This window comes from Falco punctatus (genome assembly GCF_963210335.1).
Source record: "Falco punctatus genome assembly, chromosome: 1".
In the NCBI taxonomy this organism is placed as follows: domain Eukaryota; kingdom Metazoa; phylum Chordata; class Aves; order Falconiformes; family Falconidae; genus Falco; species Falco punctatus.
The window spans coordinates 100,525,706-100,647,601 of NC_137580.1; the positions used below are offsets into that span (position 1 = coordinate 100,525,706).

The following is a 121,896-nucleotide window of genomic DNA, read 5'->3' on the forward strand; positions in this document are numbered from 1 at the left end:
GCTGCAAGAAGGTTTTGGTCTTAGAGCCTCCCATGGGAGCTATGCCATAAGAGGTGACTTTGGAGGATGCCTCCGAGGCAAAAACCAGTATGCAGATGTCAACCTTAAGCCAGCAATGTGACATGGCTGTGTCAAGAGGTTCAAAGGGTCACAAGGATCCTGGGACCACCAAGGCTGGATTCTGGGATCAGGAAGATGAGATCCTGGGAGATGGGAACTGCCACCTCTGTGCTGCTGCTTTTCCACTATGTGCCCTTGTCCTCCCCCTCCCTGGGAAGCACAGACCCACGGTGGAGCTGTGCACAGGTCTCCAATGCAGTTCCCTGAGGTCCTGACAGCTGCCTATTGTCTCATGGGTATCTCCTGTCCAGCCACGTGCTGGACTGTTTGCTGATGCTCACGGGGGGTCTGGCCCACTCAGAGGAGAGGACAGAAGTACTGCATGGCCTCAGCACACTGGAGGGACATGACAGCTGGGGTTTCATCATGGCTTCCAAGGAAACAACACCTCAGCCACTACCAAGGGATGTCTCAGATGGGGAGTAAGCACCTTCAAGTGTCCATGTGGGACTGGAGGTGTCTCTGGCCCATGGGGTGGGCTCCTGGAAGATTCACACTGGGCATCCCAAGCACATGGTGGGGCTGAGACAGGCTAAACTGCTCCATGAGGAGCTACAGGGCTACAAGCTAAAGGGCATTATCAGCTGCAGGATGTCCTGGCTGGCAGGTATCTGTGCCATGCCTGGGGCAGCCTCCCAGCCAGGGAACAGGGCCAGCAGAAGCACAGGGGTGGGGACAGGGATGGGATGACGGCAGTTCTGGGCCACACATCTGCCAGGGCAAAGCTTGGTCAAGGGGTCGGTTTGCTCTGGGAGGCGAGCTTGTGGTGGAGATCGTGGTGCTGGCTGTGCGCACACCCCTTGCCCACAGAAGCAAGCAGGGATGCACAGGCAGAGCAGCCATCCCTGCCGGGGCAGCCCACATGGGGCAAGAGCTGGCACAAGGCAACTTCTTTCAGGAAGGCTCGCCCGCACAGCTCTCCAGGACTCGCTCTCTGGCATCAGGAGCCAACTTCCAGGAACTCCTGGCTGCCTGGGAAAGCCTCGGCTGCCTGCATGTCTCCAGCCTTTTAAGGAGCTTATCCTCCACAGCTGAACTCCCCCTGCCTTCTCTGAGCATCCTGGACAGCGCGGCACAGGCACAGGCACAGGCTGCGCTCCAGCATGCCGTGTGCTGCCAAGCAGGCAGCCCCTGCCACGGGGACTGCTTGCCTGCACTTCCAGATGCAGGCAAGATGAGCCAGGGACCCTGCTGCACCTGGGCTTCAGAGGCAGCAGAGGGGACTGCTGGGTGGGAAAGAGCCTGAGCAGGGATTAGAGGGCTCTCCAGACCTAAGCACATGCAGAAGGTATTGAGGTGCATCACTGTGACACCTCCTCTGAGCACTGTAGTGTGTGTAAGTAAAGCATACAGCCGCTGGGCTGGGGCTGTGTGTCTGCACAGGGGCAAGTGCCCTGAATGGTCTAGCAGGAGGGCATCCATGGCTGTGTGTAAGCACACGTGCACACGTGCACTCACTGCTGCGCCTCCTTCACAACATATGTGCATCTCTGTGGACGTAGTTCCATTGATGCATGTTTGGGTGTTCCTGTGCATAGCCTCAGTTTGTGCCTGTGTCCTGAAACATGTGCATGACTCATATCGGTGGTAATAAGCATGGCCCCTGTCTTCTTGTGTCTGTGTTCACCTGTGTGTGCAGCATTACTGTGGCCAGGTGTGTGCATGCAAATGTGCACGTCTGGCTGTGCCATCACCGCATGAAGCCAGTGCACACAAGTTTGTTGGAGCGCCATAAACTGTGGCTGCATGGATGTGCGCCCTGCAGTGTGCACACCCAGCTGCTCACCATGGCCAAACCCTCCGGAATCAGGGGCTGCACATGGGGCAGGGGAGGGCACAGCTCCTGCTGTATTGTTTGGGACTGTGCTGGTCCCCACGTGCGGCAGCATCCCCTGCCAGCTCTCCCAGCAGTTGCCACTTCCAGAAAAAAATCTCAGACTTTGCTGAGGGACACGACTTCCTCCAATTGTCCCCTGAGCAGCTCTGCTGGGCTTGGCATGGGGCTGTGATTAGCCCATGGCCTTGGCACTGCGGATACCAGGGGCACAGTGCTAGGTGGTGTGGCAAGATAAGGGGCCCAGACACAAATAACAGCACAGCCAAGGCTGCCAAGGCACTGGGACGGGAGATTTCAAGACATGCACCTTCCAGAGGTACACCTTGTCCTTGGCAGGGAGGTCATGGCCAGGGAAGATCATCCCCATGCCCTGGTGCTGTTGGAGACACAAGGACACCTTGCTGCAGTGTCACCTGTTTCCTTCTGGTGCTGTGGGCTGCAAAGCAGGGTTAGAGGGTGGCAGAGGATGGTGGAGCTGCTGATGGAGCTCTGAGCTTGTGGCAAAGATGTAGACTCCAGGGCCTGGCCACCTCTCCCAGCTCATCACACCAAGTGACCTGGAGTAATAGGATATTTGAGCAAGAGCTTTGCAGCTGGATGGGAGCATCCCACGCCAAGGCAGCTGCCTGGGGCTTGCCCCATGCACAGTGCTTGGGTGAGAAGCTCAGCCCCTGGCGGGAGCATGGGACCCCTCTGAGCCCAGCATGGGCTGTGTGGCTCAGTGCCATCCCAGGGGGAGCAAGGATGCTGCATGCAAGGAGGTAGGGTGGTCCCCAGCACCAAGGGGGTTTGGAGTAAGGAGAAAGCACTGAGTGGGCTGAGTCCTTTCCAGCCATGCGACAACTGGAGCCACAAAGAAAAACTGGGATAGAACCAGGTGCAGGGAACCCAGCCAGCACAGAAAACATCTTCCCCAGGGCTGTACTTGTTCAGAGGCACATCTCATGGGAAGAGTGACCTGTGGGGCTCCAGGTTTAGTTTCTCACTACATGGCTTGTGCATTTTTTGAGGCTACTTTGGGTTTTGATCAGCAGTTGGGAAAAAAAGTTACTGAAAACCATTTTATTGAAAAGTTTGTTGCATGACTCGTTATAACTGAGCATCTAAGTCCTCAGACTGACTCATGACTCTCACCATCTGACAACATTTTGGTTGAAGTGGCTGCAAGGTGTCCCTCTGGTTTTCCTGCTGGGATTTTCCATGACTATGAGCAAAAGCCCAAGGGCAGCAGCAGCTCTCCAGGTACTGCCTTGCAGCACTAATCTGGCAGTGGCCAGTGATCCAGACTCTGTGCTGCCCCATCCCCAGGCAGCTGGGTCCAGACACATCCCACAGTGCCTTGACACCGTATTTTCCCCACATCCCTCTTTAGCATTAGGAACATGTCCTTTAGCACCAGCTCTTGTCTCGGCCCAACCTCTGCTTGCTGTAAGGAGCATCTTAGGGGGCTGAAGGTGGCCCAGCAGTGCTTGGTCCTTCGGGCACACTTTGGGCATCCCATCACATCACATCACATCCCACCCTCCCTCTGCTTCCTCTGAACACCGCCCATCCCATCCTGCCTGGCAGCCACTGCTAGACAATTTCTGTTGCAGAAACAGCTCCTGATAGTCGGGGTGACTCCAGGGCAGGGAGAGCTTCCTGCACAGCCCTCAATAGGCTCTTTAGCCAGCCAAGGAGCCGTGGGAAGGCAGAAAGCCTTGAAAGACCTGTCCTCTTCCCGGCAGTTGTCTCTCCAAGGCTGCTGTTTCCCAAGGTGCCCCCATGCAGGTAACAGCCTCCTCACCCTGTTGCCCAACCTGCTGCCCCAAACCCACCAAAAGCTTGTTGAGAGAGTCAAGGTCATGGTTCTGCCTGTCACACATCTGCAGAGTGGATGAACAGCAAAGGAAAGGGTTGGAGCAGGGCAGGGAGGCTTTGGACACAGGCTGCAGTGCTACCTGGGGAAAGAGAAGAGCTTCAGGAAACAAGAGGAAAGGCCAAGGGATCCCCACTGTGGGCACAGGACTGCTTGGCCTGCTTGTTCAGGGCTCAGAGTGTCCAAGCACATTGATGGGGTTTGGGGGTGCCCATGGAGCACAAACCAGGAGGAAGAGAGAGTGGGCTCATGCAAGATGCCCCCTGCCCCCAAGGAAAGTGCATGCCAGGCTGGCTTTGCCCCCACCCAGACAAAGGGGAACAGGCACAGGCAGTGCCCAAGAGTGCTGGCCGGACCCCTGTGCTGAAAGCAACCCCCCCAGCAGCACAGCCACAGCCTTGCAGCAACCACAGAGATTGCTCTGCCACATTATCACACCTCTGGAAGACACTGTTTGGAGACATTCTGCATGTTGCCTAAGCATGGCCATGCATTGCACTGATGCCTGGACACCCTTGTGCCCAGAGCATCCATCCCCTGGGGGCTTGCATTGCTGCTGAAGAAGTTGGGGTGGACAAGTTGCTTGCTGAAATGCGAAGCAGCCAGGAGCCATGCCCAGGCAGAGGGGGAAGGTGGGCTGCAAGCAGCCTGCCACATTCTCCATCCCAGTCCAACCTGGCAGAGGGCCCAGGCAGGCAAGGGGGGGAAGGCTGCAGGAACTTGATAAACGGTGTGGAGGGTGGGGACGTGGGGCTGATTCCAGGCTGCCCAAGTTGAGCCATGGTCGCAGCCGGGATCCCAGGGTTGGTGGCAGCTGAAGGATGCTGAGGGGCACGAGGACGCTGGCTGTGTGTGTGTGTGTGTGTGTGTGTGTGTCTGTGTGCTGCCAAACACCACAGAGTGAAGGATGGGAATAAGCACAAGCCTGCCTGGCTCTGGCAGGGAGGGACCATGGTGTCCTCACCAAGCAAGGATGGGATCCCTGCCACCTGGGCTGGCTTAGATGTACCTGCACCAGTGCTCAGGTCCCCCAAGCAGCCAGTCTTTGAGAGACATGACAATGCAGAGGAGTCATGCTCTGCCTAGGCACCACCTGCACATTTGCTCTGTCCTCCCTCCCTGCTCATAGGATCCCATGTTTCAGAACTGCAGGGGGCTTTGACTGGAATCTAGTGGTCCCTGGACTGTCTAGGACACCAGAGTCCAGGGCTTCCTCCTAAGCCCCTCTGAACATGCTCCCAAGATCATCCCCACTCTGGTGCCATGCTGCCCATGAGCAACAGTTGGCCAACTAGTCCACCACCATCACTGTGGCATTGTGTGCCTCAGTTTCCCCCACCATCCCAGCCATGGGCAGATAGGACACCAGAGCTTGAACATGACATGTGACAAGCCAAGCAGAGCAGGGCTGGTAGGGGATGCAGTCTGAGACCCACAGGGCATCGCAGTGAGACAGAAGCAAGGGTGGGAACCTGTTGGTATTAACCACAGGGGTTTCCTGTCAGGATGATGCCAGCTTGTGCTGAAACCATGGGTCAGGGAGCTGGGGGGCGGTGCAGGGGGCAGCCCCATGCTGCTGCCATGCCCTGCCTTACTCTGGCTACTGGGCTTCTGTCCCTCTGCTGTCCATGCTCCCATCCACTGGTTAGACCATAAGCTAGTATGCTCCTCCTGCCATGTCCCAGCACTTTGCATTTCCCTATAGAATGTCCTGGAGGGATGCCCTCCCAATGGCACCCTGGGGGTCCAGCTCACTGCTGCCAGACAGGGGCTGCTTGGGACCACCACTGCCTGACAGGACATGCCTGTATCGCCTCTCATCTCCACGCCAACAACAAAAACAGACAGTGCTTTCGGAGCTTGCCCAGGCCCTTGTGTGACCAGACAGGCCCTGCTGCAAGGGAACAGGGGGTCAAGGGCCACACAAACATCTGGAGGGAGGTGCAGCCTGTCCCACACCCGCACAGAGGAGCTCCCCTTGGACAGGCAGCACTTGGGGGTCAGGGGTTCCCCAGGGGCTGTGCCCCCAGCCTCCTTCTGTGTTGGGGGTGGGGGTGCTGGCAGCATCCCTCAGATACAGCTGGTCTGAGGACTCCCAGCAGCAGCACACAGCTGGCTCACCAGCCACCGGCACATCTGGAGTCACTCAGGCAGGTCCAGGCAGTGCACAGCAGCAAGGGCAGGGATGCACGCTGCAACTCTGCCAGAAGGCAGGCCATGCTTGAGGCAGCTGGGTTGCCACTGCACCCCACTAGAGCCACACCAAGGCATGCTGCTGTTCCCACTTGCTTCCTTGCTCCAGTTCTGGAGCATCTAATCCCTTGTCCCTAGCACTGGGATGGCATGTGAGGGCTGTGCTGCAGGGATCAGCTGAGCAGCAAAGCCAGGACAGGGTGCCATAGAGATGCTCTGCCAGCCACCTCATCCAGGGGAAACAGGCTGCCAGCACCCCATCGCTGCCCACAGGTGTCTTCTGGAGGGAAAGATGGGATGGATGGACAGGAACAAGGGACATGAGCAGATGGCATAGGGAGGCAGCAAGGCATGGGCACAGCTGGTTGAGGAGGGTCAGCCAAAGCAGCCCACCTGCCCCTTGTCCCGTTGGACCTGGGTGTTAGTATCAGCCATCCCAATGGATGTTGGGGTCTTCTCCCATGCAGCGTGTGCCTTTCACCTGGGATTCCTGTTTGCTTCCGAAGCAAGGAGCCAGGAAGAACTCAGGCAGGCTTTGGAGCATCTCTTGGAGGTCACCATCCCATGATGAGGGAGCCTGGGGGTAAGTGGAGCCACCAGCACAAGGAAAACATGTCCCAGTCCCACTCCTGCCCAACAACTCCACCAGCAGCCCAGGGGAGAGCCCCAGTGCAAACCTCCTACTCCATCATCCCTCTTTAGGCAACCTGCCTCTCCCCCTGGCCAAGACTCCTATACCAGCTTCCACCAAGGGATGATGCAGCCCTCCCCCAGAGAAGATGCTACCTGGGTGCCCTCCTGGAGGCTGGAGATTGGATATACCAGCTCTTGTTGTCAGTGCCACAAGCACCAATTCTGCGTAAAACAGGCAAAAGCACCAGTTACGCTGAAATGGGGCACAGATCTGGAGGTCAGACCCATCCCCTCTCCTGGCCTTGCTGCTGAGCAAGCCCACATCATCCTGTTCTGCCTCTTGAGCATATGAGCCAAGCACCCGTGGTGCTTGCACACATTTCCCTACCAGGCACCAAGTGCTGGCCTGGAGGACAGTTCAGTACAGCCAGTTCACCAGCATTCAGCTCCCCACCACCGGTGCTCAGCTCTGGTGAGCATATCAGAGCAGAGCACAGCCACCTGAAGAAGACATTCCCCCTACCCTCTCCAAGGTATGGCTGTCTGCTTTAGAGCAAAAGGTCTAGATCCACGTGGTTTCCCCATGCCAGTTTGGACAATTTCTACCAACATACCAGCCCAGAGAGGCTCGTGCCTATGCACATGGTGGAATCTGTGCTGCCTGCTGTGGCAGATGGACCACCTCCAGAACATCTGCTCTGCACCAGCCCTTCTTGAGCCAGGGAGAACCCACCAAAAAGCTGGCAAGGAAAGGGAAGAGAAGGAGTGGTGTACCAGTGCTGAAGCAGAAAACATTGTTAATGGAGCATCAGTAGCTCATCAGGGGAAAGCAAGGCTGTTCTCAGATAGTTCAGATCTAGATTAGGCAAGAGACAGTGAGTAACAGCGTGGGTTGGACCCATGTAAAGTTATTGGCTCAAATAGACTAAAAAGTAAACAAAACAAAACAAAAAAAAAAGGAAAAAGAAGAAATACCATATTCAGGTCTGGTTTGTTTATTCAGAAAGAGAGAAAATTAAAACATAAGTACTAGGACAAAATATGCCAGTTCTAAATTCTGCCTTAGATGATGATTTTATTAGCAAAGAATCTGGATCTCAAGTTATGTCTCAAAACAACAGAAAACCAGATGCAGAGGTCAGTACTTTCATGCCTAATAACAATGCTATCAGTGACATCCTTAAGGAAGAGCTGGACTCATCAGTACTGCAAGAGTCATTTCAAACAAATGTGGATGGCAAGATTTCACTGTTAGAATCTACAATTTGAGTTGAGACAAAGCATAATGAAAGTGCTGTTCCAAATGCAATCCCATGACATCACTAAGACTCAACAATTAACATCAGCTGCTTCCCAAGTAGTTGGAGAAATGGAGATAAAGTCATAACCCATCAGCTAAAATCATCCCATAAGAAAAATCAGTGGTATCCTGAAAAAAAAGGAGGCTTAAAGTCTCAACCTAAAGCCATTTCCAAAGAGAATAACAGCAAAACTAGTAGGAAATAAAAAGTATGTGAAAGTCATACAACTTGAAATATTCACGATAGAACTCAGACAAATGTAAAAAAAAATAACTCTTGCAGCAGAACCAAGTCACGTGGACAAAGCTCTCTCCCCTACCAACCAAATAAAAAATATTTTGAAGGTCAGCAGGAGAAGGGCCTAACTTTCCAGGTTTGGAAGAAACTACCCAGTTCCAGAGAATAATGTGGGCATGACATAATGTATTGTCCACATTCAAAGAAGATATTCAAAAACCAAAACCTAAAGATTGTCACAGAAATGGTTAAGAGATCCTGCAACAAAAACAAGTACCTGGGGCACTGGGACCAGATGGCATCTGTTATTTGTCTTAAAATCTTTTCTTCATTGCACTCGTTTGTGTGTAAAACTTCAATGTTTCGCACTTCATTGCAAACCTTTCCAAGCAGTCTTACGGGAGGGGGCAGGATTGCAAAGTGACATGGGGGAGGTGAGAGCTAAGGATGAAGAATGAAGGTTTGTTTGGACAGCGCTGTGTCTGACTAAGTAGATGTCTCCCAACTATTTGATGGGAGCTACAATCACTTTGGCAGACACAGGTACCTCACATGGGAACAAAAACGGAGACAGATGAACAAGACTCTCCGCAGATTGACTTCTGGCTGCCTGGCAAGTGCAATGGCTCTGCATGGATGTGACTCCTATGGATGTGAGAGGCCTTGAAAGTGCTGTCAGGGGTATCACAGCCTGCTTTTAGCAAGCCAGATCTCTAATCCAAAGCTGCAATCTGGACATGGCTCATGTGTGGCAGAGAGTCTCCCAAGAGGACTTCTTGCTTGCTGCTCTTTGTCCTGGAGGAAAAGTTGATGAGGCTCCACCACAAAAAATGCCAATGTCAGTCCTGGCTCATTACTGGCACCTAAGATCTCATAGCAACATGCCAGAAATGGAGAAGATATTAAGACCTTTTGCAGTTTGGAATAGACAAATATGGTACTACAGCCATTATAAAGGTGCCCAGTGAGGGTGCAAACGGAGTCTCCAATATCATGGGAAACGTTCTCTTAACTTTAAAGAAAGCTACAAACATGTTTGTACATACAAAATGGCATTTAGCATTTTAGATAATTTTTATCAGCAATGCTAATGATAAAAAGAAGCTCCTTTAACTCTGGAAAGCTAAAAGTGAAAAAAAACCTGGTTTTGGACACTTTGTACTTACAGTCATGGCTTATGGTCTCAGTGTGGGAAGATGAATGACTGAGATGGTCGGATGGGATGATCAAGAAATAAGCCATTACAACCCGAGGACAGGTGCTTGTGGGACATTTGCACCTAAGTAGCAAGTAAAGCACAGAAAAGCAATGAAGGTTTCATGTTTAGGAAATCCCGGAGAAGGCTGGTCTCAGGGCAGTGGATAGCATGAAGGACATGGTGGTGAAGGCTGCCTGTCTGCACTTGTTCAGTTCCTAGGAGCAGACAGCCACTCTCAGCCTGCATGGTCCCCTCCACGGGTTGCTGTGGATGCTGCTTGAGCCCCCTGGTCCCCCAAAAGCTGCTGCTCCAACAGCTTGTGCTCTCCTGGCTCCTGCTCACCATTGTTTCATCTGTCCAGAGGAAAGCACATGTGGTGCAACCACAGGGCAGGCTCCTTTCCCTGCTGAGTCATGCTCCTAATTGTGGTTTTCATCTGTGGTTTTGGTTTCCTCTATCATCCTGGGCCCTTGTGTCTGCAGACAAGGAGATTCCAGCAGCTCTGTGTACTGAGGAGGGTCCAGCCTCCATGAGACCCTGACCCAGCTCTTGCTTCCCATGGATCCCCAGCAGAGTGACCTCAGGTTTCTAGAGAAAACCAAATAACCGTTGAGGTTTGGTCCCTGTCCGGTGGCCTGCCCTGAATGACTCAAACACACAGGTGAAGACTGCAGTTAGCAAATATTGTGGCTTCTCCTGTGGTGCCTGCAGCTTGGCAATAGGGAAAGAGCTCATCCAGCTGGGGACACAGTCTCTCAGCACTAGGTCCAGGTCTACGGACTTACTGCTCTCCCACCTCCAGCCCAGGTCCTAGGGGCCTGGCTCTGACCGTGCCTTCTCTAACAGGAATAAAAAGCCCATAGGAACATTTTTTCACCTTAAAAATAACCACATTGTGCCTGGAGAGGGGAAGAGAGCACAGAAGATGTAAGATGACCACTAATCTGGTTGCTTGACTGTCTGGAGGCAACTAGGCGGCTGAAGGGATTGAGCAAGAGCCAGCAGCAGGTCACTGTTACTGTATGTGCGGTCTTTCAGAAGCACCGAATTTGTGGCCATGAGGCCATAAATATGACTTAAACATCAGAGGCCTGACAATGTTGCCCTGTGACCATCAAGACCAGGAACTACCTTTTGGCTTAAGATCCTCTGCCGGACAGGCAGCCGGTCTGCACATGACCATACAGAGGCAAATTCAGCCTCTGCCCTCTGCAATTAGATCCAGCCATGGTCGGTGTTGAAATGTGTGCTAGTCCACATTTCAACAGGTCTAGCTTTAACTCCCAGCCATGGGTCTCATTATATTAATTTCTCTAGTAAATGAAAGAGCTCCCAAATACTTAGTTCATGTTTTGATTTCGCAAGGAAGCAGGCCTTACGCAATTATGTCTGTTCCTCATACCTTCCTAATGTGTGAAGCAAATTCAGGCAAATTTGACAGACAGTTAGTGACCTTAGGAGGTAGCTTTTAAGATTTTTTAAAACCAGGCAAACATGGGAGGAGAGAAACTCTGCTGGTTTCTCTTCCTCCCCATAAAATTCCTCCAGGGAAGAATGCGAGAAAAGCTTTCGCTGGAGTCCACATCTTTATACAGTAGATGATCTGGGAGGACATCTGTTGCTCAGATCTCCATTATCTCAGTTAAAATATCTCTGACTCACCCAGACACATACGGCTGGACACCTTGTGCATGGAACAGGACATACACCCCACGAGTTCCTTATCACCAGTAATGAACCATCCTGCTTCTCCCACCCAGCCCAGCAGCCCAAACTCTGGCTGCTGGCTCCTGCTCCTCCATGCATGGTCCCGTGAGCCTCGGTGTCATAGGAGGCACTAGCACCTCGGGGATGAGTGGAGACCTGGGAGACAGGCTTTCTGCCTGCACAGCACTCAGATGCTCCCCCCTCCTTCCAGATCTGTGCACGCATCACCACATCACCGCATCACCGGTTTTCAAAGGGGATTTTCCAGGATAAACAGTTGAGATGAACTCATGGAAATCTGTGGCTTGTTAACCCTCGTTAGCAACCACTGGCAGGAGCCCAGTGGTTCAGAGACCCCATGAGGGGCAGCCACTGTCAGGTTTTCAGGGAGACCTGCTGGGCATGAGGGGCTGCGCAGGTGACTGAGGTGGTAAGGCTGGCAGGGCTGGACCTCCAGTTCTCCAGTCTCTCAGCCCAATTAACATCACCTCAGAGAATGAGGTCATCCTAGCGGCCAGACAGTCTGGGAAAACACTTTCACAGCTCCAGGAGGATTTCCTTTTTCCTCTTTTCAATTGTTCCTCTGTGCTGCCTCCCTCCACTCCCCCCTCCCCATCCATGTCCTCAGGGCTCCTTTGCACTTGGGCAGAGGCAGGCTCCTGGCTGCGCTCACATTGTTCCTTCAGGGAGGCAGGAGAGGCAGCCACAGCCTGCAGAAGGGCCACATGGGTGCTGGGGGAGACCCCGGCTGCTGCAGCAGATTCCGCTCTGCCTGTGCTGTCACATGGCTGTGAGAAGGAGGTGGCTGCAGAGCTGCTCCTGGCTGCCTGTGGTCAGCCCCAACAAACACATCCCATCCCTGGGAGTGATGGGGAGTGACAGGGTTGGTACCTCTGTCCTAATCCTCATCTTGGTCACCTATTCAGGATGGTAATACCTGCTCAGCATGGCAGGCAGGAGGACCTCTATATTTTGCCACCAAGAATATGAAAGTCCTTGAAGATGGAAGTCTTCAGAGTGAATATTTATCTAAAAACATGTCTTGTGCCAGCATTTGCCAGGATTGCAACGAAGCTCCCTTTGCTTCCTCACTGCAGTTCTCAGATCTAGAGATGCAAAAGTCTGGATATGTCCCCCAAGGTCCACCTATGGGTCCCTCTGAAGTCATTCCTGCAGGGCCCTTCCAGAAATCCTGTGACTGCAGCTGCCGCTGCCCTGCAGGACCATGCTCAGCCACCTGGCTCTCTGCACTTGGTGATGCTCCCCCTGGCTGACATCCCTCCCAGCTCCAGCACACAGCTACACAGTCTCAAGTCCTCCCTGGTTCACCGGAGACTCCTTGGCAGAACCAAAGTAACCAAGAGTTACTCTGACATTTAACAGTGACCACCACATCCTCCATACACAGAGTGCTAGGTGTGCATGTGCAGGATGGGTCCCTGCCCTGTGCGAGGTGATGGGCAGTGCAGGACCAACCTGGAAAGAAAGAACCTTGTGGGCTGGGAGCTGAACTGGGGTGTGGGAAGGAGGGAGGAAGGGACAGACTGGGTTGCACTGTGATCTTGTGCAATACATTAAGGCTGCCCTGGGGGTCCCAAAGAAGACTCCCTCTTCCCCTGTAGGCCAGGATGGGCACTTGAAAAGAGTCTGACTGACCCCTGCCCACCTGTAATGCCATTGCCACAAAGGATCAGGGATCTGCTTTGCCTGTCCAGATGTCAGGTCCTGCCTGTGAAGCCATCAGGGCTGCTCCAAGGAAAGTAACACCAATTGTGGAGGATCCTGCTAGGGCTGGCAGCACCTGCACAGGGGTCCCTGCCTGTGCTGAGACGGACATCGCTCCCCTCCCCAGACCCCACTGGTGAGCTCAGCCACTGCCCACAGGAGCACCCACAGCTGACCTCAGCAGTTCAAACCCACCCGTGCCTGGGGGTGCCGGGCTCAGGGACCACACTGGATGCTGGGTTTGGCTATGTCACCCTCGGTCCTCCCAGAACACTTGTGTACATCACCATCTTGCCCCTTTTAACACAAACAACAGAACCCAAGGATTTAACAGCTGTCTCCACACCAGTTTTCTCCTGACTTCCTTGCCTCCAAATTCATCCAAACAGTATAGCCATAAACTTTCTTGGGAAGCCGACAGCATTTTGGGGACACCAACAGCAGTTTGGCAAGGGACTGGCTCAGGTACAGCAAGGTTTAACTGGGCCAGAGTAGGGATCACTGGTTCCCCATCCACAGAAATATCCTCCAAGTGCTCCCTGGTATTCCTGTCACCCCACCAGCTGACCAGCCCATCGCACTGCCGACCTACTTCAACTCCACTGCTCATGGACATACTGAGGCTTCACAGCAAAGGTCAGTAGGAGCATGAGGACAGCAGCCATCACTGAATCACATGGCATTCATTCATCACTGGTCTCCCAGATGCTAATGGTTTGTCTGGTGCATCCTGTTCTGAAATCCTCAGCTTTGCATCCCCAAGACCCTGGTCTCTGAGCTGCTCAGGTGCTGCATGGGCACCATGGTACCTGAGGATCCAAGCAAATGAAGAGGTGGACATGACACAGGGATCACACTGCATGGAGTAGCTGGTTTGGGGCACAGGAAGAACAGTGTTTGGAGAGCTCGTGGGCTGGTGGCCTTCCAAGGGATCAGACTCACTTTGGGGCACCTCTCCACTCAAACATTGGAGGGGAACATCCAGTGTGGCCAAGGCACCAAGTAAGTGGGACCCTCATGACTCAGTGTCCTGACATTCACTCGTGAGCAGAGAAGTTTCTGACGCTTCTGGGCCAGGCTGGCCTAGGAGGTGAGATGTGCCTGAAGAAAAGACCACATCCCACAGCCACCATCTAATGCTCCACAAAGCATCCAGGGAAAGGAGATCTGCAAATCTGCTTCTCCAAAGGAGCTGCTAGACTTGACCATGGCTCCATCTGGGCTTTTGCACTCACAAGCCACTGCTGCCATATCCTTCCTGGACCGCAATGTTCATTACCATCAGGGCCAACTACCTCTTCTCGGAAAGTGCTCCCATATGCAGCATCACTCTGCCCTGAAGCTCGCCACGTGCCCTCTGTTCAGAGCAAGCATTCCAGCAAGAGTCTGCCAGGCTGCCATTAGACATGACCTCAGGCCAGTGTGCAACGTGCTCCAGAGGTGCCTGTTTTCCTTTTGGGGGAATCCACAGAACAGCTCATATACAGGGATACACAAACCCGTCTGATATGTTCAAAGAATTACTGAGCATCTGCAAGGAGAGGGAAAGAAAAACAAACACGTGGATGAAAGGATTCCTGGAACATGACAAAGAGGAAAGAAAAGGAGACAGGGATGAATAAGGCCACCCAGACAGGTCCCAGGCCTTTCTGGGAGCCCACCATCCTCTTGAGGTACCTCAGCACCTGCTCTATGGCCAGACTGTCAATGCCTGCCTGTCCCCTTTGTTCCTCCTCTCTGAAACGTGCAGTCAGACAAGCCATTTGGTCACATCATCAGTGAAGAGCTGCTTTCTGCAAAGCAGGGACATTGTTCCTTAACTCCTTGACTTCTGCCCTGACTACTTGGAGCAGCTAATGGTTCTGCAGCTATTAAATGTGCCTCCTGTCCCTTTTGCATCCTTCCTAAGGAACTCTACTTTCTTCGCATGAAATGTGCAGTCCAGGACAGACTTTTCTTACTGTCCTTGGCATCAGTCACATCAGACACATATATCCATCTTCCAGTCTTCCAGGGCTCTTTCCATTGACCTTCAGAAGTCTCCCAGATATTGTTCCATAGTTCTTTGCCCTGCCCCCATATCAAGCACACGGTTTCATCCATTGAAAAAAAAAATAATAAAAAAAATGAGGACAACCTATAGTCTTCCAGAATAACCAGGGGAGCCTCAGCTCTAGCTGTACCCAAGGAGTCCATTGGAGGAGGATGCTAAGAGCAGTTCACATCCCTCAGGAGATGTTCAGAACTGGTCTACAAATTCCATGCTGCAATGCTGAGTTCCCAGGCAGGGCTAACACTCCAGTTCCTGTGCTGTGGAAACACTCACAGTCCTCAGCAAGAAGCAGGGATGGGGCTGCAGATCTCTAAGAAAGCCATCTTTGGCAAGCTGAAGTCCTGCTTGCCCTGATGGACCTCCCATCTGCAGCTCTGCCTTTTCCCAGAGCCCAAACACTGCTGAGGCAGGAATGGGTCTACCTGGTGTCACCCACTTTCAGGTGTCCTTAGCCCTGGGATCTGAAGTCACTGCACTGCTTTGAAGTTCAGAGCCCCTGTTCACTGCGTGAGGATCAAACCCACAGTGAGAGATGCCTGGCTTACAAAAGAGGGGTGAGGGAGGATTAGCCCCTTGGTCCCCATGTGCAGGCAGCAGTGGACCACGGGACAGAAACAGGTCTGCACTGCCCACAGCCAATGCTGCTCTCACGAAGAGAGGCAGCGCACAGGCACAGCTCACTACATTGCAAGGCACAGGGCTCTGACGCATTACAGACAGTATTTAAAAGTGCTGTCAATGTCTTAAAGACACCAAAAATGGGAGCTGAAAGTGGGACATGAACCAGTAGGAAGCTGTTTGCTGTCAGGATTGGTGTTCACCCTGCACTGCCTCAGTGTGTGATCGGACAAGTAGGTGCAGGTGGGATGGATGGGAAACATCAGGGAAACATAGCTCACCAGGCAAGGGAGGGAGACAAACCCTTTTAGTGGCTTTAGCCTTTGGACAGACTTTGCTGGCTCATAAAACAAGTAAGAATGGGCTTAAGAGAGCTGTCAGTCTGGGACCAGTGCTATCTGAGAGATCCCATGGGAGCCTGGGTCTCAGGACCAGCATAATAATGGAAAAGTAATAGGAGGGGACCAGCACCAGTGGGACATTGCCTGGTCCCAAGGAGCTGGAGACTCTGGGGAACATGGAGAACTCAAAGACACATGGGCATCTCTCCACTGCCCTGTGTGCAACCCCAGGGCTAACACCATGTCCAAATCCAGGTCCAAGCCCAGGTCCAGGCCCAGGTCCAGGTCCAGGCCCAGGTCCAGGTCCAGGTCCAGGTCCAGGTCCAGCTACTGTTCAGTGCATGTCTGGATAGCAGGTGCCACTCAACAGGGAGCACAGGGTAGAGTGTGCCCTCAGGGGCTGGCTAACATGGGGAAGGAGGAGGATACTGGCAAGGAACCTGTCTCCACCACTTCTTGCCCACATGTCCTCTCTACAGGGATGTCTCAGGCACTCCTGTCCTTACCTGCTTACTCCCCACAGGACCCACCCCTTGTCTTTCTCCCACCTTGACCATCTCCCCTGATGCTGGACAGATGGGTCCAGCAGTGGGCTGGTCTCCAGGGGATGCTGTGTGGCTGCAAAGCCTTTTTGCAGCTATTTCATTGGGTCTCGTGAAGGTGAGAACTCCTGGGGTCCTTCCCTGGGAGGGACAAGATGGGCAGGAAATATGCCTTGATGTGGTGTGCAATGGCAATCTTAACCAGTGCCAGCACAAGGCACCCTGCACACTGGCTTGTGGGGACAGCACTGGGAGAAAGCAGGGCACAGCCAGCACAAGACACAGACTGAAGCTCAGTGGCTTTTTCTGGGCTGCACAAACATTATTGCTCCTAGGTCCCAGGCTGAGCTCTCGAGTCAGCAAGCGCCAGGACCATTAATAGTGCAGTGACAGTGCTTAAACTGGAGCTGCCACCACTGCAGACACAATAATTCCTTGTGCCTGAGGAAGTGATTAGCAAAGGCCCTGTGCTGCATTTTTCATCACCCTCTGCGGAGCGTGATGGAACTACATCTGAGGGATGTAGCTGGAGGGGAAAGGGTGCAAAGTGGGCCTCTGGGGCTATGGGCCACATGCCACCACCAAGTCCTTCCCTGTAGCTGTGTCCATACCTTTCCCCTCGTGTCCAGCCGCTGGAGCCCCTTCTGCAGTTTCAGGGCTGCTCTGCGACTTATTGTCGAGTGTTTACTGTCATTGCCGGGGAGACATTAGTTCAGATTATGTCAAAACAAAGTTATTCCAAGCTCTATCCTAGAGAAAAATATTATTGTAAGCACTGATTGGCGAGAGGCGGTGTGTCCACCGCCAGCAATTCCAAAGCCCAGGGGGTGGGGGGAGATAGGATCTTTGTTTTCCAGCCAGGCTCCCAGCCAAGAGCAGCCAAAGTTGAGGTAGAAGGAAGATTTTGTGAGGCAGCCAGCAATTCAGGTCAAAGCTTCAGTTTCTCCAGAAAAAAATAATAAAATCCTTTAAACTGTAAAGAAAAAGTCCTGTTCCAGCCCCAGCCTTGGCCAGAGAGTGTATGTGCCATATTGTCCAGGAATTGAATGTAAGGAATCCAGATATGCCATGTTATCCAAGAATCACATGTAGGAAATCCAGGAGTGACTTGTTATCTAGGAATCACATGCTGAGAAGCCAGACACAGCCTGTTATACAGCGATTGAATGCAAGGAATCCAGATGTGGCACATTAGATGGGGGCTGGATGCAAGGAATCCAGATGTGCTGCATTACCCCAGAGCTGCAGAGAGGGATGAGAAACAGGCAAACATGTGCAGGCTGCAGCTAGCCTGAAAGTGCAGGTACCCAGCTGGCTCCAGCCTTAGCTCAGAAACATGAAAAGCAAAAAGCAGCTTCAAAACCAGGGGCTGTGAGCAGGGCTAGGCCAGGCAGGTAGGGTGAGGGAGCCTGTGGCCAGCCTGCAGCAGGGCAGAGAGGCACTGGCTGGGGTGGAGGCAGCTCTCTGGACTGAGACCAGCCCTGGAGATGAGGGTCAGTGGGGAGAGGTGATGGTCCTTCTCACCTGTGCTGGACAATGTCCCCAGGGCCACCAAAAGAGGTCCAGGAGCAAAAGGGGCCTCGAGGGCAGCTGGCAGAGGAAGGGAGATGGACCAAGGAGGAGAGGAGACAATGCAAGGGTATAAATGAGTCTAAAGAGGTACAAATGAGGACAGCAAAATGCAGGCAAAGTCTCAGGAGAAATTCCCAGACAGTGAGATAGAGTGGGCAGTGGACACTTCTCCCCAGGGGCTGGAAGGGGATGGATGGGAGCTGTGGAGCTGGCTCCCCGGGGAGGTCAAGGGGATGGAGCTGAGGGCAGCCCGGCTAGGCAGGGTGCCTGGTGGTGGGAGCCACACGGCCCAAGCCCTGGGGACCTGTGTGGGGTCATCTCAGCAGGGTGGTCACCAAGACCACCCCGGGTACCAGCCCCAGCTGAGCAGCAGGTCAGGGGTAGCACAGCCAACTCAGCCAAGGAGATGGGCACTGGGGGAGGCTGCATCCGCACAGCTGAGCCAGCACAGATGCTACCGCCACCCCAGCACCCTGGGAGCCCTTTCACAACCCTGGGTAGTGGTGGGGGAAAGAAAACCTACACCAACATGTGTCCCCTGGGACCACTACCCAGTTCAGCTGGAGGGAGACATCTCTGCAGAGTCACATTCCCACTCCCAGCCCTTCCCACACTGCCAGGACATCTTTGCAGGAGCTGGGTAGAGCTTCAAAGCAGCCAGTGCCATCCTCTGGCAGTCGAGGCTCATGTGGTCCCATCCCCGAGGGAGACCAGGAATGGGTCACACCATCCCACTGCTGGGGCCAGACAGCAATCCAGTGCTGTGAGCTTCCCATAACAGTGCCCTTCAGGGCTCAGGTGTGCTCCTCTGACCACATCCCCTCCCCTTCAGGATGTGGTTTCTCATCTGCTTCTTCTCTCAGCATCTATTTTCATCGCTCCCTCCCGCCCGTTGAACAAGTGCCACAGAAATAAAGTACTGGGCTGCTCTGGGGACTGGCCAAAGCACAAGCTGTGCAAATGGCACCAGGCAAAACACACAGTATTGTTCTGGCAGTGAAACAGGCTCTTTAGAGACTGGCTAGAGCCCTCCTCTTCCCCAGAGCTCCCGGAGGAAGGGGCACCCGCAAGGTGGAGGTAAATTGTGCCCCAGCCCTGACAACATACAGAATCAGCAAATTCTCCCTCATTTTTTCAGGCCAGGCTGTAGGAAGGAGCAGAGGAGGGGGGAGCCGGCAGGGGTGGGACAGCAAGAATGCCCCCAGGTAGGCGGGCAAAACAGCAGTAAGCATCTGAGCATATTGTTGGATGTTCTGGGAAAAGAGCTGCACCCAGTGCCTGATCCTGCCCGTGCCATCATCCAGGCACCTCTGCTGAGTGATGACAGCTAGCTGGGAGACTGTTCCTTAGACTAAGCAAGGTCCTTTCGCAGACACACTGGTGGGTGTCAGCACCACCAGCTGTACCCTTGTCCCCAGCATTTTCTGCTGCTTGTCTGTATTTCATTTGGTGGCTTATATCTCTATCCCATTAACATCCTCTGTTCCTCTGTGATGTCTTGTTCATCTCCTATATAATTTCCAATGTCTGCCACCATCCTAGTTTCATGGTCCTCTGTGGGTGGTCTGTGGCCTGAGCAGTTCTTTGCTGCTGCACCTGGACCTCTGCAAGCACTCTGACCCTCCACTTAGCTGGATAACCCCTATCAAAGAGTAAAGCTCTTTCGCCTCCATTAAAACTGCTCTGACCCCTCTCAGCAGCCTGTCCTCACCAGGGAGGAAGGGGATGCAAACGAGCACTTGCTTCTGCTCTGGTAATCTCCTCCATGCATGGTCATGCTGGGCCTGTTGGACAGCCTGGTATGGCTCTCAGCAACATGACAGTGTTGTGGCTTGTAGGCAGACACCATGTGTCCCTCTTCTCTGCAGCATGTGGCCATGCACTACCCGGCAGAGGCAGTCCCATCCTCTTCCAGTTCCCAGCTCAGGTACCATTGCTGGCACACTTCAGTTCATGTACCTGCACTGCCTTGCACGTGAACTTGACAGCAGAGAGGTGACAACCTGTGTCCCATCCTCTCATGCAGCTGGGTCACAGTTGGTGTCCTCCTAGTTGCAATGTGGTCCCAGATCCTCCAGTTCAACCACAATGCTGTCTCCATGTCTTCCACCCTGATGCTGCCTGGAGGCCTGAGCCTAATCAGAAACCTTCCTCCAACAAGAAGCTGTGCACAGTGATGAGCACGTCAAGCAGTTCCCCACAAGAGCCATGAAGGAACGGGATGAACACCATGATTTGATCCTTGTCAGCAAAGGTTACCTGGAGAATTTCTCCTACAAGCTGGCCCAAAGCCTTGCTTGCAGGAAGACATTGTGGTGCAGCGGCAAAGCTCCAGGCAATGGTGAATCCTCCCAGCATCCAAAAATCTCCTCCAGTGCCTGGAGACCCTTGAGGAGAGGGAAACTGCAGCTTGTTTCAAGGCTGAATTTGACTAAACGAGGTTTCCAGCCAGTGGACTGTAGCATTCATTTGTCTACACTCCCAAAAGCCCCCTCCACCAGGAAACATCTTTATGTGCAAGTACCTATAAAAATGATCACGTCACCTCCCAGGCTTCTCTGAGTGAGCGGGATAAGCCAAGCCTCGCATCCTGCAGTTCATTTCCCAGCCCATGGGACCAGGGTCCATGATGAGTGGACACCACGTCTGGTTGCACGTCCCCCTCCTGGGCCATCAAACCTTGGCTCCTGGCAAGTCTCCAAGCCCTCAGTATCATCCAGTCTTTCCAAGACTTGTTCAATGTCAGCGTCAGCATTTCAGGGACTCTTCCAGCAGTTCATTCCTGGCTTGAGGGTGTAAGTTAACCAGATCTGTTGGTCTGCAATCCCACAGCCTCCTCTGTTACAGATGTTAATTTCTTAACACACACACACACACACAACCAGGACTGATCACATATCTGTGCTTTGACCCAAGCAGACTGCAGTCATCTATTGAACACTTATGTGTTTGCTTGTTACAATTAGACTCCATTTGGTTTGTGCGCAGCTGGAATTGGGGGCTGGCTTGATTTGGTCATCCTAAATGTATATTTTCAAAGGCTTCTCACTGCCATTAGCCAGCGACAGCTCACTGATTTCTTTGGCTTCCTCTTCTACCACAGACAGTTCTTTACATCGCTGCAGCCCTCCCTTTTCCCCATCCTCCCTGGGATGCTCCACCTTCTCCAGCCCATGGGTTGGACCTTGGTGTTTGACACATCTGAGGTTCTCAGCAGGAAGCCTACTCTGTGTAGGAGATGTCTCCTGCCTGCTCTGCACAAGAGATGGCAGGACAGATGGGAACATGCCATGGACTAGATGGACTCTGCTTGAAATGCTAACCCTGGGTATTTCATCACCACACCTACCACCTTACCCTGGGTCTGTGTGCAGCCAACCTGCCAGAGCTGTTCCCAAGGTGGACAGAGCAGCCCAGCCAGGAGGCCGGGTGCTCTGCTGGGTCTAAGGGCAGACCCTTTCCGAGGTCTTCACCAGCTGCCATCGTCCCACAGTCCCAGGAGACCACTAAGGTCTCTCTTCTCATCTGATGGCCACTCTGCTCCACACCACAGCCTTCCCATCATCTGACTCTGCCTGCTCAGCATGAGTCACCCCTCCAAAATGCATGGTTGAAGCTGAAGAAGGAGGATGAGGAAGAGAAAAAGGCAGATCACTCTCTTCAAGGCAGCAAAACAGAGTGAACACTTCAGCCTTTGTTCAGCTTCCTTTCCTCTACCTCTACCTCTGATGCCAGCCAGGGTCCCTCCTGGTTCCCACCTGCTGCATCACTCAGGGCAGAGTGGTCCTCCCCCTCCAGCTGCAGGCCACCACGCTTACATGTCCAAACCGCCTCTGACAGCTTCTTCCCTGGGAGAATTATTTTGGTCTATGAAATCATCGCTTTTGGGGCGCTGCTGGGATGTCCTTGAATGAGTCCCAGTTTTTGCTAACACCTCCCACTCTAAATTTACAGTCTCAGCCAGTCATGCCAGCAATTGTTTCACATTTTAGCAAATGACCTTTCAGATGTTCAAATAAACACTCTTTTCATTGATCTCCAAGGCAAGCGCAGCCACACCGCTCTCCGGTGCCTACAGATCCCCCATGCCTGAGCCCAGCAATTAGCCTGTAGAGCGGAGCCCACTTGCTCATTACCCTGACAGTGTCCAGACCTTTTTGTAATGACTGACTCTTATCTGTGATTTTTAGAAACTTTCAAGAAGTTATGCTGCTGGCTGTACAAGACATCCGTTAAGCCTCTACCAGGCATCTCCAGGGAAAGAGCTCTTTCCCTCTGGAAGCTTTTCCTGTAAGCTGCAATCACATTTCCCCTAAAGGACCCTGTCTCTAATTAAGGAAGCTCGGCTGTCTGCGGGGCTTGATGCGGGTGCCAGAGCTATCAGCAACAGTGTCTGCTCCCCTCCTGCCCTTGGGCTGAGCCAGTGCATCTCCCCACAGCCGCTGCGTGCCCTGGGTCACGGTGCTTGATGAAGCTGTTCCAGTGCTTGAATAACCACTCCTGGCAACAGCACTTCATTCATTCCTCATCCCATTTTTACCTCTCTGTGAGGCAGTAAAACCCTTTACCTTTGGAGGTTTGGGGTTTTATTTTCATTATTCGCCACGGACAGCTCTGCAAACACCCTGCATTCAGACCAGTCCTTTGCCACGTTTCTGGCAGCCCGGGGGATCAAGTCCCTCCCAGCTGCCTTTGTTCCTGAGCGCCGGGTTTTTTGGCGTAACTCGCACTATTTCTGGCAATAATTTCTCTGGACTGACTGCTGCCACTACATTTGTATGGGGTGTTGGGCACATAGCATGAGGAGAATTCATGTTTCTAAAACCAGCTCTGTTGAGGACATGTGTAGCAATGCTGCAGCTGGGGTCAGCCACCCAGCCACAGGCACACGTCAGCCTCCTGGAGACTCCTCTACCTGGCCCACCTCAAGCTGTCACCCAGGTGCCCCAAACCTCTGTCAAGGGGCTCAGCTCACCAGCACAGGTGACTAACAGTGGCGAGCATCCAGCAGCAGCCCTCTCAGGGTCCTGTGCCCACCAGGCTCCCCTCATTCACACATATGGTCCACACCACGCTCTCCAGGACCTCCTTGATCTCCCAGGTTGTGGGACCATTTGCAGGAGGAAAGTTGGCAAGGTTTGGGTACCAAATTTATGAGGTCTTCATATGCAGTTGAGCACCGGGCACACTTTGTTAGGCATTGGAGATGATGTGAGTAGCATTGGCTTGTTGGTCACACCAAGAACCGCTGCTCCAGGAGCTGCCCGTGCAGCACTGCCTGTTGTCTCCCACCCCTATGTTACCTAACAGCACATGTGACTGGTGCATCAGCAGTGATGTGAACCTTGCTCCAAGAACATTGCATGGACCATTCCCCGCTCCACGCATCTCCCATGGCATCCAGATTCCTCTGTGGGTGTCAGCCAGGGCAGGAGTATGGTCACCTCATCCCTCATGGAGCCACATCTCCAGCATGGGGGTTTACATGAGGCCAAGATTTCTGCATCATGTGAGAAAAGGGCCAGATCCCACCATGCCAGAACGGGCACTGCTGATGGGTGTGCCCACAGGTGGAAGGACAGAAGCCATAGCACCCTTGGATCTCTTTCCCACCCAGGCAGAGTGGATGGGAAAGGCCACTGATTCCAGCACAATGCCAGTCTTCTCCAGGAGAGCCTTCACCCTGAAGATCTGCAGCGTGTCGTGCTAACCAACTAGGGACCCCAAAAGGAAGACACAAATCCAGAGGATAAAGTGGCAAAGGCTGTCCATGCTGCTGCCGGTTAGCAGAGAGATCTCCAGGGGGGCTCATCGATCCCCATGGATGCCAGTGCCCACCTGAGCTCCCCATAGGTGTGGAGCAGCTCTGCTCCAGCTGTCCACAGAATATGCAACATGGAGCAGCCCTTGGGCCACCACATGGGGTTTCAGAGGCGCTGGCAGCACAGGCGTCGGTGACTCATGGAGTGAGAACAGGCAGTTCTGCGGGACTGGGGAGCCCGGGGAGACAACAACAGTCTGAGATTTATTCCATAAAGCAGCCTCAAAACAAACCCAAAGAATGTTTATTATTTTTCCTATGTGGCAGGGAAATAAAGCACGATTGTCTTTCGCCTGGAAATGCTGGCATCCCCACACACGGCTCCTCCACTGAGATAGCATCCGCAGCTGGACACTCCCAGCCTTGAGTCAGGGCTGCCTCTCCATGGTCCACACCACAGAGGAAGGGAGATTTATGGAGTGACTGAATCCCTGAGATGGAGCCCACTGGGAAAGGTCATTCCAAGCCACAGGAGCACCTGCCACAGACGCAGTCACTTGCGTTTTCTTTCCCTCCAGCACAGTCCCTAGGCTAAGAGTGATGGTTATGCACCAAAGAGGGATGCCATCACCCCTTCCCCCAGAGCTGTTTCTCCCCTGACTGGGGGATTGCACTGGTGGCATGAGAGGTCTGGGACCTGCTGTGGGGCTGCTGCATCAGGATGCTTATGTCAAGTCCACACCTTGCAGGCCTGCTGCACCCTCCCTCAGCATCCTCCCAGCCCAGAGCCCACTCCCCCCACAGCTCTCCCACACCCCTCCTGGCTCCAGCAAAGGCCAAGCAAGGTAACAATTGGGATATCATTGGTCGAACAGTACCTATGCCAGACCAGATCCTCTGCAATGAGGTGCCAGCAGTGCTGGAGTCACCAAGCAAGATGTTAGAGATTATGCAGACCAAGGCATATCAAGCACTAGTGCCCAAACACCCCACAGGCAGCACAGATTCACCCCAAAACCCAAGTGGTCTCACCCTACACCACATCCCATCCAGTTGCTCTCTTTTTCTCTCTAACACACCTCTTCCAAGAGACACAAGCCCTTGCATCCCACCCTGGGGTGCTGTTCCCCAACGGTACCAGTGCTGCACCCTCCTGGGCTGCCATTCCCCAGAGCTGCACCCTCCCTTTCCTGGAATCAGGAATAGCAGCACTGAGACTGGTATGAACAGAGGGTGCATGGGGATGGGGTGCAAACACTACTGGGAGAAGAGCCGGGGCAAGGGCAGGTGCTGGCAGTGCTCAGATTAGCAGCTCATCAAGATGCTAACACATCTATGTGCAGCCTCACAAGGCACCCAGGCTGGGAAACCAAAGGCCAGACTGCCCCAAAGGGCGCGTTGAAGCCACTGAAAGTCAATGGCAGGAAGATGGGGCTGTAAAACTCCCAGGTGAGAAGACAGAGGGCCGTGAACCCAGCAGCAGTGCTTTGCCTTACAATTTCCAGAGGTGGGCAAGGATGAAGAGAATAAAGACTGTGTGCAGTGCCAGCCCATGCATGCAGACTGCAGTCACCCCCAGCTCACGTTTTCCACATGCCGCCATCCCCTTGACAAGCCAGCCTGCAAGCCAGGCTCCTGCTGGCCGGGGGCCTTCCCTGTGATTTGGTCTTGCGAGTTTTTCCAGCTTTGACCTCAGTCCTGCTGCAGTACACACAGCCTCGGCAGGCTTGGAAGGGCTGGAGCACGTCCCACTCCCCTGCCCTGTCTCGCAGGGCCCAGCTCTTTACAAATCAAGAATGTTTATTTAAAATAATTAAAAATAAAAAAAAAATCACATAGAGCTAGGGAAGCCCTGAGACAACAAACAAACATGAGTGCAATACTGAGCTTCAAAAGGGCAGGCAGAACCAGTCTGTGCCTCATAAAATAATGAGTAAGTATTAGGAAAAGATCCTTAAATACCACAGATAAAAAAAGCAAAAGCATCTGGCACAGACCAATTGCAAAGAACATCTCTTGCCTGAGAAACTTAATTGTTTTGTCAGGAAGAATTACTGGAAGAGGCCAATTAGAGCTGGATTTTGGTTCAGTTCCTGGCCTGATGGCCCTTAAGATTAGCACCCACACGCATCTCAGTGTCCCGAGCAGTGTCACACCAGCTCTGGCCCAGTGTACGGAGCAATGCCTGGGGACTGCCATGGGGCACAGAGATGTGTTCTGGTTTACATGGCCACTAGCCACCCTAGGAGGGGGTTCAGGGTCTGTTCCCAAGGCCCAGGCACACAGGGTCCCAAAGGGCTGGACTGCTGTTGCACAGAGATGTGTGAACAGTGAAAGCAAAGCCCCTGAACCATGGGATGTCATGGCTGGTCCATTGGGGATGTCCTCTGAAGAGTGTGAGAAACAAAAATTGTGGAGAGTGGCCCTGAGAGCTGGAGAGGACAGTAAGGAAAGATGAGTTTGCACCGTGATGGGGCAGCAGGATCACCCCTGGGCACAGGCTCATGCTCAGAGGTGCCATGTCCAAGAGCAGCCCATCCCAGCCTATGGTGGTATCTGGGAGAGGACGTGCAGCTCCATCAGCAGAGTGATGCTGGCAGGTTAGGACCATTCTGGAATCGGGTCAGTGCTGGAGCCAGGAGAAGGGCCACATCCCAGGCAAGTACACTGGAAAAACAGCTTTAACCAGAATCTGCCATGAACAGCCCAGGGCTCGGTAATGAGGTCAGGGTCCTGGGGCACCCTTGGGGAGTAGCCCCCACCCCGCATCTTCTCCACCCTTATTCTGCAAACCTCCTTCATGGTTTGCCCCTTCTTTGACAGCCCCCAATAGTGCCATCTCTCAGTGCCTTCACCCCTTCAGGCATGACAGTCACCTCGCTGGGCAAGCATCCCTGTGCACTATCAGAAAATTACAGAGTAACTGACATTGGAGGGGGCTTGTGGAGGTGTTAGATCCAGCCCCACTACCCCCAGCAGAGCAGGTCCAACATGATGATGTTGGCTGAGACCACGTTCAGTCAAGACCTGAACATCTCCAAGACGGGACATTCCACCAACCACCTTGTTCCCATGTTTGACCACACTCATGGGGGAAAAAATTTTCCATCAGGAAAAAAAAAAAATATTCCCCATGTTGCAACCAGTAGCCATCATCTCTCATCTTCCTGCTGCACCCCAGCAAGCTGAGGCTACCAGAACATGTGGGGCATGGAACAGTGCCAGCCCCCAGCGCCCCTTCCCTGCTGCTCCCCTTCTCCTGCTCCTCCTCACCCCATGGTCCTGCTACATCACCCTGGCCAATCTCCTGGCCAAAACAGACGCATGCCCTGGTGAGGGGACAGGTGGCCAGTGGGAGCACTTTCCCTCTGGGTAGGTCCAGGTTTGCAGGTGCATGCTTCCCAGGAGCCCTCGCCCTGCCTGTGCACAGGGGCTTCAGGCTCAGGGCCAAGGGGAGTGCAGAGGTCGGTGAGGGCAGTGCGGGAAGTGGAAAAGGGCAGAGACAGGGAAAGCTTTGGAACAACCCTTGCTGACGGAGAAATCCATTCACAGCAGACAGCCACCCAAAGCATGAGTGAAACCAGACCCTGGCAGAAAGATAACAGCACAATTACAGAGAAACTGGAATTCAAACCATGGCTTGCTTGCTCTCATAGGGGGAAAAGAGCAGACAAAATAACAAAAGACTGACCACACGCACACAGCCCCCAGCCCTGGCCCCTGCCTGCTGGGCACTGCCCCAGGGAGCTTGCCCACAGCAGGAGCTGGGAGCCAAGGCAGGGGGTCATGCCCACATCCACCCAGGGATGCTTTTGTGGGGCTCCTTATGGTATCTGCCCTCTGTGGAGCACTGCCAGCCTGGGGGCCTGGTAAGCACCCTGGGGGCTATGCCCACTGGCCCCCACAGGCTGGGGTCCCCACTTCCCCAGCATGAGGGCCCTCACGGCAGGGCTGCAAATAGTGCCCAGGACCTCACTTATTTAATTAATGGATCCCTGTCAGCAGGGAGCAAGCAAGAGCAAGGAGGCAAGTGGTTGGGGGCTGGCAGGGTGGCAGCTGGAGGCACACGGAGGAGACTTCCACCCTGAGCTCAGCCTCCAGGCACCCAGGGATGCAGCCCTGAGCTTGAGCCTGTCTTGGCCCTCCCGCTGCCTCAAGCCAGGATGGATGTCTGGCAGGCCCGTGGGGAAACCAGCTGCTCCCACCCAAGCCCCATCAGAGGCGTAAAAACACCAGCAGCCCCAGTGGCCATCCACTGCTTGCTCCCCACTGCAGTCCTGATGCCAGGACCATTCCCCCACTGGTATCATTCACGCTTGCAGAGGGCAATCAGGGACAAGCCCAGGGACAGCAAAACCACTGACTGACTTTGCTCCGAGAGGAGCAGACCATTTGCTGTGGACGCATTGCCCTGACCTGTACATCACTGGCATTTTTAGGGTCCCACAACACCGTTCAGGAGTCATGCATCCATGCTCACACCCCAGCACAGCACCCACTTAGCAAAGGTCCTGGAGCAATGTGCACCCTCACACAGCCTGTCACCCCTACCCCAGCAGTGACAGACCCCTGCAGAGAGCTGTACCTTGGTGGTGGGTTTCCCTGCCTGGGCAAGTTTCTGGACTGGGAACCACATGTCACACCAGCCTAGGAACAGGGCAGCAAGGGGGCTGTAAATCTGGGATTATGAGGTATAATCCTGGAACATCGGACCCCTGGCACTCGCATTATGGGATAGAAAACATAAACTAGTCCCTGGGAAAATACACTGAGAAAGGGGGGCTCTCATCATCCCTGACTCCCAGCTCCCAGGATTGGTAGGAGGCTGCCCGTCTCTGAAGGGGACAGGGCAACTCCACAGAACACCACTAGCTACAAGGTCCCCTCTCTCCACCCAGTGCAGAAGCACAACGTCTCATGATGTGCTTGTCAGGAGGAGAGCAGCAGACCATAAATCACTCCAGATGTGATGGGAGCTGGGTCCAGGCCATGACCATGGCAGCCCCTTCTTCTTCCCTTGCCAAAGGGAACAAGCAGGGCACAGGGGCGCTGGCTGTGCTGTTGCGAGACGCAATCTGTCTGCAATGCTGCTTGTCCAGCCAGGGGGCTGAGTAGCCGCCGTGTGTATTTATATCAAACAAGGGGAAAGAGTTGTATTATATTTTTTTTCAGTACAGCAGGAAATAGCTCGGATAGTTACATACCTGGTGAGATGGCCGAGGAACCAGGGGCCAACAAACATAGAAAATCTGGCATCACCTGGAGCATCTGTGCTGCACACAGTTTGTAAGCATCTAGGACTCTGTGTGTATCTGTATGCCAGACTGGGGCGGGGGGGTGGGGGGTGGGGGGGGGAGCAGGCAACAGGTCACAGCAAGGACCCCCACGTATGGCCAATGCTTCAGGAACTGGTGGTGAGTGGCCAGCCGGTACTGGGTGGCTTGAGGCGAAGCACTGAGCTCCATTCACCCAGCAGTGAAGCACAGCTCTCCAGCAAGCTGCAAGCAAGCACACGCAGCCCGGCCACCTTCCCTTGGGGCCAGGTTCAGACACCCCCTCACATCCCCAACGTCTGGTTTATCTGCTGACCCACAGCCCAGGAAGGTGTCAGGCTCCTCCGCAGCCCACAGAGACCACAGGAGAAAGGTCCAAAACAGGACCTGCGCAGCCCTTGTGCTTCCTTCTGTCCCAGCCAAGAGCCAGGACATTGCCACAGAGAAGTTCACTGCTCCTGCTGCTCACAGCCCACCATGCCCCAGCACAGGACCTGGCACTGGGCTGCTCTCTGGTGTTGGCAATAGTAGGGGCTTGACTAGGGAACTCCTGAAGTCTCTTCCACCCAAATCTGCCATCGGTTGTCTCAGAGCCAAGGCACGTAAAGCTCTTCCAACCATCCCAGATGCCCCATAACGAACTCCAGACCAGCAATCCTCGTCCAAAGCCCACCGTGCCAGCCAGAGTCTCACTGCTTGCAGACCTGGTAAAGGTCACCTGGCTGTGGCACCAAGGGGTGAGTGCCCTGCCTCAGCCTCATGGCAGGACAGCTCCAGAGGAGAGCAGACATGAATATGGCTTGGTCTGGAAGAGGAAGGCTGTCTCTGGCTTGGCCAAGCATGTCATATCAAGTGGGCTGCAAGAGACCAACCCTCAAAAGCAGGGGTAGGATGAACCTGGAGAGAGTCCCCTAGAGCTTTGGGGACCTCCTCCAACACTGGTACTTCACTGCTGCTGTCTCAACCCCCAAATCTTATTCATACCAAGAAAGCAATTGTCCTTCCCGTGCTGGGGTCAATCAAACCAGGTCCCTCCTGACCCTGGTCTCCAGCCCCCACAGTGCTCCCCCAGCCCCACTCCTTCCCAGCACTGTCAGCCTGACTGCATCTTCTTGCCTGAGAGTTTCCTTTTATAGCATCTCCTTTAATGAGGTGGGTTGTGGGTGGGTTTTTTTATATCAGATCATTTCTTCAACATGTCTTCAACAATAAAAGGATTATTTTGAACTCTGAGCTGGCTGTCAAAGGCTTCTCAAAGGGCTGTGGAGTCTGTAAATGCATGGTCTCCATTCAAGAGTGGTGAGGATTGCTCTTTGGGAGCCATGCCTGCACACAGGTTATAGTAGTTCCAGGTGATTTCTGCTCCCTGCTGACCAGTGTGAAACATCATCAAACACGTTCCTGCAGTCAAAGACTGGAGATGTGCCTTTTCCACCTGCCTTTCACTCACTGCAGAAGAAGGTTCGTTGCCTTCCCCTGAGCCAAACGGTGGGTGCAGTAAGGCACCATGCATCCCACACATCACCACTAGCAGAGGTGAACAGCAGGAACACAGGACCCACACAGGGTGACACATCCTCAAATACTTGCCCAGCTTACAGCAGTTTGCAGTTCATGGACCTCCTGAGCCAGAGCTGAGCCTTTTTGTGTGATAATCCCTGGTGGATTTTTCAACCATGAACTTGATCTGAACCCACTCTTTGAACCCACGTGAGCTCCTAGTTTACTTGTTCTCAAAGATAATCCACAGATGAGATTTCTTCAGCCAGTGTTCAAAGTGTCATAAGACAAAAGCCCACCATCAGGCTTTTGAAAACACGGACTTTATCCAAATGCCCTTTACCTCGACCTCCAGCCTACCCTAGCCTGAGCTCTCAGCCCTGCGGGGAGGACATAGGTTGCACTCCCCACCCAACACCAAAGCAGAAAAGGAAAGTAACCAATCAGCCATACCAGATCCAGCTGTGGTCACACCTCCCAGGACCACTGGGACCACCAAGGACCACCTTCATCTTCCCTGTAGACTTTTGGAAATATATGTGCCATCTCCAGCAGGTTGTGCTGCATCTGCCCGTGCACTCATGTTACCCTGTCTCTAACGATTTAATGTTGTTTCTGCTGCCTGGGCCCCTCCTCCTCGTTCTTGAGATAATTGCAGAGATTTCCATTTTGCCAGATTCCTAGCCTCTCTCTGAACTTACTCCCTTAAAGCTGTTTCTGAAGGACCAGGCAGCTGCCCTGCGGTATCCTCCCTCACACATGCTTCCCAGGAGTTATTACGTAGCAGTTCTCAGCCCGTAGACTTCATTTTGCTACTCTCCCTCCTTCCTTTTCCAAGATATTAATTGCACATCCTCTTCCAGCTGCATCTGTGAGTTAGGATAGACCCACCACTAGACTGCCTAACCAGGTCATTTGGATCAACATGGGTTGGAGAGCATTCAGACAAGCAGCTCAAGCCAGGAAATCCAAAGATGCAATCCTCCAGCAAAAGCCTCCAGAGCTGAAATCCTCCAGCAAAGGGAGGGCAAGCCTCAGCAGCCTGGAGTGCTTGGTTGACATCATTTCAACCAGAGGAGAACAGATGAACTCCAGTTCATGGTCACCATCACCCAAACTGTTATCATCTTCTCAGCCCATTGCTCTCTGCTGGTCAACTTGAGAGACAAAGCTGCTTCTTTCTCCTCTGTACATGCTTTCCATGGATGTGCTACACGGTCCAGGTCTGGTGATTTGACTCCGGTCAGAACTGGCAAAGCTCAGCTCAGGTTCAGCTCAGTTCAAGAAAAAAATAACGGTTTGATCTATTCGGCTCCACTTCCCAAGGGAACCCCAAAGTCCTCATTTGGGGACGATGGGCAGGGAGTGAAACAACCAAGGGATCCTCCATCCCTCCTAGCAAAGGCAAGCTGCTGGGCTCACAGGAGAGCTGGGATTCACAGATGCCCCTGTGGAAGGAAGACCTGGGCTCCAGGACATAATACAAGACCCTGAGGGTAAAATAAATAAGGGCAATTAGGTGCAACACTCCATCCTTATTCCTGAATATCAGTAGAGTTGAGTGCTGGTAGAGGAAATTACAAACTGCTTTTTAAGATTCAGATACTCAGATGCCACCTGAGTCCCAGTGTAAACAGAGCTGAGATGCCTTGACCTCACCAAATGTCCAGAATTGCTTTAGGATTATCAAGGTGGACCTCAACAGATAAGCCTCAGGCTACCCAGGGCTCACCAGGCTGTCTGCTTGGGCCACAGCCAGCCTCACCGAAAGCACTGAGTCATCTCTTACAAGTGACAAGAAATCCTTTGTTTATTTACAGCCACTAATCCACTCATTAATTCCTGTTCCAGTGAAAGTTTGCACCTTATTACTGAGCTGGACTTTTAATGACTTCAGCTTCCACCCCCTGGACCTCATCCAGCGTGTCCCCGATGTTTCCCAGGAGATGGCAGTCACCTCCCGAGATACACAGGCAAAGCAGGAGCCTCCGGGATGACACCTCGGGGCTGGGCTGAGTCTCGCGGGTGGTGCTGGGGGAGGGGAGGCGTCGGAGGGGTTCGCACCCACCCGCGGGGCTGTGGTCTGCAGCCCTACCGGGAGTCCCACGGACACGCTTCAGGATTTACACCGAGCGGCAGGGACTGTGTCTCGGGCAGGAGCAGGGAGCTACCGGAGTGTGCCTGGGCGGGGACGTCAAGTCACCGGAGTGCTGTCCCACGGGGGACACCGAGTCACGGGGCTGCGGTCTGCGAGTGTCCCCCGTGGGCAGGGGGCAGGGGGGTGGCGGCGTGGGGTGCCTGGCTGCGGGAAGGGCTTCGAGGGAGGGGGAATGTGTATGGGGAGTGATGATGGAGTGTGCCAGGGCAGGCAGGGCTGTACGGGGAGGGGGGGGGGGGGGTTGGAGCTGAGCGACGGAGCGGGCTTCCAAGGTGTGTTGGACCTGGCCAGGGTGGGAAGTGGAAGTCCCTGGTCAGGGGAGGAGAGCAGATGACAGTGGGGACAGCAAGAGGGAGCAAGGGGGACTGGGGAAAATGCAGCTGGGACAGACGTGGCATGAGGTCCATGGGCTATGGACAGGGGGCTGGGGTGTGGGCAGGGGCCGTTGGGGCTGCTCAGCAGTGAGGGTGAGGCTGAGCCGGGCGGAGGGGGCTCAGGTGAGGGCTGCAGGCACACATGGCGAGCAGAGCTGTTGCCCTTTGGGATGGGGACAGTGAGAAATGGGAATGTCGTTGGTGTGGGACCACTGTGCCCCCATGATGTACTGACATGGGGTTGCTGTGCCCTGGGGATGCAGGGCAGTGGGAGCACCATAGATTTGGGGTACAGAAGGGGTTGGAGTCCATGCAGTGGGGTGCAGGAGCGAGAGCACCATGCGCTGGGGGTGCAGGGTTGGGAGCACCCTACCCTGGGGGTGCAGGGGAATGGAACACCATGCACTGGAGGTGCAGGAGGGTTGGGAGCGACACTCATTGGGGGTAGGATGGGAAGCAGGTGGTTCATGTGCAAAGGCTGGGGCTGATGTGGGAGCCTGGGGATGTTCCCAGCATGGTGGAGACATCATTCTGTGACCTGACCTTGTGGTCAGAGCCCTGCAGGGTGGCAGGCCACAGCCAGGGAACATGTCATGTCCACAGGGGCTGCATGTGGCACAGGCAGCATGGCTTGCTGGCAGGAGGACAACCTTCCCAACCATGCAAGAAGTCATGAATCAGCTATGTGAGCTGCTCCCCCGGTCTGCCTGCCTGCTCCACGGGTCTGATCTCCAGCCAGCTCTGCGCCATGCCGCACTGATTTATATCTCAGCCTTTTCTTGCTACCTGGTCATGAGCCATGCGGGTGTTAGGGGCCAGTGCAGAAGGCTTAGTGACAGCAGCCCTGGCCATCATCAATCACAGCAATGCTTGGATTTACAGACTGAGAAGTCAGGCAGAAGCCCAGAAGTCCTGGGGGGCTCATGGTGCTGAGTGATGTATGTTAGGGGGAAAAATCCACTTGTCCCTGGACAGCAGAGGGCTGGGCTTTAGGGAAGGACTGGACAGTTCAGGGGCTGATGGACTCAGGCTACGTTTGGATGTTGGAAAAAGAAAACACTCATGCACGGAAGTGTGGAGCCAGCCCAGCCCACAGCAGCACTGATGTGCAAAACTGCACCAGCCACCCCATCCATCCTGCTTTCTGCCACCTTCTTGGTCACGGGGACATGCATTCTCCTGCCTCTGCCTCCCCACAGCAGCTCTCCAGGTCCCACCTGGCTGGCACCCCACAGGGTTTTCCTACCCTGCTCCATTCATAGCCCAGCTCTGCACCCTGCAGAACATCCCACTTCAGCAGGGCAAGTGCTCCACCTTGTAGGGCTCAAATGCCCCACAGGATGGCTGTCTGTGCTTCCCCGGGCTCAGGATGTGCAGCAGAGAGCTCAGAGGACCATAAGAGGTCCCTTCCCACAGCTGTGCATGCCTTGGGTGCCCTGAGGACATTCTCTGGCCTTGGCATTCTCCCCATACCACCAAGGAGGACCTGCGGTAGGGAGAGGTGTACAGAGATGCAGTCCATGTCCCTGACAGCTTTCAGTGACAGTCACTATGACTGTCACCAAAGTCCCTTGAGTCAAAAGCTGCCGAGTCCCCATTAAGCTTCTGATCCCCCTGTCCAACCCCAGGGAACACATCCACTCCCCAGCTGGACTGAGGAGCTGGGAAAAACCCAAGTACCAGGCTCTGAGCACCCATGAGTGTAAACAATAGGGACCAGAGAAGCACATGCAAACCCCTGCGCAGCACGGAGCCACCCACACAGCCCATGCAGCATGCCCCAGCCCCTGCAGCACATCATTCTTGCCCGTTTGTCAAGTCTGAAGGCTACATGGAGAAGCTGGACTCTCAGCTGCTGATGCAGGCAGCAGTGTGCTGCTCTGAGGGGGTCTTTTGGCCATCGTGGTACTCAGTACCTGCAGGGCCCTTGTCCCAAGGGGTGGTGTGGGGGAGAGCACCTCTGGGGCAAGGTGATGCACCAGGCTGTGGTGCTGGGGTGGGGGAAGCAGAGGGGAGGCATCTGGGAGGGCTGGCAAAGTACAGGCTGAAGGGGTTTGATTGCTCCATAAACCCAGGGAATGGACATGGGTGCCAAGACAGCCCTGGCAGCGGAGTGACTTGGCTCAGTCTGCAGCTCCTGTGAGCTCCCAGCAGCCAATGCCAGTGGGAGCCACTCGGACGAGAAGCTGTGTGGGTGCACACAGGGTGCTAACAGGGGTACTCACCCCAGCCTCCAGCTCACATCCCATCCCGCACCCCACGAGCACAGCCATCACAGCTGGTGATGGCCCAGGACGCAGGGGCACAAGTGTGATGAATATCATCTCAAACCACCTGGATACGTCAGGGTGCCCACAGAAGCACAAGCCTTATGCACATGCCTCTCTCCATTCTCTTGCTGGGAACGAGCTGTCCATCACTAATTGATGCCACTGGGCTCATGAGTGGCTCCATGGGCAACCCAGCAAGTCTCTGGGGCACACAAGGTCGTGGGACCCAGCATCCTGTGGCTCCACTCTGATAAAGAGAGATTGCCCACCAGCATCGGTTTGTCCAGGGGACAGCATTAGTCCAACACTGAGGGCCAAGGGCATGCCAGGGATGCCCTGCACAAGCCCTAGGAAATGCAAGCCCACCTGCCCAGTGTAATGACTGCCACTGCACACTTTACCCAGGTGTCCAGGACTGGCTCAGATGTGGGACCTACAGGCAGGTTTGGAGGCAGATGACATTGCTAGAGCTGGTGGAGCCCAAGCTGGAGATGCCTGGCCCCACAGAGGATCCAAACCCAGCTCAGACATGGTCTTTCCCACTGCCTGTCCCAGTGGGAAAGCTTCAAGGGTGAAAGACTCACCTAAGCTGCCCTTCCACCGGGAACCATCTTCTTGGTGAGAGAGGGCAGGCGAGGTCATGGCAGAGGTCTTGTGGGCTCGGGGTGGCCAGCCAAGCTCCTGCTTCAGGGATGCGCATCTCCCCAGCCTCCATGTTGAGGGGTGATGGAAACACCCCACTGGCACGGTTGCACTGAGCGGGCCCAGCTGCAGCTCCAGGGTCCCAGCAGGACAGCGCGATGTGCCTCATGCAGCCAGCATAGCCAGGGCATAGCCAGATCCCCAGTCCCCAGACAGGGCACAAGGACAGCACCCCAAGGAACTGCACCATGACAGCACATGCCCAGGTGGGAGCCCTCCAGTGCCAGGCCACGTGCCAAGACAAAGTCCAGCCTCAGCACCAGCTCTTGCAATGGGGAAGCTCCAATCTGCTGCAACCTGCTGCCACCCCTTGTGGGGGTCCCTTCTGTCCTGCCGTGCATCCTCGGGGGACAGCCTGGGGCCTCCAACGTGGTCCAGACCCCAGCTGGCTGATGCTGGGTCCAAGCCAGCCCAAAGTTGCTGAGCCGTGGGGTGTGGAGCAAAGCTGTTTGCACAGCTGTGTGCTGCACTGCGGAGAGAGCCAGCCCAGGGAAGGTGATGTTTGGAAAAGCACCAGCTAATGTGGGGCTGGATCAGTGCAGGTGGAGGCTTGGGGAAGGCACGACCCCATTGCAGCCCAGCAGGCAGTGCACCCGGGGCAGGGGGACGCTGGCAGTGCACCCTGCCTCTGGTTTCTCTTGTAAATGAAGATCAGGCTTCAATGAGCAGTGGGAACCGTGCTGGGAGTGTGACACCCGTTATTAAGGCCTGGCCACAAAGCTGCCCAGCGGTCACCGCAGTGCTGGGAAGGGAGATGCAGAACTCAGCGGGCTGGATCGGACCCACGCCGGCGGCTGTGGAGGGGACAAAGCATCCACCCAGGGTGGCTGGAGCTGTCGCAGGGGTCGCAGCCCCCCACAGCCCCCATCCAGGAGCCACCCCTGTGTTCTGGCCGTGAGTGGGGACGATCCCCATTTGCGTGGGTCCGACCCCTCGCTGCCCGCCCCAGCCCCACGCATCCCCTCTGCCACGCCCCGCTCCGAAGGCGTCACTGGGGGTGACCCGGCCGCTGCTGGCCGGGAGGCAGCGCGGGAGCCGGTGCCTCGGGGGTCGGGGCAGTGCCATGCCGGCCGGGGCCGAGCGCGGGCGGAGGGCTCCCTCTCGAGGCCCCCGGCCAGCACTGCCCGGCCCCAGGGGCAGCGCCAGCCTCCACGCGTGACTGTGGGCAGGTCCCTACGGGGCTCCTCGCCGGCCCGCAGCAGCCCAGTGGTGGTGAAGCGGCCATCGCCGGGGGGACAGGCGGGGACAGGAGGGAGCACCAGCCAGCTGCCGGGCGTAGCAGGAGGGGACGAGAGCCACCAGCGTGGCCTCGGGGTGGCCACTGGCCCCTGCGGGACACCCTCATGTCCTTGCCGTCGTTCATCAGCGGGTGGATTTGCCTGCTTCGCTCTGGGGAAATGTCAGAAGCCAAGGGACGGGTCACAGCACCCCGCGAGGCAGAGCCTGCCCCACGCCCCGCACGGCGGACACCGGGGCTGCTGCAGCAACCGCCGCCCCCGGCGCCGCGGGGACACGCCGGGCGCGCCAGCCCGGGCCGGGTCCCCCTGCCTCAGCGCTAACGAGCACCTCCCGTTAATCAGCTCGGCACGGCATGTTACAGGCGCCGAGCAGCCGGGCCCGGCACCCCAGAGCTGGGTGACCCGGAGGAGGCACCTCACCCCCCCGCGCCCAGCGATGCTCCCGTGTCCCGCTCCCCAGCGGCGAAACCCCAGCGCGACGCAGCGAGACGTGCCTCCTCGGCCCCGGGCTCCGCTCCCGTTCTCGGGCACGCCAGGGCATGGAGGGCCCGGTGCCAGTGCCCGTGCCCCCCCGCTGGCGGCGCTGCCGTGGCGGGGCGGGGCGCTGGCGGAGCGCACGGCACCACCCCGCACTCCGGGCGGCGCGGCTGCAGGCTGAGAGCTCCGGGCCCGCCGGACACAGCCATCGCCAGCAGCGCCGGGGCGGGGCAGGGACGCTGCAGCGGGGGAGCGGTGGCTCTGGGGCACCTCGTGTCACCGCACACGGGGTCACCCTCCGGGGCACCCGGTGCCAGCCCCTCGGGACACTCTGCGGCGCCCTGAAGAGCTTGGTCACCACCCCCGCTCTGTGTGTGTGTCTGTGTCCCCTCCTGCCCCACCCCCCGGCGCACTTGGCCGCCCCCGGCGCACCACCCCCCTGAGGGAGCGGGACTGAGGCGCCGCGGAGCGGGTCCGGCGGCCAATGGAAGACGGGGAGGCGTGGCCGGGGCGGCTGTACGAAGCCAATAGAGAGCAGGGGGCGTAGCAGTGGCCAGTGTGCGGAGCCAATAGAGCGTGGGGGCGTGGTCAGGGCGCGGAGCCAATGGGGCGTGGGGGGCCGAGGTGGGAGCGCGGGGCCAATGGGCGCGGGGACGGGGCTGCGGCCGTGGCAGCGGCGGGGGTGCGGGGATGTGGCTGCCGGCGGCGGTGCGGGAGCGGGTGGCGGCGGTGCACGGCGGTGCGGCGCTGCCCGAGCGCCTGCGGCAGTACGATGGCTGGGCCGCCCGCTACGAGCAGGTACCGAGGCCGGGGGCGCCGGGGGCACCGCGGGCGCTGCCCGGCGCCGCTAATCGCCGTGTCTCCGCAGGATGTGGCGGCGCTGGAGTACCGGGCTCCGCACCTGGCCGCCGCATCGCTCTCATTCGTCTTCCCCGCGCCGCCCGCCGGGGCGCGGCTGCTCGACGTGGCCTGTGGCACTGGGCTGGTAGCGCGGGAGGTACGAGGCGGCGGGGCGGGACGGGGCGGGGAACGGAGCTAACGGTGCCATCACTCCGGCTGTCCCCGCAGCTCCACCGCCGCGGCTTCCGCTGCCTGCACGGCGTGGACGGCAGCGCGGGGATGCTGGAGCAGGCGCGGAGCACCGGCCTCTACCGGCAGCTGCAGCGGTGTGTCCTGGGCCAGGAGCCCCTGCCCGTGCCCCCAGGTAATAGGCCGATACCGGCGGGGGGGGGGCGCCTGCCCCCCGGAGGCTCCTCCCCGGTGATGCCATACGTGTCCCCGCAGAGCACTACGATGCCGTGATGGTGGTGGGGGCCCTGGGCGAGGGGCAGGTGCCGAGTGCAGTTTTGCCGGAGCTGCTGCGTGTCACCAAGCCGGGTGAGCCGGTGTCCCCACTGTCCCCTCCCGCCAGCACCCCCCGGGGTGGCAGGACAGGGTCATCAGGTCCCAGTGGATGTGGGTCCTCGGCTGGGCGCTGGCCCTGTGGCACAGCCAGGACATGGCCTTGTCCCTGCTGCCAGGCACAGGCAGGGACATGCAATGGCACCCCAGTCCCTGGCCCTGCCTGCTGGCAGGGTTCAGGCAGGGGGACACAGCAGGTGTCACAGGAGGTGATGGTGGCACTCCTGATGCATGACAGCCTGTGCTCAGGTGTGACATCCTGCCAGTCCCCTGCCCACTGGCCTCCTGGCCTGCCCGGCCCCTGCCCCCTGGCCTGCCCACTGACTCCTGGCAGGGTCTCACTACCTCCCCTCATCCCCACCTTTCCAGTGGGGGACACCCAATGTCACCCGTGCCCTCTCCTGGCAGGAGGTTTCCTCTGCCTGACTACAAGGAGCAACCCCTCGAACCTGCAGTACAAGGCGGAGCTGGAGGCAGTGCTGGAGAAGCTGGAGAGGCAGGGAGCCTGGCAGAAGGTGCTGGCCCAGGAGGTGGAGCGCTGGGAGAGGGCCACCTCCGAGGAGGAGAGCACCCAGGGCACCGGCTACATCTCCGGAGTGGTCTACATCTATCGAAAATGCCCTGTCCCCCCCCTCGAGGAGGGATGAATGCGACACGGCTCTGGCGGGGGTGGCAGTGAGCACTTTGCCCCTTGTCAAACCCAGCCAGGGACCCCCTCCCAGAGCAGGGCAGCTGCTGGGGAGTGACAGTGTTTTCAGGGAGCATCCCCATGCCCTTCCCCATGCTCCTTCCCCCGTTGAGTTCTGGGCCCTGGGGACCTTGCCTGCTCTTCAGCATAGGGAGGGTCTGATGTTTTCACTAGGGTCTCCTGGGCACCACCACTAGCTCTGACATTCAGGTACCGTCCCCAACACCTCGGCCCTCACCGTGACATCTCACGGACCCAGCTGGCTGCTCAGAGCTATATCTTGTCTGGGATGTCTTGCTGCCATGCCCACCTCTCAGCCCTCATGGTCAAAACATGGATCCTTCTTCATCTTCCCCACCCCAGACCCCTGTGGTCTTTACCTGAGGACTGTTGGAGGTGGGGCCCCATTGCCATGTCCTGTGATTGCCCCTCCTCATCCTCCCCAGGACTTAACCCAGTGTACCCTGAGGTGCAGGAAATCCCACATCCAAACCAGGAGTAGCTGTGCCAAGGTGACACCCAGACGGAGAAGCTTTCCAAGCACCACATTGGCCTTTCATCCTGCAACAGCTGCTTAAGTCTCTCATTTTCCTATGGCTCAGTAGTTAATGGTATGGGTGGGAAATGAGGCTGGAAGGAACTTCAGGAGCCGGTGGCTGCTCCCCACACAGGAGCCACCCAGCATCACCTGCCCAGCCTGTTTCCCAAGCCCCTTGCCGTGCTGCCCTCACTCTTCCTCCTCCACTGCTCCCTTGGGAAGTTTTTTACCCAAATCTCTTGCTGGAATAATTTCCTTTCTTCCTTTTCTCTTCCCCCAGACCTGTTCCTGCTCATCCTGTTCCTGTGGCCCTGGGGAACAGGTTGCTTCTTTCCCCTTGGGAGCTCTTCCCCAGCGGGAGGCGGTGGCTCTGTGTGTCCCAATCCTCCACCCAGGGCATCCCACATTTCCCACACTTGCTCTCCCCATGGCCCTTGTCACCCCTCTGCATTGCCCCCCCCCCCCCCCCCCCCCCAGGTCTTGGGGTCCCTGCATCCATTGTGGAGAGCTGTCCTGCTCCCCTCTCTCCCTGCTTGTCCCCAGTGCTGTCCCCTGGGCATCTGAGGGTCATGGCTGTCCCCATCCCTGCACATGGCTGTCAAATAAACACCCTGCCTCCACTGGCTGCCTGCTGTGCGCTGTTCCCAGAGCAATGGGCTGCAGACCCTCTGGGGTGGGCAGAGGAGGGCTGCTGGGGAGAGGGATTTGGCCTTTCTCTAGGGTCCCCTCCCAATCCCTCAGGGCTCAAAGGACCGAGCTTTGGGAGCCTTGTGTCCCTCGATGCCCCTCTTGGCTCTCAGCACCCTCTCCCTACCTCCATTTCCCTGCTGGAGGGCATGCAGGGAGTGCCCTGGCTGGCTACTGCAACATCCTCATGGGGACCTGGGGACATGCCAGGCACCAGGGCAGCAGCCCCAGAGCTGGAAGCAGGCTGGCAGGGCACAACACCCATAGGACGTGTCACCATACTTCCCTCACACCACAACACTTCAAAATGAGCCCAGGCAGCCTTGGTGGCACCGAGATGTTTATAGCCCGTTGCGAGCACAGCCCCTGTGCACCAGGGAAGGACACACATGGGAGAACCGTACTAGGGGTGCAGCCAGTGTGGGGACAGGTAGGATGAGGCAGCGTGTGGGCAGCAGGGGTGGCATGTGAAGCAGGACAGGGACAGTGGTGCTCTCCCTCAGGCGGGCACCCAGGCACAGTGGCTCACACATAGTCCTTCATGGCATAGCTCATCGGGCTGCAGGTTTTCACTGCTCTGTACTTCTTAGGGTAGGGGTCTTGCTGGGATGGGGGTCCTGAGCAGCACAGGATGCCTCCGCCAAAGAGCTGGAGGGCACTGGAGGCCCAGCCAATGTAGAGGGCAGCCCCCAGCTCTCTCTTGAGGGCCTCGGGCACCATGGGGTTGTAGAAGTTGCTGACGATGCTGTTAGCAGACCAGGAGACAGGGATGAGCAGCATGATGCTGGCCAGGACAAAGATGGCACCTGCCACAATGGAGATCCTGGTCTTGGTGCTCTTGTCATCCACACAACGGGTGCAGTCTGCACCCGAGACGGCAGTGAGGAAGGCAAAGAAGGCCACAAAGATGGAGGTGACCACCAAGGCACGAGCCGCTTGCAGGTCGGAGGTGAGCTCCAGCAGGGAGTCGTAGACCTTGCACTGCATCTGCCCCGTGCTTTCATACACACAGTTCATCCACAGCCCTTCCCAGAAGACCTGGGCCACCACGATGTTTGAGCCGATGAAGGCCGTCACCTTCCACATGGGCAGCACACAGGTGAGGATGGAGCCTAGCCAGCCCAGCACAGCCAGCATCAGCCCACCCAGCTGCATTGTCATCATCGCCATCAACAGCACCTGTGGGGACAGGGCACAGCCATCACAGACACGGTCTCAAGCCAGGAAGCTTTCTGAAGGGCGTGGACTTCATGCTGGGTGTGTCTGTACCCCATCCGGGTGGGAACGGCTGCAGACCAACACGGGGACACATGTGGCATGAGGCATTGCTGCAGGTCAATAAGGGACATGCATGGTATGGGGCCTTGCTGCAGGTCGGTATGGGGACACATGTGGCACTGAGCACCCAGGCCCTGGGCAGGCCAAGGTGCAGAAGCCCCTGTGTGTCATGATAGCCCCTACAATGCCACCACAGCACAGGACAGTCCTCTGCCACCACCCCATCCCAGCTGGTCCAAGTGCATGGCAAGTATTAGGGAGGGTATGTCGTTCAGGGAGCAGGGTGAGGGGCTCACTGTGCCCACCCTGGCATGCTCCAAAGCACAGACACCCCCCCACTGTGTCCTGCCAAGGCAGCCACCCCACAGCACCCACCCCATCCCCTGCTCCACTGCTGGTACTTCAGCTTCCTCAGCCACGAGCACTTCACCGGGGCACACGGGCAGGTGAGGCAGCCCCTGCCCTCGCCATGGCACCATCTGCTCCCTGTTCAAGGGCAGGTTCTGCTTTGCCCTTGGCAGCCGGGCTGCAGCACCCTTTGGACCCAGGATTTCCTCTCTGGGGTGCTGGAAACAGGTCAGAGCTCAAGTCTACCTCTGGCCCTGGCTGTGGTGCTCAGCAGTTTCAGCGATACCCGCTCTTCCTTTGCACTGGGAGCAGCACCGAGAGGGCAAACCCCTGGTGAGGGGCTACCACAGGGTCATCCCTGTAGGAGGGGTGGCCCGGACATGCTCACAGCTCCAGCAGAGTCACACAAGGCCACCGTGGCCCCTGACTCAGCCCAAATGGCTGCTCAGCCCTGCACAGAGCAGAGCCCCTGTACTGCCATGGGGCAGAGTACACCCATGGGTGCTTGCATCCTTGCTTGGCAGCTGGGACCAGCTGAGTTTTTATGACTCCTGAGTGGCAGCAGGGTATCGGCTGTGCCCAACACACCCTGCAGTACTTGCAGGAGGTTTCGCCATCATTCCTCTGGTGCCAGTTTTGGTTTCTCCAGCCTCTTTTCCCCTATTGCGTCCTCACTCCTTCCCCAGCACCTTTCATCCCTCTGCATCCTGATGGACACCTAGCGCTGGGACTTTGCCCCCCCTGTCCATGAGAGCTTCTTTGGGCCAAAAATAAAGTCCCTGTCCCCACAAAAGGGAGACCAGCCTCTTGGGAGGTCGGGGTGACAGGAAGCCATCCCAGGCACCCTTCCCCAGCCAGCGGGACCTGGACCACAAGAGACACCCAAAATGGGGCGCACAACCACCTGCAGTGGGGACAAGCAGTGGCCTTGTGGATCCCAGCAGAGATGCTCACCAGAGCATCCTGCACACATTTACACCTGGCTGTCGGTACCACAGGGCCACAGGAGCATTTTCCACCATTCCTGCTCCCAGTGAAGGAGTGAGGGAGCTGGGAACCCTCAAGCCCCCAGACCCAGATGAGACACCCAGTGCCAGGCAGCCGGCATCACCCCTCATCCCCGTGCACCCTGAGGCAGGAGGGAAGGATGTTCCCAAGCCAGCAGAGCACTGGTTGTGCCCCAGCACAGCTTGCCATGCCGGCAGCAAGATAGGCAAAACAGCTGGCACTGCCCGTGCCAGACCCGGGGTGCTCCCAGCCGGGGCCGTCAGGTGGCCCCAGGGCCAGTGCACCCCCACCCGCCCTCGCCAGCGCCCGTCACCTTCCTGCTCGGGTGGGAAGATCACGCTGGGACAGGTGTGGGGCAGCCCTGACACCGCAACTGGCATCACTAAGGCATTGTACCGCGGAGGCACCCCTTGTCACCCCGCCAAGGGAGGGAAGCGGTGGGTAATGCCAGGGGTGGAGCAGGGGTCAGGAGGTAGCTGAGATCACGGAAGGTCTGGAGAGTGGATTTGGGGGCTCTCAGGGGGACAGGGCCCCACAGCACAAGAGCACCAGGCTGTCCCAGCACTGAGGTCGGTGTTGGGGAAGGTAAAGAAAACGAAGCACAGTGGGGTCTGAGCAGCTGCCATTTAATGAGGGAAGGCTGCGACGAAGGGATGGATGGCAGCACAGCCAGGGGGGCACCGTGAGCCATCCTCTCCCGCCTCTGACCCAGGGAACCCACTTGGGGGATGCTGAGGGGACCATGGGGCTGTGTGCACCTCACGGGATGGGGTCGGGTCTGGGTGTTGCCCCGCTCTATGTGGGTGCACAGTCCTGCACCACTCCTGCCACTCCAACCGGTTCTCCCAGCCCAGCTGCTGCCTTCCCACTCCCAGGATAATGATGTCCCCGCCCCAGGGAGCTGCTGCGAGAAATCGCACGTCTGCGAAGCTGCTCTGAGTTCCAAAAGTAGGTCAAACTCAAAATTTAGAGTACAGACAGGTGAGAGCCCCTGCTGCCCCTCGAGCCCCTGCCGGGGTTTGCGGAGCCAGCGCATCCCCATGACCGCATGGACAGGTTTGCTGTCCCCACCAGCACCACCACCCATCCCAAGGGACGCATTCTGGGGGGCTTTACCCAGCAAGAGCCCTGTGCCACCCACGGGACGGGCCCCTGGGGGCTGCGTCACCACACAGCACACCCCAATACCGGGAACCAGGAGATGCTCGACGGGCAGGGATCGAGTGGTGTCTTGGAGAAGATGCCACAGCTGGGTGCTCTGAGGGGAGCGGGACCCCTGCCGGGCAGGGGGGCAGCCAGAACAGGATCTCCTTGTTCCCCGTCTCAACCGAGATTAAAGAACCAGCTCCAATCCCCGGTGGAACAAAGGCAGCTCTGTCTGCCCTCCCTTGCACCACCCCAGCTGCTGGCCCTCCCTGCCCCGGCTGCCGGCCAGCCCCCAGCCCAGCCGGGGGGTCTGCAGGCCGGCAGCACCCCGGGAGCTCCCAGCTCCTGCTGTGGCTGGGGGTTCCAGGCAGGCGCAGTGGCTCCTAGACGTAGTTGCTGGCTGGCAGCGAGCGAGCAGCCGTGAACTTGGCAGAGTAGGGCTTCTCGCCCCGAGGGGGGCAGGTGCAGAAGAGGATCCCCCCCCCCAGCAGCAGGAGCGCAGAGGCTGCCCAGCCCACATAGAGAGATGACCCCAGGTCCCGCTTCTGGGAATCAGTGACCAGCGGGTTGTAGAAGTCCTGGATGATGGTGTTGGCTGACCAAGAGACGGGGATGAGGATGAGGATGCCGGCGACGATGAAGATGATGCCAGAGAGGATCATGACCTTGGCTTTGGCGGTGTCATCCTCCACGCAGTTGGTGCACTTGCCACCAGTGACAGCGAGCAGGGTGCCCAGGACGGCCACGATGATGGCCACCACCACCATGGCGCGGGCGGCTTGCAGGTCCTGCGGCAGGGCCAGCAGGGAGTCGTAGACCTTGCACTGCATCTGCCCCGTGCTCTGCACCACGCAGCTCATCCACAGCCCTTCCCAGATGATCTGGGCCACGACGATGTTGTTGCCAACAAAGGCCGTCTCCCGCCACATGGGCAGCGCGCAGCAGAGGATGGAGGCCAACCAGCCGATGACGGAGAGGGCAATGCCCAGCACCTGCAGTCCCATGGAGGCCATTGCTCGCTGCCTGCACCCCTGGCCACCTCCCGCAGCGCAGTGCCGGCTGCTGGGACCATGGCAGGCATTATATGCCTTTGCCGAGGGAGGAGCACTGCTGCAGCCGCCGTACTGCCGCCAGCACCAGACAGAGGGGTAAAACCAGTTTCCCAAGATTCCTCCGCTTGTATTTCTCCCTGCAGCAATGACACTTAATATCCTGGCTGCTCCCACGGAAAAGGACGAAGGGAACTGGGATCAGGCCACCCAGGTGCAGGAGTGTGTCCCACCGGGCAGGCAGGACATGCCAAGGGCAGCTGCTGGGGCTCAGCCTGGGATGCTGAAGGGGAAGAGCTGGTGTCCAGGCACTGGGATGTCTCTGCCATCACTGCCGGCACCTCCTGCTCCAGCACCTGGATGGGGTCCCTCCACACTTTTGTGCCTCGGTTTGCCCCCAGCTCATGAGGTGGCTGCTCCAGCAGCGGTCCAGCCTCTGGTCCCACATGGCCCTGTGCCCAGGGAGCAGCATGCCATCCCTGCCCCACTGCTGGGCTCCATGCCCGGCAGGACACAAGCAGCTCTTGTTTGTTCCTTGGCGTCTGTGCCAGTGCTTCCCAACCCTTCATCAGGCCTCGGGCAGGAGGTGTCACCACCCAGACCCACAAACCGGTTGGAGTGGCTACTGGCTCCCTCCGGAGGAGAGACGGTGCTGCCCGGGGAGAGGCGGGGGTAGACCCCCAAACCCACCTGCCCTTGCACTGCACTGCCGAGTCGGTGTTCACATGGCAGCCCTCAGTCCCAGGCCTGCCAGCATCCCGCTGCCTGCGCTGCCAGCCAGGTTTGGCGGGTCAGAGCTGCAGGGGGCAGAGGTGACCTCGAGGTACCCCAGTGCCACCACTGCTCTGGTGGGGACCAGGGTGCCAGAAGCAGGCAGGGCCACCTCGTGCTGGCAGCATTTTGGCACAACCAGCTGTACCTGCTGGCCAGGCTGTGACAATACCGATATCAATGCCAATATTGATGCCAATGCTTTGGGCACTGCCTAGCCTCTCCTCTAATCCATCAGCCCCCCTACATGTCCCCTCCCCACTCTCTCCAAAAGCCTCTTCAGCACCCACATAGGTGCAGCACGAGGCCAGACAGACCACAAGGATGGACAGACAGACATTGCACTGTTTCACCACTCCAGCTTAATCCCAGGCCTCTGGAAAAGATAAAAGTGTCTGACATAATCTTAGTTTTCCCGAGCACTGGCGTTACCAATACGATCTAATTGCTTATGCTAACTATTCGGTATGATGGGCTCTAGAGCTGCCACTATCCATGTGGGGATGTCCCCAGGCATTGTGCCCCAACGGGGTGGGATGAGCCAGGCAGTCCATGCACTGCAGTGCCATGAGGATGCCAGTGGCAGCTGGGCTGCAGCTGCTGGTGCCCGGCATGGCAGGAGTGGACAGGGCAGAGCCCAGGCACTTGGGGACACTCAGGTCTTGCTGCAGACCCTGACCCGTGGGGATGAGCCGGGGTCTTGCCTGCCTGCCCTGTGCCAGAGGAGCCACCCAGGTGCCTGGCCATGGTGGGATGCTCTGTCTGTCCCTCTGTCCTACTGGAGCGCCCACATTGCTCACATACCAGTGTGCCCACCCAGGAGCCAGAGCCTTGTGGTCAAGGGCTCCCTTTAATCTGTGGGGCTCCAGACCATCCCTGTCAGGGCCAGACTGCCTGAGGCTGAGCATGGTTTTCACCTCCCAGCCAGCTGCTGTAACCACCAAATTATTTGGGGCTGAGGAGAGGCACATGCCCACATGTGTGTGCACCTTGCATAGGCCATGTCCCTGCAGGCATGTGGGGACATGCCTCTGGACTGGGGACAAACGGCAAGGTGGGGACAGGGACAACTCTGCAAATGGAGCATCAAATGCCTGAGCCACTCATGCTTCCCCTCGGAGGCAGAGCAGGCGCCAGCAGGGCCCTCTGACAGCCAATTACTGTAATTAAAGCCAGAACGTGACATATATTCAAACTGGTGGCTGCCACCCAGAAACAGCCCCATGCCCTCCCCCATGTCCCCCAGCAACACACTTGCCTGACCAGCACAGCCAACCCAGTGTCCCCAGCACTGCCAGCCAGCGGGACCGATGGACACAGGCTCGGCAGCGAGTGGAGAAGTAACAACCAACCCCATCCCTGATGCCTGCTGAGCCAGAGGGTGCTGGTGCAGCACCCAGCCGGGTGCAGATGCCCTGCCCTGAATCCAGTGAGATTTGCAGGATGGAGGGGTTTGAGCTCCTTCCCCTGCTCCATCCACGTTCTCAGCATCAGTGACAGCAGAGCTCCCATTCCAGCACATCAGCCACTAGCTCTTTGGGTCTGAGAAAATGCTCTCCGCTGATTGTCCCTGCTTCACTGGGATGGGGACATGTTGCAACCCTATGGCTGGGCGGTGAGGCCATCCCCAAGCAGGGAGACCACATTAAACCTGGTGTCACCGTGATGCCAGGCACCACCAGGTACATGATGGAGGCTGTGCCACCCTGACCTTGCGCAGGGCAAAGGACGCAGGGAGAGGGCTCAGGGCACTAATACTCAGCCAAAGGGGGTTGGGGTCTTCCCCACCTGGGATGCAGGTGACATTCCCACCTCACACACACACAGAGCACTGGCTCAGCCCCATGCCGATGAGCTGGGAGCCCCTTATCCCCCCAGCACCTGTGCGTGAACTTGCCACCCCGTCTACCTCGAGGTCCCAAAAGGGAAGGCGAGACTTGCCAGCAAGCAGTGATCCACTGGGATCTCCGGCTTCAAATCCACCAAACAAGGCACGGCCACCAGCCCTTCCACTCAGCCGGCACGGAGCGGGGCAGCCTCTCCCTGCCGGCAGCCGGGGATTAGTTACCAGCAGTCCAGAGACTGAATGTTCCCAAAAAACGTCCTTGCCCAACATAAAACCCCCCCGACCGGCTCAAATATGCAGAGTCAGGTTGTTTCCTGCTATGGGAAAGCAAAGTCTGATCGGCTCAGCAGAGAGGAGCCATGCGCCGGGAGCTGTGGTGTCCCTTGGGGGATGCAGCTGCCGGGCAGCACACATTGCTGCCAGAAAAGGGACCTTCAGCCTGAAGTCACTCCAAAAATAAAAGCCCTGCCCAATTTGCTGAGCAACAAGCAGCTCTGAATGGGGAAACTATGCCCAAGTGCTGCCGAGGGGTTTTTCGAAGGGATGGAGGAGACGACGGCAATGGCTCAGGAAAAGGGATTTGAGCGGCACAATGGGGGTTCCCTCCACAGGCGATGCTCAGAGGAAGCGGGATGCTGTGGCAAAGCCCTGGGGAAGCTGATTCGAAGCTGTCAGGGTGGTGATGCTCCGAGCACACTGAGATTTCGGGCAGCCCAGAATCCCCTGGGCAAGCTGCCAACCCCCTGCCACGTCCCACTGGACCATGCCCCCCACTGTCCCCCATGTGCCGTTTGGGCGCTGGCACTGCCGGCAGCTCCATCCCCGCCCTGCTGGGAGACAGAGCCACCATTGATGGTCAGAGCCGCCTTACCTGCTCTCCGCTGTCGCCGAAGGGGCTTCAACAATGGGCTGCCTGTGTGCCCTGGCCAGGGCAGAGCCAGCAGCCCCGCGCCTGAAATATAAGCAGCCAAGGTAGCACTTACCGCCCCGGCCCCACTCGCCCGGGGGGGGGAAACGCACCGTCACTCCCCACTCCCAAGACCGCAGGGGAAGGGGAACACCCCAAACCCCATGCCGGCTGCTGGGTGCACGTGAATGGGACACAGCCCCACGGTGCCTGGGGTGGTTTCTGTCGTCACCTCCTGCTCTCCCCCGGGGTGCTGGGTGTACGGTGGGGATGGGGGGATGCCTGCAGTGCATGACACCTCCCCACCCCCAACCCCCCGCCAGTACAGGTGTGCTTCCCTCAGCATGGGCCACCAAACTGACAATGCCCCCATGACCTTTGGGTCTGAGCTTCATCTGGGATCACCACCTCATGGGGGGCAAACGAATCCCCATGCCACTGGTGGCTGCATGAGGCCACCCTATCTCGTCCCCATCCCAGGGGACCTGCTGTGGGTGATACTCCTCCATCCCTTCCCATCTGGGGGGTGGGTGGGGAGCAGAGGGGCTTCACTAGGGTGGAGGACACAGCAGCAGGGATGGGGATGCTCCCAGGACACCCACAGGTATCCTGGCCCTGCTCAGCTGTTCTCGGTAAACACCAGCAAGCCAGTTTGCTTGCCACAAGAATGTGTTCTGAAGCGTGCAGCAGCAGCCAGCACCCCGAAACCCTGGTGATTTGCCCCTTCCTCTGTCGTGAGTCAGGCAGCAGCTGCTGCCCCGGGCCAGCGCGGCACCGTGTGCAGCCTGTACTTTGGGCAATTTGGGACAACAAAGTGGAGACGCAGTGTGTGGGCTCTGATTGCAGGGTCAGGGGCTGCAATGCTTCACCTGCCCCATCTCATCCCATACCTGCCCCAGTAGACCCTACCCCAGGGGTCTCCCCACTGCTCCATACACCTGCCTGAGGCATCCCCCTCTTCCCCTGCTTCACATCCATACCTGGGGGTATCCCCCCCTGCCCCACACCCCTGCCTGAAGTATCCCCATTGCCCCACAGACATGCTTATGGTATAACCCTGCCCCTGCCCCACAGTCCCACCTGGACCCCCCTGCTGCCCCACAGCCCCTGCAGCCACCCATGGCAATGCAGCTGGGGGTGCACATGCTAGTGCATCTGCAGCCTTGTGCGCACCACGAGGTGCCTGTGTGTGCACCCGCATTGCTGTCGTGTGCCCGCTGGCCTCAGTCTGTGTGCGGCTGGCTGCATGTGCGGCTGCGTGTCCAGGTGTCCCTGCCGGCAGAGGGGGTGTGAGTTTATGTGTGGGGGTGTGCGCGCATCTGTGCGCACCCACACCCCGGGGCCGCTGGCACAGCTCTGCCGGATGCATGTGCTGCCGGCACCCCTGCGTGCAGACCTGGGGGCCCTCGGCCAGCCCAGACCCCCCTCTGGTGTTGGCAGTGTAGTGCCAGCAGCACCCCGGCAAGCCTGGCCTTGGACCCACCATCACTTGCCAGCAGCGCTGGCATCCCTGGTATCCCAAGGTGCCCCCGACGGCTGGGATCCCCAGCACCCCCAGGGACAAGGACACAAGGCCCTGGGGTGCTGCATGCATGGGCTCCCCCTCAGCAGCACATATAGGGGTACCCCCATCCCCCCAGCCACCAACCCTGGCTGGGTGGGGGGGTCTTGGGGCGTCCTTTGCGGTGTGATCAGGTTTCAGTGGGGTGGCAGAAGGCCACCTGACCAATCCAGAGTATTTTGGGTATGCCATGGGCTGGCAGAGGCTAACCTGGCTGGATAAAGGGTATTGGGGTGTCACAGAGGTCAGATACAGGGTGCTGCAAGGGGCAAGAGGCCAACCTGGATGGATATGGGGTGCTGAGGTGACAGGAGGTGTGGCGAATGAAGAGACGGGATGCAGCTTGATGCAAGCAAGTTGTCGGTTTATTAGTGATTTTCTTACTATTATATACGTTTCTACCTTCTACATATTTCAACTGATTGGTTAAATCTTACGCGTAAAAAACACTGATTGGTTGATATTTAAGGCACACCGTTAGAACAATAGGAACTTATTAGTTTACCTTGACATAGCAACAATTTCTATTCCAAAATTAGGGGGGTTCTTTCCACGCGGCTTTCTTGATTAACAAAGTTATATATTGGCGCTATCCGTTCCCTTATCTGGCTACTCGTTTCTCTGTCCGTCTGGCTGCCTCCTCAACTGTAACGGCTCAGGGGTCCGCAGTTAGCTTGTTCCTTTGTTCCCAGGGCTTGTGCCCTACAAGTTCTAACAAGTTTCTATTCATCAGGCTACCAGTACTTGGACTCTTGTCCTTGAGGCCTTGTCCTACAAGGAGGTGACAACATCTAACCCAGACAGATATGGGGTGTCAGGGTGCTGTGGGGTGGCAGAGGCTGACCACGCTGGCTATGGGGGTTCAGGGTGTTGCAGGGCAGCAGTAGCTGACTCAACCAGATACGGGATTTCAGGGTGCTGTGGGGCATCCGAAGGTGACACCCCCCCCCCCCCCCAGCTATGGGGTGTCAGGGTGCTGCGGGTGCAGCCAGGCAGACGGGGGGGCTCCCCCCATTACAGACCTTGGGTGCCCGAGCAGGGGGGGCTCCCTCCACAGCGCTGGCTGCCAGCATCCTGCTGCGCTCAAGTAGTTAATAATAAGTCGTAGGGGAGATTTTGGGGCAGGCAGGGAACAGGCAGCAGCAAGCCCGTGTCCAGCGGGGCCGGCAACCACATTCCTGGGGTGGGGGGGCAGAAATACCAGCACTGCCACCAGCAAGGTTGGGGGGATGGTTGGTGGGGGACCGTTGGTGGGGGACACACATGCCCACCTCAGCCACAGGGCTGTCACTGTCAGGTCGGAGCCGGACTGCCGGCAGCCTGCCTGCACTTGCCTTTTTTTTTCCCCCTTCACTGTCTGCTCGCTCAGGTTGATGGGGTGATGATGTCAGTGCAGTTACGTGCATTATCTGCTTCCTTCAAGGCCACAATATTTGAACAGGATGAGTAAAGATTTATCACCCGGTCAGGGGATCCCTGCTGGCGCTCCCTGCCCAGCACGGTGGGAGCACCCATGGGTCCCCTGGTATGGCGGTGCCAAAGCAACAAGCATCACAGCATGGTGAAAAGGTTGCACTTTGCACAGCGATGCAAAGGTACCTGGTGCTTGCCAAACCCCAGTTAAACGTGAGCACTGATAAGACGCTCCAGAAATAAACTAAACCCTGACCCGCCGGCACCTACAGGGGGGAATGGCAAAGCCAAGGGATTTCCAGGTCCCCAAGGGGTTCCGTGGGTCCAAATGAGCATGGTGGCCGTGCCTGCCGGTGCCCACAGCCCAAACCCAAGGGGATGGCCGTGGCAGGCGGCGTCTCTCCCCCTCCCACCCTTGCCTGTAACCCGGCGCCATCTCTGCAAACAAAGGGGAGGGTGTGGGACGCAGGTGGCAGGTGACGGGTGACGGAGGAGTGGAGAGGAGCGTCCAGCAGCGAAACCCCACCCCGGGCGGGCGCTTGAGCTGGCCCCGCCAGCCCTTATAAGCGCAGGTGCACCCAGGTGTAAGCTGATCCCCCAAGGGCCGCAAGCGGTGACTGGTGACGGCAACGGTTTCGGTCCGTAGGTTCCTCTCCACCATCGCCTGGAGTGAGGCAGCAAACCAGCCACCATGTCGATGGGGTTGGAGATCGGCGGGGTGGCCTTGTCGGTGCTGGGTTGGTTGTGCAGCATCATCTGTTGCGCATTGCCCATGTGGAGGGTGACGGCCTTCATCGGCAACAACATCGTGACAGCCCAGATCATCTGGGAAGGGCTCTGGATGAACTGCGTGGTGCAGAGCACGGGGCAGATGCAGTGCAAGGTCTACGACTCCATGCTGGCCCTGCCGCAGGACCTGCAAGCTGCCCGCGCCCTCCTGGTGGTGGCCATCGTCTTGGCTGTCCTGGGTTTACTGGTGGCCATCGTGGGTGCCCAGTGCACCCGCTGCGTGGAGGATGAGAGCACCAAAGCCAAGATCACCATTGTTTCCGGCGTCATCTTCCTCCTCTCCGGCGTCATGACCCTCATCCCCGTCTCCTGGTCGGCCAACACCATCATCCGGGATTTTTACAACCCGCTGGTGCTCGATGCGCAGAAGCGGGAGCTGGGCACCTCGCTCTACGTGGGCTGGGCAGCCTCTGCCCTTCTGCTGCTGGGGGGGTCCTTGCTCTGCTGCTCCTGCCCCCCCAAAGACGACAGGTACCCGACCGGCAAGGTGGCCTACTCTGCTCCGCGTTCTGCCGTCACCAGCTACGACAAGAGGAACTATGTCTGAGCCCCCCCGAGATCCCCGGGACCCCTCGACATCCCATCCCCTACACCCCCCCCACTCCTGGGACCCCCATCACCCCCGGTGGGGACTGAGGACGGCAGCAGGAGGGCGGGGGGGGGGGCGCGAAGGAGGGGACAGGGACGGCTGCGGGGTCAGGGCCAGGCTGTGTAAATAGAGACAGTTTCGGTTAAACAAGAGGCGGTTTCGGGTCGGCGGGAGAAGTGGCGCCCGGTGTGCCCCTGCCCGCACCGGTGGGACGGGATGGGGACAAGGATAAGGACAGTGCCCCCGCCCTGGGGTGTGTGTGTGTGTCCCCCACCGGCCGGGCACCGTCTGTCCCTGTTACGCGTGGTCTGTACCGGTTACATTTGTCAATAAACATGTCCTGTTTTGGTAGCCCGAGTATCCTTGGGGTGGGGTGGGGTGTGGGGCAGGACTCACTGGGTACGGATGGGACCCCAACAGGTAAGAGCGGGACCCCACGGGGTACGGTCGGGACCGCACCGGTTACAGGCACGGTCCCACCGGTTAAATACAGGACCCCATGGGGTACAGATGGGACCACACCGGTCAAGAGCGGGACCTCACGGGGTCCGGGGAGGGGTCCAGGGCTACAGCCATCCCACACCCTCGGCTACAGCAGCACCGCGTTTGCGGACGGGGCTCTCACCCCGCAGCCCCCCCCTGCCCCGGAGGGGCGCCGGTCGCCCCCTGCCCGGCCGGCGGCAGCTCCCTGGCAGCCGCGGGGTGGGAGGCAGCGGGGAGGCTGCCAGCGGCGCTCCCTGCCTGCGCGGTCCAAAGTCTGGCCCCGCCGGGGGGAACACGGGGCGCCTCCCCCCGAGCGGCGGCTGGGGCGAGGCCGTAGCGCAGCACCGCTCCCCCCGCCCGGCCCCGCCACGCTCCAACGGGCAGGGACAAAGAGGCAGGAGCCGCCGCAGGTGCACAGGCAGGCAGGACCCAGACACCCCCCCGCCGCCTGCTCGGGGGCTCGGAGCGGCTTACGGAGCAGACGCTGCCCACGGGCGGGCGGGCGGCTGTGCTGCCTGCGAGGCACCTGCAGGCAGGCGCAGGCAGGAGCCGGCCGCCGCAGCCCGCTGGCAGGCAGCGGACCCGCCCGACTCAGGTTCCCGCGGCCCCCCCCGGCCCCCGCCGCTGGCTGCAGGCGGCTGCGATAAGGATCGGCGGGGCGGCGCTTCCCCGCACCGGCCGGGGCGGGGGGGGGGCGGCGGCCGCTCTGCCCGCCGGCGGTAGGAAGGTCGCCCTCCGGCCGCCAGGGGGCGTCCGCCGCGGGCAGAGAGGCGGGGCCACCGGCGTGCATTGCGTCACTGCCCGCGCGCCACCGCCGCCATCATGCTCCGCTGGCTGCCCCGGGCCCGTGTCCCCGCCCCGCCGCCCGCCGCCGCCGCCCGCTCCCTGGTGACGTAAGGCCTGGCCGCGCGCGGGGCGGAGGCGGCGGGAGGGGTCCCGGGAGGAGGCGAGGGGCCGTTACCCGGGGCTGGTGCCCCCCCGGGCCACGGCCCCAGTCTAGGCCACGCCCCTAGCGCCCATCTAGGGGGTGCCGCCCCGCCCCCATGCCGCTAGGACAGCCCTTTGGCTACGCCCCTGCACCCCCGGCCACGCCCTCAGGCACTCGCATCCTTGGCCACGCCCTCGCCCCTGCACACCCGGCCCGCCCAGCGCCCCCCACATCCCTGGCCACGCCCCCGCCCCTGCATCCCCGGCCCGCCCAGCGACCCCCGCCCCCCCGGCCCGCCCAGCGCCCCCCACATCCCTGGCCACGCCCCCGCACCCCCGGCCCGCGCAGCGTCCCCGCATCCCTGGCCACGCCCCCGGCCTCGCACCCCCGGCCCGCCCAGCGCCCTCTCCCCCGCAGCGCCGTGCCGCTGGCCTACGTGGAGATGAGGGGCCGCGGGGACCGGCTGCCCCTGGTGCTGCTGCACGGGCTCTTCGGCAGCGCCAGCAACCTACAGTCGGTGGCCAAGGCGCTGGCATGCCGCGGCAGCCGCAAGGTAAGGGTCTGGTAGGGGTTAGGGGGCCGCAGAGCCACAGGGAGGAGGGCACAGGGGGCCATTTCCCGGGGCTGGGATGACACGGTGACCCTGCCGGGGCAGGTGCTGATGCCGGATGCCCGGAACCACGGCAGCAGCCCCGGCAGCCCGCTGATGACCTACGAAGCGATGAGCCTGGACGTGCAGCATCTCCTGGACCGCCTGGGCATCACCAAGTGCATCGTCCTGGGACACAGCATGGGGGGCAAGACGGCCATGACGCTGGCCTTGCAACGGGTCGGCAGGCGCGGGGCTCCTGGGGCTGGCGGGGGCAGCGGACTCGAGGTGGCTCCTGGAGTGGGAGGCTGTGGGAAGGGGTGTGGCGTCTGAGGGGGCCGTTCACAGGGCCAGCCTTGCCCACGGTCCCACATGGGGAGGCTTTTGTCCTGTGGGGTGCTGTTCTGCTCAGAGCCGTCAGCTGGGCTGTGGGAGCAGCACATTTGTCTGGCAGCCCGCACTGCCCTGTCCCTGGGGCTTGGACGTCTCCTGTGCCAAGACACAGGCACTTGGGGAAGGGTATGTGGAGCTCTCTGCTGAGGCAGGAGGGAGCTAAGAGCTTCCAGGGAGTCTGGCAGGGAGCAGAGCCCTGTGCCCGATCCCGCTGAGAGATCCCAGCTGGCATCCATCTGCCCTGCTTGTGTCCCCAGCCAGACCTGGTGGAGCGCCTCATCTCCGTAGACATTAGTCCTGTCTTAACTTCACACATCTCTGAATTCTCTGCCTACATCTCTGCCATGAAGTCGGTGAAGATCCCGGATGGCCTGGCCCGCTCTGCGGCCCGCCAGCTGGCTGATAATCAGCTGCGTGAGGTGGTCCAGGTAGGAAATGCTGCTCCGTGCATGGGGTTTCTGCGCCCAGCCTGTCCCTGGGACTAGAGCACAGGGCTTTAGGGCCACAAGACTCTTTCCACCCCTGCTCACTCACCACTGGCATGGGCAGCTAGAGGACATCTCTACAGGGCTGCAGGGGCGGTGAGGAATGTGATGGCATGGGAGATGAGCAGAAGGGGGTGGAGGGGAGTACGGAGGGTGCCAGGACATCCTGAGGGCTTGTTGCTCTTACTGAAGAGTATACAATCGCCTTTTGTGGCAGCTCCCGCAGCTGAGACAGTACCTCCTCACCAACCTGCTGGAGGTGGAGGGCCGCTACGTCTGGCGGGTGAACCTGGAGGCCATTTCCCACCACTTGGCAGATATCATAAACTTCCCCATCTTCCACAAGCCATATCCTGGCCCTGCACTCTTCTTGAGAGGGTCCAACTCGCCCTATATCAGGTGGGACTGGAGAGAAGTGGTTGGAAGCCTGTGGCTTGACCCCTAGTGCTCTTCTGAAGCTGTTGAGGGTGGGAGGAAGCCCCCAAGATGGGGAAGGTCCTGACATGAGCTCTGCCTCCAGCAGCTGGTGACACCAACATGCTGGAGAGCAAGGGAGGACCTGTGGGCAGCCCCAGGCTTTCCCAGCTGGGAAGGGGATGTGATCCAACCTGTGATCCCCCTCTGCCTGGGAAGGGTGAGGGAAAACGCCTGGATAGACTTCTGACCACGCTTCCCATGGTGGCATTCCCTTGTCCTGCAGCTCCAAACACTACCCAGAGATCCAGCGCCTTTTCCCCAAGGCAGATATCCAGGACATTGAAGGTGCAGGCCACATAGTCCATCAGGATAAATTTGAAGAATTAGTCACGGCTGTCCTCAATTTCCTGCCACCACTGTAGCACTGAGGACCAGGGTTTCTGCAAACGCCACGTGGGACCTAAGGAGCTCTGGGCCATGGTGCGGGGCTCTGTGAGGAGGGGCTCAGTCTGCCCATCCTGTGCAGCCTGTCCTGCCCGCGCTGGAGTGCCCCAGAGGTTAGGAGGGGGCAGCGCTCTCATTTTCCTGCTGCCAGACCACCTGGTTGTGGATCTGGCTGTGACTTTGCAGAACATGCAATAAAGCTGAATCCATGCCAAGGCATAAAATGGTTTGCGTGTGGCAGCAGAGGACAGAGAGTGTTTGGTGGGGACGGGAAGGGGCTCTCACCAGCAGGGATGCTGGTGGGAGTGGACAACTGGGCTGGGCCCCTTAATGCAAGGAGCTGTGGCAGCAGTGTGTGTAAGACATAGGTGTGAGGATCTTTCTTGGCTCCCAGGGGAATTGTGTCCTTTCTCCACCTCAGGGGCAGTGGGAGGATGGAGGATGGGGGGTGGAAGCTGCCTCCTGAGCCAGGAAAGGCCATGAGCCTGCAAGGGGGAGGCATGGAAATCTACCTGGAGTGTGTCTGCCCAGCCTGCCCCAAAGGACTCGGTGATCCTAAAGGTCCTTTCCAACCTAAATGATTCTATGACTGTGAAGGCAGGGTTCCCCTTCTCCCTGAGCTCCCACTGATTTCTCACATCCCACCTACTTAGTGTCCCCCAAGAAGGCAATGTAACAGCAGCTACTGCCAGTTGCAACAACCATACACCCACTGCAGGCTAAAGGCAGAGGAGCAGTGCTGTCTGCTCTGGAAATCCCTTTACGATTATGATCCCCTTATGATGACAGGTATAGCCAGAGGCGGGGTGGAAGCAGCTCTGGGGTTGACAGATCATCTCTGTTGCAACTGGGGACAGGATCCATCGGGACAGTTAAGAGACACTAACCAGCTTTGCATTTGGTGCTCCAGAGCCAGGTGTCTCTGCTGCTCCCTGGGAAGTTTGCTCAGTTTGGGGTTGTCTGGAGGCCACGAAAAGAAGGGAGGACAGGAAACCAAAGACTTACTTTATTGCAGGTCTGTTTGGTAATTGCCTAGCAGAGGGGGCACAAGTAGCTGGTTTGGAGATTCAGTGTGTTTCTGCAAAGCTGTTCTTGGCTTTTCTACTGGTCCTTTCCTTTTCTCAAGAAGTACATCTCTCTTGAGCAGGGTTACATTCACCTTGAGCTTGAGCTTTCTGCTGTGTTACCCCAAATTCAAAGACACGTGCTGTCTGTGTATGATTTTTTCACCTGTGAAGAACATTAGATGAAGAAGCTCCTGAGACATGGATTATGGAAACAAGTTCCTCGAGCATCTGTCTCTCCTGTGGCCAGCTGGGAGACGATGGAGTGAGGCCACCGCCCAGCCCCAGCTACCAGCACACAAGCCCTTTGGATATCCTGTCTGAGCCGTGAGGCGTGGAGCCCAGAAGCGATGGGGAATTTCTCCTTGCTCCTCCCTGCTGGCCGAGTACCATGTTTGGGGCACAGATAAAAGACTGCCACAGAGGTGCGAGGTGAAGAGACTCACCATGGGCAGGAGATCAGTGGCCTGGAAAGAGGTAGAACTTCCTGAGCATTGTAGTCCGTTCTTGTGATGGCAACTGCTGAGGGAATTTTCCAAAGGCATATTGGACCTGGAGTGAGAGTGGGGAGAAATAAAAGCAGCTCCATTTCCAGCATGGGAAGGGGGAGGGGAGTCAGGAGGCATCCGCAGGGGCATCTTTAGGCATGTGTCTGGTGGCACAAGGGATGCCATGGGTGGCGCCAACACCAGGCTCACGTGTGCCCACCACATGGCAGGGTGCTGATGCCTTCAGGGACCCAGCTGACTTTCCAGGCCAAACCAGACCCCTTTTTGACAGAGCCTGCTCCTGAGGGGCCTGCCGAGAAATGGCCTGCCCTGGTGTGAGCTCTGCTCTGAGCAGCGTTTCTGACCACTGGCATGGCTGCCTCTCCAGTTAACTACAAAGTCTCACCTTTCGGAAGATCTCCTGTAAGTTGCTGTCACAGGCATGGTTTTGAAACTGCTCTATCAGGCGCTGGATGAAAAGGGAGCCTGTTACTGAACTTCTCCAGGAGACAGTATCTGGGGAGACAGAAGACGCTGAGTGTGATTTCCCTGGTGTCCCTCACTGCAAAAGCGATTAACACTGGGTGCCAGAGCAGGAGACGGGCAGCTTCTCTGAGACAGTTATATATGGCCCATCCAACCCACAGCATGGGAAAAGGACAGGGCATCCCAGCAAAGACAGAAGTGATGCGAGTATTTTCTTTGAGCCTCTCAGCCCTGCCATGCTCCCGGCCATGTCAGCTGCCAGGCTGGCACAGCCTGGAGCCATCTGCGATCCAGCAGGAGATGACAAGTGGCCCTGGCCAGCCACTGTGGTGATATACATCAGCTGGGGAAGGAGTGCAGGCAGAGCTGGTGGGGAGGGCTGGAACTAGGGCAAGGGAAGGCAGCCAGGCAGGGGCACAAAGCTCTGGCCCAGGTGCCTCTAAGAGGCATCTGTGGGTTTCCTGGAGTGGCCTTGTACCCAGGCACTGGGGGACACTGCCTTCTCCAGAAGCCCTAGTGCTCACAGTACTGAGGGGACCCCTGGCAACCTGCCCTGAGGAGGAGGAGGTGTGAAGGAGACCCATGGCATCAGGAATGGGAGTCCTGTTGCCCTCACCTGCCTTCAGGCAGGGCAACTTATCTCCAGGAAGTGCTTACCAGGAGTGGAGGAATGTAAAGTGGCAAAATCACTCTCCAGGTGGACTTCACAGATTGCATCATTTTCCAGCCCTGCAGGGATTGTGTGAGAGGAGCTGGGAGTGGCCATGGCAAGGTCTGTGGAGTTGCTCACCATCACGGACCCTATCTTACCTAGGAAGGCAGGGCAAGCCATCAGCGATGATGGCATGTCCAGTCCCCACCCAGTGCTTATGCGCCCTGGGAGAGCCTGGCTGTCTCACTTGCCTGCAGGCACCTGTAGTAGGGACTCACCTCCACGGCAGGATTGGATAATGACCACTTTGGGTTTGCCCAGCAGTGCCTGGCAGCACTTGTTGTTGAATTTCTCATAGATGGTGTCGAGGGAAAGGATGTCTGTGGTCTCACCTCTGCTCTTGGTCCCACAAAGCCCAGCCCTGACCCCATGAGACATGAAGACCAGGAAGGTGCTGTCAGAGGTGTAGTGATCTTTGCAATTCGCAAAATCATTCATGACTGTAGCCATCTCCTACAAACCAGCAGAAGGAAGGAACATCAGCCACCTGTGACCAGCTATGTGGAGACCCAGCTACCAGGCATGGGCAGGAGCCACTGCCACTGGGGACAGAGGTGTGCCAGTGGTGTCTGAGCCTTCACCATCAGTGCACACAAGGAGGGTCTCTGTACCACTCCCAGGGCCGGCAGCAGCTGTTTTGTGCAGTCCTTTACCTGGGAAGTCAAGTTGCAGTGGACGTCCACCATGTAGCCCAGCCCTTCCAGCAGTGTCGTCATCCCCTTCACATCCACTTCGGCCCCATTCCGCCGGCTCAAGTGCTCAAACTCAATGTTGCAGATGAGCAGGGCCCTACGGGTTCGTGTCTCCCGTGGTAGATGGATGGGATAGATCTGTGAGGTTGGAAAGAGGTAGCGCTCAGCAGTGGGTGGGTGCTGCAGACTCTTGGGAGGCAGCTAACAGCAGAGAAGGCCCATGGGTACAGCAACCATATCTCCCTGTCCCATCCCTGGGGCATATCCCCACACCTCTTGCCCTGCTCCTGGGTCAGCAAAGACCCTGGCTCCCCTTCCACAGGACAGGCCCCTGTCTGCTGGGCCACGCTCCAGCCTTCCTCTCATCTCCTCTGCCCTCAGCACCTGGTCTCCCTCTGTGTCCCTGATGCGCTGGTACTCGCTCACGGAGCACTGTCGGATCCACTGCTGGCCCTGGATGCCAACAGGGTGTCCAGGGGGGTTCTCAGTGTTGGGGGAGGCCAGCTGTGCACCAAGGGGCCCTACAAGCAGAAAGCCCCACAGTTACACTGGGAAGTGCCTGCTGCAAGAGCAGACTGTTGCAGGGCACAGACAGATGACTGGAGCTGGGCTGTCCCTGTTCAGCCCCAAGGGGGATGGCCCCCCTTGAGAGCCCTGTCATCACTGCATGGCAAGGGGGACTCAATGACACAGAGAAGTGACACCAGGGACACCCAACTGCCCCTTGCCTTCAGGCTTTGGGCACCCACCAGGGCCATGCCCCGCTCCAGCATCCTGCTGGAGGCACTGGGAGCCCCAGCATGGTCAGGGCAGACCACAGCCCCACATCTCTCACCTGAATCAGTGGCCAGACCCAGCTGCTTTGCCAAGGTGCCATCACGCTTCCTGAGACTGTCAATGAAGATCTGGCTTGCCTTGGGGCCCTTCAGACGCACGCTGTCGATGAGGCAGCGAGCCTTGTCGGTGCGCACCGGGTATCTATCCTGCACCTCGTCCACCTCCTCAAGGCTCAGCACCCCTTGGCCCAGCAGCTCATCCAGCAGCCCAGAGATCAGTGGCTTGCTCACACGCTCCACAAAGGCTGTCCTCACGTTCAGCAGGAGCTTGTCTGTAGGGCAGCTCCATCAGTGCTCCCACACCAACAGAAGATTGCTCCACCACCTGCTCTGGGTGCTTCCTCTTCCCTATTGCCCTCCCCAGCCGCTGATCCTTCCTCCACCATCCACCCTGGAAGCTCCCTCTCTCTCACTGCCAGCCAAGGCTTCTCCTGACATCACCCACCTCCCCCTTTTCCTACACACCCACATAAGGTGCTGCAGGGGATACATTTGCAAGGAGCAGGGCCTCAGCTACTCAATGATGCTGTCCCCCAGCCTGCATGCAACACTGTGTCAGGCTGGCCAGAGTCAGCAGGACTGGAGGCAGCACCCAGGGAGGACCAGGGCAGGCCCCCATCCCACCGCCGAGCCTCAGCACCACTGGTTGTACTCACCCGCCATTGCTCCTCAGCCCCTGGCCTGCCAAAGCTGCCACGAGGTCTCTTTCTCCTGGGAGGGAAATGAAACCGAACTTTCAAACCAGTTTCACTTTCTATCTCTGCTCAGTCTCTGCGCCTGCTCTTTGGCTGTTGCCATACATACGCTTACCCATCCCTGCTGCCCCCTGTAGCCCAGCACATGCCTGCAAAGTCACTGTGCATGGGGCCAGAGCCCCCGTGTCCTTTGCAGCCACACTCGGCTTTCCTCCTGGGAGTGCTCAACACATCCCCGTGACGCTGGGGCATCATAAACACATGTGACTGGTCCCCACACCACACCACCCAGCACCCACAGGGCAGGAGGAGGCTCCCAGCCCTCCTGCACCTCCCAGAGCCAGGCATGGGGCAGCTCAGCCCACAGACCCAGGGCCAGGCAGAGGTGGCTGTCCTCTCCCAAGGACCAATCTCCCCTTCATCCACACACCCCCAAACCCTGCAGACCTCTCTGGGGCTGAGCTCAGCTCCTCCCTTCTTCATGCAGCCCTGTCCAGGTTCTGGCAGCGAGACAGGGCCTCGGGCAGCAGCGCCATCCTCATCCACCCAAGGGTTCACCAGCTGTATCTCCATCCTGCAGGCACAAGGGGGAAGGGGAGCCAGCCTTAAATGTAAAATCTGGGTTGTCAGAAAGCCTGAGGTTGCCCCATTAGTATATCAGCAGGGCTGTTTCGCAGGGCAGGTTGAGTGTAGGGCAATACCTGGATGGGAATGGCTGAAGTAATGCCAACAATGGGGAACCCAGGGAAAAGCCGTGGGGAACAGGGACATCCAGCCCTGTGGAAGGTTGAGTGCTGCAGCTGCCGAGAGCTCAGCAGGGCGATGCAACCTCAAGATGTTTTTAACATCCTGAAGGCTTCTACAGGCCCACTGGGGAGGCTGAGCCACGCCGCAGCTCTGAGGTGCCCCAACCCTGGTGACAAGTCCCCAGCACCACCCTGCCAAGGCCAGAACACCTCTCGGGGCCGGGGCTCCTGTGGTGCCCCCACCCCAAGGCCCGCGGCTGCGGCCTGCGGGGCAGGACGGTGTCAGGGGTGTGTGTGGATGCTGCTGCCACCGGGCCGCCCCCCGGGCCGCCTCCCTCCCCCGGGCCCCGCGGCCGCCAGTTCCCCGCAGGCGCGGCGGCCTGGCGGGGGCGGGCAGGCGGGGGCGGGCTGCTCAGCGGGCCGGTCACCTGAGGGACGCCCCACCTCCGGTTAGGCCCCCCGGTTATTCCGCCCCCCCGCGACGCCCCGGTGACCGCCCGCCCTTTTCGAGGGGAACGGCTGACCGGCCGCGGATTGGCTACGGCGGGACGCGCTGTGATTTCTCATTGAGCGCCGAGTCTCGGGTCCCGCCTCCGCGCTACGCGTCGCGCCGGGTCATGGGATAGGCTTGCGGGCGAGGAGAAGGGCGTGCCCTGGCGGCCCGTGGCGCTGGGCGGGGACGCGTTCCCTCTGTTCATTGGCAGGCGGTGCCGGCGGCGCCGGGTGCTGATTGGTTGCGCCGCGCGGGTCGGTGGGGGGGACAGGGCGGGGAGCTGCACGCGGCAGAGGCGGGAGCGGCGCGGCCGGAGCCAGGTGAGACCCCGGTGGTTCCCTTTCCCCGGCCCCTCCTCGGGCTTCTCCCCGGCGCCTGGTCGGGCCCCGCTGCTCCTCTTTGCCGCCCGGTGAGCGGGGCCTCCCCGGGGCCTGTCTGTGAGCGCTGGCTGCCGGCCCGGTGGCGGCAGCGCTGAGGCGGCGGCGGGCCCGCGGCCCGGTGCCGGTGGGGCAGGCGGCGGGCCCGGGCAGGCCTGTGCCGCTGCGGCGCAGGGTGGCTCGTGACCGCGGGGGGCGGCCCCGAGGAGCCGCTGGCGGGGGTAAAGGCTGGTTCACGTTAAGGAGCAGGAACGAGACGCAGAGCTCCCGCTGGGTCAGGCCTGGGGCGGAGGCAGCCTGCTAGCTGCTGGCCCCACCGCCGTACCGGGGGTGGCAGCTCTTGTCCAGCCTCGCAGCGGGCGGCCCCCAAGGCTCGGTGAGCCGGGCCCGCCGGCGGGAGATCTCGGCTGCGTGGTCCCGGCCCGCCGGCCCCGGGAGGGCAGCGCCTCCGCCGCCCGCCTGCCAAGGGCCATCCCTGCCTGCCCCCGGACGGGAGCCCTGCCCGCCGTGGAGAGCCCCCCCGGAAGCAGCTCGCAGGTGGGAGATCCTTGTGCCACGCCGGCCGCGGTAACAGCACGGAGCTGGTTATTCTGCCAGGGACTCCACTTGCCTTTACCCCACCCGGTGGGGTCTGCCCGGTGCCCCCCACGTGAGGTCACACACTGCTGCTTTTCGGGGGAGGTGCCTCCCCTCCTTGTTGGGTAGAAGTGGGCAAAGCTTTCTGTGGTGGTTTGAAACTGCTGGTGGCTGAAGTTTGGTGGTTTGGTGTGGAGGCCGTGTTGTTGCAGGTTTGACATTTGTTTAAAAAAATCCTCAAACAGCTATGTGTTTTAAACATAGGTTTTCTTAAAGCATTTGATGCAAAGCCTTTGGGTTTTCCTGCTGAATTAACCAAAGGGGGATGAATTCAAAATAACCCGTGTTAAATTGGTGGCTCCCAGAGCATTTTTGGGGTTGTTATGTTAACAGTCTCATAAGGATCCTACTGCTGATTTTGTCAATGACCAGAAGACAGTTTGCAGCTAAATGTTGATCAAATGCACAAGCAGCTCGTAGTGTTGAGTGGAAAATAAGAGATGAGCATCTGATACAGTGGTCTGGTTAGTCTGGCACTATACTTTTGGTGAGGCCACACATCTGTTACAAGAGAAAGCAAACTGTTCAGGAATAGTCTGTTACACAGAGAAACGAGGGAGGAAGGAGTGAGGCATGTCCTAGAAAGCAATCTTTGCCTGGGTTCGTGAATAAGTGGAACGCAGAAAGCAGGGCTGGAGGCAGGTAGGAGAGGGTGGCTTTGGAGAGGATGCATTGGCTTAGCTTCCACACTGGTGCAGATGCTTCTGCACTGCTATGCCCAGGTTTGGTGCCTGTGTGTGATGTGAAGGCTGATGGAAAGCTGGGCAGAGTTCACAGATGTTGTATGGGGGTGGGATTAAAGGTGAAAAAGGCTGCCACGTGGTGACAAGAACTTTATCTGCCTCATCCAACAAGTTGTTGTGAGAAGATTGGTCAGTCTGTGTGTACTTGTGAAGGACAACAGTTGGACTGTGGAAGTTCAGTATGGCTGCTGGTGGTATACAAGTGCATGCATGGAAAACAAAGTGTCTATTTTTCAGTGATAGAAAGTCAAGCATGAGAACAAACTTCCCAAAGTCAGTGATGACTTTGTATTTACTGGTAACTTCTATATCAAATCTCAATACTTCTGGGTTTTGTGGGTTTTTTTGTTTTGTTTTGTTTTTTTTTTTAATAAAAGTAGCAGCAAGTACTGCAGCTTGGCTAACAGCCTGGGAAGTTCTGTGGTCTGCTCTGTTTGGGAGTTTGTAGAGTAGCTGTAATGTCTTTCATGGTGTTCACTGGAAGATGAATATCTAAGTAAACAGATATGACTGTGAAATAAATTTAAAAGTTTTACTTAGTTACTAATTTCTAGGAACATCTGGTTTCCCCTTTGCTGTGTTTGCAGGAATCTGTCTACACTGGCAGTAAGTTACTTGAATTTTCTGAGAGCACCTTAACAGCAAAAATTTTCTCAGATGTATCATTGCTGTTAGTTTTGTGGCAGTGCCCTTCCAGCCCTTCTGTCTTGCTGACAGTGTCGCTTAGCTGTCAGATTCATCTGTAGCAAGCTAAAAGGAAAAAAGAAATCCAAAATCAAAGGAAGCTTTAGGGCTAGATCTTGCCACAATATGGAGACTTTTAGGAATGCCACTGTGCCAGCTTTTATTGTTGTCTCCATCTGCCAAAATATGCACTGGCTTGCTTTTGGTTTTGGTTCATGCGGGGCTTTTCAAAGTTGCCCTTGTCCTGGTGGTGGTGGGAGCGAAGGGGATGTGTGCAGCAATTTCTGCTCTGGTGGCCTGCATCTAGCTGAGCTTTGCTCGCATGAAGGCAGGCACCAGACCTGTGTGGGTCTTGTCTGCCTCGTTTGTGAGGGTTGCTCTGGGAGCTGGGTCTTGTCCTCCAAGAGACATTGCTTTAATCTATGCTGCTCGAGACCAAGCTATTTCCACTCCTTTTCTTTATCCTCAGCTCGTCTTTAGAGGCTGCTGTCATCTGAAGGAGAGAGTTGTTCTCAGTAATAGTTTGGTAAGTGAGTTAAAAAGAAGGCTAGAAAGAAAGAGATTGTTTCTTGGAGGTGTGTGCAGTTGCATTGAGTGTGTGCAGTTGCATTGGAAATCACTGAGCATTGAAAATCAAGCAATATAATCTAACCCAGATTATTTTCATCAGGAGAAATGTGAACTGGGATTAAAAAAAATCAGTGCTGTGTACTTGCACATCACACTCAGCTTCCCAGGACGGGAATGTTCCCCCCAGGAATGAATATTAGCAAGCAGTTATGAAAGTTCATACCTTCCTCTTCCATCCTTGCTGTCCACCCCCAGGGTAGCTCCATCCAGCCACGGTTTGCTGCTTGTTGGTGTGTTTCTGTATTTCAGTGCAGGCTCTTATGGTGAGACTCTCCTCTATTGCTGTTTGCAGCAGAACATCAACATTTGCAACTAGATCAGAGCCTTTTTTAGATAATGATGAATGGAGAAGAGCTATTAAAAAAATTACTTTGCTCTTAGCAAATTAGCATAACAGATTAATCTCTGCTCGTAATCCCTAGTTTCTTCTCCAGGAAGATGCCTGTGCTATTACAGAGCAGGAAGGAATTTTGTCTGGGCACTTTGAATGCACTCCTCGCTGATATAATTGCTTCCCTTCTGTTCCCCCCTAGCAGTCCTGCAGAGACTGTGCAGTTACAAGCGTTCCCAACAGCCTGAAAGGATAGGATTTCCCTTAGGAGGGATCAGATGATTAGCTTATAAATAGTAAATGCCTGTTCAGGCCTACTTTCAAGTGCTTGTTGTTTGGTTGCTCTCTGCCTTTGCAAAAAGTACAAACACATCTGTACCTTGTGGCTCAGAACTAAATGCAAGGAAACTGGGCATACTTGCTGTTGGAGATGATGATTTTCTGTGAGGAAGGAAACTGCCCTGGTGCGAGGCACTTCAGCTTTGCAGCCAGAGCTTTGGATATTGTGATTGATTTGAAAGGCTGCAGCAGCAGTAATGCACCGTGCTGCTGTGTACACTGGGGTGGTGCCTGGTTCCTTGCCTGTGCAGGAAAATCAGCTCTTTTAATGGGAGACATAAGCTGAAATCAAACTGAAACATGTTCAGTGGTTGAAGCCTGTTTGCAGTGAGCCTGTTTTCCTGCCAGAGAACATGTGCTGGTGCCAGGGAGCCCTCCTCTCTAAGCTCGGGCTCTTGGAGTCCTTTTTGGGTGGTGTGCACACATCCCCTTTACCTGCCATCTGTTTCCCTCCAGTTTTGCTTCATTTGTCTCTGCCTTGGTCAGTCTTACAGCTGCTGAGAGGGTTTGACACACATGGAGGTTTAGGATCTATCGAGACTCCTTCCACCACAGTTCCCCACAGCTCTCCTGCTGTATTTATGCGCAGCCTTCCTCATCCTGGGGCTTTGGCGTGGACCCTCCTTTCACGCTGATGTGCCTAGGTTTGCATCTGAGCTGGAGGAGCTCCTTCCCCTTCTCCAAGGCACTGTGCATTGCTGGGGATGGGGATTGAATTGTGGGAGTAGTTCTGCATGGGATATCTTTTGCAGCACATTTGTACAGACCTGAGTGATCTGTGTACAGTAGATTTGAAGGCAGCATCTTGCCTTTTCCTAGGGGGGATGATGTTAATGGGACATAGCAACCACGAAACTAAACAGTTACTGCTATTGGCAGTGATAATGACTTTATTATTTCGACTTTGTTGCTCTTTCTCGGTTGAGAGATGCCCTTTAATTTCTTCAAGAGGGAGAAGCCTGCCCAGGGCCTATCCAAAGAGAGGAGAGTTATGTGTCTTGTATATTCTGTTTCAGCATGGATCAAGTTACTGGTCTCAGAGGCTTCCTTTTATGTTGTGTGTGTTTGTAGGTGCCTTATTCCTTTTAGAGCATCTCCAAATTAGAGCAATACCAATCTTCCTCCTTGTGGATCATACTTCTTATCTTCTAGGTGGAGTGTTTGCTCAACAGCATGTTTGATACAGCTGATCTCATGCACTATAAACCCAGTGGAGGTCAGCTGCCCTGGGCATGCACAATAGAGTTTTGCTTTTGCCAGTATTTATTTTCCTGGGGGAAAGAAGTATTGTGCTGTCTCTTGCAAGGATGTGGATCTGATTGCACTGTGGAGGATGGGCATGGCATTCATGGGATGGATGATGATGAGGACTGAGATTTATCTAACCCTTAGGAATGAGGTTAGCTAGAAATAAGATGGATGGGACTGTTCTGGTAGCAAAGTACAGGCTATATATTTGGCACCTCTGTCTGAGAGCTAGCAAGAAGCCAAAGCTGGTGACTTCTGCTGAGGCTGCTAACCACCTCTGTTTGGAGGAGTCTGTCCTGGCAGCAGAGACATAGGTAGATGCGGCTCACAACTTACCTGCTTGGGGGCAAAGTCTTGTATCTGAACTTAAGTCCACATTCACGGCAGGGTGTTCTCTAGAGCTCAGCTTTCTTCTGTTTCATGGCTCAGGCAGCACTGACTGGAAAGCAGTCATTGTTCCTTTTCCAACCTGACCAGTTCTTCATTGCAAAATGAAGTTGTGGAATTGTTCTTTGTGGCGGAACATGCTTGGACATGGTACTGCTTATGAGTGACAGTTTTATGGTAAGGACCCTCAAAGCATTTCTACTTTACAGTTGATTCAATTTCTTAGTTTCTTGCCAGTCTTTCTCTAATGGTCTCTGTTGAAACTGAGGACTGCTCCAAGCAAGGGGTCCAGTTTGCATTATTCCTTCTGGAAGCTTCAGAAGGTTTTGTTTTGTTTTGTTCTAGAAACTTGTTGAAGTAGCCAGCTTTCTCTGAGTGAAGGAGTGCCTTGTGGCAATCCAGTATAAATCTATTCAGTTGCCTCTGTTGTTTCAACTGTGCTGCCTGGATTCACAATATTTTTTTTTTTAAATCTAAGTCATCGGTGGAAGTGTACTTTATTGCTGAAGCGTGACTGTCATGTAGCATTCTACCACCAGCACACAGTGTGACAGAGCCAGGTGGAACTTTGTCTCGCTATTTTAATGTGAATGAGAGAACCTGTTGTCCTGTTTCTCTTTTCTGAGGCACCTACATTCACTTTTGAGAACATCAAACTGAGCGTACTGATGGAGAGCATGGCTGGCTGCCAGCCTGGAGCTCGGGTTGGTGCCTGTGCTTCCTGCCCCACGGGTCACCTGTCGGTACCACCTGGCAGCACTGTCACTTAGTGGGCTCCTTGTGACTCGGGGCGTTCAGTAGGTTTAAGGGGACATAAGGAGTCTTGAGTTGTTGCTTCTCACCCCAGTCAACTTTGCTGTGGCTTGTACTTGCTTCTGCTTTTGGCCAGACTGCACAGCCCCCTTCCTGCCTCCCACTGAGTCAGGGCTGCAGCTACGCCAGTGCCAAGGGCATTTCTACCTTCCTTCCCTAATGGTAGACTGAATTTCTCAAAGGCTAAAATGTTCTGTTCTTACTGAAAACTCTGGAGCAAGCCCATGGCATCTGGGTGCAAACCAAAAAGCCTATGCTGTCCTGAAGGTCAGGCCTGGGTAAGTGAAAGTGAGTGTCTTCAGGCACGAGGTTTGGGGAAGCTGGAAGTTAGATGCAAAACAGGGTGGCCTGTGTGGTGGGGCAGAAAGCTGTGTTTAGGTGGGGGAAGTATAGCTGTAATGTATTTGGAGGGGCTGGTGGAAAGATGCACAGTGAAGTGGGATTTGATAAGTTCCTGTGAAGGCATCAGAGATTATATATATATAACTTAAGATTTATATTTTTTTTTACGATGAGGATGCTATGTCTGCTGTATGTTATCAGTGACCTGGGGTGTTAAATTTTCCCTCTGGCTTTGCTGAAGTACAGTTTGTGTTTTGGAAACCTGTTGTCAACTTTCCTGTGCCCTTGAGCAGGTCTGGGCTCATGTTAGCTCTTAATTCCCTCTCCAGTGCTCCTCCAATGTGACAATGGTGTGACTACAGGGTTTGTCATAGCCTGATACTTTTCTGTCCTCTGTATGTGGGAGCTATTTCTTGTAATGCTATAGTTCAGTGCTTGGTTTTGGTTTTTGGGTTGTTTTTTTTAAAGCTGAGGTCCTTGTGACTTGGGAACCACTGCTGAGCTCTGGTGTGATGAGTATCTGCCTGCCTCTGTCTGTCATGTTCCTGGGCATCCATTTCCCTACAGTACCAGTGGGTTATACAGCTAATGGCTGGGATCCCTCCAGGGTGATTAACTCTGTCTCCCCTTTCTGGGGTATCAGCTTTTTTTTTCTGTGTATTTGAATCTTTTGTGCTTCTAGACAATGTGCCTGGTTCTTCTCGGTCATCTGCAAACATCTCTCTCACCTGCACAAGGCTGTTCATCACCTGCCTGGTATGGAGGGGAGATCATCTTCTAGTAAGTGCCAGCACTTAGTATTTCTCTGTCAGGGCAGCTACTGGCTCGTATTATTCTTATCCACTGCCTTTAGAAGCAGCTGACAAGAGGTGACTACTCTAGGAAAGTTCCTGGTGCCCCCTGTTTCTGTGCACCTTCTCTGGCAACTGGTCTCTGGAGGCCATAGATATGTGCAAACCCAGCAAGTAGCTGCGGATATAGAGAGGGGGAGTCTGGAGCAAGGAGAAATCTCATCTTGTTTGCAGCAAGGAAACTTCTCTGTTTGGACCTGGTTTCCACAAGGTGCCAGGGGCTCTGTGCGCTGCCTCTTTCTCTTTTGCAAGAAGAGCAAATAACACCGTGTCCAGGGAGAAGGGAGAGAGCTGAGGTCAGCGGTGGCTCTTTGCAAAGAAGTTGTAGCCTAGCTGAGCCGACAGTCTGTTAATCAAGTGATCATGGATTTTAGTACTCATGCCAGCTCTGACACTGCTAGGCTTGTGTGGTACACTGCCTTGATAAAGCAATTTATTACTAGATTTAGGGGGGAGTTGTCATCCCAGGGATAAGCTGGTGCTGTGTATCCTTTTCAGCTCCTGCTCCAGCTCTCACACTGTTACTCTGCTTGGGGCCTTGTTGCCCCTTAACTCGGGCAGATGAGAAGTATATTGGGCTCTGAATGTCTGTTACTGATGTACACTGGGCTTTTATGTTTGGATTTAGCTGCCTATGCAATGAGAAAGTACCTTGATTTCAAAGGAGAAGTGCTTGCTTAAGCTGTGAAGTCCCTTTTTCCAGGGGATCTTGAACCTGTGGCACATTATTATAGCAGCAGTTGTTGCTAAAGAACACACAATCTTTTTGTTAGAAGTCCTGTGGTAAGGGAAGGGGCCATGATAGGAGATTCTCAGGTATTGGACCTATGTGCAGAAATCCCCAAGGGGACCTGAGAGCAAGTCCCAGACTTTCCCTGTAGCTTTGCCAAATCGCACCATCTTACAGGGCAGCAAGTGCGCTCCTTTGCCTGGAGCTGAAATGGTACCTTAAGCAAAGTTGTTGCTGCAGCAGCTTTGCTCTGATCCTTCTGCTGATGTTGGCCTGACGGCTGAGACTACTTCATTTCTGGTGCTTAGCCTGGCAGTTGTGATCATTCAAATGAGTGTCTGCAGTGCCTGGTGAGAATACAGAGCATGAGTTTTGGGGAGATGGGCTTTTTCAGAGAGGTGACCTGAGAAAAATTAACCTTAAACATTAAGTGATGATGTTGACTCTGTGTTTCTGTATAATGTTGTGATACCACGAGTTATCAGTGTGCCAACCCTGGAAGGGTAGATGCTTTCTTTCTGTAGCACAGCAGGTTGGCAGCATGAAGGACTGTGCTGGAAAGGAGCTTTTCTGCTTGCTGCAGGTGAGGGATGAGACTTGGTGCAGGAAGCGATAATTAATGGAGCTGCCTCAGGCTGAGATTTGACGGATTTAAAGAGGAGCAGGGCCTGTGGGGAAGCCCCTGCAGTATTTAAGACAAATGATCAGTAGAAATGAATGAATGGTAGTGCTGTTGTCAGAAGAATTGGTAATGTCCTTTCTTGTGCCTGTGGCTGACTCACACATTCCTGTTAGGAGAGCTGGTAGTTTCTAGCATCCAAGGTATTGTGCTCATTATAGGCCAGCCTGGAGACATATTGCAGGCAGCTGCCAGAGGGAATGCCACCTTACCAGCAGGCAGCCAGCACAAACTGGATGCAGATCCACAGAGGGAGGGTATGTGCCAGCAAGTGACTCGCACCCCTCCCTCCTTGTCCTTTGCACTTCCTTGGACTGGCAGGAGATAATTTCTTACCTACTCTGTTCTTTGCTCTTTCCCCTTTCTGTAATTTTAAAAGTTAATATATTCTACTAGTGCTGCTCTCTGGATTGTTGTCCCTCCTGGCATGCCAGCAGGCAGGCGGATACTTTCTACTGACTGTTCTCTGCATTTCCATTGGAAAGAGGGTAGCCAAGCACCTTTGGATGCTGGATAAGATGATCCTAGCCAGAGCCTGTTTTGTTCAGCAAGGCAAGTAAATGGAGATTTTTTTTTTAATATGAAACTGTTGAATCCCGAGGTTCTGTGCAGATCTTCTAACTGCCCCACTAGGAAACAGTATGCAGAGCTTTCATTGCCATTGCTAAATGAGGCAAAAGAGGAAGCAAAAGTGTTCTCGTCCTGTAAAGTGGGCTAACAGTTTTGTTTTATAACAAAACATAGACTTGATGAAAAGTGACACCACCCCCACCCCTCTTTCTCTCTTCTACTGCGTCTTTCCTTTTTCAATAGGTGTTTCTGCTATAGGAATTTCCAGAAGAGAAACTGTTCTGCCTACGGGCTTGCCTTTTATTGAAATATGAGAGGAAGTTAACTTAGAATTCTCAGAAAAGGTTCAATAGGTCTTGTAGCAGAGGAAGTCACATTTTCAGCATGTTTTACTAATGACGAAGCAGTCAAAATTGAAGCTCAAACGAGCAGCTGGTTCATCTGTCCGAGTTCCCTGGGGAGCAGGGAGCCCAGCAGGTGGGATCCCACCGCACTTGTGCTGCGGATAGCTGTGCTGCTGCTTCTGCTTCCTCCCACCCCCCAAAAATCACATAGCAAAGGGTTATTACTGGAGTGACAGAAGATGGGAAGTGGGGTGCCTCCTTGAGTACTGTGACTGACTTCTTTCAAAGACACAGCTTTCTGCTCTGCCTATTCTCTACTGCCAGCACCCGGAGCTGTTGCGCTGCAGCCCTGGGTGTTGGCTTGTGTTGCAGAGTGTGTGCTGAAATGGATACACAGTGCTGGGGAAAATCCAGCTTCAGCTGAGATGGCTGATGGATCTGCTACTGGTTTCGGTGGCCACAGGACTTCATCTCTGCATTGGTGACTCACTGATGGGAGGAAGGTCACCATCTCGTATTTGAGCAACAATGATAAAAATCCCCTTGCCTCCTGAGATTTGTCTTTGTCTTTAGATATAGTAAGTCTGATGCATTCACTTTGCCCTAAACATTTTAGAGGCAGGAATTTGATCCTTAATGAATTTTAGTACAGTCAGTTATTAAAGGTAAGAAATCCCAGGCTCTGTTCCTAGCATTAAAAAAATCTGTCAGTTGCAGCAGATGAGTATAAATCCTCAGGCTCCTCACAGTACCAAGTGTGTCATGTGGCCATCTTCATACTCTGTCCTGGTGGAAGCTGGCAGCGGAGAAGGGACAGTGTATGTGAATTTGTGCAGCTCTTACTGCTAGATAAGCCACGGAGTTGCTATATATATCAAATTGCCTTCTCTTTCCTTCTATTGATTGGCTGGGGATTTCCCTTTCTAAGAGTGCCTTTTGAGAGGATGTCACGGACAGCACTGTTTTTAGAAACAGTTAAGCTCATGGTAGAGAGCAGAGCTGGTAGCAATTAAGCTCACCTGAACTTGCTGTCCTGCCCACATCATTTGAGGTGAGTTTATTAATGAAAGCAGGTCAGTGTGCAAGGCAGTCCCTTCACATGATTTTCCACTGCTAAAGTGCAAAACAGTTTTGAAGGCTCCAGATAACTAGAAGTTAAAGACAGGAGGCTCCTTTTTTAACCTTCTTAAGCCAGAGGTTTTGGCAACTTGGGGTTGGAAAGGGAAGAATTGTTAAAGGCCAGGGGAGGTATTGCTTGGTATTGGGAAGGATACTACTCCCAGAAAAAGCCTCATGAAGGGCAAGTTTCTGAGTTCATTGATGTATGTGTCTGGGTGGGAAGAGCAGTGGTGACAACACAAAGCCCTGAGAGGGCCTCTCTTTGGAGAGGCACAGGGAAAGAGGGTGTCCAGGCTGTTGTCGTAATGTACCACCCGGAAAAGCTGCTCACAAACCAATGTTTCATCAGGGGCTGATGGCTTTGATTGTTGGATGACTGTGCTCAGCAAAAAGAGAGAGATGAAGTTGAACATGTAATCGAAAGTGATCTCTTATCTTTTATTAATAACAGCTCTCAAGGGTTTTTAGCTCATCTTGTGGTTTTCTGTCTTCCTGTAGCTTGATGATAGAAACCCTGAGCAGATGTTTGTCACTGCTTTAGAGCATCCTTCTCGTGGAAGGTGCAGTTGTGTACTTAATTTGATAATGGTGCGATTATTGCAAGTTTTAGAGAGGAACTGGGTTCCTACCAGGAGCAGGGAGGAGTGTTCTGCAGAGATGTGTGTTCCCAGCCACATTTCAAGTGGTTGAATGTCACTGTCCATGTTGCAGACCCTGGCACAGGTTCCTCTCCTACTTATTGGTACGGCTGGTCATGGGGACACTGCTGGGACAGCATGGCTTGGTTTGGGTGGCTTGGTATGGGTGAGGCAAGAGAAGAAATCTCAGTGCTTTATTGTCCTCTCAGACCTGCTCTAGTTTCAGTTGTAGCTTCTTCATGTCTGTGTTTATGTGGGTAACTAAAAAAATGCTTTATTTTATTCCCATGGAAGAAAACTACCCTTGGAGAAAACAGACCGTCCTAGAAATTTTGTATGTGAATGATTGTGCCTGGGCTCTGCTTCTGGTCAGCAGCACAAGCAGAACAAGCCCAGGGGTTTCAGTGCTGAGGAGGCACAGCTGGAGCTGGAAGTGTGGCTGTCTCAGGGCGGTCAAAATCAGTAGCATTGCAGGGCATGTGATCACCTGGAATAACAGCAATATTTTTTTTTCAGATGCTGTTTCTATTGACTTTCTGTCCCAGGGGTGGATTCAGATGTTTGCAGGCAGATAGCAGTTTAGTTTAGTACCAGCTTGGATGCTAAAGGTGTCCTGCCTGGCCTCCAGCTGCCTTTATTGAGGGGTATAGTTCCCCTATCGGCCCTGTCTTCTGGTTGCAGGCAGATGCCTTAGAAACCTTAGGACTTCTAAAAAAATGTGTATGTTTACACACCTGTATAAAAAAAAAATAGAAGTTGTATTTGTTATAGCAACAGGGCTGAAGTTGTGTTGCTGCTGTTTGGTTGAAATTGTTTTAAAATATCCAGGTGGTGAGTACAAGTGTATTGCAGCTGTGGGTGCTCCAAAGAGCCGTGAGCTTAGCTGCGGAAAGTTGGTGCGGGGTGGGGAGGGGGAGCAGCATGCTTCAGGACTTTATCTTTTGATTTCTGAGCTTTCTGGTGCATTTGGGTCACATATTTCAGGCTTTTTTTCTGCAGTCACAAAGACTGCCTTTCAAGGAAAACTGCAGCTGTCAAAGACTCCACAAGTTGATGGGAATTAAAAGGCAAATGCTCCTGATGCGTAAGAAGAAAAGAGTGTTGCACAGAGACCAGTTTAGACAGCGCTTTTCCAGCCTGGAGACTTGGGATGTGACCTCAGTAGCACAGGCACAGTTTCCTTGAAGCTGTTGCTACTTCTTTCCTGAAATTGAGTAAAAATCCGTACATGGTATGGTGTGGAGAGAGGTAATGGGGCTGCCAGAGGGAGAAGGAGCCCAGTACCCATGTGTTGCTGTAGGCAGAGGACCCCCAGGAACAGGCAGGAGCCTGGATGGCAGCTGGGATGGGTCCATCTGCACTGCTTTGGGTAGGGACCAGGCAATTGTTTGTACTTGAATAAAGGCTTAATTGTGACTTGAAATGTCCCAACTGTTTTTTTTTTTAAATTAAAAAAAAAAAAAAAAAAAAAAAACAACAACGAAAAGCAAACAAAACTGGAGAGCAACAGGCTGGAGTTACAGGGATTTTGGAAACGTTTGTCAAAGCAGAGCTTCCCGTCTCCTTTAGTCTAGTGGTTATGAAGTTTAGCTTGGAGCCTTGGCTTCGAATCCCTTCTCAGCCGGCTTGGGATCAAAGGCCTGGAGGGTGGGGCTGGGACCGGGGCAGTGAAGGCTCCTTAGGTCCGTGGTTCCTCCATGTGTCATTGAAATGAATTAATGAGTCTGTCTCACTGTCTGCTGTTGTCTCAGCTTCTCACTGGCTGTCATGGGAGATGAATCAGCACAGCGATGGTAGTGCCTGTGGCATCGTGCAGAGCCTTTGCCAGTCCCTGTTCTCTGCCGGTTGGTTAGGAAGATGAAGGAGGAGGCAGAGGCTGACCTGGCAGGGGAGCATCCTTGGTGTGCTGCTGCCACCTGGTGCCACAGGCTGCCCCCAGCCCCTTGGCTGCTTTGTCGGCAAAGCAAGGTATTTCACTGCCATGGTCTTGGCAAGACAAAGGAGAGATGATCTTGAGTAATGCACGTTAACAGTCCTCGAGCTGCGGTATGTGGGGCTTTCACTGTCGTTAATGTAAAGAGTGGAGTCAGCTGGCAGGCAGGCTGTTGAAATTAATTATGCTTAAAAATCATTGCAGCAATGGATAGCAGTGCTTGTTAGGGATCTGGCAAAGTGCTGGGCTCTGTTCTCTTCCCTCATAATCCTGCACACCTTGATGACATCTGAGTGCCACTGCTGGAGCCTTCTTGCTAGAGTCTATCAGTGCCTGTGCACTACCATTTTGCACATGGTGTAAACTGTTTCCTGGCTCCTCAGTGTATCCATCTCTCCTGACTCCTGGCTGAGCAAGATGTGGCAAAGGAAAGGGTGGAACAGACAAAATGGTGTTGAAGTATTCCTGCAGCTTGGGTGCACTATAAGAATCTTCCCTTCCCCTGTTTCTTCATTCTTCTGCAAAGCAAGTTGTCATTAGACTGCTTTGATAGTGTCCCCAGGCTAAGCTGTTCCTGGGGCCTGAAGCAAAGACAGGGGTGGCAGCTATTCACTACAGGAGCATCCCTGGCCCAGCCTATCGTTAGTTAGACATTTTTCAAATTCTGGTGGTATTTTCTTCCCCCCCAAGCTCTAGTCTTGTTTGCCCGTTTCCCCCTCTAGCTCTCTCTGCACCCTCCCACATTTCTGCATCCTTCCTTCTGCTGCTGCCACTTTCACTGTTTCTCCCACCCTCAACAGTCCTCACTTCTACACTGTGCACCAGCAGGAACCCCAGAACTGCCCGTGCCCCGGTGCCATTCCTGCCCTGGGGCACTCTCCCCAGGTCTGCTCAAGCAGAAATCCCTGTTGCCATGAGTGTCTCTGCCGTTGTGATCTGCATTGCTGTTCCCAGGCTCTGCAACCTCCATCCCATCTCTCCTCTCACTCTCACGTAGTTACTTCTCCAAAAACTTTCAAGTTCATTCTCACTTTCAGCAGCTGTGTGTCCATTGCAGCACTTCGGGGCCAGCCCTGCCTGTGAACTTACAGCTCATGTCAGATCTTCTCTGGTCTTTGCTAAACAAGAGCTTTTTGTCAGGTATTAAGCCCATGGTTGCTCTGGGCACACTTCTGACTTCTTCAGTCTTCTTTCCCCTTCTTTTTTACTGCAGAGGACCTTGTTTCTTTGCAGAGAAAACCGCAAAATACTGTGTCAATGTCCCCTCCTGCCTCTCTGCATTTCTCATGACACTTCCTTTGCTTGCACCAGGCACAAGTCCTCCTCTGGTTTTGTCCTCTTTGCCTCTGACCCCATGCTGTCTATTCTTCCCCTTTGCACCATTCCCCTTCCTCTTTATTCTCAATTTCTCACCTGCTTTTGAATCCTTCCCCTTGCTGTGTAGTTTCTCCCTTGTTAAAGGCAAAGCTTACCTCTATTCCTGCTCACCTCCTGTGGCTGATTCCTGCCCCCCCCCCCCCCCCTTTCATGATAAGTCCCTTGTACGTAGCTGCTCAGACTGAAGCCCCTTGTCTCCTCAGCCTGCCTTACCTGCTGTACTGGAGCTGCTGCTGCAAAAACCTTGAGCTTGGCAAAAATCTCCAAATTATTCTCACTTTACCATGTGGGAAGTTTGACTACATGGCAGCTGTGCTCCTGAAATCCCCTCCCTGAACTTGCTCTGCCTGTTCTCTCTCCCTTGTTCTGCTGCTCCTTCAGCACTTCTTTAGGGGTTTGCCCTCCCAACGTGGCTCTGGTTTCTGTCCTCCTGTTGCTCTGTGCTCTTTGTAACCTTATCTACACACACATGTTCAACTACCTTCCTTTGCAGCTGGCACATGCACATACTGTTTCTCTCCTCCTCAATGCCTAGCTGTCAGTCAAGCAGGGCCAGATAATCTGTCCTGATGTTACCCTTGTGACTCCATGACTGATAACAGCACTGCCTCTAACATCTTCCCTGTACAGCTGTATAAACTTGGGCTGAGAATGTGCATGAAGACAAGCAAAGCACTAGCCAAATCTGGATGTGTTTTTGAGGGTCTTTCTCTCCTGTAGGATGGTGCTGTGTGGTCAGGAGCATTTCTGGCAACAGCAGCTTTCCCCAGTTTCTCTGCAGTCCTGTAAAGAGCTGCTTTGTGTCCTGCTCTGATCTCTCAGATGCAATCCTGTGTTTTAAACCTGGATGTTCCTGCTTTGAGTGCAAGAGGAGCCTAATCAGTGTTCAAAGAGGTCTTGATTGTTTTTAAATATGAAGGAAAATGCTTCCATCTTAATCACAAACTGGCATTTAGATTGGATGGCCAGGAAGGGTTTGCAAGTGGTCACCCTCTCCCAGCTGCTGCGGTGGCTGTGGGTAAACCAGGGTGGTGGTGGTTCTGTGCCATGAGCTGAGCAGGATGATGTCTGTCTTGCTCTGTGTTGGTTGGAGACAATCTTGAGACTGTCCCCTGGCACTCAAGAAGGGTGATGCATGTGCAGCCTGCAGTACGGTGGCAGGTACGCCCCTCCCGTGAGAGAACAGCTCTTAACCCTCCCCACATCTCTCGGGTACGTTGACTTTGAATGTGAGTTTCGGTCATCAATCTCCTTGGGAAATGCGGCCAGAGGTGCGGTGTGCTGAGGACATTGCAGGCAACTCTGCTTACTCAGAGACCTGTAGGGATTCATGTATTCAGACCTAGACACAAAAACCCCTATTTGATCTGTTTTAAGTACTCTAAGCAGTAAAAAGGGCAGCTTCTTTTATAAGCTTGATGGAATACTTCATCTACCAGTAATTGGATTGAGTTATATCCTTGTCAGCAGAGTTGCCCAGAGCTGACATAACTTTGCATAAATACTTAAACATATTGAACAAGTTGTCTTTTTTAATTTTTTTCTTTTTTTTTTTTTTTTTTTAAGCCATATATGTGAGATTGTTTTGCTTTGGATCACTGGATGGGTTTTGTCTTTCTGCTTCAAATTGCTGTCTTAGCTCTGGCTACCCGGAGACATTTGTAGCCATGGCCCCAGGAGTTCTGGGGACAGAGTTGCCATCAATTTGCCACCTCTGCTGTTTACTACTTTCATATATTATTGCAGTAGACTCTTTGCCTGCTCCTTGTCTGGCAGCTCATGCAGAGGTGGCTGGGTCCTTAAGGTACACTTCTAACAGCACTTCATCTTGTGGGTAATTCTGGGTCTCTGAATTCATACCTTGCCTCTGGTTACACCTGTATGCAGTTAAATTATGATCACTTAGCATTGCAGAGCAATCTGAATACTTTGGCAACTTGTTGTTGTCATCTGGCATTAGTGATATTCCTCAGCTCTGGTAGGCCAATCTCTTTAACAGTTATTTATCAGTAAAAGTATTTTATTGTTGAGGACTGTTAGAAACAGCCCTCAGACCTGTAATATTGTACAGGATGGTCTTCGTTATTTTAAGCAATCTGCTTTGCATGTAACTATGTGGTCTGACAATTGTATTTTTAGCCTGTCGTTAGTTGAGAGGCTTGAAATGGCTGTTCTGTTTCATTTGGGATCAAAATAAGGATAGTAGGGTTCCTCGTTGTTTCTTCTAAGGTCCCTAGTTTAGTATTGGGACTTTTTTTTCCCCATTAAGTACATCAGGACTAACTCTACCATTTTAGCTGAAATTAAAACAAGATCTCTGCCTGGGGCAAGTGCGGAGCACAGAGAGCTTTACTCCAACTGCAAACAATTGGCGATGTTTTATAAGCAATTAAAAATGAGTCTCATAGTGGGAAGCGTGGAGCTGGCAGAGGGGCCACCCATCTCGCCTGGGGTGCACACCGAAAACTGTATCGCAGCAGTGCTAACGAGGCTGGAAGCCATAATTAGTGCTTGCTGTGTTTCCAACCTTTCCAAGGTCCCATGTGCATATCTGAAAGACCCCTGTGTGCCCCAATGGGCATCCTTCCTCCCTCCCTAAGGACCTCTGCTCCCCGCAGCGTGCCAGGGGCAGGTGATGGCAGGGAGTGTCCATGCGGTTTGTTATTGTTCAGTGTTTCCTGAGCCTGGCTCGCTGTCGTTGATCAGACTGTGCTGAAGGGCAGGGCTGTTAAGCTTTTCACAAGCTTTTCTGTGAGGCTCCTGTAAACACACACTGGTGAAGCAGCGATATGCTTTTATGCCACCTCTAGGAGATGTGGAGAGGCAGAGAGAGAGAGTAAATGTTTCTTCTGATTTTTGACAGCCTAATTGTTTGCTTGGAGAGTAGGGTTTTCCAGTGCGCACACAGTTCATATGGCACCTTGACTTGGCTTGCAGCTGAGAGGCAACCTGGGTGTCTTTGAGTCCAGAGCTACAGTTCAGAAAATGGAGAATAGTCACTGGTCATCTGTGAAATGTCTGGCTTGGCCAGTGGCTGAGCATCCTGGATGATGATGGGTCCAGCTCTGCAGGCAGAGCTCAATCCTTCTATCCAGCTTTTTTCTCACAGCCCCTGTGTCTCTTCTAGCGTCTGCAGCAAACAGGGGCAGAGGTTTCAAGACGGCCACTGCTTCGGTTCCTGCTGCTCTGTTTCTTACAGGGAGAGGCAAAGATCCCTGGAGGAAATAATGCAATTGTGTAATGAAGTGTACAATCATACGCGTGAGTCACATAGGCAAGAGGGCTACGGTGAGAACAAATTAAGATATTTATGAGTGGTCTCAACTCTGATGCTTCCTTATTATCTGAGAGGTTGGCTTCAAAATTAATAGTTCCAGAGTAGGATACAGGCTATAAAAATGCTCAAGTGAATTGAGTTATTTTCTCTACTTCCCCCAACCCAGGTGTGTCAGGCAGCATGACCCTACCAGCCTCTTCAGCAGGACTGGCACTGCTAGCACTGTCCTGTGCCTCCCTGCAGCTGAACAAAGAGGAGGGTAGGGGGCTGCTGGCTTTGCTGGCCCCCAGCCGTGGGCCACAAGCCCTGTGCTCTGCCTGTGATCACACAGCAGCAGAACCAGCATGAAGTTCTAGACTGTGGTTTCCATCTGTGCATGAAAGGGCATTATGCTGCTCTTATCTTTTCTCTAGTTTCATTCTTTTTATCATGTCTTTCTCTCTCTGGTGCCCTCTTCATTTAATTCAGCAGTGTCAGCCTGCGCCTTGGCTGGGCACAGCAGGTGGCTAGTTGAAGCCCATTCCCTGTGACCAAGATTTTAGGGGAGCTTCTGACCTGGATTTGGGGGGAATCCAACCGCTTGCATGGGGAGCAGCTCCTTGAGCAGCTGCATAACCGCATGTGTGACTTGCACAGGAGAGGTGGTAGGTGCCAGCCAGGGGAGGTGTCGCGCAGTGGTGCTGAGCACACTGGGCAGCTGCTATCCTCCCTCCCAAGGGCTGGAGACAGTTTGACTGGAAGCCACAGTGGCGGAGCTGGCAGCCAGTTGAACACAATAGCCTTTAAAAGGAGGAGGACCACAGCCAGCCCTGAAACAGGGGGATGCATTTGGGGTGCCGGCAGAGGAGCACATGGAGCTGCACAGGTATGTGAGTGAAGTTGCCTCCAGATGGGTGGACTGGGCCAAGTATAATTCAAGTAGTGCTGGAACTTGCAAGTTCCTTGGGTGGTACAAGCAGCACCTGCATTTTTGTAGTATCTCCTGGCTTCTTTCATCCCATAAATCCTCAGGAGGCCCTTCCACTTTATTCCTGCTCTGTCCAGGACAAGGAAGCCCTTGGTGGTGGAGGAGCGGCAGCATTCCTGCGGGCTGAGCTAATGCAGCTGCAGGAGTCCTGGCTGGCTGCGGTGAACTGCCTTCCTCTTGGGCAACTGGCTTTCAAGAATAGCTTGGGGGATGGGAGCCAGGAGGAACATCCTCAAACATGACGTAGCCGAAGAGAGTTGCAGTTTCTAAGCAATTACTGACTTCTACAAGGAAGGAAGTGAGAAACTGGAGTAGCCATTAGCAATGATTTAATAAATTGGTACAAAGCGTACTGCAGGAAAAGTACTTGTGTGTCATTCGGTATTATCAATAATTTGGATAACTTCAGACTAGTGAACAAAGTATACTTAACATTTTACTTCCCTTGCTAATTGTGCTTTTCACATAATTTGTAAGTCAGCAGCTGCATTGATTCTTCCTGGTGGCATGGTAAGCTGCTGCTAGATTTTTTTTCTCCGTATGAAGTCTGATATGTGTGGTCATCTTGCTAAATAGTGGAAAAAAGGCTTTTGTAGCTGAAAAGAAACAGGATGGATCTGGGTTTGAAGAGACATATTGCAGTATTTGGCTTTTTCTGTTTTCCTAGGAATAAAGTTGATTCCCATTGTGGGTTTTCTCATGTTTTCCTGAAACTTGGTGACCTGCTTTCAAATATAAGGTAATATATCATGCACAAGCTTTACGTCCTTTCTGGACTCCCATTCTTTTTTCCTGTCCTTTGTCATCAAGTGCATGGCAGGACCTGAGAAATTAACTGGAAGTGCAAGGGTAATTACTTCTACCTGACAGCACTGCTGGAGCAGGGTGGGAGCTGCCTCCTGCATCATGTAGCAGTGCTAAAGGACTTGCTTACTGCTTGCCCATGATGAAGATTAAGTTTCAAAAATGTCTCCTTAGTGCTGGCATTCAGCTTGCCCTTTTGATGCGCAGGTGTCAAACCTCACTTAAATCCGGATAGGAAAGAAATCCCAGAGTGGAAGGAAAGCCTTGAGTAGGAGAAACACTTCTGTAGCTGAACTGATCCCTTGGAGGTGGAAGGGGGAGTAATTCTCAGCCAGGGTATGTTGTGTGAGGTGTTTAGACAATGTCAAATTCCACATTTGTTGATGTTTTATTTTAACCGTTTTCACCCTTAGATGAGAAAAATGGCAACACTTATCAAAGACCTTGAGTCTTCCTGAAGCTTTGGTGTACTACAGGCTGCTGGTAACTGGCAGAAATCAGGTTTGGTTGATGTGTTTTAAGCCATCTTTAGACTACGCTCAGATATTGAACATCCCTACTTAAAATGTTGTTTTTAAAAACTGTTGGGACACGTGTGCAGATTTCTGTGCTACAGTGAAGGGCTGCACAGCTGGGTGAGTGGCACGGGGAACAGGAGTGCACAGGGCAGCTACAACCCGTTTCTGATGGCGGTGTTTAATTGTGTGTAATTCAGTCCCCTATGTGAGGCTGGAAGAGCAGAACAGAGGGCAGAATTTGGACAGATGGTGAGCAAATGATCCCATATCGGAGAGATCTGAAAACCTTAAGGAAGGGTCTCTTGCTCCATGGAAATTCCAGGGTCACCTGTGGGACCACCCAGTGCTATTGGAAAGGATTTTCTCAGACCAGAACCTTGCTCAAGTCTTGCTGCTTGGCTTTTCGCCTCCTACAGAACGTCTCCTGTGATCAGTCCCCCTGCTAGCGGGGGGAAGGCTGGCAGAAGGAGCTGCTAGTTTTTGCATGGCACTTTGAGCTCTTGCACCTTGCACTACCTCTTAGGTAGGACAAGATGTGATTTTAGAGGTGATCTCCTCCCAAGACCACAACAGTCTTCTCCAAGCACTCAAGTTTCATATGAAGGAGGATCCTCCTCAAGTCCTTGAACCATAATGACCAAGTCTGTCTTGCTTCAGCTCCCCCTCCCCCGTGCTCCCCTGAGGTGTGTTTTTTGTACCCCTGGAGTACTGGCTGGTGTGTGCTGGTGGGTAACAAGTCCTGTGTGCTGTTTGTAGTGGCAGACCAAAAGGATTTGGTGTCTCCCTTGTGATGCTGAATCTGATTTCCAGCAGATTCTGGAAAGGACACTAAAATGCATGTTAGCGGTGGTAGGTAGTGTGCTCACAAGACTCTTGGGCTCTTCCCGTCCCCCCCATGTTCATGCTGAGGTATCGTTACTGTTAATCTAAACTTCTACTCTGGGTTGTCTCTTTGCTGCAGGTGAGACTAGTGGAAGACAAAAAGAGACTGAGCTGTGACTGAAGCAGGAGATTTTGGACAGTGTCTGAGGATGGTAAGTATGTAGTCTAGTCTGCCTCTGTCCTGTGTCAGTGGTTTTGTTCATTCTTTGTGTGTCCAACTCTTGTGCTGCTGCTAGATGTATGACAATAAATGCAAGAATGGGAAAGAGTGCTTTAGTAAAATGTATTATATAAAATAACGTAGAGATCTTCTATTACTGTTGCTAAGATGCTGTTAGTAGAGTAAGTTTACTCTTACACCTGTTATTGGAACATAGTGGAAAAAAACTACATAAGACTGGAGTCCCCTTGTGCCTCCTTGGACTACTGACACAGTCATCCAGTTTTTGTGACTTACTGATTTATTTTACCTTAAAACTTAATGCTGGGGTTTTTTGTTCTGTTCCTTGGTCACCTCTCACTGAAGGTTTAACACCGTGTTAAGTGTGCTCTGGTACCACTGAAGTAGCAGAAATGTCACAATAATTAGCCTCATAACAATATGGTATAAAAGAATCTGGGAAGACTGAAACACAGCCAAAACAACCAGATTGCTGAGATAAACTCTGATAAAGTGCCTCTAATGCCTCCAGCAAGAAATAACCCAAAATATGCAGTCTGATGAGGGGAAGAAAGCTGGAGACCAGAAATATTGAAAGATATGCTGAAAGTGTCGTTGGGGCGGTAGTTTGAATAGGAGTTTGAAGGCAACATGGTGATCTGCATAATGGGCTGTGGGTGGGCAGGGAGCCTGAGCGTTGCTGCAGTAACAGGGTATTATCATCAGCTTTGTGCTCGCCACTGCCAGAAGTGTATCATTATGTTGGAAGGAGTGCAAAGAAGAACGGCAGAATCAGTCAAAGGGCTGGAAATTCAAATTGAGGACATGAAAATTTAGGTTAAATGTTAAAAAAAAAAAAATAATCTGGCAGACTGCTTGAGGAAATAGCCTTGTCTGCTATGGGATTATCCTCTGTGTGATCTATTAACAACTGCAATAGAAAAGGAAATGTGCTCTGCATTAATTGAACTTTCAGGTCTAGTAGTTATGCAGGCAGCATTTTTGATGTAGTCCCTATGGTCATGCTCCCTGGGTTTGCCTCAAGGTCTTCTGGGCTTTCTGTTGGAATAGCTTCTTGCCACACTTCAGGTGCAGGAGCTTACTTTGGGGTGGAGAGATGAAGTACGCCCTTGTAACCTGGTGAAGTATCTTACACTTCAAGTTGGAATTTCCCAGTGTCAGATTAGAAGCGTAAAAACCCAACAGCTCTGTATGGTGTTGAGATGAGAGTGATGCAGTTGTATCCAGATAAAAATGAAAAAAAAAGTGAATGAACACATGGAAGATGCATCAAAATATCGCTCCAGGTAACATGAAAAAGGATAGGCTGGGTCCATCGAAAGCCTGGCTAGTTAGATACCCTGCTGACAGGAGGCCACCGGTGAATGCCGCAGGGAGAGCCTGGGGGAAGCATTTCTCTGGTGTATGCCCTCACTTGTCAGGATCTGTAGCTCAGGGACTTGGTAATCCAGAAACGATTTATTGATGTTTCATGAGCCCTTGGTAGATTTTTCTTCTGTGGATTCATGTAGCTGCTTTTCAAAACAAAGTAAAGATTTGCAGTTATGAAGTGTTGTGCAAAGAGCCGCGCTGCTGGGTTGTGCAGAGTAGCTCCTCTTGCTTTGTTTTTGAACGTGCCCCATGTCATTTCAGTTGATGGTCCCTAGTTCTTGTATTGGGAGTAATGGTGAAGTGTAGTGCTGCCTGCAAGCATCCCTGTGCCTTTTGGGGTTTTGTAGATCTGTCGCATTCCCTTTAGACATCTGAAGGGCTTTCATCTTTTAAATTCTTCTCTGTAGAGAAGCCATCTTTAATTCTTTCCACCCCTCTTTGGACCTGTATGTTTTTTGGGGTGTGTAGACTGGAACTTTGGAGTTAAAACGTGGAAGCTTTTGCTTTACACTGTGCTCTTTTCCTGTGCCTTGAGAGATACTTAGCCTGACCTGGCCCTGGCTTACCCTTAGTTGCGACCACAGATGGTTTGGTTTCTTCTAAACAAGAGGGTCTTCGGCTCCTTATGAATACCTGAAGATGACTTTACAGTTTCAAAGGACTTTCTGAAAAGGATTTGTGGGTTTTTCATATTTTATTAAAATGTTACTTTGATTTTTTAAAATTATTTTTTCCTTTTGGAAAATAAAAACCAAAAAACCAAACCAACAAAAAAACCCCACACCCCTCTTTGGGAAGAGAGTGTAGGCTTTTTGTCTCCCATAGCAAGGGAGAGAAAGCAACTTACAATTGCAAGCTGTAGAAATAAGCACTTGCCTCCACCTACTTACCTGAGCTTCTGTCAGCAGTTGAAGGTAGAGAGCTGATGTAAACTCTTGACAACCTCCTTGGAGTCCTTTTGTGACCTCTCTGGAGGGTTGTGACTTCTGAGTTAAATACAGGTCTGCAGGGAGGGATGGAGGTCTGTGCCTGGTTAATAGATGCCCTGTAGGGCTGTCTGCTAACCCATGGGCATTTTGGGGCTGGACTTCTTCAGCCAGCTCCTGGGAAGGCTGGCTGGAAACCCTGTTGCCTGAGGCATGCTGAGAGCTTAGTTGCTTAGCTAATTACCCGTGATCACTGCAGTCAGAGGGCACAGCCCCAGTGCCCTCTGGTTGGCAAGGGCATGCCTGAAAGCTTCTGCCTTATCAGCAGCACCGCAAGTGTAGGTCAGCAGCTGCTCTCCCCTTTCTGCTGCTACAAATACTTGGTCCAGTGTTGGTTAAGAGCTTTGTTTGCTTTGATTTTAAGACTTCTCATTTCTTCTCCAAAGACTAGCTGCTGATTAAAATGACCTTGAAGACAGCACTAGTGGTGGTTTAATCCTTAACTCTGGCTAATGGAAGTCCTAATGAGCACCCAGTAACTTAATACATTACTTAAAACTAACCTGGCGGGTAAGTTAGTGCAAGCTGCTGAGCTGCCGGCAGCTCAGGGCTCAGCTCATACTGTGTGCTGTTCAAGTCCCATGACAGCGTTCCTTCTTCTTACTGCTGGGGATACTGGGATTGTAGGTGTCTGGATTTCCACAGTGATTTGCTTCCCTTTTGAGGGGACCATGACCATTAGTTTAGATGGCATTTTGCAGCTTAGCCATCCATTGTCCCATCTTGCTGGCATAGGGAGTTGATAGCCCTTGACTTCTGTCCTTTGGTCCCTCTTCTCACAGGCTTCTTGCTTCATATTTCTGTTACATGCTCACATCTGGGCAGGTTTTTGAACAAATATTAAATGCAGTATTACAGATCTATAAGGTTTTCTGTCATCCTGTAAAGATGAAAAGATGGCACTCTCCATCCTAGTCCTGATTTACTGGGTATAAAATAGTAACTTCTCTTTATCAGAAGTTTAGGGGTTTATTTCTGGGAGGCCACCTCGGTGGCTTAGTGGCCTTTCAGTTCACCTGAGGACCTCCTTAGGCTTTGAGGAAATGAACTGTTTTTGTAGAGGAACCTGAAACAAAGGTGTCCTTCATGCAACAAAAGCAGAGGAGGCAGAACAAGAAGTCCCTTTGGCTACAGCTGGTCAGCTCTCTGCATCAGCTTATGTAGATCAGCTGCCTAGGCAGTGCAGAGAAACAGAAATACGTGTCTGAGTGCAGTTCATCTCACCCTGGTATAGATATATGCTAAGCAGATAGAGGATAAACTTTAACTTTTAGGATAAGATAAATGATAAAAGTCTTTCCCTTCCCCTCCTTACCTTTAAAAAGATCTAGATAACCAGTTCATACCTTGATCTTCATTTGAAATACTCAGACCTGATAGTTACAAACTAGAGTACTCTTGATAACACCTCTGCTCCTGGGAACATCTTAGCCCACAGCAGCTGGCGAAGGTTCAGCCACGGCTGTGGGGCAGAGCTGCCTGGCTCCCATCAATTTGCTTTTGATGTCCTGGGAGTACCTTTCAGGGCAGTCACCATCTCCTGCCAATTTTCCTATCTTTTTTTCTCCAGCTGGAAGCAAATTAGGGCAGTCTGTGCAATGGATGTGCTACCAGGGACAAGGCTTCAGATCTCTGCCATCTGTGGTCATAGCCCCTTGCTTTCCCGCTCTGTGTCTGCGGGGTGAGGCATCATGCTGTGGTGATGAAAAGCCCACCCTTCATATGTAGAAGGTATGGAAGTGGTGCCCTCTGCCTAATGAAGGAATATTTACAGTAATTTTATTTGTGGTGCTGAAAAGAGGTAAAGATACATCGGGGTTGGGAAGTACAGAATTCTGTACTCAGAATTCTGAGTGCATTGTGCTGGTGGTGGCACCTCCCTGCAGTGAATGGGACCAGTTTTCTTCTCACCCTTTGGCTGCTTGCTTCCACCATTCTGCAAGCCTTAGAAATCTCCAGCACCTGTGTTTCACAAGGGGTTTAGGCTCCTCCAGTACCCCTGTGTGTCATTCAAGCTTTCTGAGGCACTTGCAGGTCTTTGCTTGAGTGGACTGTCATTTTTTAAGAGGAATTGGAGGTGATGCAGCAGGGTGTGGGTATTAGCTGTTCTTTGGAACACCCTTTCCGTATCTTGATGAAAGCTGGGCTGGCTGTTGACACAAAGATGCAGCTCAGGGTGTTCACTGGCTCCAGGCCATGAGAGAGATTTCAGCATCTTGGTGGCTGTCCTGCGTTCCCAGTATGGATTCCCTGGGCATGTGGGACCAGATGGCAGCTCACCCCTGTGAAGCTCTGTGCTGCAGGCTGGGGTCCCGGTGCATGCATGCATGTCTCCATAAGGAGCATCATCTCCCTTGGAGGCTGCAGGATGGCCCCTTGAGTGTCAGTCCTAGCTTTATTAAGCACTGTGCTGTCTCGGAGCCCCCAGATCCATCCCTTTTGGGACCTTAAGGAGAGGTTGCAAGCTGTTTACCTGCAGTGTGCAAGCAGAGACATTCAGAGGGGTGGGAGGAGCAGCACATGAGAGCCACTTGCAGCATGAACAGCATGCAGTGCTAGTGGGAGGAAAAAGGGTTAATTACTGCCAGCTGGCCTTAAGAACATGCTGTCCATGTTATATTCAGCTCCTCTTCCTCAGAGTGCATATGAAACCTTTAGGATTGTTGTGGCTGGGAGAAAATGAGAGAGATTTCCTTCTCTGCCTGCATGAACACACATATGCATGACATTCGGAGGAGCCCAGTTATGTGAAAATAACCTTGTCTTTCTTGTTCGGTCTGGTGGTGGTTAGTGATAACTGAGCGAATACCAGCTATTCCGCCAGGGAAGCATCTGAGGTGGCATTTAGGAAATCCCTCTAGCTAAGCCAGCTAAATGAGGCTGTGAGCATTCTGCGTTCCTGTGCCTGGCCACCCAGGCCACCTGGCACCCAGGCAGTCGCACTGTCACTACTCCTGCCCTTGTCTGGTTGATTGCATGGAAACGAGAGCAGGTATTTTTGTGAACTGTTGGAGGAAGAGGTGGAAGTGGTGGAGTTTGAATCTGGTTCCTCCTGAAACTCTTGAGATCCTGCTGAACTTCAGGGCAAGGTTGCTTCTGCTCTGCACCAAGCTCGGCTCTTGGACAGAAGTTTCTAAGCCATACGTGAGTCTTTTTAATGCTAGAAGTGCAAAAATATGTTAGTAAAGTGGGAGAAGATCTATTTGTGGATGTTCAGGTCAGCTTAGGTTGGAAATTCAAAGTCATGATCTGATGAGCAACCTTTTAACTCTGCACAGCTGCAGCTTAGGGTTACAAAGGTCCTTCTGCAACTCGAGCTGGGAAGAGTCCCTGTGCCAGGCCCTGAACTGAGCGCTGGTCCTAAAAGATCTTGCTGTGGGTTGGAGCAGACCTCTTACTTGCCTTGTCTGTGGTTTTGTATGTTACAAATGCTGGTCATGCATTGTATGCACTTAATATATTAAATAGCAATGTATGGTCTGACTACCTGAGAGACTTTCTGTGCTTCAGCTGTTGCTGACAGACATGCTTTGTTGCTTTTCTTCTGATACATGTCAGGAAAAAATAATAATGCTGGTTTTACAGTTTATATAGCTATGCTTTCTTTTGAATATAAAAGGTTCCTTCCACCTTTGGTTTCTCAGCAGTCTTCTGGCATTCATCCCAGAGGAGAACCTGCAGGGAGCAGGGCACCTTTCCTGCCACTCAGATTTGGCCAAGACAAATCCATAACCTCGTCCATAACCCTCTGTTCATGTTGTGTTGACTTTGTAAGTAATGCAAACATGCTTGGGTTTGTGTGTGTTGGCTGGAGTCAGGTGCCCCTGAGGCTGGGCAGCACCTGGCAAGTGGTGGAGCAGGACAGAGCCCAAGGTGGTAAGAGGATTTCATGGCTTACTGTTCTTCTAGAGCTTTTATCCTGAATAGTGAAGCCCTTGTGACTGTGGCCTGTGGAGCAGTCTGTGTGTTTGTTTTCTCAGCAAGGGAGTCTTAATGAACAGCTTTTTGCCTGGGCACTGCCGCCCTGCAGTGACAATGGGCGCAGGGTCGCAGGTCTGGGTGTTGCTAAGCCGTCCCTGGGTCGAAGCAGCTCAGAATAATTAACCCATAGCGACTATGCAGAGAAATGCCCAAATCTTTTATCTGACTTGAGAAAAACCTTTTGAGATGCTGTTGGTGGTGCTGTTGGTATTGCTAGGTAGAGCTGTCTGTGGTGTCTTTGAAGCACCCCCATGTAAGAGAAGTGTAATGGCTACAGTCTGTGCTCTTTTTTTCGATTGTCCAGGAGAAAAAAAAGCTGGTGTGATTTGAGCAAAATAGTTGGGCCTGGCCCTTGGAAGATTAATGAAGGGCCAGGTTGTAGTTTTGCATTTTAAGAAAGAGATTGTCACTCCGGCTCTGCTGGGAGGTGGAGGGCAGAGCCACAGCTGGTGATAGAAATGGAGATGGCATTGCCCAGGAGTCTGCTGTCCTGTGGCTCCTGGGTTGGGCTGTGGCCTGAGGAGCTTGCTGTTTGCTTGTGGACTTGACAAATGACAGGTAGTAAAAGAAGCTCCTGGAGGGCTGCAGTGAGGAGCTGGGTGTTCAACCTGCAGTGTTTCCTGCACCCGAGACATGTCCCCAGTGTCTGCAAGCATTGCTAAACTGGAGTTGGTGAAACTTCCCGCGGGAACTAACTGTCCAGGTAGCCAGCAAGGGGAGCGGTGGCCTTGGGGAACCTTATGCACACCAGGGACCAAGCTCGAGCACGTGGGTGCTGGTGGGAGCCAGAGACATCCAGCTGCTCCCTGCACACCTGGGAGCTCCTGGGAGGGGGACTTAAAGGCTTGGGGGTGTTCAGCAGTGAGGAAGCAGCAGGGCAGCTCCTTTGTCCTCCCCTCCCTGAGCAGGCAGAGGGGACCCCGGGCAACCTCCAGGCCGGGGGGAGGATCGAAGGCAAAGGTTTGCAGCAGGAGGCTCCCTGCTGAGCATCCGAAAGCATCAGCTGGGGCGTAGGGCTCGGCGCTGGGGCGCAAAGCCTCCTCGCTGCCATTGTTCCCAGTGTTCCCGCACACGCCATCAGGCCCGCACTGCATCTCCCGGCAAGCTGCTCCGCTTGGCGGCTCGGTGAGGAAGGGGATGTGGCGCTGGCATCCACCCATCGGCAGGGTGCCGGCTCTGGTTTGGGGACTGGAGGGCGAGAGGAGGGGTGATCCCTCCGTCGGTCTCTCCATTTTCTGTCTCGCCTGTCAGGGAGACGCTCGGACGGCAGAGCCGTGCTCGGCGGCCTTCAGAGGTAGGTGGAGTCTGGCCGTCCTCCGCCCGCCCTCCCTCCATTGTCAGCAGCGGCGAGCGGCGGCGGGCACCTGCTGGGGCCGGCAGGGATGCTCCTGCCCTTCCCGGCGGAGCGGGGAGGCTGCGGCAGCGCCGGGGGGACGGTTTCGGAGCCGCTGCCGGCAGCAGCAGAGGGGCAGAGGAAGGAGATGCTGCTTGCGCGCGCCCAGCCCAGCTGCCGCCTCGGGAAGTGAACATGAGTCTGCCAGGCCGCGTCTCCTGCTCCATGCTCAACTGCTTTGTAAGTGCTGCTGTTTTCTGCCCCCCTCCTCTCCTCCATACAAGTGGGGCTGTAAGCCAGCTGCTTTCTCCAGCTCCCATGCTGAGTCGGTTGCCCTGGATAAGGCCTGTCCTTGATGCCGGGCTCCATGCGGATCCTCCTGCCCTGGATCTGCCCGGCCTGGCGTGCCATCCCCCTGCAAAAGGGGGATCCCCTTTTCCTCCCTCCCACGTGCTGCTGGAGGACTCTCTGGCCCCTGTCCCTGCTGTGCCGCTGCCCTGCCCGGGCCCAAGGGCACAGAGGCACCCAGCACCGCGGGCCAAGTCAGCCGGCAGGCCTGGGGAGTGTGCCGTGCCACACAGGCCCCGCCGGCCCTTGCCCGGAGCTGGAAAATGACCGTGTGAGAGCAGCTGACCCCAGGGGAGCTCCGCGCTCCTGCCATGGCTGCAGCATGCGAGGCCCCCTCCTGTGCTGATGCTGTCAGGATGGTGATGTAGTGGGAGGGGGTCCTGAGCTCTGCATCTTTTATATCTTTGAGGAAAGGAGTTTCTTTAAGAGGAGGTCTGATGTCCCTTCCTGCAGAAAGCCCCCCTCCCCCCCCCCCCCCCCCCCCCCCAAGGACTTGTGGCCTGAGGGCTTCAGGAGTGGCTGGCTTGTGAAGAGAGCTGGGTCCTGAGCCCCCTGCCCTGCTGATACCCTGGGATGGGGCTGTGGCAGAAGGAAATGCTCAGCCTCCTGCCTGACCTGGGCTGCAGTCGAGGAGGGACTCAAGGACACCCAGACTGGTGGAGAGCTCAGGCTGCCCTGTTCCAGTTCCTGCTGCTCACTGGGATTTCTTTACGAGCTGCGAAGGGGTGATGGGAGAGAATGTCATGCTTCCCAGCTGCTGCACCTGTACACAGGCACGCACCTTTCCTTTGTGCTTTCCTGGGCTAGTGCCTCAGCATCAGTGAGCTGCTGGCAGGAGAGGCCCCCAAGCCCCCTGTGGTCTCCAGTAGCCGGTGGCTGCTGAAGCGTGTGCTGCACCCTGTGTCTCTCGCAGCCTTACACAGGGACCGGCTGAGTGGGTGAGGAGGGGCAGTGCTTTTGCCTCCAGCTGGGGATGATGCTGAATTTTACGCTAGCTATGAGCAGCATGCACACAGGTACCTCTGGACCCGGGGTCTGGCTGCCCCATTCTGAGGTCCAGGGAGTGCTTCAGGTTGGGCTGTACCTGTGGGTGCCAGGGCTTCAGCAGCTGTCACCTATGTAAGGAGGTTCAGCATAATTTAAGACAACCAAGCCAAAAGGATTGGGCTCCTGTTTCTTAAGATTGAAATTTGGGGTTATAGCTTGGGTGACTTATCCAGAAAGATGTTTCATTTTACAATATTATTTAATGCTTATAGAACAGAGTATTTCCTAATAAATGCTAGACCTAGAGGAGCTGTAGTTAGAGAGCAAGAGGCATTCTGAAGAAATATTCCCACACCAAATACATGTGGAATTAACGCTGTCCTCCTGGGCTTCCAGCGGTGAGCATCCTCAGCTGAGTGTCTAGATGCTGCTTGTTTGTACAGCAAGCCAGTGGTTTGAGAGAATGTGGGGTGACGGCTGGCAACAGTTGGGACCAAGATTTCATGAGTGACTGAAAATTCACAGATCTCAAACTGAGACACTCTACTTTTCCAAGGATGGTGTGTCCAGGCTTGGTGTGTCATCTCAGACCACTTCTCTGAGGCTTCTGTGGGCTTTCTAGGGTGTCTGTCTGAACAGGTTAGACATGTTAGCTGCCTGGAGGGTGAATGCCCTGCTTGGGTGCTGTCACCAGTCAGGAATGCATGTTGTGAATTGGGTGCACTTAGATGCCGTTTTTACAGGGTTAAGTTTCACTCTTGTGTCTTCTCCTGAAAAAGCTTCAGGCTCTTCCCAGATTTTTTTGGGCTAAGGGTGAAAGTGAAAATTCCCAAAAATAAGTAATCCTTATGAACATAAGAGGAGGAAGAGTAGGTTGAAGCTGCACTGTAGATGGAAGCCCTCTGTGTTACGGTTTCTGCTGTGGTGCCATAGTGAAGGTAATGGGGTAACATTTGACATGATAGACTCCTGTCACATCAGTCCAAGGTCCTGTACGTGGTCAAGGTGTATCTGCTTGGCTTTCCAAATACCACGTGGTTGGAAGAGACAGCACTTGGAGACCTACTTTGGCCTTTCACTGTTCTGTGGGTGTTCTGCAACAGCCAGAGGAACTGCTGGGGTCCTGCAATGCAGAGAGTGTGGTCTGGAGGCAGAACAGGCGTTTCTGTGCACAGGTCCAGGAAATGCCCAAGGTATCGGGGTGCCATGAGTATCCAGCAACTGTGATTTTTGGCTTTTCATAATACATGCTGGCTGGAGCTGGCTGGAGCCTGTCTCAATCTGTGTTTTCTTTGCAATGCAGGGTGAGGAAGGCCCTCCCAGTTTGGAGTATATCCAAGCCAAGGACTTGTTCCCCCCGAAAGAGCTTGTAAAGGAGGAAGAGTCATTGCAGGTAAGGAAGGAAAAAACTGAAACAGCTTTGGGATGCAGCTGGCTCAACTCTGGTAGTGTGAAACCTGAGAGCAGTTCTCCAGTGCTGGACATGTTCTGGAAGCCGTGGGCTGGCCAGTGCTGTAGGTCACGTTTGGACTGGCAGGTCCTTCCACGTATGTGGAGGCTGCTGACGGCAGTTCTGTATGCCCTGGCCCTGCCTTCCGAGCCCTGCCAAGATGCTGCAATTTGTACAGCATCACATCTGCTGCTTGGAAATACGGCTGGAGCATGATTCAATAGAGAGCCGTCCTGGGTATTCCCTGTCCTCTGCCTGTGCTGACAGTGAAAAACTATGATGCTTTCTGCATAGCTCTCTGCAGCAGGTAGACATTCCCAGAGAATATCGGGCTTTGCTGTGCCTGTGTAGCCGTACCATGCAATTGCAATGGCTGATCTGGCCCTAGTACACATTGCTCCTGGCATTTTCCTGCTGCAGAGCTGTTGGAAAGAGAAACCTCCATATGGTGCCAGCCTCCTGCTGCAAAAGGCCCCTTGAAAGAGACCTGGGTACTGTTGCTGCTGTGCAGCAAGGGCGGTACTCTGAACAGTGGAAGCCAAAGGCTCATGGTGTTTGCTTCCTTTAACATAGTCTGGCGCTCATCCTCCCCCCTATGACTGGAGCTAGGCTGACATTCTAACTTCTCACTGCTGCTGCAGTATTTGAGTTTGCTCTGATTGGCATCTTCTTGGTAAACGGTGCTGATAAAAGCAAGGACTGAAATGTGGCAACAGGAGAATTGACTTGAAGGAACAAACACAGGCTGAGGATTTGCATGGGGTCAAGGCTGCAGGTCTGCAGGCTTCGGGAGGTGAAGCTGTTGAGACAACTCTGAGCTGAGACTACCTGGAGAAGAGCAGAACCTGCTTTAGTCTTCTGTGCGGAGGAGTGTAAAGTTCACCCTTCCTGAAGGGTAATTTGCCTTCAGTAAATTGTTATTTTAATATCAAGTAAAGTCTAAAAGGATACCATTGTCTTGATAACAAGCTGTATTCAGGCACCTGTCAGTTTATTCCAGGATTTCCCTCTGTCAGTTCTTGCAGTTTTACCATCCCTTTTCTAAACTGTCTCCCTTCTGTTGCTGTGTGAGAGAGCCACGTAAGCAGAAGAAACACATGCCAACTAAAAACAGCTCTGGCAAGTGTGCATAAATAAAATGCAGAAATAGAGTATATTCCCTTAATGTCTAATAATTAACACTCTAAAAGAGTATTCAGACAGATGCCAGTCTAAAGTTGTTATTACTGTACAAGAAACTTAAGAAGGGAGAAGTTGTTAGTACAATTGTCACTTGCACACAGAGTCTAAAACCCATGAAACTCAATTTTTAGGCAGCATATACCCAAGCCATAGAAACAACTTAGAAATAAAGACAAGGTGGTCTGACTTGTACTACTTGGTGTAATGAATTGTTTCGTCAGATGCCCTGACTGGCAAGTAAAGGGCTCTGGCTGAAATGATAAAGCTTCATGACATCTTTTGCATAATTGGTTACCAACATCGCCTGGTGTAGGTAACATTCAGGGAACAATGAGGAGTCTACTTGGCGAAGGAAAAAGGGTCCTGGTGAATTTCAGGCTTTCTACCCTTTTTTTTTTTTTTTTTTTTTTTTTTTTTTTTTACAAGAAAAGACAAGTCAAACTTGGCCATCTGCCAGTATCCCCGGTTTTAAAAGTAGCTATGGCATGTCTGGGCTGATAGTGAAAAGCAGAAAGACACTTGATTATCTGGTTATTTTATTTTTTTTTTAATTCTAATGCAGGTAATTTTAATGAAGTTTCCTCAATCATACAAATTGCTGTACATAGAGATTCCTTCAGAGCCTTGTCAGTGGAAATCAGGGAAAAACTGATTAATTTACTTACCTGGGTTGGTACCACTGAGTCTTGTAGTGCTTCTAAGAGCCCCCTTCATTTAAATGATGCAGCAGGATCATATGCGACACTGCCTTGGGGGGCTGTGCAGAGCACTCCCCAACTCATGTCTGAGCAGTGCCTGAAGTTGTGTCCTTTATCGTACCATTTGTGCTAGGACTGCATTTACCCTGTTCGAAAAGCAGGGACTGTAAATTCCTCAGCCCCTGTGCAACACCCTTGCTGCCAGATACTGGTACTTGGCGTACATAGCACTTATGGTCGCACCTATCCTCTGCAAGTAATCATCCATTAGAAGGTGCTCAGTGGCTCCTGAGGCATCCTTGGAAGAATGTGCATCTCATGGGGCTGGGCAGCGGGTACCAGTGCTGTTTTGTGCTGTTGTCTGTTCTCTGTGCCTGAAGAGCATGTTGCTGTGAATGATTTCCCACGGGAGATGCACTGCGGAGGCTGTAGGAAGAGTGGTTCTTGGCATTTATGGTGCGCAAAGTACTCTGCATGTGTCATGAATTAGTGATGTCTCCCTTCCAGGTCCCATTCACTGTGTTGCAGGGCGAGGGAGTGGAGTATCTTGGCCATGCAAATGATGCTGTGATTGCCATCTCCAACTACCGGCTTCATATCAAATTCAAGGATTCTGTGATCAATGTAAGTCTGGATCTGCCTGTTCCTGCTGCCTGAACCATAATCTCTTGCAGTATTTCAGGGGGGCATAAGCCATTTCTATGGTCTGTGGCATGGGAACTGTGCCTCTTGAAGGATGCCAAACCTGATGCTGTGTCTAGTTACTGCTGGTCATGCAGTTGCTGTTTTGCTGCTTAGTTTTGGTGTGTGGATGGGGTTTTCTTCTGGATAATAATTAGTCTTTCTTTTGCTGTTCTCTTCAAATTCAAGCATTAAACTTCATGGTTTTAAGACTGTTAAGGTGTCTTGCAGGCCTGTTTTAATGAGACTTCTCCTACCTGGAGACCAGCAACTCAGAATCAGACAGTGGGAGCCTGAGGCTTTCTCTAGCTGTCTTGACTTGCCATCTCTTATTGCAGCTTTTGTTTGGCTGTTACCTGTGCTTGTCTGGATGTGATTTAGTCAGTTACTGGCCCCAGGTGGGAGACTGCACAGGGACAGAATAGAAATTGGAATAGTAATTGTTGAAGGAGGCCCTATGCTGAGTCGTGAACCTTCACAGACCTCAGAGCGGGTTTGTAATTAGAATTAGAAGCTCATGGATGTTGATAAAGCCATGACTCTGTGTGATGGGCCTGCGGGTAAGGCTGCTGTCTGCTATGTGATGTGGTATGTCTTGTCATGCCCTATGTTGGTCCCTCGCAGGTGCCTTTGAGGATGATGGAAAGTGTGGAGTGTCGGGATATGTTCCAGCTTCACATTGTCTGCAAGGACTCCAAAGTGATCAGGTATCCAGTTTATTGCTGTATTGTAGATGCCACTGCAGGCCAGTTGCCGTGATCAGCTCTGGTGTCTCCCTCTGTGCTGCCATTGGAATGGAGCTGTTTGTGGCCAGGGTTACTAAGACTTGGTATTTTGTCCCTTTTACTGGTTAAGTGGAGCAGAGCTTCCTGTCTGTCTTGGCTGGATGAACGTATCCACTGAGGATAATGTGCATTTGGGTTTGTAGGTGCCATTTTTCCACCTTTAAGCAGTGCCAGGAGTGGCTGAAGAGGCTAACTCGAGCCATTGCCCGCCCTGCTAAGCCTGAGGACCTGTTTGCATTTGCCTACCATGCGTGGTGCTTAGGAGTCTGTGTTGATGAGGAGGATCAACATGCCCATCTCTGCCGTCCAGGTAAGCTGCTGGTGTGTCCCCTTCCTGCTTTTCTGTCCAGAAGCACTGCAACGCAATTTGAACTGTTTTTCATAAACTGATGTCTGGCTATGTCTTAAATCTCTGCTGTAGCCATAGCCCAAGTTCATCTTGCTGAGGGGCATCCTATACCTGGTCTAGAGATCCAGCTGATGGCCCAGTGTGGCTGGATAACAAGCGCAGTAAAAAGAGTAATAGTAATAAGCACAATAAGGAGCATTCTGAGCCAGCTGCACATAAGCAGCTTTTCCCTTTCTCCTTGTGAATGAAGAAAACATCCCGCACTTTGTACTGTCATCATGATGATGGAGAGCTCAAGCAGTCTTGTCCCTGTATAGTAAACATCATCAGATTTGAGGCAGCATAATTAATACGAATCCATCTGCATCTCTTCTCCAGCACCTAGAAATGCAGTGACATTCCTGTGATAGGTCTGTGGAGATGTCTGGCTCATCTTTGTGGAGGCACAAATAACATCTGAATCCATAAGGAGAAAATCAGAGCTGGGATGGTGCCCTCGTGTGGATTGCGAGTTTCCCTTCTCTGGGAACGCAAAGTTCACTTGCTATTCTTTTTCTTTAAGCAGCTTCATAATTAATAAAAGGGGATTAAAATGAGTGATGAACCTGGCTTTAGACTTAAAAATGTGCTGATACAAGAGGAGAGAAGCAGTAGCCTGCATGAAATGCCCATACACAGTTTGGGATGGAGGGATGGGGTTGAACAGTATAGCTGAAAGAGAAACACTAAACTATCTGTTCTTACTGTGTCCCAAACACCAGCCATTGGGAGGGGTTTGCTGTCTTTCCTTTAGAGAAAGTAGTATTCTCTAGTATAAACAAACTTGCCTGTGGAAATTGTTGCTGCAGGATATGAATGAGGCAAAGAGCTTTGCAGTATTTATTTATTAACAAGATTTGACATTAAGGCAACAAAGGCATCCAGAATTTGTAAGTCAAGGCTAAAACATAAGAGAGCAAACCCTGAGTCAGCTTCTGAGAGAGCAGTCTGGAAGAAGGAACTGCCTGGTGTGGGTGCTCAGTACTGCTCTGCCATGGGGTTCCTGACATCCACTTTGGAAGCCATCTATGTCAGAAGGGCAAAAGTGGATTAAATTAACCCCCCCCACTCCCACACTGATGTGGGAAGGCTTTCGTCGTCCACTCTGTGCCCTGACACTGAGAGATGGTCTGACTTGACAAAATAAGCAGAGGAGCCCCTGTGAGGGACAAGTCTCTTTGGCTTCTGAAGCAAGATCCCTGCCATCCAGCTGTCCTGTAGTTTGTCTCCAGCCTATTGATAGCTGCTATGGAGCTGCCACTGATGTGTTTGGATTTCATCAGTTCTGCTTAGCTGTCAGTAAATACCTTGTGCTCTATTCTTCCAGGAGACCATGTGAGATACCGATTTGAGATGGAGTTGGTGAGGATGGGCTTTGACTTGCAGAATGTCTGGCGCGTCTCTGACATCAACAACAATTACAAGTGAGTGTTTCACCACCAGGCGCTCCCCACTCTCCTCTTTCCTTACCTTCTTCCCTTCACAATCCCTGTTCAGAGCAGTGGGTGAGTCAGACTCTAGCTAATCCTCCTTCCTGGCCTTGATAACCCTCAGGCAGATCAGCATATGAGCCAGATCCCCTTTCTTTCTGCCTTTTGCATTGTGGAATTGAAGAAGGAATACAGTCCAAACACCAGAGCTAGCAGCAATTGCAAATGCTGCTAGGTAGTTTATAATGTGGTGGCCATAATTCATCCCTGAAGTCGTGGAGGAACAGTTAATCACAGGATTGATTGCCTTTCCTGGTCAGTTGTTCTCTCTAAAGTGCTTGCACTGTTTGAAATGAAAAACACAGAGTTTTGGTAAAGTTGGGCAGCTCTTCAGCTCTGTTGAGAAACTGGGGGCAAGCCAGTGGAGGGCTGTCAGGATGCTCAGAAGCCTGGGGAATGAGTGGGGCTTGTTCTGTCTGGTGCAGAAGAGGCTAAAGTGTGATCCGCTTGCAGACTACAGCTGCTGAAGGGCATTTATGAAGGTGATGGAGTGAAACTCTTCTGACAGTGGCAGATAACTGAATGAGAGGCAACAGCCACAAGGTGCAGCTTGGGAGGTTCAAACTGGACATGGGAGGAAAAAAAAAATCATTCCCCCAGGAGCATGGTGCTGTGCTGGGGCAGATTCCCAGAGGTGTGGGCTCTCCATCATGACGGCATGTCAAGTCTTAGATGATCTAGTGTTGGAGGTGGTCCCCTGTGAGCAAAAGATTGGTTATCTCTAGAAAGCCTCTCCCCGCAGCACATCAGTGATTGCAGCCTGTCTCCTCTTGGAGAAGAGCACAGGAGCTCTTGGAGAAGTGCTGCTGCATTTTTTGCAGCAGGTGGCATTAAGCCAACAGGATTTTATTAAGCTTTGACAGACATACTCATTTCTGCATTCCTTATAATCCATTTATTGAAACGACTGATACCCCTCAGTCTTCTCTTGATGTCTCAGCCAGTAAAGGCACGCCCATCACCCATGTGTTGAATAGTTCCAGGTCACCAGTTTCTTGTGCAAACTATGAGAAGCCTCAGGCACGCTGGCCTGGGGGAAATCCTGGTGTTTTTCTGCCTGTTCTCTTCTCTCTTCCTCAAGAGTCCAGGCAGCAGGCACCAGATTTGGGATTTGGTTTACAGTTTCTACTTGGCCATATTGACAGCATTGTCACTTTTGGACTGTTAACGTGACTTTGATGGCATTTATGCAGTTTCTCCATGGATGTCAAATGAAAATGGCTTTTCCTGAACTGCTGAGGTTTGGGAGTGCACAACCTGTAGGTCCCTGCCCTAGGCAGAATCTCTGCATGTCTTTCAGAGCAGTCGGGCTTCCTCTGCTGCTTGATTTTTGGGATGTGCTTCCCTCTGATTATTTCAGAAAGTTCAACTTAGATTGACCATCTGTGGTTTGCTTCCTGGCCAGTAATAAACAGCAATTATCTGCCTTTAGAGAAGTTGACTGTTTTATTTTCAACCAAACCAGGGAAGAAGGAACTTGAAATAAACCTCAGCAAGCTGGATGCAGGCTTGGTTTTGCTTTCCTTCATCTGCTGGGTTCCTACCTGGGGATCCTGGCAGCATCCTGGCAGGTCATAGCTTTCTGCAGACATCCCAAGATCTCAGAGGTGTGTGATCTGCTCGTGCAACTCAGAAACCACTTCTCTCTTGCTGCTTCGGGGAGTGTGTCTTTAAATCCTGCCTTGGCTTTTGATCATTACCACCTGCCTCTATTCACAGGAATCGGGTTACTTTTTAACTGTTTATAGTCTTTTTATCTTTTACTTCCCAGCATTAGCAAACCAGTGTTGTTAGAGATAGGATACTCCAAGGTAATGGCTTTGTTCGCTGTCTTTCAAGTCTGTTTCGAGATGTCCTTATCTGGAAACTATTATCTTCTTCCTGGTGACAGCCATCATAAAATTAGAGCAATACAGGCATATAATAACCACTCCTTCAGTCTTGATAAAAGTATACTATTTCAGCATACAATGATAATAAAATCATTACATGATCTCTGTGGCTCACATCTTCAGTGATCTGTATACCCAGAGAAATGGGCACATTCTGACATTACCCATCTGGTGTACCCATGTTGTCTCATATTGACCTTAATGCTGGTGGGTTTGGTACAGGTTTAGTTGCTTCAAAAAGGGAAAAACATTCACCTTTTCTTCATTGTTGACACTTGTTCTCAGCTTTGATCTTTTTACAGTTGTGGTTTTATTTATTTTTGATTTTATGAGGAAAAAAGCTGTCTGGAGTTCTGCGTTACAGGTTTAGACAGCTGATGTTTCCTGCTTGTTTTTGTGACTGCTCTTAATTCATACTTTGTCTTACTCTGTAACAGTTCTCTACAAATTCTAGTACTATCCTTCGCTTTTATTGGTAAAGTGATAATTAGTGTTCTTGCTTGTATTTGCCGTATGAATGTGTAGACAATAAGCCTACAAGGGCAGTTAGCAATAAAATGTGTGTGCTTGCTTTCTGGGAAGGAAGCTCTCTCACTGGACTGGCTGTTACCTTTGTGGTAAGAAGATGCTTCATCAGTCCTTGTCCGTAGGTTTGGCTTCTGCTGATTTATACATTTGTGGTGTTAAAGCCACCTTTTTCTGGGATCAAACCTCACAGTTTCAAAAATGTTTCTTTTAGTGTGCTGGGTCAGCGTGGTCCCAGTGGTGTTTCAGGCCACCCGTCTGTCATCCTCATTGCTTCACTGCTCATCTTTTTCAAGTGAGCGTATTGCACAATGCAGGGACAAGCATGGTTCTCCTTAGTGTTCCCTTTGTTGTGAAAAATGGCCACTGAAGTTCTGTGCCATTTATTTTCAAGAGTTACTGTTTCGTAAGAGAAGCTTCCTTCAAGTCTTTGGTGAGCCACCTGTTAAAAAACACACAAGAAAACAAATCAGAAAAAACACTTCTGAAAATCCAAATTGCTTGTCAGCCACATGAGCTTTATCTGCTCGTTTGGTGATGTTTCCAGCAAACTACATACGTGAGGTGCAACCTCCCCCCAGAAAAAAGTTGCGTTGACTCTTTCAAAGTGCACCGTATTTACCCTTGCACCAACTGTGACAGTCAGTTGCTGGTACAGAAGTCAGACTTCAGTGGTTTCCCACATTCACCCTGGAGACCTTTTTATAAAATTGATACCGTGTTTGCCACCTTTCGTTCCTCTGGCACCCAAGCCAATGTAAGCAAAAGTTTACACATCTCAGTTAATCTTTCACCTGGTGTGCGTTTGGGTAGCAGTGGAAATACCAAGCATCATCTAGTCCTGGTGATGAGTTACTCCTTGTTCCTAACAGATTGTTCTTAAACTTCCCCTGCAGACGTTTCCATGTTAGTGTCTTCACGTGCCTTGTCCCTTGTAAAACAGGGTTAGGTCTGGCAGATTCTTTGTGGGTTCTTCTGCTGAACATAAGTGCAAGTAGTTTTGATTTTCGGTAGTGATCCTGCTGATCTATTAGACTTTCAATTTCAGTAGCTGGCTGATACCTACAAGACGTTTGAAAAAGGTCTTCAGAGTTTCAATCTTCTAACAGGTCATTTCTCAAAAACTGCACAACATGTCTCATTTCAACTTTTTAATTCAGGTGTACATTTGGCTTCTCTAATGTCCTTTGGAAACATTTCCCCTCTCTGAAGGTTATCCTTTTATTTCTAAAACCCTTCTTTTGTTCACTGTTTTACCCTGCCAGCTCTTTCTGATCTTTGATGCATTTTGTATTGCCATTGAATAGCATGTTTAAATAACCATCATATCATCTGCAAGCTTTTTTTTTTTCTTTCCCCCTTTTCTGAAACTCATTGTTACTGTCATGGGAGGCTTATCCCCTGTAAAAATATTGTTACAGTATTCATCACACAGCAGAATTCAACAAAGTGATTTTTCCAGTTACTCTGTTTTGGAGTAGCTTAGGACTAAAGGAAGAGTTAAATACTTCTGTATTATTTGGCTGGTAGCACCAAGAAACAGCTGATTATGTCTAAAAATGTTGCATTTAGCATCAAGAAAATGTATGAGACAATTTGTTTTATGTGGAAGCAACACAAGTCTCCCATGGCAATTTCTGCTCTTGCAGCCTTTCTGCATCTCTTCCAGCCTCTCATGGATGTTGTTGCTGTCGCTTCAGTGGTTGGTAGTGTAGCCTCAATGCTGTTCTCTTTCTCTTTAGGCTTGGGATTTGAGTTCGTGCACATTTTGCATTGCTTGTGGATGCTGGTGACTTAGCCTCACACTTTTACCTTCACATTTTCCTGGGACATACCACACTTTGTTCACTAGCTCAGCCTATTTCAGTCTTCCTACAAAGCTTGTACTCTGAAATTTAGCATACCACTAATAATCTGCCTTGTATCAAGTTTATAAGGTGTTGTTAAGCCAACATATTAATTTATTCTGGCTTTTCAGTTCCTCTGTTTTTTGGAATTCTAGCCTAGAAGCACAAGTTTGTTTGTCTTGATCTCATTGCCTGTTTTTATGCATCCTGCTTAAATTTGGCTTAACTTCTTGAGGCTATCCTGTGTCCTACCTGGACTTTATTGAATTCTGACTGTTTTCCTAAGGCTACAGGGTTTTAGTGACTTAACTCTTAGAAGATACGCTCCTGAGCCTTTCCTGTACTGACTCTCCACAATTTTAAAAGACAACTCCCATAATGTTTCATCTGAACTGCCAGGAGACTGATACTGTTTTCATTTTGATGAAGTCCATTCTCATATAGACTCAGCTATTTAGAAGTTGCTGCAGATCCACATACTTTTATTCTCAGTCACACTTCAATGCTTCTCTAATTTCCTGACTAACTTTACACATGGAATCTGAGGCATTTCAGAGATGTCCAAGCCTGGATGTCATACCACAGACATCCTGGTCTTCAGCTTCTTACCTGACAGCTTTAATTTTGCTTCATGGATTCCTCTTCCTCACCTTGTTCTTATCCTGTAGACCAACCTTGCTTTCTGCCTGGGGCTTTCTGAGAAGCTGTCTAGACACTGTGTGAAGTGCCATCTTCTAACATGGCAGGCAGTTCCTCACTAGCATCACAAACTAAATAATACCAAGCACTGTGTCGTGCCTATTGCCATCGTCTGGGATAGCCCAGGGATAGCCCAGACTCAGGGGAACACCAGCCCACCCTCTGGAGCTTACCTGCCAGGTAGTTTCACCCCTCTCACTTTACTTCCCATCTGCCCTGAAACATTCCTTCTAAATGTGTGTTAGGAATCTGATTTCTGGCACCCCACTGAACAAGATAGTATTTTAAGATCTCCCTCATGTCACTTTATTATAGCATATACCAAATCACCATTGCAGTCTTTCTGGGGAAAGTTAAGTCTTCCTTGCAGAGAAATGTGTAAAGCTAGTGGTGACCTGTTTTCTGCAAGGCAGAAAGTGGCAGATTGTCATTTACCGGAAGCTGTGTGGTTTTGGGTTTACAAGCACTGTGAGAAAACCAAAACCCCATGTAAATTAATGACTGTTCCCCTAAACCCTCATGAATTCTTAAATCCAGAGGATGTTCCAAAAGCATCCCTGGGAAGTACTGGGGTATTTGGTATGGGTCTGGAGGTGAGGCCTGAGGTGAAAGGAGGTTGTCTTCTCCCAGTTCATTCCTGACAGCATTTTTGGGGTCACTTTTTCCCATGCTGAGACTGTACTGAGACAGATATAAAGAGGAAGAGCCAAAGTCCCGCATGCTGAGTTTGGAGAAATGTGAGCTGCTCCTGCCCTCTCTGCACAGCTTCTCTTGTGCAGACTTTACGATTGTTGAGTCCTGATCTTGCCTTTGTGCTTTCTTTTTTCCAGGCTTTGTTCCAGTTATCCCCAGAAGCTGCTGGTCCCTGTCTGGATCACAGACAAGGAGCTAGAGAACGTGGCTTCATTTAGGTCATGGAAAAGGATTCCTGTGGTGGTGTACAGGTAAGCACAAAACCAAAGCAGTGCTCTTCCCCAATCCCATGACAGCTGCCCTTTTCCTTGTAGGCGTTGTGAAGCTGTTAGGAGGGCACGCGTACAGGGCTTTGGAGCAAGAGGCGACAGCAATAGCTGTGTTCTGGTCTTCACGGTGTGTATTCCTTTTGCCTCCTACCTGAAAACATGCTGCTCCCAGGACTCCTTCTCCCAGCACACACACCAGCCTCCCTAGGCTCACAGTCTGTGACAGTAGTGCAGGGTGTTCTCCAGAAGGGAGAACCATAGAATGACAGAACAGTTTGGGTTGGAAAGGACCTTAAAGATCACCTAGTGCCACCCCCGCACGACAGGGAGGGCCACCTTCCACCAGACCAGGTGGCTCCTAGCCCCGTCCCACCTGGCCTTGAGCACTGCCAGGGATGGGGCACCCACAGCTGCTCTGGGCAGCCTGTGCCACATGTCTCACTACCCTCACAGTACAGAATTCCTTCCTAACAGCTGATACAAATCTCCCCTCTTTCAGCTGAAAGCCATTCCCCCTTGTCCTGTCACTACAGGCCCTTATAAGAAGTCCCCCCTCCAGCTTTCCTGTCAGCCTCTTCAGGTACTGGGAGCTGCTCTAAGGTCTCCCTGGAGCCATCTCTCCTCCAGGCTGAACAACCCCAACTCCCTCAGCCTGTCTGCACAGCAGAGGGGCTCCAGCCCTCTGAGCATCTCCGTGGCCTCCTCTGGACTTGCTCCAACAGCTTCATGTCTTTCTTATGTTGAGGGCCACAGAGAAGACTTACAGGTTTCCGGGCTCCAAGCACACGTTGCTGGGCCAAGTTGAGCTTCTTATCCACGAACACCCCACAGTCCTTCTCCTCAGGGCTGCTCTCCATCCATTCTCTGCCCAGCCTGTGCTTGTGCTTGGTATTGCCCCAGCCCACATGCAGAACCTTGCACTTGGTGCTTCTTTCCCACTTTCCGTTAGATCTAAAGATGTGGGTGACTTTCCTCCTACAGGACATGCAGCAAGAGCACTATGTCAAATCAAGGTTCTCTCTCTTTGAGTTTCAAAATTTTTTCACAGATTGGTACTTGCATAATGGCTGCTTAGAAAAGAAATCTTTGCCCAAAGGAGCCTGCTGTGTGGCCCAGCTCTCAACTAGGTGTTCAGGCCTGGATATAACTTTTAATACTGAAGTGCAAACCACTTCTGTTTTGATGGAGTTCTGAGAGTTCTGACGCCATTTAGGTAACATAACAAAATGTTTGCATGTGGCTGAACTTTGTTGGTTCATTAGCTGGTAAATATTCCCTGGTCAGCCTTCCAAAAATAATCTGTCCAGGGGGATGCAGGAGGCTAGGCAGCAAATAAAGCGGGGCTTTGCAGGGTAGAGGGGTGGTTTCTCATTAAACGTGTCCTCAGGGAGACTGACATGTTTGAAGCAAATGGGAGGCTGGTGGAATAGGTGCACACAGCCAGTGTGCATGTTGTAAATAGAAGTTATGATTGCTAGCCTTAGACTCTGTGTTAGCAATTACTATATCCAAATATAAAAAATTTTGAAAATATCAGAGCTGTCCAACAAAGGACAACCCTGGGATGCACAAAAGCCGGGAAACAAAACCAGTGCATTTACAGGTACCTTAACTCTGCAGCTTCATGTTATATAGTTTGCTGTTAGAAGCTGGCAAAACAGAGTGTATTACTTCTGGAAGAACTAAATTCTGCAGCAGAGTAATAATGAGTGCTGCTTATCGTATGGAGCCTTTCTCTCTCTGTAGACAAGTCAGCTAAGTTAATTGTATTTGTGATTACTTTTGATAAAAATGACAGTCTCCAGTGCCAGACCATAGTGTACCTCCCCAGCCGAGGGCAAAGCTGTGTCTTTTTGCTGCTTTAACGTTGTTCCTTGCTTGATAATACCGCTGTAATGGTACCCGGTAATTTAGAAGCTGAGCTGCAACCCTTTGCAGCCTGGGATCAGATGAGAAGATGCCAACAAGTGATGTTACAAGTTGGGACAAGTGCTTGCCCATGTGTATCTCTCACTTTCATGCACTCTTTAGCCTTTGCCCTCAAGATTGAAGTCTTTTGGCCAGGAGGCTCCATGAGGGCCATGGCTTCTTCTGGAGTGCCTTGTGCTGCATGAAAGGGGAAGAAATGAAAAGCCCTACACTCAGTTCCTCCTCCTCCTCGCTCATAGTTCAGGAGAGAGTGGAGAACCCAGCTGGAGTGTGTGCATCCCTGTAGGGACCTCTGTAACCGTAAGACTGGTAGACTTCAGAGCTTTTGGAGAGCAACTCTGAATTCACTGGGTCACAGTTCAACATGACACCAAAGTACCACATGATCAGTTTTCTATAAAATCTGTAATTTAGCTGTTAAGCAAAGCAGAAGTTCAGGTCTCCATCTCTGAGTCCTCAGTGGAGATGTACAGCAGAGATGCAGGAGCCTCCAGGCACAATTCACTTGTAAAACAACGCCAAGGATGCAATTAATTATTTAGCTGACTGCAGAGGCAGACGGGCATTGTATGCCAGCCGCTCCTTGTTACTACTCTCTGTCTATACAGCCACCTTGAGAAGACCTTGGGACTATGTTAGGGAGAAAGCTCCTCACAGACACTCAGCATCACCTTGCCTTGTTCATGCTGCAGTGGCTGTTGGGGCAGCAGCGGGAAACCAGTGGGCGTTGCTCCAGCACCATGGCTGAGTGCTCAGTCTCGGGCTCTTCAGGTCATGCCAGAGTGAGCCAGGAGTTTAGCTGAGACTTGAGAGATGAAAGCACTTGTAGATGTGCCTCTCAGCTGGGAACCTTTAGGTGACAACTGTGTAAACCCTCTCTCGGCTTTTTCTTGTTTTAAGCTAAGCTGTTTGACTTTGCATTGTGGATGAGCACTTTGACAGCCAGAAAGTAACAGAGAGGTGACTTGATGCTTTCTGGATGATTGTTATGGGCTAAATAGCATGTACTGATGGTATCAGATGCACTTTAGCCTTGTGCTCCAAGCAAATCTGGGAGTAAAAGCTCAATTCATAAACTACAAATGCACCGCATACTCTGGCTTCAGGTTCTTGAGTCATTAAAAGTAAACTGAGGTGCTCTAAAGAATAATGTTGTCAACATATGTTAAAACACTATGGCACCTTCTGCCATTCCAGTTTCAAGAAAGGAGCTTTTTCCTTTGAAGAAAAGTTCCACAGCAAGGGCCAGAATGGTTCATATGTTTGTGGGTTTACAGGAGACCACAGAGTCAAGCTATGGGGGCCCCCCTGACCTGGAAGCTCACTGCAAGCTCAGTTGCGGTTTTGATTTGTCTGCTGGCATCTGCTATACTTCCTGCTTGCTAGTGACTTCACGCTCATCAATGGTGGCCGTATTTCCTTGTGTTTATTGGCATGTCACTATGTCTGTTGAAACTGGCTACCTCAAGGCCAACCTCTGCCCAGCATTTGTTGCAATGCTGAGAAGTTTGTGCTACAAAGTTTTCTGAAGCCGTAGGACTCTTTGGCTATGTTTGTAGTGTTACCTTAAGCATGCTACCTCTGACTTCAGGTGGCCTACACAGCTAAGCTCTTCTACCTCCTGCACCCCAGACAGTGCCATTGCATCCAAATGCCTGTTGGGAGCAGCCCCTGGCACAGCATCTGCATTTCCCCAAAACGTGCTCAGGCACTGTTTGGGTAAGTGCTGGTTGGCACAGGCCAAAACCTGTAGGTGTGTTAACAAACAAGCTTGGATGATCACAGGCTGGTGCTTAAGTCCGCACCTTGGCTCAGTTTCATTTACTAGTACAAACAAAGCCTTTGCTGCTGTCTGTATTGACCATACTTGAGCGATCCTGAAGACAGGAATAGATCTTCTGGGAGTGACTGCTCTGTAAGTCACCTTGCAAAACAGAACAGCAGCAGAGAGCGCTGAAAGAAAAAGGAGCTCACAGTATTCTGACTTGGCTGAACGTGAATATTATTTCTTTGGAAGTCTTCAATTTAAAGTCTTCATTGCTAGTGGCTATGAGATGTCACTAACGATAATATGTTTTCTGCATTTATTGATAAGTTGCCTCAGGAGAATAAGGGAACATTGTCTCTGAGAATCAAGACTGTTCCCGCAAAATGCGGTAGCTGCTGGTGAGATACTGTGCACCGCTGTTAGGATTGAGTTCAAAGCCTTGATGCATTTTCTTGGTGTACTGCCTTACAGCAAATGACATGAGTAGGCACTGTCATCTTCTGTGGAACAGCAGGGCCTCTTACAGGGTGGCAGCATGAGAAAGAGATACCTTCAAGAGTGCTTCTATTAGCCCTCGCAGGCAGCTAAACAGCCTTTGAGCAATGGGTTGAGGTGTGTGCTGGTGTGTGCTTTAGGATCTAGAGCATTACGTCCCCAGCTCTGCCACCAATGCAACTTCTGCAGAGCTGTTAACCTACAAAGAAAAGACAAATACTTGGATGTTGTTTGTCAGGAGCTTTATCTATATCTTTGTTATTACTCCAGCTCATCTTCAGAGAGGTGCTGCATGAGGGGTGGTGGGATAGGGAGGGGCAAGCTCTCTTCTTGTAAAGAACTGAGGTGTGGGGCTGTCCGATCTATTACCCTGTCTCCAAGAAGAGCCAGGCACTGTGAGCAGCATCTCGGGGAAGTGTAATAAATGGGACAAGTATGCAGGTATTCTTTCCTGGTGCATCTTTGGAGCAGCCAATATCTTAGATTTCCTACAACGACTATTCAGAAGAATGTGTGGTCATGTTTCATGGTCACTTGGTGGACCCACCTTCCATGACTTCAATGTATTTTGGAACCAGTTTATACTTCCACATTGCACTGTGGCAGAGTCCACTGTCTGTTTTGTTGTTGTCTGGAAAATAATTGTTAAACATATGGCACGACCATGCCAGTACCTGTTTGTGTTTCTGTCAGGGAAAAATAAGACTAATCTTCCAAATGCACATTTTTATCTTTTACGACCTTTTATGCCTCTCACCCATTCTTGTCCTCTTGTGGTGGGGAGTTGTTTCCTACTTAAGTTGTCCCTATAGCAAAGCTCTTCTATACCTGTGATTGTCCTTGCCACCCTTCTCTGGAGGCTTGAGTACGATGTTATCCTTTTTGAGATGGATTGGTGAGAAATTTGTGTCATTTTGAAGATGCATAAGATGTGATGCCATCATATTTTCTGTCTTACTCTTATATAAATAACTGCTAGCACATTCTTAACTGTTTTGCTTCTTTTGAGCGTTGAGCTGAGGCTATTTGAGAGCTCCCCAATCACCTCAAAGTCTTTGAGGTTTGGCTGCTGATTTGTACTGAACTGCTCTGTGTCATAGCTGGGGTTATGCTTTGGTCATCTTTAAATACTTTACATTTATTTATATTAAACACTGTGCTCTCTTTTTATCACAAGGTCCTTTGCAACCTTTTCCAGACAGCCATAGACTCTCCTGGATAATTCTGTATCACCAGCAACTTTGTCACCTAATGGCCCATTCCCTTTCCAGGCCACTTGTGAATGACTTGACTGGTGTGTTCATGTGAAAAAAGAACACTTACTCCTACCTCAGGCCTTCTGCTAGGCATCAATAAGCAGCAGCCAGGATGGGCTGTTTCCATGTTTTAGGGGTTGCTAATAAACACCAGCTCGGGCCTCCACCCAGAAACTAACCAGTCTGACGCGAGTGAGCTAATCTTTCCAGCTTAGAAGTGATAAATGAGATGGTTTAACAACAGTATGTACTTTAAAGGAGGAGGAAAAAGGAGAATGGGAGAACAGAACAGCTTTAAAATAAGTATTACTTTACCAAGGTACAACCATAATTATTTAAAGTTCTCCCCTATGGTTTAATGTTTAGATATTTACATATCTATATACAATAATATGCAATTTATATAGTATATATTTATAGATAATAGTATATATTTGTATATCATTATAAATAAAAACAGTTCATTAAAAGCTAAATAATTGGCTGCAGAAACTCCCGTTTCATTTTAGTGGTAGTTGATCCCCGGGCACAGCCCTCGATCCTCAAGGCGAGGCCCAGGGAGCTGCAGCTGCCCCCGGAGCTGTCACCATCCACTGGCACCAGCTGCTCCCAACAGCCGCTGCAGCGACCTGCTCCTCTGCGATCTCATTTTGCCGGCTGTTCCAGCTCCATTAGCCGCTCCTGTGCTGTCTTCTCATGTTCCTCATGGCCGTGACACGAGTGACAGCTTCTGTGTCACTACTGCTGTTATTCAGTAATGGTTATTTGAAATGCCCTGCCCTGTTTCAGTGCTTGAACGCAAGAGTAAATGCAGCAGACAAAGTGAGGGGGGGTTGCACAGGTGTTGACTGTACCTAGGGAGAGTTTGCTGGGCTTGTTTCTCACCTCTCCAGGTGAGGCTTCATTAGGCTCTCGCTTCCTTTGCAGACATGTGCGCAACGGGGCAGTGATTGCACGCTGCAGCCAGCCTGAAATCAGCTGGTGGGGCTGGCGAAATGCTGATGACGAGTATCTTGTGACATCTATTGCCAAAGCCTGTGCCTTGAACCCTGGAGTAAAGGTATCTGGTGGCATGCCACACAATGGGAGCAGCGACGGCAGCGAGGCCTGTGATGCTGACTTTGGTGAGACAGCTCGCTCCCTTCCCAGTCTCCTAAACATGAATTAGTACTTTTTACACCTACGTGTTGCTGCTAACAGGGCTGTCACAGTGCAAGGTTTAAACCCAATATCCAGGTCGATAATCTGTGCCCTGTCATGCCTTAACAGCGGGGTGTAGGGCAGGTCCCTGGGCTCATTCACAGCCATTGCTGGGGGGCACTGGAGGCCTGTTGTAGGAGGGAGGGAGGTGCTGGGAGCTCAGTCCGTGTCTGTCTCTGCAGACTCATCCCTGACCGCATGTTCAGGCGTGGAGAACGCAGGAGCTCCTCAGAAGCTGCTGATTCTTGATGCTAGGTCCTACACTGCGGCTGTGGCCAACAGAGCAAAGGGAGGTGGCTGCGAATGTGAAGGTACAGAGGGCTAAGTGCGTCCTGGAACATCTTCCTCTTGGACCCCCTTTGTCAAGGGGGTCCTAGAGCACAGCGGGGGGTGGGGGTGGGGGTGTGTGTCAGCATCTTGGTGCTCAGTCTCTAGCACCACGTTCCCCTTCTTGCTCGTGCAGTCTGTTATTCCGTATTTATTGCTGCTGGCCCACAAGGCTTTTCTAGAAAAACTGCCTACCTACTGCTGAAGACCAGAAATGGTACTGTGAGGGGACAGCTGAACTAAGTGTATGGAGGCAGTTGCTGCAGTGACAGCAGCTTTCTGAATGTTTCCATCTCTGTTGCGTTTAGAGTATTACCCAAACTGTGAAGTCGTGTTCATGGGCATGGCCAACATCCACTCCATCCGTAACAGTTTCCAGTATCTACGTGCTGTCTGCAGTCAGGTGCCAGACCCCAGCAAGTAAGTGACTTTTCTCTATCTGAGTTTGACATCATATCTGTCAATGTCCTGGGAGGGGGTTCCTTCCCTTTTCCTTTTTCTTGTCCCAGGTTTCTACCTCAGAAAATGGAGGGAATGTGCTCACAGTGATTGAACGCTGCTTATTTTCACCCCTGGTAATCCAGAAGGGGTTGCAGCACTGCCTCAGTGTCACTTGGTTGTGTGTATCCTCTGAGGGTTTGTAAAATGTAGAGTTGTATCTGGGAAAAATTGAAATTAGGGGTTCGATTCTTTGTACTTATTCTAGGCTGGCTGGCTCCTCTTGAGCGTCTTTTAGAAAAGACTGATTTCCATTGTGGACTCCAAAAAGACTTCAGTTAAAGTGTATGTATGTATTTATTTATTTATTTATCCTCCCACTGGAGAGCTAAGCAATTGTTTTCTTGCTTTTTGCACACCTTTTAGCTGGCTTTCAGCCCTGGAGAGTACCAAGTGGCTGCAGCACCTTTCTGTCATGCTAAAGGCAGCAGTGCTGGTCTCCAGTGCAGTTGACAGAGAAGGACGTCCAGTGCTGGTTCATTGCTCAGACGGCTGGGACAGGACTCCGCAGATTGTAGCACTGGCAAAGATTCTTCTGGACCCTTACTACAGGACCATGGAGGTATGGGTTGTGCTGGGCTGCTCATTCATGTCTGTTCAAAGGCAGCTTTTTGTCTCTGAGTCTCCAGAGAAAGGAGCAGGGTCACATTTGGCAGTAAGCTTAGTGTTGTTTCAGAGCTACAATTGTGGGTGTTGGGTTTTTCCATGTTCTTTTCCTGCCTGTTTTTGGTGAATGGTACATCACTCTTCTGCCCAGCTTGATGAAGTACTGTGGAAAATAACTTCTTGTGTTCAAGGTTCAGTTGGTTCCCTGCTCCTAATTGTGCGTGTTGTCCAAGCTTTTTTCTTGTATAGAAATAACAGCTGTTAGTTTGTGTTTGGAAACCTCTGACATTCAGGTTTGACCCCAGACCAACCACCAATGCAACCTGCTTTCCAGCCCTTCAGAAGGCCTGCGTTTACCTGGCGCGAGTGGCAGATGGGCTTTGCCTTATCCTGCTGTGTGCCTACAGAAGAGTGTCAGCAGTTAGTTTTTTCTTTTATTCACAGGGCTTTCAGGTGCTTGTTGAATCAGATTGGCTGGACTTCGGTCACAAGTTTGGTGATCGCTGTGGTCACCAGGAGAAGGTGGAAGATCAGAATGAGCAGTGCCCAGTGTTTCTCCAGTGGCTGGATGCGGTTCATCAGCTTCTGAAGCAATTTCCTTGCCTCTTTGAATTTAATGAAGCTTTTTTGGTAAGAGATATGCATGCAAACATCTCTTTATCCCATGCCAGAAGTGAGTAGAGGCAGAGGGAAGGCCATGATATTTTACAGAGAGTTGTAGCTGAAAGAAAACAATAGTTGAATTCTTTAAAAATGGCCAAGTGTCTGAGTAGTGCTGGGACTCTCTGCTGGCATTCCTGACATACCTTCACTGTGTGGGTCCAGCCCTGCCCTTCAGTTGTGGTATTTTGACCTGGTTCTGTATGTGTGATGCTTCTGCCAGCTTCTCTTAGCTCCTTGTAACTTCCTCCTCCCTTCCCAGCGCAGGCTCAGAGGACCTAGCAGACTGCACAGTGACAAAGGGTTTATATTCTCTGGTTCCTTTCAATTGCTTCTTCTGCAGGTCCCTTTCTAGCCCAGTGAATTCAGATACCATCAGCAGCACTGTTTTGATTAAAAGCCTAATTTGCATATCTCAGCAATAGGAGTCTGAAACACTTTTTAAAAATAAATTAGGGAAACAATAGCTATTAATCTCGGTCTTATCAAATAATATAGGTTAGGGTTATAGAGGGATGGGTATGGTTTCAGTTGACTGTTGCTTTCACTTTTAAGTCTGCTCTGTGTGGAAAAGGACAACAGTAGGGTCACCAGCTGGGTAGGAGGTGCGGGAGCCGTCCCAGAGGAGTGCAAGACATTTCCCCTGCAGACGGGAGACACCATTTCCCAATGGCCCTGACAATAATTCCCCTTCTAATGCTGCAGGTGAAGCTGGTGCAGCACACGTATTCCTGCCTTTATGGGACCTTCCTTGGGAACAGCCCCTGTGAGCGAGAGATGCACAACATCTACAAGCGTACCTGCTCTGTGTGGTCCCTCCTACGGGCTGGCAATAAGAACTTCCACAATCTTCTCTATATGCCGGGGTCCGAGCAGGTCAGTAGAGCTGCTGGCCCAGTTTTCCAGGCTTTTCATCTGCCAGGCACCAGGGACTGTGTGGGGAGAGTTTGGAGGGGTTTTCTTTTGCGTTCATCTCTGATTGTAAGTGGTTGTTGCAGGTGCTGCATCCAGTGTGCCACGTACGAGCACTGCATGTCTGGACAGCAGTGTATCTCCCAGCTTCCTCGCCACATCCTCTGGGACAGGATGGCATGGACATTTACCTGCCCCCTGGACCTCAGAGCCAGGAGTTCAGTGGCAGATGTTTGGATAGGTAAGAGCCTAGAGCTCCAGGCCCAGGTTGCTGCCTACCCACAGGCCTTCTTTACCTCCTCACACATTGCAGTCCCTCTGTTTTACCTGTTGTTCTCATCTTTCCTGTGGAGAGCAAGAGCTCTGTAGCTCTTGTCCCAGCTACTTGGAGAAGAACCTAAAAAAGCAGATGGCAAAGGCCACGCTATAGCATTGTGCTCATGCTGCTGTACCGCCCTTCCCCACCCACCCTGTGATCCATAATTAGGAGCATTTCCCTTCCCTCGCCTCAGTTCTGACTGAAATGAGGGAAGTTTCAGGGGTTTTGTTGTAAGATTTGCTTTGCTTTTGGGCTCTAGATTACCAAAGACAAGATCTATGGATGACCTGCTCTCGGCTTGTGACTCCAGCAGCCCACTGACCCGCACGTCTAGTGATCCCAACCTGAATAACCACTGTCAGGAGGTCCGGGCAGGCCTGGAAGCCCGGCATGCCGCTGCTGAGGGAGCTGAGCCACACTTGAGTGAAGGCAGTGCGGTGCATGCAGGAGAGACACAGCAGGTGGAGGAGCAAGAGGAGAACGCTCCCCTGCAAGCCAACAGCACTTGTAGCAGCCATGCTGAGCACGCAGGACATAGCAAACAACTGAGTGGCTGGGCTTCTGTGCCAGCAAGCAGTGGCTCTCTGGAGGCAGAAAAGGGGAGCGAAACATACATGGAGGAACTGGATGGCACATGTCCAGCTCCAAATTCTTCTAGACAGGAAAATGTTGACAGGGTTTCCATCAGTTCCAGAAAGTTCCAGATAGAAACCTGTCCTCAGGAACCTTTGAAGACTACTGGCATGGTGTCCAATGGAGGAGACTGCCCCATGAGAAGTGCCACCTGCCAAGACATTCCCAGCCCGGTGTCCCTGGCACCAAAAGGGCCTAGTCATGACATCCCGAGCCCTGCCCTGGGCATTCCCTGCCTGGATGAAGACAACAGCAAAGGTGATGCTGGAAGGAGTGCGCCCTGCAAGGAGCCTGGCCGGCTGGGGAGAGTCCCCCTAGAGCAATGGCGCAAGCCCATTTCCCAGAGCCAAAGCAGCGAGTTCTCCTTCCTGGGGTCCAACTGGGACAGTTTTCAAGGAATGGTGACATCACTCCCCAGTGGGGAGCCTGCACCCAGACACCTCCTCTCCTATGGCTGCTGTAGCAAGAGGTTGAGCAGCAAACCTCTGTGGGCACCGGGCCTGTGCTTCAGTGGCCAGTGGGCTGCCAGGGAAGGTGCAAAGCCCTCAGTCTGCTCTGGCCATGGCGGCACGCATTTTGCAGGCCCTGCAGGGAAGCCCAGCCATTCATGGCTACCCTGCCACCTGAAACAAGCGTCTGGTCCCAAGCACGTGCCACCAAAATGTCCTTCTCCTGTGCCTCCTCTCTACCTGGATGATGACGGGCTCCCCTTCCCCACAGACGTGATTCAGCACAGGCTGCGGCAGATCGAGGCCAGCTACAAGCAGGAGGTGGAGCAGCTGCGCAGGCAGGTGCGAGAGCTGCAGCTGCGCCTGGACATCCGCCATTTCTGTGCCCCTCCAGCCGAGCCGCCGATGGACTACGAGGATGACTTTGTAAGTAACTGCCTCCAACATCCCAACTCTGGCAGTGTGGCTCCAGCAGCGGCGGTCCCTGTGCCCCCCCTCACATTGCCCTTTCCAATGCACAGTTTGCAACCTCTTACTTTTAGGTTGAGCGGTTAAGGTTGTTCCTATGCTTTCTCAGCCCTGCTCCCCTCCTGGCCATGTGCCGTGCCCTCATGCTGCCTGGAGGTATCTCTGCTTCTTGAGAGCCAAGCAGTGGCTCCTACAGTCTTGAATGCTTTACCTCTTCGTATGGGGAGCTGTGGAGCCACCCACGTGTCCCTCACAAGCACTGAGCATGGCCAGAGTGGGGAGTGCCCTTGGCTGCATGACTGAGGCAGCTGAGGGGATTTGTGACTTCACCTCTTCTTGCAGACATGTTTGAAGGAATCGGATGGCAGTGACACTGAGGATTTCTGTTCTGATCATAGTGAAGACTGTTTGTCAGAAGCAAGCTGGGAGCCTGTTGATAAGAAGGAGACTGAGGTATGTGTTCTGTTATGGCAGTTGTAATGCAGCAGGGGAGGGTTTCTTTGCAGCTAACTGTGGTGGTTATGGCAGCAGAGCGTGGTCTGGAAGCAAGGCAGAGAGCAGCCACCCTTGTCCTTTAACACATCCTCTGTATCCTCTGCTGCTGCTGTGCCCGATAGAAAGGGACCTGTGGGGTGGGCTCACTCTGAGCTAGCCTGTTGTGGTCCAAAGCCATGCTCAGCCTGCACTGGGGTCCTGAGACCTGGTCGTTGTCATGTCATCAAACTGAAAGCTGATGAGGACTGGTGTCTGCCCTAGGTCACACGGTGGGTTCCAGACCACATGGCCTCTCATTGTTTTAACTGCGATTGTGAATTCTGGCTGGCCAAGCGGAGGCATCACTGCAGGTAAACTATGCTATCACTGTAGTCCCACTCTTCCTCTCAGCCTGTTTCTCACAAACCTCACAAAATGCCTGTCTGTGATGTTTCATCCCTCCAGCTCCCAGGAGAAGGTTTTAAGTCATTATTTGCCAAGCCTCCCAAATTCCCCGCTGACTTCCATTCTGCATTGTTTCTATTTTTCCAAGGCCTGTGATCCTTCTCCTGGGTAGTGATGCCCATTAGTCCCTTTTTAGTGCTAGCCAGTTGGCTTGCTCTGGGAGACTGCAGTATATACTTTAAGAAGCCTGTTGACATATCATAAGCCTCATCCCTAAACTGGATCCTGTGTGCTTGCTGAAGTTTTGCTGTGGGTTCCCAGGTCTCTTTTCACTGGTTTTCTTGCTCCTTGACAGGAACTGTGGGAATGTGTTTTGTGCTGGTTGCTGCCATCTAAAGTTACCCATCCCTGATCAGCAGTTGTACGACCCCGTCCTCGTTTGTAACTCCTGTTATGACCACATCCAAGTGTCTCGTGCCAGGGAGCTCATGAGCCAACATCTGAAGAAACCCATCGCCACAGCTTCCAGCTGAATGCCAGACAAGGGACCTGTCTAAGCCCAGCCTTTTCTCTCGTGGGTTGGAAGGGTGACTCTGCCTCCACTGTAATTGTGAAGGCTTTTGGTGCAACACTTGAACACCAAGCTTGAATGCACTGTCTTCAGCAGTCTTACGATCAGTCTGGAGCAGAGGAGTTGAGATTAGAGGGTATGGTGTGTGTCCCCACTCTGGTACTGGTGGGCCCGTACATTGTAGTCTTGATGATCCAGGGCTAAAGAGAGGATTGCAACCTTTCTCTTTTGTGGGCTGGAAAGCAATGTTTTCACAGATACTGCCTGTACAAAGTACCCCCAAAGCAATAGCAATAGAAAGGCATGTTTAGAACCAACTCCCCCTACAAAGGCAGGCTGCTGTACGAGAAGGAAGAGGGCAGGCTCCAGGTGGTACCGTGTGCTTTGGAAGGGCCTCAGCCTGGGCCTCTTGGTTCTGTAGATTCTCTTTCCATGAGTGTGATTTGCGATCAGCTTGGTGAACAAGACTCATTAGCCATCACTAATTAATTTTCTCTTGTGTGTTGAAGAGAAATTCATTCCAGCTGAAAACGGGCCGAGCAGATTTTGCCCGTTTTCATGTTCTGCTGGGATTGGTGAACACACTTGACTTTGCCCCTGCCCCCCACCACTGTGAGGAGATGGGAGATTGGCTTTTTCACTTCTGCTCTGCCCGTCTACTTTGTCTGCAGTCGTATCACAGCCTGGTGCTAACACAGGAATGGCACCCTGATCCTCTCCTGGCATGGAAACAGAACTTGTGTTCCTGTGTTGCTCCTCCACCCCTTTTCTGCCCTCAGCTCTCCACTTCCTACTGCTCTTTATCCTGAAAACTTGATACCTTGAGGGTATAGGCCATAATGTGTTGTTTTACCTCCTGGAATGTGCTGTCTGGTGTATGTGAGGGTTTCAGTCCAAATGCTGCTATATATTTCTGTGCACTTAATGTAACCCGAAGAAGGGAGAATGAAGCATCGATACCAAAATGGGGGTGGGGAAGGACACTGGGTGACATAGACACTATGGTCTGTGCTTTTCACTTCAGGATGTACAGCCAAGCTACAGTGATAAACATGACATGTGGCATCTGTTCATGGTGAAAACAATCTCTCTGACTTGCCCCAGTGCTACCTAAAATGCCTCTTGAATTTGACTTCTTTTTGTCTCCTGTACAGTGGTCAAAGTTCAGAGTTGCCAACTTGTAGTTGCCTCTCTACTTCTTTAAACTAGAGAGCAGGAATCCTAACTCATTCTAAGGAAAAGGAACTGGGTTTAGAAAGCAAGCAAGCTTTAGAAAGAAAAGGGGCTTTTAATGCCTAGATTCCTCGGGGAGTATCCATCCTGCCTCCTTCCTAAGAAATCTGTGGATATTAACAAGGAAGAAGAGTTTGAAAGCGGGGCATTTCTTTGCAGAAGTGCAGGTTTTCTTTCCAGCTAAATGACAGTGTCAGATACGTTCTGCACCTCATGAGCTGAGACTTCTGTGGGGTGGGGAGGACCTGTGAAGACATTTGGTCTACTAGTGAGGCTAAGTACTGTACACTGTTGTCATCTCCCAAATTTTTTGCTAATGGTTTGTCATCTGTGTCGGAAGGAATGGAATAATGACCCTTTCCTGCACTTTGATATGTCAGCCTCTGGTTTTGTAAATCCCAATAGTGCAAACAAAGCTAGCATCATCTGAAGACCCTGTACTTACTTGGACTCTGCTTCTTTTCCATACTGGGAACAACCAATATGGCTTTGGGAAGAGAAGGCACCTTGCTTCAGATTCTCCCCTGCCTTGTACCTTGCAGTCATTGCCAGACATGGAAGAGCGACAGTTGGGCTGGCAGAAGAAACTGGATTTGCTCCTGTTTTGCACATGTTAGAATGACTGCAAGCACTAAGGAAGCCAGAAACTAGGTACTCCTGGCCCTTCCGTTCAGGCCATTAGTCCAAACTGCTTTTAGCTCTTGTGAGTTTCAGCGTCACAATGTGCTGGCCAAAAACTCTTAAAATCAGTTTGATAGCATTGTGACAAACAAAATGTGCTGTACAACTCAATACAGTCAAAATAAAATCTCTATATTAGTGCTGCTGTGTTTGGACCCATTCTTTTGTTTGTGGTGAATTACTGTTGTTGCACAGTGCTTGCCATGCTGCTTTCACTTCCTGCTTTTTCCCTTGCCGTTAGGAATTTAGTATCCCTTCTCACAAATAAGAGCCAAGGGTAGGACACAAGGCATGCCTATGCTATGGTCCTCTGCTCTGAGGCCTTCTGCTCTTTTCCAAACAACCCTGC

General features: G+C 53.0%; 7 protein-coding genes across 16 annotated transcripts; 4 read left to right on the top strand and 3 right to left on the bottom strand.

Annotated features, from left to right (window-relative positions):
* Positions 1 to 38,326: 38,326 nt before the first annotated feature.
* On the top strand, positions 38,327 to 40,935 carry METTL27 (methyltransferase like 27). 2 transcript variants are annotated; one of them, XM_080388635.1, is made up of 5 exons: positions 38,327 to 38,486; positions 38,557 to 38,685; positions 38,757 to 38,892; positions 38,973 to 39,065; positions 39,498 to 40,935. In XM_080388635.1, the coding sequence occupies exons 1-5, from the start codon at positions 38,379 to 38,381 to the stop codon at positions 39,734 to 39,736; spliced, it is 705 nt and encodes a 234-aa protein (XP_080244761.1). In that variant the 5' UTR covers positions 38,327 to 38,378; the 3' UTR covers positions 39,737 to 40,935. The 2 variants fall into 2 exon arrangements, with proteins under 2 accessions (XP_080244761.1, XP_080244762.1); XM_080388636.1 differs by lacking the exon at positions 38,973 to 39,065.
* Positions 40,936 to 41,085: 150 nt separating this feature from the next.
* Positions 41,086 to 49,868, bottom strand: LOC308064312 (claudin-4-like). 4 transcript variants are annotated; one of them, XM_080388594.1, is made up of 2 exons: positions 48,512 to 49,868; positions 41,086 to 42,181 (listed from the first exon to the last, which is right to left on the bottom strand). In XM_080388594.1, exons 1-2 carry the CDS (start codon positions 48,716 to 48,718, stop codon positions 41,528 to 41,530), a joined length of 861 nt encoding a protein of 286 aa, XP_080244720.1. In that variant the 5' UTR covers positions 48,719 to 49,868; the 3' UTR covers positions 41,086 to 41,527. The 4 variants fall into 4 exon arrangements, with proteins under 4 accessions (XP_080244720.1, XP_080244722.1, XP_080244721.1 ...); XM_080388596.1 differs by having other exon boundaries at positions 49,320 to 49,856; XM_080388595.1 differs by having other exon boundaries at positions 48,544 to 48,652.
* On the bottom strand, positions 45,099 to 48,503 carry LOC308064339 (claudin-4-like). The gene has a single exon (XM_080388667.1). The coding sequence runs from the start codon at positions 45,793 to 45,795 to the stop codon at positions 45,166 to 45,168; it is 630 nt and encodes a 209-aa protein (XP_080244793.1). The 5' UTR covers positions 45,796 to 48,503; the 3' UTR covers positions 45,099 to 45,165.
* A 3,035-nt stretch (positions 49,869 to 52,903) lies between the features above and the next one.
* On the top strand, positions 52,904 to 54,058 carry LOC308064333 (claudin-3-like). The gene has a single exon (XM_080388656.1). It carries the CDS (start codon positions 53,021 to 53,023, stop codon positions 53,663 to 53,665), a length of 645 nt encoding a protein of 214 aa, XP_080244782.1. The 5' UTR covers positions 52,904 to 53,020; the 3' UTR covers positions 53,666 to 54,058.
* A 792-nt stretch (positions 54,059 to 54,850) lies between these two features.
* Positions 54,851 to 57,670, top strand: ABHD11 (abhydrolase domain containing 11). 2 transcript variants are annotated; one of them, XM_080388567.1, is made up of 6 exons: positions 54,887 to 55,083; positions 55,536 to 55,671; positions 55,774 to 55,947; positions 56,358 to 56,528; positions 56,803 to 56,984; positions 57,286 to 57,670. In XM_080388567.1, exons 1-6 carry the CDS (start codon positions 55,013 to 55,015, stop codon positions 57,422 to 57,424), a joined length of 873 nt encoding a protein of 290 aa, XP_080244693.1. In that variant the 5' UTR covers positions 54,887 to 55,012; the 3' UTR covers positions 57,425 to 57,670. The 2 variants fall into 2 exon arrangements, with proteins under 2 accessions (XP_080244694.1, XP_080244693.1); XM_080388568.1 differs by lacking the exon at positions 55,774 to 55,947 and having other exon boundaries at positions 54,851 to 55,083.
* Positions 57,671 to 58,430: 760 nt separating this feature from the next.
* Positions 58,431 to 62,944, bottom strand: LOC308064301 (caspase-1-like). The gene is made up of 10 exons (XM_080388556.1): positions 62,867 to 62,944; positions 62,381 to 62,435; positions 61,724 to 61,996; positions 61,273 to 61,409; positions 60,850 to 61,026; positions 60,415 to 60,649; positions 60,142 to 60,294; positions 59,405 to 59,514; positions 58,957 to 59,062; positions 58,431 to 58,676 (listed from the first exon to the last, which is right to left on the bottom strand). Exons 2-9 carry the CDS (start codon positions 62,385 to 62,387, stop codon positions 58,970 to 58,972), a joined length of 1,185 nt encoding a protein of 394 aa, XP_080244682.1. The 5' UTR covers positions 62,388 to 62,435; positions 62,867 to 62,944; the 3' UTR covers positions 58,431 to 58,676; positions 58,957 to 58,969.
* A 969-nt stretch (positions 62,945 to 63,913) lies between these two features.
* On the top strand, positions 63,914 to 121,688 carry MTMR4 (myotubularin related protein 4). 5 transcript variants are annotated; one of them, XM_080388509.1, is made up of 19 exons: positions 63,914 to 63,978; positions 84,957 to 85,029; positions 95,368 to 95,457; positions 97,902 to 98,018; positions 98,700 to 98,782; positions 99,004 to 99,170; positions 100,576 to 100,672; positions 106,532 to 106,645; positions 113,039 to 113,235; positions 113,494 to 113,622; positions 113,947 to 114,058; positions 114,503 to 114,698; positions 115,187 to 115,372; positions 116,108 to 116,278; positions 116,401 to 116,555; positions 116,893 to 118,141; positions 118,526 to 118,636; positions 118,940 to 119,028; positions 119,418 to 121,688. In XM_080388509.1, exons 2-19 carry the CDS (start codon positions 85,027 to 85,029, stop codon positions 119,593 to 119,595), a joined length of 3,444 nt encoding a protein of 1,147 aa, XP_080244635.1. In that variant the 5' UTR covers positions 63,914 to 63,978; positions 84,957 to 85,026; the 3' UTR covers positions 119,596 to 121,688. The 5 variants fall into 5 exon arrangements, with proteins under 5 accessions (XP_080244635.1, XP_080244636.1, XP_080244638.1 ...); XM_080388510.1 differs by lacking the exon at positions 63,914 to 63,978 and adding an exon at positions 69,987 to 70,124; XM_080388512.1 differs by lacking the exon at positions 63,914 to 63,978 and adding an exon at positions 70,005 to 70,134.
* The last annotated feature ends 208 nt before the right edge of the window (positions 121,689 to 121,896 follow it).

Bases quoted from the DNA above. Each gene is read 5' to 3' on its own strand.
- LOC308064312 (XM_080388594.1), bottom strand. From the start codon at position 48,718: ATGTTGGGCAAGGACGTTTTTTGGGAACATTCAGTCTCTGGACTGCTG. The intron at 42,182-48,511 runs GTAGACGGGGTG...CTGTCCCCACAG, and splicing joins TTCCCTTTTGGGACCTCGAG to GTGCTGTTGATGGCGATGAT.
- LOC308064339 (XM_080388667.1), bottom strand. From the start codon at position 45,795: ATGGCCTCCATGGGACTGCAGGTGCTGGGCATTGCCCTCTCCGTCATC.
- ABHD11 (XM_080388567.1), top strand. From the start codon at position 55,013: ATGCTCCGCTGGCTGCCCCGGGCCCGTGTCCCCGCCCCGCCGCCCGCC. The intron at 55,084-55,535 runs GTAAGGCCTGGC...TCTCCCCCGCAG, and splicing joins GCCGCCCGCTCCCTGGTGAC to CGCCGTGCCGCTGGCCTACG. The intron at 56,529-56,802 runs GTAGGAAATGCT...CTTTTGTGGCAG, and splicing joins AGCTGCGTGAGGTGGTCCAG to CTCCCGCAGCTGAGACAGTA.
- LOC308064333 (XM_080388656.1), top strand. From the start codon at position 53,021: ATGTCGATGGGGTTGGAGATCGGCGGGGTGGCCTTGTCGGTGCTGGGT.
- LOC308064301 (XM_080388556.1), bottom strand. The intron at 60,295-60,414 runs GTGAGTCCCTAC...CTGCCTTCCTAG, and splicing joins TATCCAATCCTGCCGTGGAG to GTAAGATAGGGTCCGTGATG. The intron at 59,515-60,141 runs GTAAGCACTTCC...CTGTCTCCCCAG, and splicing joins TTTACATTCCTCCACTCCTG to ATACTGTCTCCTGGAGAAGT.
- METTL27 (XM_080388635.1), top strand. From the start codon at position 38,379: ATGTGGCTGCCGGCGGCGGTGCGGGAGCGGGTGGCGGCGGTGCACGGC. The intron at 38,487-38,556 runs GTACCGAGGCCG...GTGTCTCCGCAG, and splicing joins GGGCCGCCCGCTACGAGCAG to GATGTGGCGGCGCTGGAGTA. The intron at 38,893-38,972 runs GTAATAGGCCGA...GTGTCCCCGCAG, and splicing joins GCCCCTGCCCGTGCCCCCAG to AGCACTACGATGCCGTGATG.
- MTMR4 (XM_080388508.1), top strand. From the start codon at position 93,806: ATGGGAGAGAATGTCATGCTTCCCAGCTGCTGCACCTGTACACAG. The intron at 115,373-116,107 runs GTAAGAGATATG...CTAATGCTGCAG, and splicing joins AATTTAATGAAGCTTTTTTG to GTGAAGCTGGTGCAGCACAC. The intron at 119,029-119,417 runs GTAAACTATGCT...GCTCCTTGACAG, and splicing joins AAGCGGAGGCATCACTGCAG to GAACTGTGGGAATGTGTTTT.